Genomic DNA, 144,179 nt, shown 5'->3' with positions numbered 1-144,179 from the left:
AAGATGCTCCACCTTTGAGATAAAATACTGCAAGTGCTTTATACATGTATATGTGTATATATATAAAGTCAATTAATTATTGTTTGCATTAAACTGAAACTTATCTGATTAGGGTTAGGTTTGCCCCTCCGAGATGTAGAGGAGAGAGAGAGAGAGATTTTTGTTTTGTTTTGTTGGGTCATAGAGAGATTTTTGTTTTGATCCCTTTAAAACATCTTTCTCCATGAATGTCAATGAGAATTGAACCTTTACAAACAAAAACTTCTATTACATATACCATGTGAGCTTATTAACTAATTAATTAATGAGCTTGGACCAAATGAACACCCCTAAACAAAAAATTATACATGTTACTTTCTGTAAAGTTATATTTAATTTGTGATTAGTTTGGGACAATATTTTCTTTCTTTTTCTTTTTTGCCTATCAAATTGTTCTCAAGAAAGCAATTCCTCAACTTGGCCAGTCTTGCTTTGTTGTCCGCCTAGTTGCTGCTCTGCTTTCCCCCACTTCATATTATGCAAATAAAAGATTAGTTTTATAATTGTTGATTTCATCACACAAATTAAGTAAAAAAATCGGTAATATTCTTTTTAATTTTCTAACATAAATTAATTGCCTCTCCATTATATATTTCTATACAAAACTTATTCCTAAATCAACCAATGTAGTGATTAACACATCTAATATAACTAGCAGTTATCAGTTTCAGGTAAATAATTTTTTTATGTCAACAAAATATTGTGTTAAATTTGGAAAAAATTTATCAGACAGAGAAACAAAACAACTTCATTTAGAAAGATAGGAAGACAGTAATGTTTGTTTTAAAATTTGAGGGACTGTAGTAAAAACTTTGAAACTTAAAAGGACCAGAAGCATATCAAAGTCTTTTCGTATGACCGTGAACGTTTTATTTTTATTTTTATTCAGACAATAAATTTTTTGACGACTTTTTGGTGAAAACATGGGATAAAAGTTTTATTTTTCTAACAAAAAATGTAAACCTTGTACATAATGCAAGGGTTGTTTGGAAATTTAGGTGAGTGATGTCTAATGATGACTGTGATATGAATCAATTTATTTACATAGGCGCATAAGATATGATTGTTAAATAGTCATCCTTGGTATATACAGCGAAACTTCTGTAGGCTTATGAAACAAGCAATCAATAACACAGGCTACAAGTTTATTAAATTGTGTTCTTCATTAATTGGTCCAAACTCCAAACCTATCGTTTGGCATGGATAAAGGTGATTAGTAAATAATTATGTACTAACTTTGTTGGTATTTTCTCTGAAGTGCACTTAGCGAAGAAACCAACAATGTATCAATACGTGTTTGTGCGGTGTGTATTAAAATCTATAACAAGTACGTTATTTACAAATCACGAAAAATGTAACTCATCTCAATTTCTATGCCTTATATGGGGAAACATGTTTGGTTGAGTATAATGAAAGAAAATAAGAGTAGTATAACCTAAGTATACTATTACAATTAGAATTTAATATTTTCCCTTTACTATATGAGAAAAAAATTTCAATAAACACCAATATCAATAGTATCAATCACCATCAATATATCAATACAAAAGAATAAAATCTAAAATAATTATATATAAGAAGCTTATGATGCATTTGGCTTGTTAATAGTATTATAATTTGGGATATTTAACTTATAATTCGGGTTGTTAATATATCAATGCATGTTTTGTTGTTTTGCAGTAATTGAAATTCAATTCAATATATACATTTTGGGACCAATGCACACATGGAAATTTTAGTTTATAAAAATTGTACTATTGAAAGTTTTGAAAATAATAACTCATTTTTAAAATTCTGTACAATGCATATCACTTACCTAATTAGATTCAAATTTCTCTTCCTTTGATTTCTTTTTCATTTTATCAATCAAGATGTTTTCTGAACTTCTTGTGAGAGGGTGCTAGCGTAGGAAGATTCACATCCGAAACATCAGAAGAAAAGAAGAAAGAAACAAGAAAAGAAGAAAGAAAGGTCTTGTCGAGTCCATAATCCAAGACAGTTAACAACAAAACCAAATATAACTAATCAATCCACTCTTTGGATTGCAACATAAATCATAACTAATAAATTTATAATTTATGAATAATATTAATTGAAACATTAAATTTTTAAAAATGTTTTTATCTTTTTATTTATATCCTTATTAAATAATCTAAATAAGAGTGTTAATAATAGTAATTAAAATTTTAATGCATGATTTTTTTTTAATGAGTAATGAATAAGGTAGGAATATAGTTAAAAAAACAAATATAATTTGGACCGGGCAAAATTTTTAAAAAATGTCTCATATTGTGTAGTTATAGAGTATGTTGCTTTGGAATTTGCCAAATTAACCATTTGGAATTCGCCAAATTAGCCCACCTTACAGAAAGGGCTGGAAATGCCCTTTTATTAATGCGCAATGAGGAGTTGGACCACCTGTGCATCCAATCCCCTTTGTATTTCGCTAGGGTTCTTTTGGTTTGGATTGGACTTAACTGTTCTTTTTATGTAAATTAGATTAGATATTCTCTGTTTATACGTCTGAAGAGTAACAAATGAATATAATAATTGCCTAACACATTCACATTTCGCTTCTATGCATTAACTTTCTTTCCGAGGAGAGAAGAGTTTTGGTCATAGATAATGATATTAAATATAAATGAGAGATTTACTTTTATAAACTTTTTAATGATGTAGGAGGATCTTTAATAACTTGGAGGATTTAGTATCTTGTGAAGGAGAATAAAATTTGTTATTCTATTAAAAGATATGCGATAGCGAGGTAAATAAAGCTCTTAAGAAAATGATAAATGCTAGAGCCAATAAATTTGGTTGTATCTTTATTAAAATGAGAAAATGTTTCAGTGAAGAAAGGACGTGGTAGCTAACTAAGTTATTTAATAATATTTTACAGTTTAAGAAAATGCTTGACAATTGAAAGAGAAACACTTTAGTTCCCATTTATAAAAATAAAGGGATATTTAGAATTATGCTAACTATAGAGGGATTAAACTTATAAGTCATATAATGAAATTGTAAGAAAGAGTAATTGAGCATAGGTTAAGAATAGAGATTGATATTTTTGAAATTCAGTTTGGCTTCATGCCATATAAGGGGATTATAAAAATATTAAGGGGATTAATGAAAAAATACTGATGCAAAGGTAAAAATTTATACATGGTTCTCATTGAAAAAGTATATGACCGTGTATTGAGAGCAGTTCTTTCAAAAGCTTTGGAAAAGAAGGGAGTTCGGGTTGCGTATGTTAGAGTTATACAAGATATGTATGAAGCGACAACAACTAATATAAGAACATCTGGTGGTGAAATAAAAGACTTTCATATAATGATTGGATTATATTAGGGATTATCTTCGAATCCTTATTTATTTAACCTAGTCCTACATGTTTTGATTGAGCATATTCAAGAGAAAATTTTCAAATGCATGTTTTTTTGCTGATAATATAGTTCTAATTGTGAAAACAAGAGAAATGATTAAATGTAAATTTGAATTATGGAGGAGGATATTGAAATCAAAGATTTCCGCTTGTAAGAGTAAGATGGAATATTTGCATTATAATTTTGATAAGATGTTGGTTAGTAATAATTTGAAAGTAAAATTGGGTGATTAGATATAATCAAGGGGAAAAGTTTAGATATTTAAGAATTATTAATCAACATGATAGAGAAATTGATAGGGATATTACACATAGGGTATAAGATGGGTGGTTTGATTGGATAAAAGTTAAATAAGTTATTTACAATTGTAAAGTATCTAATAAATTTAAAGGAAGTTTTGTCAAACTACTATAAAATTAGTTATGTTATATAGTAGTAAATGTTAGGTTTTAACGGGATAGAAAGAGCATTCAATTAGAGTAGCAAAGATAAGAATGTTGAGAAGAATATGCATACATACTTGTAAAGATAAAATTTAAAATGAGTATATACGAGAAAAAGTGAGTGTAACACCCATTGAGGAGAAAATGATAGAAAATCGTTTACAGTGGTTTAAGCATGTACAAAGAAGATGATAGAGGGCACCGGTAAAGAGAGTGAAATATATAACTTTAAGCTGTGTTAAGAGGGATAAAAGAAAGTTAAAGAAAACACTTTTAAAAGTTGTTGATTGAGACCTCTCAGTTAATAATATTTTCAAAAATTTGGTAAATAATAAGACACAATGATATTGTATAATTCATATAGGTGACCCTATCTCATGAGATAAAACTTGTTATTGTTAATGTTTAACTCTAATGAAGTATGGAGAAAATTATTATAAGAAATAACAAAAAGTGATACATATTCAACACAATATATAAGAAAGATTGAAGGAATAAGCGTCACACAATATGTATCAACAAAAAGTTATACATAGTCACTTGCAACCATCATAGTAATATGCCTAGTAGGCAATGATTAAAGTATTGATTCAAGGATTAATGATTAAAATTTTGATTAAATTATGATCAAATCGATCATGGATAAAACATTTTATTAAAAATGGTCAATGTATTGGTTTCATGGTTTATGGTTCAGGTGAGTTATATCCAGATTTCTATACTATATTCCTAGGTGATAGTAAATGATCCTTTCTACAATTCTTACAAACATAATATTTGCCTTGGAATTTCTACTTTCTAATAAATAATTCTAGGCATGTCAAGTTATTAATTCACTCTCTTTTTGTTTTTAGATATTTAAATTGTTCAAATTAAATTTAAAATATCATTAAATAAATTACCGGAAATTAAAAATAATAAATCCAGACCTTTGATTCAAGCGATCCGCCAATTTGAAATTTTTCTATGTCCACCTGATCAAGGACCATTTTTTTGTTTTTTAAAATTTATTTGGAAAAATGGTGTAGGCTAAAACTTATGTGCTTAAGTTTATATGCTTATTTACTTGTTTTTAATTAGATCAAAATAAAAAATATTTTACATTTGAAAATAAATTAAAAACATTAATAACAATTTACTTATAATTTACTTCCTTGTTAAAAAATATAAGGTATTTTTAACTAAATTTTATCTACAATAAATTAATTATTTATTTTCAAATGAAACATTTGATTTCACTTTAGAATGACTATAAAGTAATTTATTTATTATTGGCACTTTTGAAGGTAATGATTACATTTTAAAATATTAAAAATGTCTTATATTTTTAAACATCTAACTCCTCAAATATTTTTTTAATAAAGGGAATAAAAGGTAGGCAATATGTTAAAAAAAAATTAGGTGTAAAGATGCTAATTTGGCGTTCAACTATTGATGCAAAATAAATTTTCAATAAAAAATACAGAAATCCATGGGGCCCACACAATTTTTTTTGACAGATGTTTACTTTTCACATGGGGCCCACACAAGTTTTTAATTGAAAATGACACATGGCTTTTCGCATTAGCAAATAAATGTGTAAATTTAGTTATGAATTACTTTTTAAGGAGCACTCAGTAATTTCTATTATAAAAATGGATGATCTAGCATCTTTCCATTTTTTTAATGAAACGCTATTTATTTTTAGAATTATAAGACTTAATGCGCTAATCTCTCCTATTTTTTTTTGTTTTTGTTCTTAGTCTCATCTCAAGAAGAAGAGACTCAAAGGAGATTGAAAATATTGACACATTATAGGTTTTATGAGTTTAAAAATAAGCGGCGTTTCATCAAAATTGGTGGGAAAGTGTTGGATTGTTTGTTTTTTATAGTAAAGGTTATCTAGTGCTCTTCAAAAAGTAGTTCATGGCTAGATTTGCAAATTTATTTGCTGATGAGGCATGTGTCATTTTTAATCAAAAATTTGTGTGGATCTTACATGGAAAGTTAATATCTGTTAAATAAAAATTAACGGATATAACTGGACGCTTCATTTTTAAAAGTTAAAAAATTTATTTTACACCACTTTATAGTTAGGCTACTTAGTGTACTTAAAAAAAATAATTGAAGGTCAAGTTTCTATGTTCACCTATAAAAATTATTTAGTTTCATTTGATCAGGAAAAATGTAATATGTTTATCTTATGTTGTGACTTGGAATTTTATATATCTCGTTTTTTGGCCAACGGTGTAAATTTCCTTCTCAAAATAATATTAGACATTTTTTCGTGCTTGATGTGAGACATTAAATAGTAAAAAGCTCAACATATTTTGGTTAGTAAGAATCTTTTTATAATACAGACTTGCAATATTAGGATAATCACTTTGCCTCAGCTGCAAATCTGGATCTGAAGCTACACTGAAGTATCACTTGACATTGAATAGAGCCTTATTTGGTTTTCGTTTCGCTTCTTTTTATTTCTTGTGTTTTTTGGCTGTCTCTTTTTGTTATTTCTCTGAATTATAAAAAATTAATTATGATTATGTCTGAACACGTCGGCCGACGACTCCCCTGCCAGATACCTTCCCGTTAACGTCCGTCAATTAATTGTGTATTTAGTTTTAAATTTATATCTAGCAAACAGATATTTAGATTGCATTTGAATGGGTGGATTTAAGTTAGAAATTTAAATTTAAAATCTCACATTTAAAATTCATATATTCTACATTTTTTGTTTAGATGATATAACAAATTTCAAATATAATATTGAAATTCTTTGTTTAAATTTAAAGTAAAATTTTAAGTTTTAAATTCTATATTTAAATGTAAGAGAAACTTGGAAGATTGGCTAAAATTGATGGTTTGAATGGCTAGCTTTCACTGAAATCGGATAGTCAAAGTTGACTGGGATTGTAACCGGTGATGATAGGGATGAGATGGCCAACTTTCATTGGATCGAACTAATAACGATGATGAGGATTGGATGATTGACTTCCACAAAGACTGATCACTGCCGACTGCCTGGAAGGGATGATTGACTTTCATCGAGATCGAATTGATGACGACCATCAGGATGGGACGGCCAACTCCCACTGGGATCTAACCGACGACGACCATTGGGATGGGACAGTTGACTTTCACTAGGGTCGAACTGATGGCGACTATCGAGATGGGACGACTGACTTCCAACGGGACCGGATAGACGGCAACCACCTAGACCTGATTGATGGTGACCATTAGGACCGAATAGATGGCAACCACCGAGATCAAACGACGATGAGGGCCTAATAGATGAATTCCATAAGGACAGGACAGATAGCGACAATCAGGACTAGATTGATGGCGACGGTGACCATCGGGACTGAATAGATGGCGACCACCGAGATCAGATGGTCGATTTTCATTGGGATTAGATTGACGGTGATGATTGGGATTGGATGACCGACTTCTACTAGGATCAGATGGCTGACTTCTAGCAAGACTGGACTCAGTAGAAGTGAGTTATTGGGTCCTCCTTGTCTTTGTCAGTGCAGTCTTTGTAGAAGTCAGCTGTCTGATCCCGGTGGTCGCCCTCTGTTCAATCCTAATGGAAGTCGGCCTTTCGGTCTTGGTGGTCATCGTTAGTTCGGTCTCGGGGTAAGTCGATCGTTTAGTCTCGGTGGTTGCCATCTCTTTGGTCTCGATGGTTGCCATCAATTCAATTCATTGGAAGTTTGTTGTCTTTCCTGGTGGTTGGCGTCTGTTCGGTTCTGGTGAAAGTCGGCTGATCGATCCTCGTCATCACCGTCTATCTGGTCCCGATGGAAGTCAGCTGGTTGATCTCCATCATCATCATCGGTCCGGTCCCGATAGAAGTTAGTTGTCTTGCCCTAGTGGTTGCCATTGATGTGGTCCTTATGTAAATCAACTGTTTGGTCGCCATCGTCATCATCAATTTGCTCCCTGTAGAAGTTGGCCATCCGATCTCGATTGAAGTCGACCGTCTAGTCCTGATCATCATCGTCAATCTAGTTCCCATGAAAGTTGACCGTCCGATCCCCATCGTCATCATCGATTTGGTCTCAGTGCAAGTTGGCATTACGGTCTCGGTAGGTATCATCGATCTGGTCTCGTTGGAAGTCAGCTGTCTAGTTCCAGTGAATGGTGGTGATTTGTTTCCTTTAACTTTGGCAGTCCAGTCTAATTATCGTTAGTGGGTTGATCAAGCCTTCATTAATTTGAGTCAAATTATAAAAGAGATTGAGTTAAGATTTGAAATAATAAAGGTTTAAAAAGAATTTTAAATTACAAAAAGATCGAGGTAGAACTTGGATTTGAATTAAGATCAAATCTCAAATTTAAATCCATACATAATTAATTTTCCAAATAATGGATTTTGCTCAAATGCAAATTCAAATCTAAATCTAAATTCATATATATCCAAACATGACATTAAGGAATTTAATTATTTGTTAAATTTGACAAAAAGGACATCCTCAATGTGATTTAAATGTATTTGTAAGAGTTATTCAAACAGTCTATCAGTGAGGGAGCTTGGAAATGCAATTATGCATAGATAATTATTAATTATTTTAATTTAATATTTTAAGGGAGAATGACTGATAAATTTTAAGAGGATTAATTAATTTAAATTAAGTTATAAAATGTTAATTTTTAAAAATTTATAAGTTTGATTTTTAATTTTATAATTTTGTTGTGATGAATTTATAATTTATATTTTAAATTTAATTTTTTTAAATTTATTATAATAAAATTATAGAATAAAAGATAAAATTTTACATTATTGAAATTTGACATTTTAGGACTTAATTTGAAGGACCTATTCTGCCATGTTTTAACGCTGTTATATTTTGGGCAAAAACGCTAATAATACTCCTCTCTTTTTCGCTTTAGTTATTTTCTTCTCCCGACTGCGTGGCCATTTTGTAGTACGATAGCTACTTCTGTTTACAATCGGCCATTCAGCGAAGGATGACCCATTCTCTTCGTCTCCCACGTTCTGTTCTCCCGAGTCCCTTCGTACTCCGTTCCTCTTCCGTGCTTTTGCGGCGGCTGTTACGTAGTTATCCGACTGCGACTTTACATTTTGAGCTTATCGTGCACTGATTCGCCTGCATATAATGAAAAATGAGGCGGAGAAACATCGCGATCGATCTGGCTTATTGATATTCATCAAGTTGACCTCATGTCGCTTTTCCTGTTGCTATGTACTTAAATGGTGGTGAAAGTATGCCTTGTTTTTTACCATTAAATGCGGATTGCGTGAAATTGATTGAGAAATCATGGTAATAGAGAAGTGAGTTGTTTTATCAATTTCTGCTCTACGAAAGCATCTCGGCTTTGTGGTTTAAGGAGAATATTTTTATTTTCAAGTGAAAGTAGTTTTCGCAGGCGCGATTTAGTAGAAATTTTTCTTCCGTTTCTTCCTTCGTTCCAATTTTATCGGACGTCCCCGAAGGAACCTTCCGTTTCTTCCATGTTGCAGCATGATTATAGTTTTTTATGTTGATTTGTTATTTGTTTGCGCTGTTATTAGTGCTTTCTAGCATTAAGACAATCATATATGTTGATGTTAGTAGGAAATCATTGGAGTTAGTAGTTTTGATATTTAGTTACAAAAGTGGATGCAGCTTGATGTCACCGACGAGATCAAGCAGCTGTAATTTTCTTTTGGCAGTGGTGCACTGGTAAAGCTTGTGTAGTGGAGTATTGATTTGAGGACAATTAGTTAGAGAATTGAATATTGAGTAGTTTTCGTATTGATGCTCGCAATTTCTTTGAAAGCAGTGGCCAGGAATCGTCCTTTGTATTTAGATCGATGTTTTGCTCAATTTTATTTGAGTGCTAGCTTTTAACTATGTTAGATTGGACATTTCTAATACTTCTTTCGAATTTTCTAATAATGAGATTTTGCCGTTGGAAGTTACTGAATAACTTGAGGCAAAATAAGTTCAGACACTTTAAAGAAAGAGCCATGCCTGTGTTTGGCAGTTGGGACATGTTGGAAGCTTGTATTGGATTAGACACGACACTATGCAACACTTCTAATTATATGGACTCTTTTAAGTTTTTTGTCATGTCACTGTATTTGTGTTAGTGTCATGTCTGTGTCTTGTGTCCTTGTTAGTATCTATGCTCCCTCAGGGTTGGTCAAAAAATCTATGCTTCCCAGCTCAAAAGTCAAAAGGTACATGTCATTATGTGTCAATGGAAAACTTCGTTCTTAATAATGAGAAAATATAGCTTGTATAGCAAGTCAAATATGATTTGGTGCATCCATCTGATGGATATTTTTAGATCACTTGCAATTGAGACAGTCATATTTTTAAGGAAACATGCGCTTTTGTGCAGCTAGTCTGTGTTAATAACTATTTGTCCTTTACTTTTTTATTATTTTAAAAGGGAATTGTTATAAATATTTGTTTCTTATGTTTTGCCAGTCATGTAGCTCATAGCCAAAATTTGATATCTTTATGCTTCTCTAATCCTAATATCATGTAATGTTTGCTATTAGGAAATGTTTTAGGTGTGAAGTGTATGATGACGTTTTTTTAGAGCCTATGCATTTCAATTAGAGACATGGTGAAAGATCCTCTTCCTTTGAGGTTGGAGAGCAATAATTTGATGTTGTTTAAGTGCTAACTTTATCTCAGGGAGCAAGCCGCTGTTAATGGCTCTGTGAATGGTGTTGCTTTCCCTAGGTTATATGTATATCTTGATGTTGAAGATTTTATGTAATATAGTGCCGGGTAGGTTTTCTGTGATTGGTCGTTTCAATTCTTAATTGTATAATAAGGATATTGCTGTGACACTTTGTCGGGAAGACACTAGCATGGTGTTATTTTCCAGATTGCCTAACACTTAAATTGTTTAGATGAAATAATGAGAAAAAAGTAACATCAATTTAGCTAGGCAGTGATTCTTTTCTCTTACAATTTATTTTTATTCATTGAAAATGTTGCCAGAATCTTTATAATTACTCAAATGGAGTAAACATGCAGTGCTGTAGTCTGTATCATCAAGTCAGTACACAGCTAATAATCTTGTGAGTAAATTTGTTTTATTCTCTCTTATTCTTTGTACATGCTGGTATGGACCTGTGTTTGTGGTCTTAAAAAATGCATGATAGAGTCACCTCCCCTCACAAATTATCTATTTCAAGTGTGTAATTTACATTCCTCCACAAGTAGCATTGGCGTCTGGAAAGAATTCATAAAATGAAAAGAGGGATGATGTCCTACACACGCTCAAACACGATTAAGCACCCTCCTTTTCTTTAAGCAAAATATTATTGTTGGGCTGTGATAGGTGCTCAAAAGTAATAAAAGGAAATAAAAGGAGATAAGAGTAACAAATCCATTAAGATGATATAGAACAAGAATCTCATTTTATATTTCTCTTAATAGCCACATCTAGGAGAATCTCCAAAGGGTTGAAAAGACTGTTTTATTTATGATATGCTAGCTTTTAGGTTATTAGGCATATTTATAAAGCTAAATACAATCCAAAATACTAAATCAAATCTAGATAACAAGATAATTAAATAAAAACTGAATAAAATATCCTAAAATCTGTGTCTGAATAACATACTGATTAAAATCTAAATAAAGTCTAAATATCTAAATAATCTAATAAAATCTCCTGAAATCTATCCTAAATAATTCCAAACCCAAATCAAATAGTAACAATAATAAAATCAGACTTAATTTTGACTTAATTTATCTCTGTCACTTTCTTCTTAAATAAGTCTTTAACGGAATCTTATCTGGAATCTTATTAGGCTGAAATCAAAATTCACCACATGAAGCAAGTAAAATGATGTTTCAATGTGTCTTTGGACTTTCTCTTTTAACCTTTAGATTCTAATGTTTCATAACATCTTAAGGCTTGAATTTGATTCCTGACAAAAATATTTGAACTCTGCAAAACTAGCTGGTGTAATGGCACAATACGATACAAGCAATTATGCATTTTAGGTTGTTCAATTACTAGTATGGGTGTTACCATCATAAACCTAATCATTTATGAATGGCCCGATTGTGGTGACCCTAGCAAATTTTCTAGTTTCATAAAAAAAAAAAACTTGAAAAGCTCAAGAAAATGATGCTTGCTTTGTGGTTTTTCTTGCTAACTTGATTTTTTGTTTTCTTTTCTTTCCTTTTTAGTGTTTTGGACGTATTTATTTTTTGGGGTAGTTTATATATACTACTTATATTTTGCTTTTGATCTTGGCATCGATTAGTTCTCTTAGACTGATTGAATTTATCCCGTGCATGTGATTGTGAAATGAATCATTGAATTTATCCTGTGTTCTGTTTAGAAATACAGATGATTGTAGTTTTATACCATTGAAGTGTTCATATTCAACTAAATATTCATAATTTATTTAATCATATCGGCTACTTAAATCCACAGAGAAATTAGTTATCTGCCTATTTATTTATTTTATAAATTGATCAGCAACTAATACTTTTTTTTGTCACCTTTTAAGTCAAATCCAGAAAAGGTGTTCAATGTTTCAAAGTATTGCCTCAGCTTTGCTGCGCTATCAGAGGTGCCCGAGAGTTACAAATATTTGCCACTATTTCCCAATCATAATGGTATGTAATTTTATTAAGAGCTACTATGTTTGCAGAAGGAAGGAAGGTTATCAAACTAATAAATGCCATCCTCATGCATCATATGTCATTGAGCAGTTATGGCATGAAGTTGGATTTTAGAAGGACGTCATAGAAGTTGTTATACGTGTAAGGTGATATAGTGGATTAAATATTTTCTCATGACATGCTTTAGGATATATGATTCAATGTGAAAACTATGCTTTCATGTGATGTTCATTTTCTCTGGTTATTTGTCAGCATGCATTATAATTCATGCTCTCAAATTTTCTTACACTTGTGAAAGAATCTAGTACCATTGATATCAATTGCCTTATCTTACATTTATCATGTGTAGAATTCTCAGAAGAGTCTGATTCTATTGTATTGTTTCGTAGGAAATTATTACACATATGGTAAAAATAGGCTACAATAACCATCCTGTTATTTCAATAGGTAATCAAGTACCTTCAATCTAAAGTACGTGATAAAAGAAGTGGAAATGTGGGAGAATAAAAACCTAACAGAAATTAGTTGACCAACACAACTAAGGAAAGAAAATAAATAAGAAAAGCTTGGTTTTAGGATTTGCATAGCTTGTGATGTCCAGCACTAGATCAGCCACTTGAAATTGAGAGGGAGTAGGTTTAAGGATCTACACTCTAGAATGAAGCTTCTTCCAATATGTACCATAATGGATTTGTTAGGTAGGAAGGATGATGGAAAATCTCAAATAGCCATTGATATCTCTCAATATCCGCTAGAGGACTTTCTTCCTTGAACCCCAATTTATTAGTGGTTTCCATAGGAGTCTTTGTTAGTTTACATCCAAACCTTTATGTTTCCTCCAAACTATCTGGTGTTTATTTCTTTTGGGAAACGATGCCATTGAATTATCTGCTTCTATTCCTGAGATTTATCATAGATCAACAGGTATATTGGTATCAAATTCTTTAATCTTTAGTTAGAAAAATTTCTAATGCCTAATTTCCTCTATAAAGTCACCTATAAATATAACATTGATGAATGTTGCGAACCACTTATATCGAGTAACATTTTTAAATTTTGAAGATCTCTACACATTACCATGAACGAGAGAGAAAGTTTAGTAAGAAAAGTTATTATGAGCAAGGTAAGAAGATTTAACTTGATTAGAGAAATAGCACACTTCATAGTAAAGGGGAGAAATTTAATTGAATCAAGTTGGATTTAACTTTCTTATATATTCAAAATTGGATGATCTAACCTATAATGTATGATAGCATCTCTAGGATGGGTCCTAATAAATGAAGTTACTTTTCTAAACTTGTTGTCTACTTGAATGAGCCACAAGCCCATTGAATTTGTAGCAATACCGATTGCGTTTTTTGGCTTTAAGTCTTGAAATTTATGGCCACAAAAAGAAATGAAATGGTTTGTTGTGTTCAACAGAGGGGAGAGATTTTAATGACCCCTTGTTTTATATAACTTGAGGGGGAGGGGAGGGATTCTAATGATTTTTTGTTTTTTTGAGGAGGGGAAGGGAGATGAAAATAAGTTGACCAATCTACCCTTGTGATAGTTTAGATATTGTTTTTGTTTTACTTTTTTTTTTCTTTTAGGGGAAAAGTTATAATTCATCATTTCTTGTATGTATTACGCTTTTTAGGAGATAAAAAAATGAATCTTCATTTTCGTTCTTGTACTATGCATGCTTTTGTTTGTTTCTTTTTTAGAAAATGTGAAAACTTGTACTTCAAAAATAATGTTACAATTCATTATTTATTTTATTTTTATTTATGAAAAATAATTATATTGCAAATCATCATCATTATTAATTAAAATTTTTACATTAATGTATTTTTTAGTGGAGAAAATGGAAGTGGGCTGGGGAATGAAAGAAATTACAAATAATCGAGGAGCAAGTCTTCTTTGCTGCGTCCCAAATATCTTTCCAATCTCCCTTGTCATGAAGCTGATCAACCATGATGCTAGCATATATATTCCACCACCCACATCTTATACTTAGTGTCAGCAACGCTGGGTGAAGAAACACTAGGCCACTGTGTATATCCCTTTGATAACAGAAATGAGAATAGGAGGTTTGGTTCACCATAGTTTGATGGCTCAATCCCTTGTCATGGCCATTTATTAAACGAAAATAAATGCTGAATCATAATATGTCAAATCATTAAACACCAGATCAGATATTATATATATAATCAGAATCCGATCAGGTTATATAAGTATTTGATGCACCAAGACTTAACATTGGGAAGGGTAGTTTCCCCAGTGAGATAATCATTTGTATCATTCTTGTATTAGTTGTATGAATGTCATGGCATTTGAGGTCAGCGAGAGATTATTATTGCCATTCAAGTGATGAATAATGATGAACATGAAGGAGAATAAAAAAAGGCCACGATAATCAGTTTGTTATTCCAAGATTACAGGCAATAAAATAATAAATAAATTCCAGAAACTTGATAAAAGCAGTGGATGTCAAGGAGAATGAAAGCCAAACAAAATATTTGACCAATGGAAGGTTTTAACTGGTAAAGAAGTCAATAATGTCATTAATTGAACTACCGTAAAGTGTATTCATTGGCACAACTACTCCCTGGGGGGAATTGATTAAGATTAATGAGGAGCCAAGATTCGCAATCTAATAGAACTCTCTATTCTGATAAACTTAAAACAGACAAAAACCAGAAAATACACTTCAAACGGGACTGAAAATACTATTGCTGGGTATTAAAGTTGGATTACAAGGGAAATAACGATTCAAGCTAACCCCATCCCCTTATACACCCATACACCAAACTGAATATAGTTACTGGGTATAAGGATTGGTACAAAATACACACTACAGAACAACAACCTAGATCATAAGCTACTTACTAACACACTAAAAAGAGAAAATGGTGGAGAAAGATGATCTTCCTCCGCCCAACACACTTGACTTTCGAGGGCCAGTACTCTCCCAAACTTCACTCACCAAAAGATTGAACTCCCCTCTCTCAGCTGAATGGGAGAATTTAAAACCTGAAAAGTTACCAAATCATTGCCCCTACCCTTAGCTGCACCTAATCCCCACTTCTATGTCACTTTGTTTCCCTTTCGGCTAGGACCTATGGTGTAATCTTTTCACCTAGTGGTTTTTTGTTTTAGCCCCATCTATCATTTTCTCCTTAATTGGCTCCTACAGGCTGTAGCAACTCAGCAGCTCTATCACAATCCCACTTGAGTGCCTATCAGAAAATAAATAAGAAAATAATAGGTTCTGGATGAATAGTGTAGCATGTGATCTCCAACTGGGTGTAACGGGCTAGTCACTATTGGTTATTTAAATTATATGGCACAAATTTATAAGTTCTAGAGAGCTAGATTTGTGATATAATCATTTGCTCACTTGTTAAGAATGGAAGTGATATAGCTATTTACCTTTCCAAAATGTAAAGGCCTAAGCCTATTCATTACTTAAAATAGCCTAATAAGGGATGTTCTAAAATTATAAATTACAAAATAAATGTAGTATTGGTGGATGTTCTTTTTGTTTTTTGTTTTGATCATATCTTACTTTTGATTGAATTTAATAATCAATTTTATGATTATGGATGATTTTTTTTAAGAATATATTATTCAAAATGCATTAATTTATTAATAATTGGTATGACAACGCTTCAACCACATTCGACCATTGAACTGTGAATGGGTGCCTCAATCGGTTCAATGTTTGGTTCGGTTTCTATAAAATTCATATTGAGAGTTGTTATTGGTATAGTGCTATGTATATATATTGAGATCTTTCTTGATTTAAATAAACTGTGAAAACTTGTTGGGATTCTTAAATAGAGTGTTAGGGGTTTATAATTGGAGCTCGAGGCAAGGATTTTATCAGTGCTTTCAGCTGTGTGGTTTTCTCAGCGATAGAGTTTTGTTCCATGTATCTAACCTGTATGGGATTGTGGTCAAGGCTCATGGCTCTTTTGGAAAGCTTCCAATTGTTCTGTTTCAAAGGGGTTGAGTTGATTGTATGCATGGAATTATTTTCTCTCTGCTTCATTCTGTTTGGTTCCTTTTGCAACTCTAGAATAATTTATTTTCTACCATTGCTATTTACTTTCTAATGGCATTTTCTCCTTGTATTTTACCCAAGAAGAGATTTTTATTGCTTTAAGTACTATGCATATTTGAGATCCAACCAAAGCAACTGTTCTAACCTAAGCTAAGATGGACCATATTTTTTGCAACACTTTCTGAATTAGGGTTGAGATGCTTGGCAGGAGGTGGGATGGGGCAGTGTCTTAGTTGGAATTTGGAAAATCAATGTTTTCAGTGGAAAGCACAAGCCTACATAGAACTAGTTTAGGTGCTAAAGCAATGCCTTATCTTAACTCCTGAGCGTAAAATATAAGTCAGGGCTTTTTCAAAATAAGTCCAGATTTGTTGGGTCAGCTCTGCTTGATCCATGTCATGCCTCCACTGCTTTAGTAAAGAGAATTATGGTGTTGAATTATACTTAACACTTAACAGTATCCAACTAGACTAAATAAATTAATCATTTTAGAACTTAGTGCATGGGTTTAGTTCTTTCTAACTTGCTATCAATAAGTGGGAGGTTTTCTTTATCAAACAGTTGGTGGTGACAGACATTGATTTACTCTGTCTACTTCTAGTTTAAATTCTTGAGATTTTGAGTGTAGTCATGCAATTAAATGTCACAATGGAATATTTAGCATTTGTGTATTTATGTACAGTTGGTGTTGTTTGATCCATGTAGCTGGCCTTACTTAGATTAAGCCTTTTTTTCTGTTGTTTGCACCTTCCCCCTCCCCATATGGGCTTACTATTTTTTTCTTACTCTTTCAAAATCATTGTGATTAATTTTAGAGAAGCACAAAAGGTTAGAGGCTTGGAATTTACAGTTTTGTAGTGCATAGACTTTGCTCATCTAAAAGCATTCTCCTATGCTTCACATTCTAGATATGATACAGTGTAATAACATTACAGAATAATAATATTTCACATTCTAAAGTGCGTTTTCCAGTATTAGTAGTAGTAGTAGTATTAATATTGTTGCAGGCATACATGTTTATAAAAATTGATAAAATGAGTTTGAAATTTGACAGTCATGGGTCCTAGTTGCTGCCAAAACTGGCTCTTAATAGTTGAGTTACTCATTTTTGAGTTCCTTTGATAAAATCATCTCTCACACAGTATGCATGTGACTACACCGACATTGATTCAGCTTTATAGCCATCTAGGCTTGATGAATCATATGATTGAAATTCTGTTGAACCTTGAGATGTCTGCTTTGCATGTCTGATTTTTATTACAAGATATGTGGTTTCTGATTTCTCATGGAAACCTCACATTATTTTGATGTCCAAATATATATCAATCTATGAGTCATGAGCATTTCTTGCCGTTGCTTTTTGATTTTTTTTTTCTCATTTATAAATGAATACATCCTTTGATGTGATGCTTACGAGCTCAGATATGTCTTTGGAAGGTCATGTCCTCTTTGTCCAGCCCAAACTACTGCTTCTGTGGCACAGTACGAGGACAACCATCAAAATGAGGGGTCCATGTCCGTTGGATGCTTGACTGTATAATTATTATGTGAAACATTTGGATCTAGTAATTAGCATATCTTAATTATAGAACTAAACTAAGTTGAGGCATGGCACCCTTATGGAACTACGCATCTGATTTGTCTGAACATAGATGAGATTAGAAAAAAAATCTCTGCAATGAAAAAAAAAAAGAAAAAAAAATCTCTGCATTTAACAAAAACACCTGTCATACAGACTGTCGCCCATCCCCCCACCCAAAAAAAAAAGAAAAAGCATGCACATCTTTCTTGTCAGATATGATTTATTTTGTTGTCACTTGTGGTCCATAAACATCGGTATATGCAATGTGTGTTTATTACAGTTTCTTTTGTCTGTAAAGCATTTTATATTATGTTATAACTGATGGACAACTTGGTCTGGAATCTTTGATTCTTTAATTGCGTAAATATATTTGATGGAGTTGTTTGCTCGCAATATGAAGATTCTCTTATAATGTGGGAGATGCCTTCTGTTGATGCTGCATGTTCATTTGTGTATGTATGCTAAGCATGCACCAGTTTCTGTATGGCTGAGATTTCCTTTATGCTCGAGTTAGGTTAAATAATTCCTTCAGCACTATGGCTCAAAATTTTTATTTCCAGATTCCTTACCAGCAGTTGCTTCAATAGTTAGAGGTTGAAGCTCAAATTAACTTATATTTTTTAGGGAATTTTTTTGGAAATGAAATTAATATTAATATAAATTCTATTTCATTTTTTTTCTTATTTCATTTTTCACTGCACATGTGATAAGAAAGGAAGTAAATAATAAATAAATATGTTGAAATTATTTTACCAAAAAAATAAAATAAAAAGTGTGTTGAAAGTAATGAATAATTTAGTTATTATTTACTGTTTTTCTGTTTATGTTGTGTTATTATTCTGTAATTATTATCCTCCTTTGTCTTAGGAATATCTATAAAAACATGGGAGTTTGGATTTACCTAGATTTTATTTGAGGGATTTGAGCATTTTGTTATGATAAACCGGTCTTCTAGAATTTACTAAGCATTTTCTTATCAATAGTAGATGATGGAATAAAATGTGAATCCCCTTTATTCCACAAGGTATTTGAGCCATGTTAACTATGTTCCGGCTGTGATTAAATTCAGAATCTAGAACAATAAATGAGGAATAATCAGACCAAACATTAGGTGCTTCTTATGATGCCATGATCAGTCCTTTGATCACCTATATCCTTCACAAATTTGAGGATCAATGGGCTTTGATGTTTTTCATCAGCGGTGACAAGGAGTACTTTATAGGGGAGGCCACTAAACTTGTTATCATAGTACACTTGATGGGAAATGCAAGACATCCAATTCTGAGGTCATCAATTTTGTGTGAGTGCCTGCGGTGTGGTTGGGCTTCACCGTCATTAAGGGTGGTGTTTTTTTGTCCCCACATCGGTGAGAAGTGTGTGTGCATGAGTGCAGATAAGTTCATCCCATCGCTTGGCTACCACCTGTGTTAGGTGGTTTTTCCATTTGGTATTGATCGCAATAAAAATAATGAGTGCTACTGAACCTACACTTGGTAATTTTGTTCCTAATTTTTAAAAGTTGTATATCACTGTTTCTGATGGCTCTAATGCTGAAGTTAAGGGTAAAGGAGTGGCTTTGAACATCTGAATTTATGATTGTGGAACATGTTTTTCCTCTACCATCATTAGAGTGCAATTTTTAAGCTTACCAACAAATCTCAAATGTTAAGCTAACCCTGCTGCTTATCAGTGTTCTGTTCTTTTTAGGATGTTGGAGACAAGGAAGATGTTTGGTAATGAGAATTGTGCTACTGCTTTGTTACCAAGGATAAATATGAAGTTACAAGTATCATTTGATAGTTTCCACAAATTAATTTGGAATCAGTTTGGAGGTAATATTCAGATTTTTCGAAGTGACAGTGGAAGAGAATTGGTTAACCCAAATGATAAAATTATGGAACTATATATCAGAGCACCTGTTTCAATATCCCCACAACAACATAAGATGTAACAGAAAAATTGAATTGACACCTCTTAGAGGTGGCTAGGTCCCTATTTCTTGCTTCAATTGCTTCAAACGACTGTTGGGGACAAGCTGTGTTGAAGACAACGTATCTAACCAATACAATGCCCTCAAGGGTTTTGTTATTCCATAGCAAAAACTGAAGGAAGCCTTTCCGTCAACTAAGTATGTGAACTCCCTTCAGGTAGCGTTTGGACAAGAATTTTAGATCTAAAATCCCATTTAACATTCATGTATTTAAAATTTTTTGGATAGTATGAAAAAAGGAGATGGGAAATAGAAAATGGAAAGAAATAAGAGGGTTAGAGTAGCTAGCAATTTTTTTTTTAAACCAAAGAGTAGCTGGCATTTCAAATAACTAGGGAGTAGGTGAGGTTTGAAATTACATGGAATTATGATAAAATACCATAATTATTTTTTTTTTTTGGGATCTAAATGGTGGATTTGGCTCATCAAATACCCTACATCTAAACGCAACATCAAGGTATTTTGGTTATACAGCCTTTGTCCATAACAGATTTAAGGGGGAAACTTTAACCTCAATCCATTGCATGTATCTTGGTTTTTCCTCAACACAAAAAGGTCGTAAATGTTTCTGTCCATCCTCAAAATGGATTTATACCACCCTTGATGTCACATTTTTAAAACATACACCCTTTTATAGCCAGAAATCCATTGAGAGGGAGACATCTAATACCAAAAATCTTAATGAATGGCTGTCTTGGAACCTTTTCAACCCTCTGCAACCCTTCCCTTTGCTACCTACATCTAAGATACCCAAAACAACATGCCCTGAAGTGCAGCATGACAACATAATCCATGATTTACTCACAAATTGCGCACAACCTGAGCCTACTCCTGGAGCTGAGCTTTGTTCAAGTGCCAAACAGCAGCAGAAGCTACTTAGAGCAGAAGAAGAAAAGCAGTGACTAAAAAGGGAAGAAGTGTCTGAAAAGGAACCTGATGATGCAGAACAACCACTGAATTGACAAATATATAGTGAAAAAACACACTCCAAGAAGAACCAATCAACTTGTCCTTGAAATTTTGAAGGAAATAAGGCAAGTGAAAACTTGGATGTGCCTATTGCCTTGCTGAAATGGGTGAGGCAGTGTTCTGACCACCCAATCAATAAATTTGTTGCTTAAGCTTTCTCCTAAGTTGTAGACATTTGTGCAAATCTTTCTGAGGAGGAACGTCAAACAAATGTTTATGAAGCTTCAAAGAAGCAGGAATGTAGTGAGGCAATTCAAGAAAAGTTGAGGGTCTTTCAAAAGAATTTAAACTTGAGAAATTGCTGATCTTCCATCTAGAAAGACTCCAATAAGGTTTAAATGGGTTTTCATCATAAAACATATTCTTGGTGGAAGTATCACTTGTCATAAAGCATGGTTGGTGGCTAAGGGTTTCACACAAACCCATGGCATAGACCATGAAGAAACATTTGCTTTTATAGTTACACCATCAAAGTTCTACTCTCTTAGTTGACCTGGAGTGGCTATCACTTTAACTAGATGTCAAGTACACCTGTCTAAATGGTTTAACGGGAATCACTAGGTTTGGAGGTTTAAGTTTGTGGCAATAACGTATGCAAACGAGTTTCCATATGCACTCAAACAGTACCCTTTGGTGTGGTTTAAGAAGTTTACTAATGCTGTCAAGATGACCATACTATATTAGTCAAATGTAGTTCAAATGGAAAACCAGCCATTTTAGTTTTCCATTGGAAAAAGCTTATGACCGTATACCAAGAGAAGTGCTTTGGAAAGCATTAGAAAAAAAGGGAGTACAGATTGCTTATATTAAAGCCATACAAGATATGTATGAGGGGGTAAAAACTAGTATAAGAACGCCTAGTGATCAAACAAAGGATTTTCCTATAAAGATTGGACTACATCAGGAATCATCTCTGAGTCCTTATTTGTTCCACTTGATCTTAAATGTTTTGACGGAACATATTCAAGGGGAAATTCCGAAATGTATGCTCTTCGCGGATGATATAGTTCTTATAGCAGAAACAAGAGAAGAGTTTAATTGTAAACTTGAGTTATGGAGGAGACATTGGAGTTGAAAGGTTTTCGTCTGAGTAGAAGTAAGACAGAATATTTATATTTTAAATTTGGTAAAGGACTATTCGACAATAATTTGGAAGTGAAATTGGGAGATCAAATTATATCTCAAGTGGAAAAGTTTAGATATTTGGGAGCCATTATTCAAAATGATGGCGAAATCAGTGGAGATATTTCACATAGAATTCAAGCTGGGTGGTTTAATTGGAGAAAAGCTAAAGGAGTTATTTGCGACCGTAAGGTGCCTTACAAACTTAAAGGAAAGTTTTATCGCGCTGCTATCAGACCGGTAATGTTATATAGTAGTGAATGCTGGGTTCTAACGGGACAGCAAGAGCATAAAGTTGGAGTAGCAGAGATGAGAATGTTACGATGGATGTGCGGACATACACGTAAAGATAAAATTCGAAATGAGCACGTACGCGAAAAAGTGAGGGTGGCACCTATTGAGGAAAAAATGGTAGAAAATCGGTTGAGATGGTTTGGGCATGTACAAAGAAGACCAAGGGAGGCACCAGTGAGAAGAGTGGAACATATAACTTTGAGTCCGATTAAGAGAGGTAGAGGAAGGCCTAAGAGAACACTTTTGGAATTATTGAACGCGATCTGTTAATTAATAATATTCCTAAAAGCTTGATAAATGATAGAGCACAATGGCGTCTTGCAATCCATGTAGCCGACCCCACCTAGTGGGATAAAGGCTTGTTGTTGTTGTTGTTTAGTTTTCCATGTGTAGATGATGTTGTTGTTGCATGAGACTAGTGTGTTGAGATTGATAAGCTGATGAGAACTCTTGTGAAAGAATTACAAATTAAAAGCATTGGCCAACTGAGGTGTTTTCTAGGGATGTGGGTTGTGTGATACAACAAAGGCGCATGTATATCTTGGAGAAAGAACATCATACATCTCCTTAAAGAGATTGGAATGCTAGGGTGTAAACTAGTTGACACATCAGATTATAAGGTATGACTCCAGACGGAGAGACCCTTGGTTGATATTGGTATGTATCAAAAGCTTGTGGGAAAGCTAATTCATTACTAATAGGAGATCCACTACCTGGTACTTGAAATTTGTGTGGGGAAATCTAGTGCCATGGTGAAGCAAACAAAAAAGAAAAAACATGTAGATAGATGCATTGTTGATGTAGACTTGTGAGGGTTAGCTCTTAGCATATAAGGTGGGATATGGTTGATGAGACTTCTCAAGGAATTAAGACTAGGTGAGGAACCGCCAATGATAGTGATATGTGACATGGCTTCCATTAGAATAACCAAAAATCTTGCACATCATGATATGACAAGGCATGTGGAGATAGATCGCCATTTTATTTGGGAGAAGACTGACTCTGGTTTAATTGAAGTTTGTTCCTACTAGTGCCCAAGTTGTTGATCTGATGTCTTATTGCTCATGTTAAGTTTGAAGAATTTAGATCCAAGCAAGGAATGATTGAATGATTAACATCTACTCTCCTTGAGGGAGAGCATTGAAAGTAGTGACTAATGTAGTTATTATTTATTGTTTTACTGTTTATATTGTGTTATTATTCTTTTGTTCTTATCCTGCTTTATTATAGGAAGATCTAAAAAGAGTCAAGATTTGGCTAGATTTTATTCTCAGCTAGAGGGATCTGATCAATATGCTATGATCAAAACTCTTCTTATAAAATATACTAAGAATTTTCTGATCTATTAGAGGAAATGTAATGAAATTTTAATCCCATTTATTCCACTATCTGCATACTCGTCTTTCATGTGGCAATAGCTTGTTAAAGGTTTACACAATGGTTGCGGTTCTGAATTCCATCCAATTTATCACAAAAGATGTAGAAATTGTAACAGAAGGCACATTATTGCCCCCTCCTCCTAAAAAAAAGAAAGAAAGAAAGAAAGAAACAGAACCCACATTTGATAATATCATTATTTCATGAAATTTACACAGGCAGCTGGTATGTCAGAAGCTTAATTGTAACTACCATGCTTCATGATAGAACATCTCATACCAGTTGTTGAAGATTTGGACTATGACTAGCAGAACTTTGCTTTTTTTGTCAGGGCCTGGTTGTTGACAGCTTGTTGTCAGACAACCATCCTTGGTTGTCAACTGGCTTGGGCTTATGCTGGTGTAATCTGCTACAGAAAATAGGTGATTAGTATATACCATTATACGAGGAGAAATAGGATGGATGCAAGGTGCATATTCTATATTATCTGTTTGAGTGAGTACCCCAGTTTCATTGTTTTGGTTGGTTGTTCATTGTATTGAGACTGCGGCTGGCTTAGCTGGAGGCTGATAGGTGCGTGTAAGTCATATCCGTTGCTTAGAGTGCATGTCGGATCAGATGTCCCATTTTCTTCATTCATGCTTTGTGCTTCATAAGCCTATGATTTAAGACTTCTATTTAGGCTTCTGAAGGAAACATGAAAATTTTATCTTTTAAATAAACAGCACTGGCCTAATGCATTAGTAAAACCTGATCGATGTAGTTCTTGTGAGTGCATACTTGGTGATCATACATGCATTTCCTCGAGACGTGCTTATATATTATAAAAACATGTATAACAGTTCTGATAACTATATTTGATATGATTTTGATCAGATACCTTCTTTCTCAGTTCTGCATTTTCTTTCTGGATGATGTCTATCTTTTTGTGAAGTTGTACATTTTCTTCATGAATGAGATTTCCCTGCAATATCAATAGTTGGTCAGAACCTGCAGAGACGCCTTAGTTGGGACTTTGAAGGAACAATACAAAACCCTATAAAATAGAAACCTTTTGGTGTAGTTCTTTAATCTCGTCATTTAAAAGTTGATCCTGCAGGGAAATGAATGTACGTGTCAGGGTCATGCTTAAATTTTGATTTGAATTGATCTCTCATACCTTCCTCATTCGGACACCCTTCAAACTCATCTCTAGTTGGTTTTCCAGATTTTGTAGTTCTTTAATTCCCAAACCAGAAAGCTCTTCACCCATCAGTTGCCTGCATTTAAGAAAAGTATCAAAAGCTTTCCGGATTTTAATTTGGGGTGTTTGAAGACTTAAACATTATAGAATTTTCATCCATAGTTCTATTGTTATTTTTGCAGTTGTGTTTTTGTTGGAGCTCCACATTGGATCTGCAAATAATTCTTTTGTATTTATGTGGCTTAGTTTGTCTTCCTTTAAACCCAGTTTTTAAGGATTTAGATCCCCTCCATACACTCTCTCAACACCTCCCTCCATGCCCAATTACATGTCCATTTAAATATTTATTTGATTTAATAGTATAAGATTGCTAATTGTTGCGTTGAGATAAATATATTATTTATTTAATAATTATTATATAGAGAAGCATTATTATCGTATTTTTAAAAGCATTTTAGTAATGATAATGAATAAATGCTTTTGAAAATAAAATTATAATGTTTTTTTATATGGTAATTATTAAATGAATAATATATTTATTTTAATACCGTAGTTAGCAATCTTACACCATTAAACCAAATAAATAATTAAAATGGACGGATAATATTGAGTACGGCAAAATGTATTGAGGGAAAGCATGGAAAGGATCCAAATCCAGTTTCTAAAGTGTGGATTTTCCAGGCTTCCACAAGTCTCCTTCAATAGGTATCATAGCTGGACTACCTTTTACAAAAAAGGGCTACAGGCTACCTACTAATGGTCTGGTCTAGCAGGTGGAGTGAACACCTTGGTGTGCAGTCTTCAAGGATTTGAGCTCCTACAGGCAGTGCTATGATGGAGTCCCACATTGGATAATAAGCAATTTTTGTAGTACTAAGTCGCATGGTTCTTCTCCCTTACAAACCTGTTTTTAAAAAGGTGAGTTCCTCATGTTTGCTGAGGTTTTCTTTGGTTTCAAGAGCTATAGTTCTGCACTTTACAGTTTTTTAACCCATTGGTAAATTTTTGAGTGGTGAGATTTACAATGCAATTAACGCTTTCTCATGGGGCAGCGAGTGTCAAATTGCATTATTTTACATACAGGGCAATTTAATGTTAGTTTGGTCTTGATAGTGCTCATAATATGAAATAATATTCAAAGATAAGAACTTTTATGCATCATTTTTTATATTATATTTTTCAAACTAGTTAATATGATATTGAATAGATTCACTGTTACTCTGATCATGGGTGAGAACAATTTCATGTAGGAAAGGAAAGAGATTGGGATTATTTTGTTGTGTTGGTATTATATTGGTAGGATATCTTTGTTGGGTGCTATTTTAGATCGTTTCCTGGTTGTTGTCTTCTTATATCCTGACCCTTTATTCTGTGGCATCTCTTGCCATGCGCCATCTTTTGGAACCTCATTCTTTGAGTGATGAAGAAAAAATGTATATCCTTGGAATCGATATCTGTAACTCATTTTTTGAAATTTTCTTTGTTGGGAACCTCACTCTCATTAAAACAATCTTTTAGGACCTAACTGTCATTCTCCCATCAATAGGGGATGGATTAGGTTTTTGCCCTCCAGTTATTTGGCCTGCATGGTGTTTGGCTTGGAAGCATAGATTATGGCATGGACATGAGACATGACACTGGCACTGCAACAGAATAATTGAATTATTTGCATTTAATTTTGGGAGAATGACAGTAAGGCCCCTACGGACCAAATGAAAGATAGCGAGGTCCTTGACAAAATAATTTGAAAAATAAGTTACTACTCATTTTTCAAAAGATTTTGTTAGGGGCCTAACTGTCACTAATTGAATCTTTTGGGAACTTAAATGCCATTCTCCCTTTAATTTGATGTGTCAAGTTGTGTCTTGTGTCTTTTACAAGTGGCTGGTATGTGTTGGACATTGGACGTAGTTCTTTTTTCAAGTTTCTGTGCTCCATAGGTGCTGGAGCTGCTGCATTTGCAGTTAGTTCAGTTATGGATGAGGAGGAACAAGAACAAAAAGTTGGGATAATAGAGATGAGGATGTTGAGATGGATGCATAGCTTTTTTGGAAAATAGGTAAGATTTTTTTTTTTTTTTTTAAGTTATGGTGCATTAAAGGCAAATAATTGCAGACTTAAGGCAGCCATCAGCTGATCTAAAGAGGTCTCTTCTGCTTTTCTTGTTATTTGGGAATGCTAGATGTGCCTACTCCAGTTTTTTTCCTTTTGGAATTCAAGGCATTGATCGAATGCTACAATGAGTATTTTTCCTATTCTCATGTTACTATATTTTCTTTTTATTTGTTGTTCAGTTCAACCTTTTAGGGCTGCTAAATCACTGTCATTACCTACCAAATGGATAATTTCATTCTTTTCTTTTTTTTTTTTTTTACTTTTGGTTTTACAGTCAGGTGACAGTTCGGTGTTCAAGTCTTTTTACCTGTGATAATCTTGCAAGTACTGTAGTTGTTGCCTCAAGCTTGCTACTTCTCTCTGCCAAAGCTAGCAAATACAAATAATCATATTAGATAATATAAAAATTAACCTTGTTTAATTAATTGCTGGTAGTGAAAAGAGTTACAAACTAGTAAGGTTTGATTCCAACACTTCGCCAAGAACTTGCGTGATGTAGGTCTAAAATTTTTCATTAGATAGTGTATGCTGTAAATGTGTAGTTTCATTTTGGCTTGGTTTGGATGGAGATTAAAGTGGGAAGAAAATGAGGAGAGAAAATTAGAGGAAAATTTTTCCAAAAATATATATTATTTTTTACTATTTTAGAAGTTTTTCCTTTTAGTTTTCCCTGCTCCCTGTTTTTCTCCCCCTCTAAATCAAGGGTTAATGTCATTTCACATACGTGTGTCCTATTCTATTGAGAACTTATCTAGGTCAAATTCATCATGGATGATGGGAGCTCTCTCTTATTTAGAGTTTAAATTTTGTAATGACTATGTTGCCGGATGATAAGTCTAGGATTAGTTATTCTGTTTCTGCCTTCATTTTTTTATCCTTCTCTCAAGCTTAGATTGCCAATGTAACCCCTGAAAAACAAAAACAGAAAAAAAAAAAGGCAAGTTTTATGCTCCCTTTGATCCTATTTATAAGTTACTTACTGCATTTTTATTGAAATCAACAAAAATTTAAATCTTATTAACTCTGTTTAAAAGATCAATAAGTTTTCAATTTTTCCCTTACTAAATATACACACTTTAAAAATAAAATACTTTGCCATTTAATAATCTTCTCAACATTTATTAGAGGCAAAAGGGTAAAGGTGAACACTACTCATTGGTGCTTACAAATGGAATTAAAACAAATATTCTCTCTCTTTGCCTATAAATAAGATTAGAGTAGTATTATCCAGCATTCAAGGCCTTGGTTCGGCATAGTTATGGAAAATACGGAAGCATCTCATTCAACTGAACTTGTTGAAGTTTACTTCGAAAACTGTGCATCAGAATTTAAGACTTATGCCCTGAATTGGTATGGGCTGGCCCGACTTTGTGTCATCTATGCACTAATATCCTCCTAGGCCCGTCGACTTGTGTCCCTCAGTTTTGAGCGCCAAACTTGTATTTATGTGATTCAAATGTACAAGGTACGGAATGGGCAAAAAAGCCAATGCATTTTTTCCCCCTCTGTTCGAGCTATTCAAAACATGGAAGTGAAGCTTGATTCCAGATGGCAACTAAACTCACAAACATAGAATCAAGACTAACAGACAAGAGAATGTTGGTTTTCGTGTAACCCTATCTTAACCCATCCTATAAACCTTGATATTACATCTGACCAGCAAACAAACATCACTCCAGCACCTAATCCTACTCCTACAACCACTGAAACCAGACCTAAAAGTGATCCTACCATTGAAACTAGACCTGAATCTAGTCCAGACTGACCCGGCAGATCTGAAATCTGACCCATTCCAGGCAAACCAGACAATGTCCGGCGGCTGAATGTGCATGAACAGCAGCATATTGAAGGACAGGTGCAGAGTAGTGATGGACGTATAGGTCCAGAAGCAGCTCAAGGTAATCACTGACGTCAATTCCAAATTACGATTTAGCATCGCCCAATAGCTTTAAGGAAAGGGGTAAAGATCTTGTACTAGACATTCAATGAGTAAATATATTTGCTATGATAGATTGTCTACTGTATTGAGAACATTTGTTACTAATGTTACTCTTGATCAGATGCCCAAGAATGTCTATGAAGCACTTCAAATTCTTGAATGGAAAGATGCTATTCATGAGGAGATGAATGCCTTAAAGAAGAATGATACTTAGGAAATCGTATAGCTGCCAAAGGGTAGGTCTACAGTTGGGTGTTAATGGATCCTCACTATTGAGTATATCCCAAATGGAAGTATCGACAAATATAAAGCCAGGCTGGTTGTCAAAAGGTTTGCTTAAATATATGGCATTGATTATCAGGAGACTTTTGTTCCGGTGACTAAGTTCAATACCATTAGGGTATTTATATTGCTTGCTTGTAACCTTGATTGGCCTCTTTATTGATAAATTGAAGGAGGAAGTTTATATGGACACGCCTTAAACGGTAAATTGGAGGAGGAAGCTTACACGGACATACCTTAAGGATTTGAATCTAAGGAACTTCCAAATAAGGTTTGTAGGTTAAAAGGATCATTGTATGGTTTGAAAGTCACGACATGCTTTATTTGAAAGATTTACTATGATGATCGAAAGGAATGGTTTTAATCAATGTCAAATAGATGACACTTTTGTGAAGCATGCATTAAATGGAAAACTCTGTTGATGGTTTATAGTGATAACATTGTAATCATAGATTCATGGGTGATGACAAAGAAGGAATTTACAACTTGAAGAAGCTGTTAGCCTCATAATTTGAAGTAAAGGATCTAAGGGGTTTGAGATACTTCCTAGAAAATAAAGTTACTAGAAGACAAAAAGTTGGTTGAAAAGAATTTATTTGAAAAGCTTTGATCAAAGACTTGTTTTGCAAAATTATTAAAGTTATATCATATCAGAACATCGCATAGCGAAAGACGAAAAGTTGCATTCATAACGTTCAATGCATGCATTAAAAATTACAAAATCAGGTTGAAAAGTGGGCCATGTGTTATGGTGTGTAGTATGTGGGCTGCGGCATGTGGCATAGAGCCACATGCTTGATTCTCTGACATGCGCTAGTTTGAAATTTTTGCTGTCATTTTAATAATAAAATGATGAACTTTTGATGTACGTCGTTTTTATATATGACGTTTGATTAGAGTGATTCAAGTGGCTACATGAATTTTATCTCATAAGTTAGTTAATAAGATAGGTTTAGACACAATTTAATAGTCCAATAAAAATTTGGACACTCAGATATAAAAAGTCAATTTTTTTGAAAATTTTGCACACCTAAGTGCTCAAATCAATTCCTTTCTTTCATTAGATCACATAAGGCCTTGAATCAAAACTAAGGATGGAATTTCAATCTCACAAGAGAAATATGCATTAGTAGGTACCAATCTCTAGTTGGAAAACTTATATACCTCAGTCAAACAAGGCAAGACATTTTATTCTCAGTTAGTATAGTGAATCAACTAATGCACTAGCGTAATGTAGAACATTGAAAGTCAGCTTAAAAAAATCCCAGGATGCTTAAAGGCTGCTCTGGGAGTGTACTCGTATAAGAGTCTCATGAAGTAATATATGTGTATTCAAATGTAGGTTGGGTTGGATCAGTGTATGGGCGTTCCATTACTAGATGCTTGCTGTGTGTTTGTGAACGTATGTGGATATGTATATTGTTAAAGGAACTGAAATTGGACTTTAAGGTTATGTTTGGTACATAGCATTAGGAGGGTGGGATTGGGATTGGTATTAGGCAATCCCACCTTTTCATGTTTGCTATGGGGTAATGGAAAATTTAATTCCAATCCTAATCCCTTTAAAGTGGGATTACTCAATACCACCCACCCCCTTAGTATTAGAAAATCAATCCTGGGATTGATTATTTTTTGGCCAAAATGCCCTCCACCCCATCCCTCTCTCGTCTCTCCCTCTACCTTCTAACCTCCACCCTACCTCACAGCCATAACGAGGGCATCGACGGCAGCCACACATAAGCACAACGCCGATGGCAACACACATAGGCACAACGCTAACGGCAGCCACACACAGACATAATGGTGATTGAACGACGTCTCTCAGTTCCCATCTCACTTTGTCAATCTCCATCACTTTATCGATCTCCATCACTTCGTCGATCTACATCACCAATGAATAAGTGGCCTTCATCCATCGAAAACCAGAAACCCATTTGCGCCTCTGGTCACTAGTAAGTAGATCTTTATGACTCCATTGATCTACATGAAAACCAGAAAAGGAATAGCAAGAAGAAGAAGAAGATTGAGTGTGGCAGAGAGAGCTCTGGGGGGCGTGCTCTCTGTGGAAGAAGGGGAGTAATTGCAGACGCGCCGTCGTGCTCTTTAGGGAGGAGGGTAATGCATTAGCTAGGTTATAACTTTTTCTTTTTATTATTTTAAGGGTATTATAGTCTTTTTATGATTTATATTTAATTGTAAAATAAAATATAGGTAAGTATTCCTTATAAATATTACTCCATACCAAATATAATTTTAAAACCTCATTTCCAATCTCAATCTCAATCTCAATCCTAATTCCAATCTCAATTCCAGTCCCAGTCTTTTTAAATTAAAGTTGTGTACCAAATAGGGCCTAAGGGTCCTGTGAAAGTGATGTGTGACAATATGGAAGCCGTTGGGTTGGTTAAAATTCTCGCCCACCATGAGCGAACTAAGCACACAAAATTGATTGTCACTCCATTAAAGAAAAGGTTGGCGCTGGATTTTTGAAGGTGACACGCACGGATAAGCAAGTGGCTTATGTCTTGACCAAAGCCCTTCCAACTAAACAATTTCAAGATTAAACAGCAAGGTAGGCATGATTAGCATCTGTAGCCCAACTTGAAAGGGTTGAAGGTTTTACTGGCTCTTCTTTTCATGGGCCTGTAGCACAACAAAGCCCATTAGGGCTCTCTTATTTTTAGCACCTTTTGACTTCTTTTTTACAGTGTATTTCTGATTTATTATGTATTCTTTTTTTTTTCCCTGATGTTTTTATTTATAATATTATAGGGCAGAACTTGTTTAGGGGATATCTGAATTGAATGATAAGATCTACCATAGTTTTGAAGCTAGAGAAGGCAGGCTTGCTGCCTTCACATTGTAGATGTGGCCGCCTAGCTGTATAAATTTTATTTATCTTGCTGAATAAAACAGTTCAGTCGATATTCTTCATTGATCACGCCTACAAAGTGTGCAAACTCTCTAATCTCTTTGTTGATTAATCTCCTGGGAGTTGGCTTGTTAAATTCATCAAGGTTGCTAAAATAATAAAGACGTGTTATATATATAATAGAAAAAATATAAATGTTACAAACACAGATACAAATTCAAATTTCGATATAAGTAATGACTGTTATCTAAAAATTTAAATATAGGCGTTAAGATGTAAAACAGCAAATAGCTAAAGGATGGAAAGATAATTGCATTTCCTCTGTAGATGTAGTAGATGTTGTAATGAATCAACAAATAAGCATGTTAGTATGTTTCACTCTGAAGCTTAATGTAATTGATATGTTCCCTTTATAGTGAACAATGAACTTTTGCTTCCCCTCAATCTGAGGTGTTGGTTTGGAAGGATAGATGACCAACCTCAGTTTTTTTTTTTTTTTTTTTCATTTTGCCTAAAATAAAAACAAAAGTAATCTACGAAACAGAAGAATCACTCGACCTCCCCTATTCACTTGCACCCCCTAAACAAAACAAAAAAATCTATCAGCAAGCTTTTTCCCTTGAAATTTGTTGGGCAATGAGTTGCTTTCTTCTGCACAACCCACTAATCCAAGTTCCAGAACGGTCATGAATCCTGCATAACCCTGGTGTCCTTTCCCCTCACAATTGCCCTCCAGATTCCTCAGGTTTAACTATACTCCGGAAGAAATCTATGGCACATCTGCTCCATTCAGGTGGCTCATCTTCACTAAAATGTCTACTATGCCTTCTTTTCCATAGTAGCCAACATGTTACCCCAAAATTCAACCTCCATGAGATCCCTAGACATTCATGTTCTTGGCGTTATCTAAATGATTTAGTTGAAAAAACGTACTCCCACTAATCCTAAATATTGGAGTTAGATAACTAATTTACGGAAAGTTAGCTATTTGTAAACTACAATTGATGAAGCTCCCTTGTACAATAAATAGGGATAGATTGAGCAAAAAAAAAATCAAAAATCAAAAATTTGAGAGAAAAAATAGATTGAGATCTTATATTTTGGACCAGAGGGAGGACTTCTTCTATCACCAAGTAGCAACTTACACCAACCTCTCAAGGAGAAACAAAGCACTTCTTAGCATTATCATCTTCTATTTAGTTCGCCTTCATGATTAAAGCAAAATCGGATAAACAGTTAACAGGTTTATGTGTGGTTCTTCAATGGCTATTGTGAACGCAAGAGCCTCTTAACCTGTTGATCCTATTATAACGGCCTTCTTTTCAGCTTTATCTCCTAATTCTACTAATTTTCTTTCCCTTTTGTTCTCTAAGGTGATGATAACACAGTCATGCATGCTACTGCCTAGTGCCAGCATATTACACAATATTATTCATGCAACCAATTATTCGTAATCAACAATGTAATTGGATAGTAATTCTTGAATGAGAATCGGCCACTTCTTTAATTTTCTATTTCTTCGGGGCTAGTTACTTGCATTTTAGTTTAAAATGCACCCAGAATTGCATCTTGGAAAAATAGGGTTTTACAATGTCAGTATGTTATGCATTGTCATGAAAGAGAATATAAATGTTGCTGAAAACTATAAAGGCTAATTTATGAAACTATGAAATATGATGAAGTGGCTACATATTAATTTGCAGGTAAGCTAGATGATATATATACATACATAATAGTGGTGCATGAATGGCGTTACCTTGACCTCTGAAGCAGGATTCATAAGCATCAGGTGTTCCTCTTTAAGCTTGCTGTATCGCTCAATAACAGATTTCATGCTGCTTGCACAAGTGTAAGCTCATGGTTAATGAGATTTACATCAACTTTCATATGCCAATTCTACATTAGTGAAGCATATTGATATCATACAACAACAACAATAAGCCTTATCCTTCTAGTTGGGTGATATCATACATGGTGTATGAATTTTATACAATCTTCAGCACCATACACTAGGGTAGGGTTGGTTGATTCTTAATTATATACAAGACCAACGTTAATCAATAAAATCAAACTGATGATCACTACTGGATCCTCCTAAATATATCCATCACTATTTTCAGCAAACTTGACCACCTACATGAAGCCTTCTGATCCTTTTTATCGTCAAGGAAATCAAGACACAGGATCCACTAATATCTCTCTACTAATTATCTCTGAGAGGAATTCCTACTTTTATCCTTTCATGAGCCTGTTTCCAATTCTGTCTGTTTCATGTGTTATGGCTTCATTTTTGGAATTTTCACATGGTACTAGTGTTCCAAGGTACCTATTAGAATATTGTGTCATTGATTCCTAGAGTTTCTTCCCTCAGGCAATATTAGAATATTTAGAAAGGAAATAGAAATGTACCTAGATAGAAAACTGAATAGGTGCATTTCTCATTTCCTTTATAGAAAATACTTTTCTACCTACCGAACATTGTATCACTTTTGCCCTGGCTCAAAGGATGTGTTCTCCAAGTTAGAATGTTGACAAGAAGCTTCAGAATACAATCTCAACAAATTTTACTGTACATTAAATTACTCCTCCCTTGCATTCATGAGCATCAATGCATCATCTGCAACTGGGCAAAAAAACGAAAAAAAAAAAACCAGAGAGAGAAGGAATTTGTGCATGGAACTTCACAGGATTCACAAATCCTATGACCCACCATCCTCACTTTTTGCAAAACCTCATCCTCAACAGGTTTAATTTGTGCTTTGTTCACATACCCATGTCCACTGTTTATTCATGCTTGTTTCTCGCCTTCTCATGCTTTGCAAAATGAAATGCTTCATGAGTCATGATGATCAAAATGTTTTGTATATTAATCTTCTCAGCTGGAACAAATTCTTTTAAGTTAAAGTTATGATTCTAAGCTAGTCTGTGCTTCATTTTGTTTGTGAATACACACACACACACACACACCCCCTTGAGATCTCCTTTTGTGCACAAAACTACGTACACAAGCTGATTTACCTGACTTTGTCAAATACTTTGTCATTTGAAAATATTCACTGCACATGCATGTTCTCAAGTCTTCTAACTTTTTGGAGCTTTTCAGCAACCTATGAGCATCAGATTATGATCTGATCCCATCTATAGGCCCTAAGTGGACAAAACTAATTTATTATACTGAATCAGTATCCAGTCAATAGTGGAAATTAAACACACGTCCCTGAATATCGGAAATGTCAATATAAATTTACAGTGTTATGAAAGTCCACGTATATATAATCACACAGGTTGTGAATGTTTTTCTTTTCCTAATTTTATTAGGAGATTAAAAAACAACATACTTATGCTTTGACATATTTTCTCTTTTGATCATTAAGTTCGACGTGTTTTTTTTTTTTTGCGTCACTTGATTAATACACAAGAAAATAAAAATATCAACAGTTGAAATATGATACTTCTAATTTTTAGAAGGCCAAAACTCAGAATGATCATATTGTTGGAAGAGTTATCCTCCATAATTCGGTCAATCTATAATATTTGAATTAATTTGAATTATTCAGTAGTAACAGACACTAAATAGATGTCAATAAAGTATATAAAATTATTTTTGAAATTAAATTCAAGGTCTATTCAAATTGTGTGTGTGCGCGTGTGTCCGTGTCAGGTGAGCCATAACATCTGGTTTTTTATTTTGGTCATGATAATATTGTGTGTGTGTGTGTGTGTGAAGTGAGTGCCATTACTTTTTTTCCCTCCGAAATAAATAGAATAATAACATTTTGTGTGCGCGCGCATTGTCATTTTCTCATAAAACATTGTTGTATATTAAAGTTTTTTTCTCATCCTTTCTACTCTCTATTCTAGCTAATCTAAAGCATCATTGTAGTCACTTTCACCATGCACATTGTATTCTGTTCTCAGTCACACTTGATATCCTAACAATCACACAAATATGTTTCCCCTTTCTGTCATTTCGATGATTGTCCTATTAAAGGCACTCATTAGACCCACGTTTTACCATAGACTTTTCCTTAAGGAATCGGTTTCGATGCTTATCATTTAGGTCATGTTTGGTTACTAGAATAGAATGAATGGAATGGATTGAAAAAATAAAGATAAAAATAAATTAAATTGCACTTTTCTTATGAAAAGCATGATAAAAATTATTAATATATACTATAAATATAAAAATTATCACTCTTTAAAAATTTTATAAATCATGATTCCAAATCCTATAAACTAAATTATTCTCCATTTATGAGTTTGATCACTTATCTCCTTTAATTATTTTATTTTTACCTTTATTTTTTCAATTCATTCCATTCCATTACTCTCTAATAACCAAACAGGACCTTAATGATGAGCACAGAATATGGACCATCTAGATTGATTTTAATTTCAATGCTCATTACTAGAGGTGACTCTTCAAAACTATTGTCAACTTATAGGCAGTCAACTGCCACTATAGCCAACATACTATATGAAGGCAAAGGCAATTAAGCGCTTAACCATCATTGTAGTTTTAATTTTATGTGTTCTAATAGCAATTTGGTTGTAATAATTGCCATTATAATGATGTTTTACAGGCCAATGGCATCAGTACAACACTGCTATTAAAACTTACCAATAATAGTTTATTGTAATTAATTGTTGTTACATTAAAACATGTTATTTTGTAGTGATAGGCCCTTTTATAGTACATTATAAGATAAGATTGAGAAAAATAATTGATCCCTTGTATATCTTGATTTCTACCAGTAGATCTATTCAATGGAATGTAACTTTTTTGGTGCAACCTTCACAAAATCAATAGTATAGGTATACACGCCCACCTATAATATTAATCACAACCAATAATTACACATAAAAACTAAAGGGAAAAACTTATATACTTGGCCTTAGGGAAAGATTTAGGTACTCAGCCTTATATACTTAATAGACTTTTACTTAATCAAATCAAAATAATAAAATTTTAATGTGTTAATGATATTAATGACAAGATCTTGTTAAATATTTAAGGCTAAGTATATAAGTTTTTTCTTTAGTCTTATATATTTAATACACTTGTTTTTAATTAAATCAAGACATACATATCTTTTATAGATTATTTATTTTATAACAAGTTCTTGTTATTAATATTATTAACACACTAAAATTCAAATGTCTTAATTTGATTATATAAAAATATATTAAGTATATATGACTAAGTACATAAGTCTTGCCTAAAATTGGAAAGTATAACTATATTAAGGTATTAATTAGCTTTATGACACTGATGTGCTTTTGAAGTTCATTAATTAGCTTGTTTTATTTGTTCAAAAATATGACAATATTACGGTTATACTCTTATTATTTGGGGAAAAAAAAAGAAGCATTGCCCATTATTTGATCATATAATTACTAGACATACTTTATAATTTATACAACCTTTTTTCTTTTTTTGGAAGGCTCATTATATATGTAAGGGTCTAGAGGGAGTATATTGGTTTTATAGAAGTAGTTAATTAAGGTTTTTGTTTCCAGTACAATGGCCATAAGAATATGAGAGGAAGCAAAAGGTATCTCTAGATACTCGTGCTGAAACTTTAATCTAAGACTCCTTAATATTTTTTAATACGCATGCGTGGTTAGTTCAGTTCAACCACACATATATATATAGCTTTCGACATGGTAAATTTAAACATATTACTTTTTGAAGCTGATGAATGATCAATATATTGAAATATAAATAACTGATGAGAAGCTCAGTAACTACGCACATATTTGTAACCCTAAATTAGTTTATCATGGATTTTGGATTCTAAATGTTCATAAGTCGAAGTTGTTATTAAAAAAAATTAATGTCTCTATTGTTGACACACATATAAATAAAAGGAAGAAGGAGGCGAGGACAGGGTGGGGGGTGTGTGTGTGTGTTCTTGATTTTAGACGCTGGCGCACACACATATTGATTAATCATAATTAGCTTTTCTATTATACATTTCATTGCACCTAGATGTTTATCGTTGCAGACGCACAGAGAAATGAAGAAAAAGAACAGCATGCATACACAGTTTATATATATATATATATATATGCATGCATGGACTTTCATTCAAGACTTAAGCAACAGAGAGAGAGAATCTCACACACACACACATGCACAGATATACACTAAAATGCAAGTGGGAATATATAAACATGTTAATTAGCACCTACCACGAAGCATACTGGAATGGCAATATCAGTCTCTACATATTTGGCGGAAAGAGAAAAAGATGTGTACAAATATATAATTAATAATTGGGCAAAACCAGGCAAAAAGAAAAAAGAAAAAAGAAAAAGTGAGAGAATATATAGATCGATCAAAAGAAAATATTACAGAGAGAGAATCTGGAGATTGAATTTATCTGATAGAAATTAAAGAAGAAGGAGAAGGAGAAGGAGAAGGAGAAGCAGAGATAATTGAAGTACCTGGTGCTTGCAAAGTCATAAAGCTTGCCAGTGCTGGAGAAGACAATCAATCCAACTTCTGCATCGCAAAGAACTGATAGTTCTCTGGCTTTCTTCAGCAATCCATTTCGTCTCTTAGAGAAAGTCACTTGTCTGCTCGTTGAATTCTCGATCCTTCTAATCGCAATCTTCCCTCTTCCCATGATAGATCTACCACCTAGGGTTTTTCTCTCACCTGCCACCCACATCAATTCCCCCAAATATCATATACTCATCGCAAAATACAACGCCGATCCGTGATTCATACTTATTTCCAACACAGTCAGAGACCAAAATAGTGACAGATAATAGTCAAAATCTGATAGATGGATGAAGATGACCAACTTACTGAAACTGATAATGTACTGTTCAGTCAAGAAGAGATAGAGAGAGAGGGAGAGAGAAAGAGAGAGGCTGAAGATTGAAGAAGAGGATGAAGAAGAAATAGTCCGTGAAGACCCAACCTGGTAGTGCAATTTCTATTTTCTATACTTTATATGGAAAGTTAAAGGGATTTAAGTGCAAAGGTCACAACTATTACCCTCTTCTTCTGGCAAAACCTAAAAGCGGTTTTGTGCACAACCAAAACCACTACTGGATTTTAAGGTTGTCTCGGTCTCGGTCTAATCCACGCGCTCCATCATCGGTTTGTGTACAGATTATAGAAGACAGAGCTCCATGGGGTACAGACCATTATAATGGAATCAGAGAAGATTGCGAGGACACGTGTCGCTCAGGGAGAAGGGCGTGGAGGAAAGTGAATAAGTGCAAGTCGGGAAATCTGACCCCTCGGAGGGTTTCCTAGTCCAGGAATCGCGGGGACAAAACTGTGACGTATGAGGAAGTGACACGTAAGCAAAAGAAACCCAGGGGCGCTTGTACCTTTTGGGCTTGCTGTCCAGGGAAAAGTGGCGAAATGGCCATTGACTCTGAGTACTTTCCATTAATGACAAGTGTGTCCAGTGGAAGTAAGCCATCAGTTTTGGACCATAAAAAGAAAACAACTGAGAATGGCTATGAATTAATTAACGTGATTCCTTATTTTGTCAGTTTTTTTAAAAATAGAAACACGCAATTATTCAGCCGCCATTAGCAAAAGCTACCAAAAGGTAATCACTTGATAACCCAAACATGTCAATGATTTATGACATTTTTTTCGTTTATATGAGGTGAAATTTAGTCAAATGAAATGTCAATTTTTTTTTTACACCAACACCAAATGCCAAAAAAAATCACGTAACATTTTTGTTTTCACAGTTGATGAAGCCATTATCAATTGCGGCATCCAATAACATCAAATTCCATGGATATATTACCAAGTTAAAGCGCAAGCTAGATGTGTGATTAAAGCGATCTAATTTTGAATTAAGATTGCATGGGAATTTAATTACCAAAATCTTTTAATTTAGGCTCAAATAAATTTATTTCAATCAAATTATTGTTTGTCTCAATTTTGATACTACTATTTATGTGATGATCTATCCTAAGATGTAGAAACTTGTTATTAGTCAATCTGATTAACATAAACTGCTTTTAATTTTGCACGGTACCATGTCTTCTGTATTAAAAAAGAAACAAAAAGAATAGGAAGTAATTAATAGTAAACAGAAATGGAAGTCCTTGGTATGCCCATGAAATACTTGATATGTGTATTTTTAATATAAAAAGATGAAAAATACCCTTATGTTAAAGGATAAAGGTAAATTTTTGCCCTTAAATTATTTTTTATTATAGCAATTATACCTTTAAAGTTATTAAAACGAAATATTTTTATTCTTTCCGTTAAATTTTTGATGTTGATTTCAAATGTTGACTGTTAAAAAATTTAACAAAAAGAGCAAAAATGCTCTATTTTAATAACTTTAACTGTAAAATTTTTCCAACAAAAATATTAGGGTGCTAGGTGTGCTCCTTAAAAATACTTTAGAAGTAAAATTACACATTTACCCTATTTTAAAAGCCATATCTCTTCAACACCAGAAAAATCTATTGTCATCCACCATTTTCACATAAAGAGCACCCAATCAACACAATTGCATAAATTACAAACCATGAACCGATAAATCAAAAATTAGAAGAAAAAAAAATGGGGCAAACAACTAAGCAACTGGAACTGATCAAACCTCAAAGCAAAAATTGATATCAGAAGTCTATGCCATGATAGAACCATTTTCAAATATTACTAGCAAAAATAGACAAATCATGTATTAAATACATGCAATAGGTCAACATTATGTTCTTACATGGAAGTCTAATTAAGTGGTTCTATGCCCAAAGGATGTAACTTGATTTAATTAGGCCATCGATCTTTTGATGGAATTAAACTTTCTTAGAGACCTTTTGGGGAATGATTTATCTGAAGAGTTAATTGAATTGATAGAGCATGACAGCATATTGCAATCCAAGTAGCCTCCCTCAATTAATGAGATAAAGCTTGTTGTTTTTGTTAGGCTTGCTAAGAATTGAAGCTTAATTCTGGATAACGAACATGCACATCCATGGAATCTATTTCCAATAATATCACTTAATCTGTATCCAGCAAATTACCAAACAAGGCACAAGTGTTATTTCGGTCAAAACGACGTCATTTATAAATTTCCCAAAGCATTTGGTGAAGCCAGTGGTACATATATATTTAGGTAACATATTGTGTACTCTCATGTCACTATAGAAATAAGTCAAATATAGAGATATAAGATGGAAAGAGAAATATATTAATAAAGGAAATACACACACACACACACACATGTAAGTATTGAAAGAATAAAAATGTTAATTGATCAAGAGACTTTGCCTTTAGCGGACTGAAATAAGATTAAAAAAAAAATTAGGGACCAAGCATTTTATTTTAGGCATACTGGGGACCATGCCATTTTATTTACTCTGCCAATTAGCAAAATTCAAAGTGATATATATGATGTGAGATCTAATTAACGGGGTTAATTTGTCATCTCCGATAACGATAACAAACGTGTGAATTTTTTTTTTTGACCAAATACAAACGTGTGAATTTAGTGTTGGGAAAAAAAATACAAATATCTTGAATGTCGTACAAAATCGGAGATACAGTCTGGTGTTCTATGTGTGTATAAATTATAAAATTGTTGCTAGCAAAAATAATAATAATAACATTATTGAAAGCTTGACCTTTTGAGAAATTAGGCTCTTTCATCATTATTATATTTCCATCCGCACACATTGAAGTTCTCACTAATACAGTATTTCAGTAAAAATCTAAAATCTAAAAAGTTAGCTTCTTTGCATAATTAATTACCATATATTATATTCTTTTTGGTCTTATTTATAAATTTTCAACATTTTTATTGAAATCAAAGAGAGCTTAAAACTAAAGAAATTTCCAAGTTCACCCATATTAAATTCATTTTTTAAAAAAGATAATTGTTGCGGAAATATATATATTTAATTGAGGCAAAATGGGAAAAGGGTAATAAATAACTCACTAAGTGTATTATAAAAAGGACTAATTTTTCTTTTTCATTTTGTAACTTATAAATGAGATCAAATGATTGTTAATTTAAAATGAGTACTCCATGAAATTCAAATAAATGATCTCAAACTTAATATCTTTGGGTTTTTATTTATTTGCCATATTGGCATGACACAAGTATAATTTCAGATCAACCTCAGGATGTTTCAGAAAACCATGCAAGAACCAAAAGATCAACATGATATTATGTTTAGTATGTTAGGGGAAAAAAAGGAATGGAAAGCAAAATATTTTCCCTAAGTGATGTGTTGGTATGATAGAAATAGAAAAAATTAAGGTAAGACTTAGATACTTAATCTTATATATATCTATATATGCTTAATGTATTTTTATCTAATCAAATCAAAACAAATAAATTTTAATATGTGAATAGTATTAAGAACAAGAGTTTGTTGTGAGATACATAATCAATAAAAGATTGACATGTTTTGATTTAATTGAAAACAAATATTTTAGGTATATAAAGGTAAGTATGTAAGTTTTTCTCAAAAAATCAAACATCAAAATAACCTCACTTAAAAAAATAATAAATAAAAATAAAAGAAGTTCTCCGTTGGTTTTTCTGTATGTGGAATAAAGTAGCAAGGAAGATGGTTTTTGTAGTACCAAACGTACCTGTTTGCTAATTTCCATATCCTCTTTTTTTTTTTCATTTTTTTCATTCAATCCGAACACAACTTGAGGGTATAATAATATTGATTAAGTTGAGAGAGTTGATTAAACTCTTTGTGGTTGTTAGACAAAACCGTGACCTAGATTCAAAATAAAAATCAATTAATAAAATTTTAGTTTACCCAAAGTGTCTTATATTTTGAGATGAAGAAATTTTTTCAAAAGTGACCTATAATTTGAGATAAAAAGAGTATTATATTCCTTTCGGTCTTATTTATAAATTTTCAACATTTTTATTGAAGTCAAGGAGAGCTTAAAATTAGAGAAATTTTTAAGTTTACCCATATTAAATTCATTTTTTAAAAAAGGTAATTGTTGCAGAATATATATATATATAATTGAGGCAAAATGGGAAAAGGGTAATAAATAACTCATTTAGTGCTTTTTAAAAGGACTATTTTTTTTTCATTTTGTAAGTCATAAATGAGATCAAAGGAGTATTAATCTAAAATCAGTACTCAACGAAATTCAAATAATATCAAATCTAATATCTTTGGTTTTTATTTATTTACCATATTGGCATGACACAAGTACAATTTTAAATCAACCTCAGGATGTTTCAGAAAACCATGCAAGAACCAAAAGATCAACATGATATTATATTTAGTATGTTAGGAAAAAAAAAGGAATGGAAAGCAAAATATTTTCCCTAAGTGATGTCTTGGTATGATAGAAATAGAAAAAATTAAGGTAAGACTTAGATGCTTAATCTTATATATATCTATATATGCTTAATGTATTTTTATCTAATCAAATCAAAACAAATAAATTTTAATATGTGAATAGTATTAAGAACAAGAGTTTGTTGTGAGATACATAATCAATAAAAGATTGATATGTTTTGATTTAATTGAAAACAAATATTTTAGGTATATAAAGCTAAGTATGTAAGTTTTTCTTAAAAAATCAAAATGATCAAAATAACCTCACTTAAAAAAATAATAAACAAAAAATAAAAGAAGTTCTCCGTTGGTTTTTCTGTATGTGGAATAAAGTAGAAAGGAAGATGGTTTTTGTAGTACCAAACGTATCTGTTCGCTAATTCCATATCCTCTTTTTTTTTTTTCATTTTTTCAATGAATCCGAACACAACTTGAGGGTATAATAATATTAATTAAGTTGAGAGAGTTGATTAAACTCTTTGTGGTTGTTCGACAAAACCGTGACCTAGGTTCAAAATAAAAATTAATTAATGCCCATCCAAATATTGACAATATTATATTTATATATAGTAGCTAGTTCCTAGCGAGTAAATGGTTTTTGTTCAGTTTGGCTGTAATATTTAGTTTTCAAGACAGCCAAATGTATAGAGTATAGACAACGTAACAGAAAAGCTCCATAATCAATGAATCTTTGTAATTAACTTATATGAGACACATATGTAATTATATTATTGATATTGCTTGGCCAAATTAAACAAATTTTATTTGTCAAGAGTATATAATTTATTTGATCATTATACCAACTTTAGGCACTATACACCGTGCGAAAAAAATGAGCAATTAAAGTTTATGCCTATGGTATATTATTGATATATTAGTGACCGTTAATTGAATTCATGATAAATGCTCAGAAATTTCACATTTCAAATTTCACATAAGATAAGAATAAACTTATGAAATTGAAATATACATAGAGAGAATCTTTGCTTGGTCCAACATAGAGGGAATCTTTCTAACTTAACATAAATATTTTTAAAATTGGACTAGTAATTCAAATAACAGTGCAAACAATAGGTTAAGATTCATGGACTTATAGACTTAATTGTGGTTGAATCAATTATACAGTTAACACATTTTAAATTTTATATTTAAAAATCATAGTGGACCCCATGAATTATTGTACGGAAACTCAAGATAAATCACATCAGGGGAAATTATGACGTTTACAGGCCACTTAAAAACATCAATTGCAGTTAGGGTCCGTGAATTTTTGAAGTCCCATAAAAGGACCAAGATTCTTAAATGAATTTTTTAGAAAAAAAAGTGGTTGTGTGGACAAAAACACCCCTTCTCCATCGACGTATAGTACAAAATTACAATGGACATTGAGCATAAACAAATTAAGCCATGACAGCGATTTCGTAAACATTGAGAGTTGGGGTTTGAGGTTGACCACGTCAAGCGATATTTCATCTCTTATAAATAAGACACTAATGGCTCGTTTGATGGTGAGAAATTAGGAAGAGAGAAGTAATGATTAAAAAATCAGACCGAACTAGACGGTTGAATTGGTCAAACCATTGACCGGTTAGGCTAATGGTTCAGTCAAGCCAAAAAAACAGTTTGGAGAGTTGAACTAGATTGAGCCGCTTTGGACTGACGGTTGTCCAGTTTTAAAAAACTGAACTATTCAAAAAAAATGTCATTTTTCTTTTTTCTTTTAAATTTTTTATTAATTTTTTTTAAAAAATGATTAATTTTTTTAATCATTTGATGTTATATTATATCATATGGCTTGTTAAGTTATGATAAATTTAAAATATTTAGTTTTATTTTTAAGTTAAGGTGTAATTTCATATTTATTTTTCACATTTAAATTATTAAATACATATATAATTTTTTTAATTTAATTATTATGTCATCGGTTCGATTATTGGTCTAACTTAATTAGACCATGCAAACCGTGAACCACTACCCTTTTGGTTCAATATTCAATCTAGTTTTAAAAACATTGGAGAGAAGTGAAAGTAAAAGTAGAACCAATATTTTTATCTATTTGGCATGATAGAAATCGATTCTCCATGAAACCCCGTTCTATCAAAATCAATGGAAGTGGGTTTCTTACCTAAACCAATTCCATTTCAGACTCCTTTACCCTTGCCTTCTCTTTCCCTCTTCCACGTTCTTTCACTGACTCTACCAACGATGGCGACTGTCCTCCAGCAGCAATGATGATGACGACCCTGCAACTGCAATAATGACGGCGATAGTCCTCCACTGGGCACGACAATACTTGGTTCGATTTCTCGAACAGCGTCTTCACCTTATTCGAATTCGACACAGCCACTTGATTTGAGTCGATGTTCTGGCTCCGACTCAAATAGCAACGGCTCAAAGCTTTGGCTCTGATTTTACGAATAGCAATGGCTCAACTAGAGTCAAACATAGAATGGCTATGGCTGTGTCTTCTTCTTCAGCGTCGCAAATCGAGTTCAAATCTGGGTTGCAAATCTGTGTTTGGATGTTATTTTCATATCTTGTTTTATGAAATATGATCTTTTTAGTTTTTGTTTGAATGCTTTGCTGATATGTGTTAATTTTCTCTAACAACTTTGCATGATTTAGTTCCCACGAGGTTTTTTCGTGATTTATTTTCCATCATTTTCTCCAACGATTTTCCGGGATCTGGTTCCATGGGATTTTTCCATGATTTTCTCCAATGATGCAGGCAATTGTATTCGCTTCATGTGTGTTGAAGGTTCAATGGTTTTTTTTATTTATTTATTTCCAAAGGTATTTTGGTCTTTTCAAAATATAAATATAATTTTAAATAAAATTTTTATCCTACTTTCATATGCATATCAAACATACTTTTACACTTCATTTGCATTTTTATTTCTACTTTCACTTCCATAAAAAATAATTTTTTATACCAAATGGAGTCTAAGTCATGATTCGATGAGTTTGGTTTCATCATGCATGCTGTTTAGAGATGAGTATATGTAATGCTTATTTTTTTTTTAATTGGATGATTCAATATTTTTTATATTTTAGAGTAAAATATCATGACCTCCAATTCATTTTGCTAAAATTATATAGACTCTCCATATATTTTTAAAATATACACTTTGTTCCAAGTTTTAATACCGTTAACAATATTCCATTAAAGATTACAAAATACATAATTTTTATTTGTAATTATGTGAAAATTTTTAAAATTATTAATTTGCCTTTATGATCTAATTGTCTACTCTCTCCCAATTTAAAAAAAACTTTAAATACTTAAGTATGCCGGTATTTAAATAAATAATTTGAAATTTTGCATTAAAATTAATGAAATTTTAAAAAATAAGCATAATTATGTTGAGTAACTTATTATATTAAGTTTTTATTTCATAAATTTTGTAATTGCATGTCTAAATATTATATTAGGCAAGTACTTAATTTTTTAAAAAAGTACTAAATAAATACATTTACATAATTAAAAATTTTAAAAAATATATAAAAAATTAATTAATTTTTTGAGTAATATGAATTATTTTTAAATAACATTTATAATTAAACAGGAGCATTTCAATGTAATATACATGACTTCATGGTTAACTAACTATTGGGTGGACAGAAATAAAATCTTAAAAGTAAAGAATATGTCTGTGTTTTATAATTATTCATATTATGGGAGGTTGATGTAGGTTTTCAAAATAAAAGAGATATTTTTAGTTAAAATAAAACAGCAGGGAAATCAAATGATTTTACTCTATATTTTATAGTTAATATTTTAATACTAAATATTTTTAATTGTTGTTTTAAAAAAATGTTTCAAAAATAAGACAAAAAAACTTGGATCATTTAAATTTGAACTAGATCATCTTACTCTAATATTAAGAATGAGCACATGCAATGATCAAGGAATCCAAATTTAAATGAACGAAGCGAATTAATTAACATTAACATTATAAGTATACGTATATAAATTTGAAATTTTGATGCAGTTTATTATCAAATTTCAAGCTCTTGGTCATTTTAGATAGAAATTCCCTCCGAAATCAAAATATAGGACATGAATAACTAATTCATGATTCTCAAAAAATGTTAACAAAAACCTTAATTTTTTAAAAATTGTTACATCTTTTCATTTATACTTACATTAAATACCTTATATAAAAGCCTTGATAATATTAATTAAAATCTGAATGAAAAAATAATAAATGAAGTAAGGATATAGTTAGAAAAACTAATGCCTTCTATTTTAAACCAAACACGACTTCTAAAAGATATTTTATGTTGTAGTTTGAAGGAATTACAAAATAAGCACCCAATGGCATATGGCTTAATTTGAGTGATAGGATATGCAATTACATTAAAATTAAATAAAAATATTATCAAAGGCGTCATCCAAATACCTATGAGATAAAATGAATCAAACAAACCGTAATCTTATTTATACAAGGAAGAAGGATAACAGAAAAGTTCTGGAAGAGAAAGTTAATAACAATTAGATTCTTGACACAATTTTTTGAAAATGAATTACAAATATTGATTTAAACAATTGCAAACATAAATTTCAATTGTAAACTTATATATATATATATATATATATATAATTGAAGATATATATATATATATATAATTGAAGATCCAACATTTACAATTTATCATTTAAATAGATATATCTGATTTGTAAGGGACCTATTATTAACTTCTTCTTCTTTTTTTTAAGTCTTACTCTGGCTGGACTGAACTATAATATAAAACATCTTCAAAAAGCCTTGTTTGATTCAAAATAGAGGGCATTATAATTATTTTTTAAAAAATATAACTTTAAATCCTTATACTTTGCTCGAATTTTGTTATAAGTTTCTGCACTTTTATTTTTTGATGTTCTTGATTACTCTATGAGTAATGTTATAAGGACCTAAAATACTATAAAATAAAAGTGCAGTGACCTAGAACATCAAAAAAAGTGCAGGGAATTATAGCAAAACTTGAGCAAAGTTTAGAGACTTAAAGTTATGTTTTTCTTTATTTTTTCAACTATACCCCTATTTCATTTATTATTATTTTTTGAAAAAATATTGAATTAAAATTTTAATTGTCATTATCAAGACTTATATATAATATTTAATAATGGTCTAATTGAAAAATCATAAATTTTTTTTAAAAAAATTTAGATTTCAACAAATATTTTTTTAGAATCGTTAATTAATTATCAATATTCTATATTGTGATTTACAAAGTATATGTCATTTTCCCCCATACAAGGTTGGAAATCCAAAGTTTGATATAATTTACTAATTTTTATTATTTAATTATTTTAGTAATTAAGTCCTTATCTCTTTGGTTAGGGAGCTAGCCAGCCCATCAGACTGACAACGAAAGTAGGACAAAGTCCGTAAAAACTAAAAAGTGAATACAACTACTCCCTCTTGTCTTATTTATAAGACAGAGAGAGAGAATTTTTTTTAGCCTTATTTATAAGTCGCGTTATTAAATTTTTATCATAAATTTTCTCTTCTACCCTCTATTAAATGTTGAAGAGAGAAAATATGTTATTGAAATATGTATATTAAAGTTAAGAACTTATTAAATTTTAAGACAGAGTTAATGAGTTTTAAGATTTTCTTTAGTACTGGTAAAGCATGTTAGAAGTAACTTATGAATAAAACCAGAGGAGTACCAACTATTTTTTTTTTATGTTTCTTATTTTCTTATTCAATAAGGTTTTCAAAACAGGAAATTTATTTTTATATTTAATATTATATTGATGATATCGATTAAAGGGAAAGCAATGAAAAAATAACTACACAATATTTTCTTATATTAAACCATTTTAGTGAGTTGAATCTAAAGGCTTACCATTGTTACTTAGAACAAATGTTATATATAATACACAAATTGTCTATGGAAATAATGACTTCTTATAATTAGAAGATTCTGAGGTCAAAAAATCTAAAATTAGAATTCCAACATAATACACACACGCTTGTGAGAATAAAATCGCAGATATTTTACTAATTAGAACTAACATATTTAAAATCAACGTTGATCACCATCATTATAGCTGTAACATGACTTAATTGGTTATTACAGCTATACATTTGAGGTCCACGAAACCCCACAACAATGTAAGATTCTTTAACTTGTTCAAACATAAAATAATCCACCAAATATTCAATGAAACAAAAACATAAACAAATAAATCCTTCAACGGACACAAAAAATTTCTTTTTTCATACTTGACGGTATGTCAAATGAAAAAAAAAAAAAAAAGACTACAAGGTTTTCCGATCTGCTACCGAATACGGATCATCCAACATAATAAAAATAAAACGATGATGTGAGAAGAAAACGAGAAAAGGTCAAAGGAGCTAGCCTCTTAAAATGTGATGAAGGAATTAATGTTTGAATTTCATTTGAAGACACGTATATAAGCTTTTAGTTCCGAACATTAATGATTTAAATAAAATTGTTTTTAATAGAAGGACATTTATATGTAATAAAAAACGAAAGGAGATAGATTAAGATATTCTTCACTTATATATATATATATATATATATTGATTGTAATGTTTGAATTAATTAAAATTTGCAGGATTCGAATTTAAATCAAATCTCTCAATATATAGGAATTTATGAATATTCATTTCTTAAATTCTCTCCTTACCTTAATTATTTAAAATTTGTCATTTTAATCATTTTGTTCTCTTCATATTTTTACTGTAGGTGTTTCTGTCACTCTCATAGTGTGACCTCTTCTCTTATCCCACGTTTTTGTTTCTCATTGATTAAAGAATATATAGGCAAACCCATCACTTATAATCTTTTGTTTTCATTTCAAATTTCAACCTGTACCTATTTTTTCTTTGAAATTTATTACACTGTCCCTACAAAATATTTTAAATACATGAATTTTAAAAATAAAGTTTTAAATTTAAGGGTGAAAATATATTTTTATCCTTGAAATATTTCCTATGAGCATCCAACATCATAAACTATTTGTTAGAGTAATTTTGCTCTTAAAATTATTAAAACGGAGCATTTTTACTCTTTTCATTAAATTTTTTAATAGTTGATGTTTGAGTCCTGGTTAATAATTTTAATGGTCAATGTTGAAAATTTGATAACAAGGGCAAAAATACTTCATTTTAATTATTTTAAAGATAAAATTGTTTTAACAAATAGTTTTAAGTGTTAGGTGTTCCTTGAAATACTTTGGGGCACCTTTACCCTAAATTTAATATCTATATCCAAATCTATCCATGAACTTAACATAAAAGTCTCTACTTAAACAAACTTGATAGATTTTTGTAATTGTATAATTTAATCAATTTAATAACGAGAATAATATATTAATGTAAGTGGAGGATGACCCCATGGGAACAAATTAAACGCCTGGATATGGCCCCAGACCACGTGATAAAAGATATTGTATATCCAATCAATGATATTTTGTTTCATTAAACCAAAGATTCCTGAGCTATACATAATTAAACTATGTAACTAATTAAACATCGTTTCTCTTAAAGAATGTATTTTAATTATCATGTCACCAACTAGCTAGAGCCTATCCAAGTGTCAATCATCAACAAAATGAAGGGTATGTATGATCAATGGTGGAGGAAGGGGGACTGGCAGAGACCATCACTCTCAAAATTTCAATTTTTCTTAGTATTATATAATATATTTTCATGGCTTTCAAGTTTTTTTGAAAATTTTATATAATATATATGTTTTTAAATATTTGCACCTCTTATACATCAATCCTATCGCCACTAAAAAAAAAAAAAAATTGATGATGGGATCATAGAAGTTCCAAAGTACATCTCCTAATTTATTAACTTATCTTTTAAGTTTCTCTGTTTTATGCCAGATCTTAAGTCTAACCCTAGCTGAATACCTTTTAAAATACAAGAAAGGAAAGTCTCGAAAGAGAAAAGTTAATGACAATTAGGTTTTTCTAGCATCTTTTTATTTGAAAAATAAATTATCAATATCAATTCATATAGTTTCAATTTACAAACAATAATTCTAGTTGCAAACTAAAAATTACATTTAGAATTTAGATGTCTTATTTGTAATTATAACTCCTAAATTTTGTATAACTATCATTCTTCCTAAAATACATTTGTATTTAGTTATAATAACTGTTGAATACTTGTGTAATTATAAACCTCCTCTAATAAAACTGCTTTATTTGTTGCCATAGGACGGGTTCTGAATTCAAATTCAACAACCAAGATGGTCAAACAAAAAAATCAACAACCAAAAAACAATATCGTTTGTTAGGTTTTGAAGGCTAACCTGGTCATTAGATTGATCCAACAACCTCGAACACGAGACGGGCTGTAGATCTGGATCCATTGAGTTGAATTACACAATATATGACGTGATAAAAAATAAGCCGTAATTTTCACCATAAATCAAGTCCTATATTCAATTTCACAATTAATTTATTTATTTTGCTTTTTCAGGTGAACAACTTTCTCATCAATTCATTAAGTCAAAACTAACATCCATTATTCAATTTGTTATTGAATGTAAAAGTCTAAAAGAGGTAATATCTACTTGTAATTAATCTGCATGCACTTCAGAGTACCTTTTTTCTTTAAAAAAAAAAAAAGCAATGTACTATGAATAAAGTTGGTGATCAACTAGAAAATATAGGAATTGATGATGTAGAAGTGTGAATGCGAGTTGTATAAATATTCGCAATTCCAGATATATATGATTCTTCGCAATAAATAATTTATTGTATAAATTAATATATATATATATATATATATATATATATATAAAAGACACAGCTTAGAGAGGGAAAAAAAAGTAGTATCGTGTGTGATTACGCAGATTAAATAAATGGGTCTAGAAACTTCTATTTTTCCTTATCATTATCTGGCTTTATAGTTACAGATTTAAATAATATAGTTTTGTAGGTATAAAATTATAAATATAGGTAATCCCCAAAAACGTAATGGGTATAGCCGTATAGGTGTGTGAGCCGTGTATCCTAACTAACATTCTGCTGTTGAGTATCTCATCATCTTTAATGATAAGATTTTGCAGCCAATTTTTCCTTCAAATGGAATAAGTTAGGGGCGATCTGTTATCTCCTTACCTCCTTATTATTGATGCTAATGTGTTTTCTGGCCTCTTGATTCACAAGGAGCAAAAAGATGACTTCAAAGGAATTAGAATAAGTTAAAACTCTTATCCAATTTCACACTTGTTTTATGCTAACGACTCGTCTATCTTCTTTGAATATACGAGCGGTGGATTGGCCTCTATCAAAGAAGCCATTAAAAAATATAGCTTATGATATGGACTTCAAGTAAACTTGCAGAAATCTTCTATTCTTTTGAGTCCGAATGTTCCTCCTCAGTTGTAGCATGAAATTTCCATTGAACTTGAGATACAGCTTTCTGATTCCTTTGGGAAATATTTGGTGCCTAGATTGATGCCAAAAATGATAAATTCAAAATCTATGAACACATCCTAGAATTTGTTGATAGAAGAATTTCCTCTTGGAAGGCTAAACTTCTCTCCCAAGCCTCTAGACTCACCCTAATAAGATCTGTGCTCTGTGCCTCTAATATATATATATATATATATATATTCTTTCTTGTGTCAGATTACCACAGCACATTTGCAACACTATTGATGCTAAATTAGTGGGTTTCTTTTGGGGCTCAAATGAAGGAAAGAAACACATACATCTTGCCAAAATAGATCTATTGTTTAGCTTAATCAAAGTTGGACGATTACGTTCAAGATATATTAAAAATATGAATTTGGCACTTTTGGCTAAACAAATTTGGACGGTCATCTTAGCTAAAGAGCACTCTCTACTAATAAAAATTATCAAACTAAAATATCTTAACCAAAGGGATGGTTACTTCATTAAATTTCCTCATAATGCTTCTTGGCTTTGGAAAGGGATTTCTAAGGTCTGAAGATCTCATTAGGAAAATGTAACATCCTGATTTTTTATATAATAAAGAAATTGTGGAATTTAGGTTTTGAGAAAAAATGATAATAATAGGAATTTATATTATTTGAGGTTATTTAGAAATAATATTATGGTTAGGTATTTAATTATGAATTTAAAAATTTAAATTTAAAATCACATAAGAAATATTTAGTTAAGATATAATACATAAATAATTTTTTTTATGTATGTGTTAAAAAAAAGAGAAGGTAGAAGGAACAAAAAAAAAGGGGTGGAAGGTTATTGTTTCTAAGTCCCACGTTGGTTAGATGAGGGAAGAGAAGAGGTGCCTTCATGTATAAAAAGGAGGGGGTGTGTGCATTAGGAAGCATGAGAGGCTAAGATGCAATTTAGAGAAAATTGCAAATTTTGGCCCAAAGGTTTGAATAATTAAATTCAAACCTATAGTTTTTTTTAATATAATTTTGAGACTCACAATCCCATTTTTATATTATTTTTCTCTCTTCCTCTCACGTTGCTCGGCGTTTTCTCGCAAGGGGGGATTATTTTCTTTTTCTTCAGGTATGTTCTAACTTTCCTGTTTAGATTAGCATTTAAAAATTTATTTAATTACAAAATTAATTTTATAGTTATTTTCTAAATAATATTAGCTTTCTAGTGATATGATTATTTTGTAGGATAGAGTAAATATTTTGATTAGGATTTTTTTTATAAGATAGTTAATCTGATGATATGATAGATTAAAATATAGGTTAAAACTCTTAGGGATATAATAAATATTATAGAATATTTTCTTGAGGTTGAAACTCATGTTTAAGAATTTTTGAGTTAAAATCTAGATCTATATGGTTGAATTTATGTGGAATCTGAGATGTAGGGATAAACCTCTGATTATTAAATATTTATTTAAGTATGAATAGGTATTTTTGAGGTTATAGAAAGGTGATTTGAGGTTTCAGGATAATTCTAAAATTTTTAATTTATTTTTGAACGAATTTTTAGAATATAGAATGATGAAATTGTGATACTAGAAGTGATTTGAGGATAAAAAAAATAGTTTATTAGGGTACGAGAATTTTAGAAAAGAATTTAGAAAGTTAAATGAGGCATAAATCTTAAATTAGTATTAATATGGATTATAGATCTAAGACTTTCTAATTCTTTAAATTAGAGTTATTTATTTTAATGTAAAATTAATATATAGTATTGTGAAATAATTATGTAGATTATATTGACAAAGATAGTGGTGAAAAAGGAGTTGTGAAGGGGAACTTGTTATTCAAGACACAAGGTAACCATTATTAATGTGTTGTGATGAGTGTGTTTGTGAATGGTTATGTGTTGTTTTGTTGTTTGGAAAAATTATGAATTATTGAAAATAAATACTGTATATACTTGTTTGAAATTATTGCCAAGTGGGTTAAAAATTTATTTTTGTTTATCATGATGAGATATTATTGTTCGGATATATTCCTGTTTGGATATTTGAATGATGCATGACTTGTCAGGGTATTTTAATGTATGGTGTTAATGGGAATTTCTGTTCGGTTAATTATTACCACGTGGTAAGCCCTCATTGGACCCAATGAGTGGCGTGTCGCTTGGTCCAACTCACCTTTGGCCGGGTGATTTGGCGTCCGAGCATGGTGAAAGGAGGATATAAGGTGCAGTCATGCAATTAAATACTTGTTCGGTTTGTTTGAAAATATTGTTCGGTTAAATGTTTTGTGTGCCCACTTAGCAATCGCATGATTAGTTACATCCGCATGCATCATTACATATTAATTTTTGGTTACTGAGACTTTTAAGTCTCATTCCCCGTGGTTAATATTTTTACAGGAGCGAATCCGGCCGAGAAAGCACCAGAGGTGTAATTATGGTGTATGAGACACCATCTTTTACGTTGCCTCTTATTTTGGATTATACAATGTATCTTGTGCCAACTTAGGACATATCTTGTCTATGGAGCATGTAAACTCTAATCCTTTTTATTAAATGCATTTATATGTCCAAGAGGATTATGTCTGTCCCTTTTGATTCATGACCTAATTTAAATAACATGCTATGAGGATCATGTCTGTCCCTCATGGTTCTAATTGCTTTTTGAGATATTTTAAGACCTGTGGTATATTGTCTTGGATGTATCATGGTAGAAATTTTTCTACCATGATAAGGGTATGATAAGGGTTCAATGAAAAAAAAAATGATTTCTTGAATTAATAACTTGCGAAAAATCGGTTTGTAAATTTTAGGGTGTTACAGAAAAACCTTTATTGGCAAGTTGCTAACGGGAAATCCATCTTTGTCTTACATAATTTGTGATGGAAAATATCTATCTTAATTGCTCAATAGCATTGGACTAGTTTCCAAAGTTTTTGATTTAATCATCCCAAGTCCAAACACTTGGACAATGGCTAAATGGAGTATGCCTCTAATCAAGTCTCTATTTGATGCTAACTTTGCCAGAGCAATTTTAAAGACTCCAATTTATTTCTCTGAGAACTCTAACAAGATTATATGGGGAAAAGGTACATATTCTGTTCACTTGGGTTATTCTTGACTAACTTAGGATATTAAGGTTAGCCTTTATACTAATGAAGAGATTTGAAGTTTTCTTCAGAGATTCAATTTACCTTACAAAACTCTTCTGTTTATTTTCAAGTTAATCCACAAGGCAATCCCTACAAGTGACATTCTTTAGAATTATCATTTATGGACAAATATTCTTTGTGCCTTTGATTGTGACTATCCTAAGACCTTGAATCACATATTTTGTCATTGCCCTTTTTCTAAAGCTGTTTGGTTTGGAGCTTTATCTATCAACTCCATGAACATATCAAAATATGCTTTCATCAATAAATTGGATTCCAAGGGTCTCTAAGACTGTTTTTATTAAGCACAATTTTATCACCTTGGAGGGCATCTTCACTCTATTTCATCTTATTTGGCTCAAAAGGAATTTGCTCATGCACTATGGAGCCAACTGTTCAGTTTAGCAAGTCATTAGGGAATGTAATGAAAATTTTAATTTCCTCAAGAATGCATGTAGCTGGGAATCTAAACATACAAGCAGGACTCCTTCCACATTCTGTATGAAACTCTTTAATTTGAACAAGTCTTAAATCTACCCAAGATCTGTATCCTCATTGCTAACATGGGGGATTAAGATGATTTAGAAATTCAAAAGAAAAAGGGTATCTTGCTATCAACGTAATACCCTGTACAATGAAGAAGAAATCCAAGGTTTGATGGTCCAAAAGTCTGCTTCCCTCCCACCAGATCAATTAATCTAGATCAGAAACTTCAACTAATTACTTGAGAGATCAGGGATCAACATTGCGCTCTTAAAATTTGCTTCAACAAATTAAAGGGCTTAGTTTTGAAATCTAGAACATGTAGTGAGACATCAATTCCTTCTCGAAGCTTTTTAACAGCTGTGTCTTTATGAAGACCAATCATAATCACACACATATCACAATAATTCCCTATTTTTCTCCATTAGTTTAATTTTCCTGTTATTATTTTGCCTTTTTGACTGTGTTTTTATTTTTTCCCTATTACTGCTTATAAAAAAAGGTGTGTGAAAACAAGTGGTACATAGTGAGGATTGATAACGGTTTAGATTTAGAATTTATAATTCTTCATATAAAAAATTATTTTTTATCAAAGTGGCATTTATAAAATTGTTTTTTATTTTAAATTGTTAAAATTTTATAAAATCAGGACTATTTAAATTAGATATAAAAAAATGTACATTAATGCTCATCACTTTTATTAAAGTTTTGATAATTATGAGGACCAAAACTATATCTGGGTTGGCATTACCCAAATATGAAAAATAATTTGAAAGGATCATTGTGGTGTTCATAATAATCATCAATATATAATTTTTTAATGTCTTGATAGTACGAGGATCTATGTCCAACACGTCATTCTAATTTTAATTTTACATGTCAGACCACTTCTGGCGTGCGAAGCTGTAAAGGTCCGTGCGAAGCTGTAAAGCTCTAATTAGTTAATTTAATTCAGATATTTTTCTTTAATTAGGAAAGGAGCCTTTATTTGTTTGTGAAAGACCAAACATTATCGGATGCCTCGAAAAATAATTATGAAAAGGTAAATTATGTTAATTATCTGTGTTTTTCTTCGATGATTGTTATAATTTCACCTCACGGGGAAGAAAGAAAAGGTACCATACTTTATCTGTTTTATATACATGCAAGTGAATTCTGTTCATACTTTCTTTTAATGCATCTCTCCACATGCCATATCCTCTTTTAATTGTTTACTTGGTTTAGCTAATTATATTATTACTGGCCAAAAAAAGCTAATTATATTATTAAATTAAATGTATTAATTATTTATTTAATTATTATCATAAAAAACTATTATGATCTTATTTTTAAAAATATTTAAATGATACTAATAAATGAAATGGATAATCAAATAGACAAATGAGATTACATATGAAAAAATAGAGAAAATATAATTGTTAGTTCATGTACTTTTATCGTGTTTTAGTATTAGTTCCAATGTTTTTTTTTCTTGCTCCAAGTCCCTTATTTGTCTGCAACTTAAAAAACTTGGTTTGGAGGGAGGGAAAAAGGGGAAGTAAATAGGGGATGGAGAAAATTAAGAGAAACTATTATTTCCTACGATTCCTAGTTACTTGATGCAATTTACTCTTTTATCTAATGCTATATTTGGATATACATGGATTTGAATTTAAATTTGAGCCAAATTCATTGTTTGGATAATAAAAAATGTATATATTTAGATTTGATCCAAATCCAAATTTAAGTTCTCCTATAATCTCTTTGTAATTTAAAATTCTTTCTAAATTCCTATTATTTTAAATCTTAACTCAAATTCTTTTGTAAGTTGATCCAAATGCATAAAGGCTTGATCGACTTGCCAACAGTAATTGGACCAAACCACTGAAGTTGACAGAAACAAGCTGCCACCATTAACCATGACGAGACAACAGGCTTCTATCGGGATCGAATTGACGGCAACAATGGGGATCGGATGGCCGATGTCCACTAGGACTGGACCGACATTGACGACGGGGACTAGACGGCTAACTTTCACTGAGATTGAACTAAAGACGTTTATGAGGAATGGAGGACTAACTTCCATTAGGATTGAACTGATGGTAATGATGAGGATTGAAAGTCCAACTTCCATCAGGTAGATGGCCGCCTTCGATTGCCATCACCTATAGTCTGGTTGTTGCTATCAGTCCAATCCCCATCATTATTGGTTCAATCCCCATCATCGTCAGTTTGGTCTGGTCCTTGTAGAAATTAGCCGCTTGGTCCCCATTGTTGTAGTTTGTCTAGTCCTGATGGCAGTCGACCTTGTGGTCCCTATCGTCATTATCAATTCGATCCTGGTGGAAGTCAGCTATCCAGTCCATGTCATCACCATCAGTCTGATCTTAGTAGAAGCTAGTCATTCAGTCCTTATTATCAGAGTTGGTCCAGTCTAAGTGAAAGTCAGCCATTTGGTCCCCATCATTGCCATCGATTCGATCCCAGTGGAATTTGGCTGTCCAATCCCTGTTGTCGCAATGGTCTAGTCTTGGTGAAAGTCAAAGGTCTTGTCCCTATCATCACTGGTGCCATAGTCCTAGTCGGCTTTGTTTGTCTGATCCCATTGAAAGTTGGCTATTCAAATCATCGAGTTTAACCAATCTTCCAAGTTTCTTATAAATTCAAATATAGAATTTAGAATTTAAAATTTTACTTTAGATATAAACAAAAGATTTTAATATTGTAATTTAAAATTTTGTATATCATCCAAATAAAAAATTTAGAATTCATGAATTGCAAATGTGAGATTTTAAATTCAAATTTTCAACTTAAATCCACCTATCCAAACACAACCTAAGGGAATTTTGAATGACATTGAAAAAATTAGTAGGAATTTCTGTTGAAACCAAGGTGAAGAGAGTAGGAAAATGCATCTTATTAACTACAAAACCATCAAGAATGAAAAGATGGAAGGGGGGTTGGTTTTTAAGGAATTATACCATAAAAACTTGGCTTTTATTATGAAACTGTATGGGAGATTATTGACCAAGCTTGATGCTCTTTAGGTTAGAGTTTTAAAAGCTAAATATCTTTGTGGTAATGATGTTTATCCTTTTGTAGTGGAGAAAAAGGAATTCATATGTGATTTGGAAGAGCATTGCTACTACTTATAATGGATTCCCATTACAAACGTTGTTGGAAGAGCATTACCAACCATGCATGGTTGGTATGAAGTTTGTAATGGATGTAATATCAAAGTTTGGTGGGAATTGTGGTCCCTTCTGGAGAAACATCTAATCCAGTATATGGACAGAAACCATCATTTGTTAGACCTAAGAGCCTCTATGGCTACTTTTCTTCATAACAATGGTGACTATAATTGTAGGGAGATGATTAAATTTCTTCCTCTTTGGGATGTGAAAAAAATTATGATGATTAAACGATGCAGTGGTAATCAAGATGACTATTTTTGCTAGAAAGCATCTCCTGATGGGAATTTAAGCATTAAATCGGCAATCTTTTTCTTTGAAAAAAGTAGGGATCAACTTATGGAGCTGGTTTGGTGGAAGCTATGGAAGTGGCCTGTTTTTGAAAAAAAAAATTAAACACTTTTTTTGGCAAGTGTTCCATGAGAGACTTCCCACTAACTCACTTAAAGCCATGAGAGGTGATTCTATAAGCTCTAATTATCCTTTTGAGTGTCATAGTGAGGAAATAGTTATTCACATACTTCGTGACTATAAGGTTGCCCAACAAGTGTGGTCTTATATTACTAACCCTATATATATGCAAACTTTTTTCTCTTCTGATTTGCAAGTATGGCTAGGGAGAAATATTTAGAGCAACTTTGGCTTTGAAAAAAGAAACAACTAGGAATGGCTGACTATATTTTGTACTATTAGTTGGTCTCTTTGGCAAAATAGATGCAAGGGAGCTATAGAAGGGAAATGACTTGAAGCTATGGAAATCCTACACAAGATTAAAATGCAACTAGTCAAAGTAGTGGAAAATGGAAGACTCAAGCACAAGTTTTTTCAAAGGATGGACACAAGGAAAGGAAGATGGAGTCCACCATCAAAGGGCTATCTTCACTTAGATGTCGATGGTTTAGTGAATTGTCAAGGATTTACAACATGCAGGGCAGTCTTTTAGGATGCTTGAGGTAATTAGGTATTTGGCTTTCAGAATAGACTCAAGTATATTCATCCCACTACAGTTGAATTACCTGCATTACATGTGGGTGTTACACTTGCTGAGCAATACCACATGAAGAAAATTTAGTGTCACTCTAACTCACTGGAAGCTATCCACTTATTATAGATTGGTGGGGGTTTGAATCATCCTTTACATTTAGATATTACTGAGACACATAAATTGATTTTTTTTTTATTGGTGAAGTGGAGATTTTCTATTCCAATCGCAAGAATATAAATGTGGCTGACTTCCTAGCTAAGGATGCTCATAATAGGAATGCTGGCTTATGTATTTTGAATGAACCTATTGATGGATGTATGGCCTATTTGTGGGTTGATCAATAGCATGTAATTAACTAAGCTTTGTACCTTTAGGTCATTTGACCCGTCTTTCAATTTCAAAAAAGAAAAATAGAACAGAAAATTAAGAGAAAAATATTCCAAAAATAATAACTTTTTACTATTTTCAGGAATATTTTCCTCCTAATTTTCCTTTCTCTCTATTTTTTAGTAATGGTTAGCCTCTACATTTTTAAATATAACTATAAGGACTTAACTGTAGCTAATGTAATCATAAACTTTGTTATTTATTATGTTGACTTGTTAAAATTATAATGAGTTATATAAAAAATGAATAAAAAATTTGAAAAAAAAGTAGGACATTAAATCATAATTTTTAAATGTGTAGCGGATGAAACTTTAGAAGGAAGAAGATATGATAGTTAGGGCAGAAAATGTTAGGGGCTATTTTGCTCATATAATATCTAACACATTATAATGACTAACGTTCCAAACAAATGAAACTCATGAGGCTTGGAACAATAACAAAAAATATCAAAACTAATATCAAAACACGTTAAAAATATGGTGATTAATAGTTGTATTTAAAAAAAAAAATACATGGAAGGGATTTATATTTATTAATGTACCCTTGTGCAATATAACCACGTAGAGTCCATGTTCAAGTTCCCAAACCCAACGTTTGAGGCTACGGTAACGAGACAACCCAACCCAGTAATGCATCACAATTAAATATCTAAGTCCATCTTTTTTCCCGGATACATCCCACGATCCATCTTTTAATTTAAAAGTGATCTCTCAGCCAGGATAAGAAGGATCAAGAAGATCGGTAGATACTACCAAAAAAAAGAAGAAGAAGAAGAAGAGAAGATCAGTAGACTATATTGTTCTCATGATGATACAAATCCAAAACAAACAAGTTTTTACAATAGTAAGAGCTTAATATTTTACAATTGCAGACTAATGCTTGCTGGCTTTTCCAAACAACTCAAGAATCAGATCTCTGTGTTCTACTTCTTCGCGTTGGTGTTGTGTTGGATCCGTTGATCTAGTTACAGCGCATCACGTGCTAAAGCCCAAAGGCTAATTCAATGGTCTAGTAGCGTCGGATTGGATATAGCAATTACTAACCGGTACGAAAAGTCCGCTCATTCTGTCCACTAAGCATTAAAAAAAAAAAGTCCACTTGTCGACTAACACAACTTCGTACAGTTCACAGATCACAATGCTGCCAGCCAATATTGTCTGCCTCGGAGGAAGCTTTTTCATCACCGAAACTTCGGACAGAGTGATCAATCTGTGGAAAGCCAAACACCAAGGACAAGCCCCAATCTTAATTAAAAGTTAAAACCCATCAACCAATTGAATTCCTAGATAAGAAGAGTTCACTCATGCATGTAACTCGAGATCGATGGCTTCTTCTCACTCTCACACTAGGCTTCACGCGCCACCACTCTTCTTCTTCTTTCTGCTCCTGCAAACAACAATCCCTGCTGTAAATCCAATCTCCTTCTACTTCAAGGGATTCAAGGAAGGCGATTTGAAGTGCGAAGGAGAGGCCCAAGTCATGCGTTCTGAAATCCAAGTGACAGCCCACTCAAGGGACCGAATTTATAAGAACAGCGTCGAACGAGTGACGTGGCCACAGCCGGTGGGCCTTTAGAACACCTCCGCACCGTCCAGGACCCTCACCGACTTCGCCACCACCTTCACCTTCATCATCTACTCCGACCAAGCCGTTTTCGCCGACGGCCTCACCTTCCTAGCCGATCCTGACCTCCTGCCTCTCACCAACGTCACTCGAGGCGGCGGCCTCGGCATCATCGACGGCACCGGTGACCAAGTCCTTAACTCCACCAAACACCCTTCGTTGCCGTCGAGTTCGACACTTGGCAGAATTCCTGGGACCCACATGGAACCCACGTGGCCATCAACGTCAATTCCATGGAGTCTGTAGTAACTAGGCCGCGGTTCCCAGATATTTCAAAGAGAAAGAGCTACAGCTGTAGTGTGAAGTACAATTCTAGGACTCTCTCATATTCTCCAGTCATGGTCGTTTAACTCAACCCTAGATTTCAATAACGAGGAACAAGATTCCAATTCCAAGCAAAGGAAGATTTTGTCACTCGTGGGGCTAGGATCTGGTATAGGCTTGTCTCTCACTTTCTTAAGCTTCATCTGTGCTCTTCTATGAAGGAGAATAAGAGCCAAAAAAGATCAATCAAAAGGCTATGGTCAGAGCAGTTTTACTCTACTTTCAAATTGGTAAACGTAAATGGAAAAGCAATTGGAAGTTAAATGGACTTCTTAAATGAGCTTTTAACTTTTTAAACAAAAATAAACAACTTTGGCAGTTTTTTTTTTTTTTAACCAGCAAACAAGTTTGACATTTAAAAATCTTTAAAAGCACTTTGCAAGTGTAAAAAGTTTATTATCCAAACACATAGTAGTTTATTATCCAAACACATAGTTACATTTATTAAGTGATTGATGATGATGGTGATGGTGGTGGGGATGGTATTAGGGGCATAGAAAGAGTTTTTTTTTTTTTTTGGGCAATGACATAGAAAAAGTTAAAGTAACACGAAATCTCCAAATGCATTTATTATAGCAATGTGAATTTGGACAAAACGAAGACAGTGAGAATGAATGGTGATTGGGGATCGAGAAAATCTTATCAATAAAATGAATAGTGGAGGGATTAATGACAATTGGAAATCGTGAAAATTTTAAAATCAGTAATTAATATCTTTAAAAAATTTTAATATCTGTGCTCTATGCCTCTAATATATATATATATATATATATATTCTTTCTTGTGTCAGATTACCACAGCACATTTGCAACACAATTGATGCTAAATTAGTGGATTTCTTTTGGGGCTCAAATGAAGGAAAGAAACACATATATCTTGCCAAAGTAGATCTATGGTTTAGCTTAATCAAAGTTGGATGATTAGGTTTGAGAGATATTAAAAATATGAATTTGGCACTTTTAGCTAAACAAATTTGGGCGGTCATCTCAGCTAAAGAGAACTCTCTACTAAGAAATACTGTCAAACTAAAATATCTTGATCAAAGGGATGGTTACTTCATTAAACTTCCTCATAATGCTTCTTGGCTTTGGAAAGGGATTTCTAAGGTCTGAAAATCTCATCGAGAAAACCTTCATTGGCAAGTTGCTAACGGGGAATCAATCTCTGTCTTCCATGATTTTTGGTGAAAAATATCTACCTCAATTTCTCAACAGCATTGGACATTTTCCAAGGTTTCTAATTTAGTCATCCCAAGTCCAAACGCTTGGACAATAGCTAAATGATATATGCCCCCAATCAAGTCTCTATTTTATGCTAACTCTATTAGAGCAATTTTAAAGACTCCAATTTCTTTATCTGAGAACTCTGACAAGATCATGTGGGGAAAAGGTATTTATTCTGTTTACTTGAGTTACTCTTGGCTGATGTAGAATATTAAGATTAGTCCTTAAGCTAACAATAAGATTTGGAGTTTTTTTTTTTAGAAATTCAATTTACCTTATAAAACTCTTCTGTTTATCCAGAAGTTAATCCACAGGGCAATCTACATTGGTGAAATTCTTCAAAATAATCATTTATAGACAACTATTCTGTGCCTTTGGTTGTGATCGACTATCCTAAGACTTTGAATCACGTTTTGTCATTGTCTTTTTTCTAGAGTTGTTTGATTTGGGGCTTTATTTATCTACTTGATGAACATATCATACTATGGTTTGATAAATTGGATTCTAATGGCCTCTAAGACCTTATTTATTAAGTACAATATCATCACCTTAGAGAGCATCTTCACTCTATTTCATCTTAGTTGGCTCAAGGAATTTTGTCATTCAATATGGAGCCAAGTGTTTAGTTTAGCAAGTCATTAGGGAATGTAATGAAAATTTTACTTTTCTCAAGAATGCATGGACTGCAAATCTAAACATCTAAGTAGGACTCCTTCCACATTCTGCATGAAACTGTGTTATTTGAATAGGCCTTCAACCTACCCAAGACCCGTATCCTTATTGCTGACATGGGAGATAAAGATATAGAAATTTAAAAGAAAAAGGGTATCTTATTGTCAATGTAACATCCTCTACAATGAAGAAGAAATTCAAGGTCAACTCATTGCCGACACGAGAGATTAAGGTATAGAAATTCAAAAAAAAAAAAAACAAAACAAAAGAGTATCTTACTGTTAAGGTAATATCCTCTGCTTTCCTCCCATCAGATCAATTCATGGAATCATGTCTTACAAGTTTATTAATGTAGGTCAAAATCTTCAACTAATCACTTGGGAGATCAAGAGATGAACATTAAGCTCTTGAAATTTGCTTCAACAAAGGGCTTAGTTTTGGAATCTAGAACATCGTGCAGCAAGATGGCAATTCCTTCCTGAAGCTTTTTAACACTGTTTTTATGAAGACCAATCATAATCACATATGTCACAATAATTCCCTATCTTTCTCCCTTGGCTTTTCTATTATTACTTTGACTTTCTGACTTTGTTTTTCTTTTTCTTTTTTCTATTAATATAAGTTGATCTTCTTTATACAAAAAAGGGTATGTGAAAAGAAGTGGCACAGGGTGAGGATTAATAACGGTTTAGATTTAAAATTCATAATTCTTCATATTTTTTTTATCAAAGTGACATTTATAAAATTATTTTTTATTTTAAATTCTATACCTATCAAAATAATAATTTATTAAAAAATATAAAATAAAATTTTGCAAACTCAGGTCTACTTAGATTAAATATAAAAAAATCTAGATTAGTGCTCATCATTTTTATCAACGTTTTGACATTATGAGGACCAAAACTATATGTGGGTTGGCATTACCCAAATATGAAAAATAATTTTGAAAGGATCATTGTGGATTTGTAGTGTTCATAATAATCATCAATACATTTTTTTTTTTAAATGTTTTGATAGTCCGAGGATCTGTGCCCAACGTGTCAGATCACTTTTCCGAGAAGCTGTATAGGTCTTTGGGTTTGCTTTTCCCAATTAACTAATTTTTAATTAGTTAATTTAATTCAGATCTTTTTTTTTTAATTCGAAAAGGAGCCTTTATTTGTTTGTGAAAGGCCAAACATTATCGGATGCCTCAAAAAATCATTATGAAAAGGTTAATTAGGTTAATTATTTGTGTTTTTCTTCTATGATTGTTATAATTTCACCTTGCGGGGAAGAAAAGAAAAGGAATCATGCTTTATCTGTTTTATATACATGCAAATGAATTTGTTCATACTTTCTTTTAATGCATCTCTCCATGTGTCATATCCTCTTTTTAATTGTTTACTTGATTTAGCCAATTCTAGTATTACTGGCCAAAAAAAGCTAATTATATTATTAAATTAAATGTATTATTTATCTAATTGTTATCATAAAAAACAATTATGATCTTATTTTTTAAAATATTTATATGATACTAAAAAATGAAATGGATAATCAAACTGACAAATGAGATTACATATGACAAAATAGAGAAAATATAATTGTTAGTTCCTGTACTTTTAACATATTTCGGTATTAGTTTCAATGTTTTTTCCCCTTGCTCCATGTCCCTTATTTGGCTGAAACTTCAAAAATTTGGTTGGGAGGGAGGGAAAAAGGGGAAGTAAAGAGGGGTAGAGAAAACTAAGAGGAAAATATTCCAAAAATAATAATTTTTTATGATTTTTAGGAATTTTTCCTGCTAATTTTCCTCTCTCTCTATTTTTTAATAAGAGTTAGTCTCTATATTTTTAAATATGACCATAAGGACTTACTGTAGCTAATGTGTTGATAAACTTAGTTATTTATTATGTTGACTTGTTAAAATTATGATAAGCTGTATAAAAAATGAATAAAAGAAAAAAAAAAGCAAGATATTAAATCATAACTTTTAAATGTGTATTGGATGAAACTTTAGAAGGAAGAAGACAGGACAGTTAGGACGTAAAAAGTTAGGGCCTATTTTGCTTATATAATGTTTAACATATCATAATTTTACCAACTCAATAATAGAATTAAAAAAAATCATGCATATATTTGCAAATTTAACTCTGTCAATGATGATAATGACTAACATTGCAAATAAATGAAACTTAAGAGGCTTAGAATAATGAAAAAAAATATAAAAACTAATATCAAGTTAAAAGTATAGAGAGAAATAGTTGTATTTTTTAAAACATACATGGAAAGGATTCATATTTATAAATGTACCCTTGTGCAATATAAGCCATGCAGAGTCCATGTTCAGACTTCCAGGCCCAACGTTTGAAGCTATGGTAACGAGACAACCCAGCCCAGTAATGCATCACAATTAATATCTAAGGCCATCTTTTTTTCCCGGATATACATCCCACAATCCATCTATTAATTGTTTTTTGGTTTTGGTTTGACCCTGAGAATCCATCTTTTAATTTAAAAGTGATCCCTCAGATAGGAGAAGAAGGATCAAGAAGATCAGTAGACAAGATATTGTTCTCATGATGATACAAATCCAAACAAACAAGTTTTTACAGTAGTAAGATCTTAATCTTTTATAATTGCAGACTAATGCTTGTTGGCTTTTGCAAACCAATTCCAAACAAATCAAGAATCTGATCTCTCTGTTCTTCTTCTCGTTCGTGTTGCGTTGGATCCATTGATTTGGTTACAGCGTGTCACGCGCCGAAGCTCAAAGGCTAATTCAATGGTCTAGTAGCGTTGGATTGGATATTGCTACTTTTACTATTAGCAATTACAAGCCCGTACGAAAAGCCCACTCATTGTTTCCACTAAGCCCAAAAATACGTCCACTCGTTGACTAACATAACTTCGTACAGTTCACTGATCACAGTGCCGCCGGCCAATGTTGTGCGCCTCAGAGGAAGCTTTTCATCAGTGAAACTTCGAACAAAGTGATCAATCTGTGAAAAACCAAACATCAAGGAGAAACACCGACCTTAATTAAAACCGAGATAAGACAAATTCCAAAACCGATTACTTTGGAGTATTATTTCGTTACATTAGCCATGCATGGATTAAAACTGTCTCACTTCACTCATGAAACTCAAGAGATGGCTTCTTCTCACTCTCACACGGGGCTTCAAGCGCCACCACTCTTCTTCTTCTTCCTTCTCCTGCAAACGACAATCCCTTCTGTAAATCCAATCTTCTTCGACTTTAAGGGATTCAAGGAAGGAGATTTGAAGTGCGAAGGAGAGGCCCAAGTCATGCGTTCGGAAATCCAAGTGACGGCCAACTCAAGGAATCGAATTTACAACAAAAGCGTCGGACGAGTGACGTGGCCTCGGCCAGTGCGCTTTTGGGACGTTGCCGCACCGTCCAGAACGCTCACCGACTTCGCCACCACCTTTGCCTTCGTCATCTACTCCGACCAGGACGTTTTCGCCCACGGCCTCGCCTTCTTCCTTGCCGATCCCGACCTGGCCACTCAACAAAGTAACACAAGGCGGAGGCCTCGGCATCATCGACGGAGACGGCAACCAAGTCCTCAACTCCACCAAACACCGCTGTTGAGATTCGACACTTGTCAGGATTCCCGCGACCCACGTGGAATCCACGTGGACATCAACGTCAATTCCATGGAGTCTGTAGTAACCAGGCCGAGGTTCCCGGATATTTCGAAGAGAAAGAGTTACAACTGTACTGTGAAGTACGATTCTAGTACTCTCAACCTCACCGTTTCTTTCATTGCCAGAAAAAACCGGACAAAATCAGGTGACGCCTGTGAGAAAAGCTTTTCTTACAAGGTTGACCTGAGAGATCATTTACCGGAATCAGTTATTATCGGGTTCTCCGCCGCCACTGGTAATTTATTTGAGGTTCACATTCTCCAGTCATGGCTCTTTAACTCAACCCTAGATTTCAATAACGAGAAAGAAGGTCATTCCAATTCCAAACCTCAAAAGCGAAGGAATATTTTGCTGTTCGTTGGTCTAGGATCTGGCATGGGCTTGTCTCCCACTTTCTTAAGCTTCACCTTTGTTCTTCTATGGAGGAGAATCAGAGCCAGAAAAGATCAATCAAAAGGTTCAGTTTATGATACTAACAAAATGGAGGAGGAGTTCAAAAAAGGTGCTGGACCCAAGAGTGTCTGCTACAATGCTTTAAAAGTAGCAACACACAATTTCTCAGAGTCCAAAAAGCTAGGACAAGGTGGATTTGGAGAAGTATACAAAGGCCACTTAAAAGAGTTAGACTGCCACGTGGCCATCAAGAGAATATCAAGAGAGTCAGCACAAGGAATAAAAGAATAGTCCACAGAAGTAAAAGTCATAAGCCAACTAACGCACAGAAGCTTGGTGCAACTATTAGCGTGGTGCCACAAGAAGAATGACCTCCTCCTCGTGTACGAGTACATGCCAAAGGGAAGCTTAGATTCTTACCTCTGCAACAACAACGACAAGAACAATAGACTAAAACCTGGTAAACTGACGTGGCAAGCGAGGTACAATATAGCCCTAGGATTAGCCTCGGCCTTACTATACCTTCACGAAGAATGGTCACAATGTGTTCTTCACAGAGACATAAAATCAAGCAACGTAATGCTAGACTCAAGCTTCAATGCGAAGCTAGGAGATTTCGGGCTAGCCCGTTTAGTGTCCCATGAAAAAGGTTCTAGAACAACCTTACTTGCAGGGACAAGAGGATACATAGCACCAGAGTGTGTTTTCACAGGAAAGACGTACAAGGAATCAGACATATACAGCTTCAGGGTGGTGTTGCTAGAGATAGCAAGTGGAAGAAAGGCGGTGGATATTCATGACAAGGCGACGGAGAGTGGGACGGTGGTTATCTACGTGGTGGAGTGGGTGTGGGGGTTGTACGGTAAGGGGATGGTGGGGGAAGCAGCGGATCGGAGCCCGGCGGGGGAGTACGAGGAGGAGGAGATGGAGAGCATGTTGGGTGTTGGGCTTTGGTGTACTTATCCGGACCATTCAATGAGGCCCAATTTGAGGGAAGTGATTAGAGTGCTCAACTTTGAAGCTAATATTTCCTACAAAAAAAAAAAGTTTGAAGATAATAGGCCTGTGATTGCTTTGATCATGCCTGTGCCTGTGTATCTTCCTCCTGCTATTAAAGCAATGTTCTCTTCTCTTGAGGCCTCTTTTTGGGCCACATGTTCAAGTTCCCATCATGAGTTTTTGGAGACTCTTTTTTTTTTTTTTTAAATCTGTAAATAGAAACTGGAATTTAGAAATTCATTCTTTGAAAGGCTCCCCCACCTTGATAATGAAGGATGTTATTAGTTATTACTACCCATTACTAGCTGCCCTTTTTTTTTTTGGTTAGTCATTGTTTATTGTTCATTTGTCGTCAAAATTTAAAAGAAAGGTGGAGACAGCAAGAGCCTTGCATGACACTTAAGAAACACTGGCAACATATAGGATCCAACCTCAAAAGAATTATTTCATCTTCTCGAGCTTTGGATTATATACACACACGGCACTGAATCTTTTGTCATGAATTTGCAAGTATTTGATCCATGATAAGTCTTTGGAGAAAAAGAAGAGGAACGTGGGTTCAAAAGTCTATTATTATAATGTATACATATGTACTGAAATAAAATATAGAGTACCAATGATCTATTCACTATGAGATGGAATTTACCTGATTCTTAACTCATTCTGTACTGCAACAAGTAACAACTGTTGGAAATATCTTCATGATGCACATTTATGTTTTTTAATAAAAATCTTAAATTAAATAAATTTATTTTTTTTGTAACTTGATATCCATATATTTTTCTGTTTATCAAAATTTTTTTTATTGAAATGAATGTGCAGAAATAACTTTTGGTCAAAAAGTCAAAACAACTTTAGGATCGAGGTATTCAAACATATAAGTATTTTTTGTGGCATGATAACAATAGTTCAGTTTAATCAAATAAAATATTGAATCTTAATTTTTTTTCAAGGAATAACATGTGTGATGAGTATTACGATTGTGAGGGTTACTTTAAATTTTTAAAATGATATATTTTGATAATTTATTAATAAAATATAATGGTTATACCTAAGGCAGATTGTGTGAGTAAATTTAAGTCACTCATTGAGTTCAAAGTTTAAACTTTATTAAATCAACATTCTAGTTTAAGTGCATTTCTAGAAGTCGAGCCAAATAAATTTTATCCCTCCAATTAATTCTAGTTATAAAGCATAGAAAGGAATTTCTTTTATTTTATTTATAAAACTTGTGATTGACTTTTTATCATAATTTTTCTAATTTTTTTTGTTAAATAGTGGTAAGAGAAAATATATTATTAAAATATATATATTTGATACACATAAAGTTATAAATTTAATAAATTTTTAGACGAAATCAATAAGTTTCAAAATTTTCCTTTACTCAAGTAAAATGTATTGAGAATGACTGAAAGATAGAACCAGAAAATATTATTTAATATTTGTCATTTTTTTCGAATGACTTATATATAGATATATATATGTATATATATATTCAATGAAATAGGGGAAAATTAAGAAGCCATTTCTTATATATATATATATATATATAAGAAATGGCTTCTTAATTTTCCTTTTTAACTATTGTCTCCACTCAGTGAAATAGGGAAAAATTTTCTAGTTCTATTTTTCAATCATTCTCAATACATTTTACTAGAGTAAAAGAAAATTTTAAAACTTATTAATTTTGTTTAAAAATTTATTAAATTTTTAACTTTATGTGTATTATATATATATATATATAATATATTTTCTCTTTATATATAAGAAATGGCTTCTTAATTTTCCCCCATTTCACTGAGTGGAGACAAGACGATACGTGATTTGTTGCCAGCAAACCGGAGAATGGTCTCTAAGGGGATCTAATATATATATATATATATATATATATATATATTTGGTCAGGTGATCTAATGTAGCCGTTAGCACATAATTAAACTATTAAATTAGTCATACATGACTGCCCCCAAAAAAAAAAAAAAAGTCATATGCATATACTATTTCCAAGTTCCAAGGCCACTTTTTATGTGTGCAAGCCACCAAATTAATTCTAAAATCCATATTCATATTGGGTTTATTTTATAAAAAGTTGGAATTTTTTATAGAAAATTTAGTTTATTATTATTAGTATTTATAAAGTAATTCTTCCCTTATTATTGAAATTGAGAAAAACTTTTGTTAACAAGGTTAAACAATATTAAAAATTTAATGAACATTTAATATTATGCTTACAAAAATATCACTTATAATTATCCATTCATCAATCTATTTATTACCCAACTATTCTGTACTACACCTATTTATTGTGCCCAAAATAGGAGAGAGAATTTTTTTTTTTAAGGAGGAGGACAAAAAAGAACTTTTGAAAAAATATCAAGGACCTTTTACAATTAAAATATTAAGAATTTACAGCTGAAATATCATGATGTACAACTCAAAAGTCTTTATTTGCTATTAATTTCCTTACATGTCCTTATTTGTCATTCTCTTTTTTTTTTTTAAATTAAAATTAATTAAGCTATTCCATAATCATATTATACGTGTCTAGCCATATCAATATATAGGGTAAGTAGGTGACGGATGGAGCGTACCATATGTGTGATGTATAAAGTACATCCATTATTATTATTAATAACGCCATTGATTGTGACATTGAATATTCTAGAATTTTAGGCATAGCCTCTTTTAGAATTTTAAACATATAAACATTTTGATTTAAATTGGTCTGAAAAGTTTATTTTCTTTAAAATATTCATATATGATTTTTTAAAAAAATAAATAATTTTTATATGTTAGATCCTAGGAATGTTAGTTGACTTTTCACTAGAAATGATATGCCATCCACTTGATCTCCTCCTCCCCCCACCTCACGTATTTTTTTTTTATCAATATTTTATCCCTAAAAATATTCAATGTACATTAATTCAAGTTTAATTATATAACATAATAAAAAAAATCTCAAGTGCTTTTAGTTTTTTAAATTTTACACAAATTTCATTTAAATCTCTTACTTTTATAAAGTAATTTTTTAATCCTTTAATCAAAAAACAATTAGTTTTATCATAAAAAAATTTCTAAATCAAACACTTAAATATTAACAAAATATTTTTAATATTTACATATTAAATTTAATTTTTTAAAAATAATTGACCCAAAAAAAAATCATTTGAAACTGTTAGTATCAAAAGATTAAAAAGATAATTCATAAAATTATGTGATCAAATTGAAATCTTCTATATAAAGTTAGGAGAGCAAAAATACATTTTAGCCTAATAAAAAATATTTTTAATTATATAAACTTTTTACAAATAATATATAACTTTTACAGGTTAACATCACATAACTAAACTTTTTAAAATTTTTGAAATTTTTTGAAAAATTACGATGCCAACAAATGTAAGAAAACAAAAAGGTATTTTATTGTAGTATTTAACAAAACTACAAATGAATAGTTTTAAAATTAAGGTACAATTTTAACCTTTTAATTTTAATTGCCTCCACTTATTATTACTAATATCATTTGTGCATAACTGCACACTTTGTTAAAAATATCAGTATGTCAATATAACATCGAAGTATAAAAATTTAGAGTAAGCCAACTTACTCTTCGAGTTCCAAGGAGAATTGATACTGTTTGGTGATCGCAGATCAAATTGTTACTAATATGGTCCCTGTTTAATATTATAAAATATTTTTAAAATATCCTGTTAACAAATAAAACATTTTAGGTCTTTCAATATAATTAATAATTTTTTAAAAAATATTCGTAATTAGAGGAAAGTGTGTGTAATCAACAAGTTTTTATGACAAAGACATCCTATTAAATAAGGGTAAATATAAAAAATATAATTTTTAAAATAATTAATTAACTTATTAGAGATGTCAATTAATAACTCTCTCATCTCTATTGTAAGAAGCTTTCATTTATTTTACTAAAAGTAAGGTGATAATTAATTCATTAAATGCCTTAAAATGAAAAGAAATTATAATTTTACCCTTATTAAAATTATTAAGAGATAATAGAAATACACAACATACAATTAGCCATATAATTAAATTTATAAAAATGTAAAATTAGAAAATGATAATAAATAATTTTCCATGTAATATTAAGAATGAAAAATTTTCTAGAAAGTGCTATATGATAAGGACAAGAAAGAGTAATGCTTATATATAATATATAGATATATAATATATACAAAATGACTGCACGTTTTAGTTTCCATGTTCCCATACTTCATATCAATTATTGACTCTTACATTCTATAATTTTAGGGAGAATGTCAATAGAGTCAAAAAAAAGAAAATTTATGATAGTAAAGTACCTTTTAGATGTGTAATACTAAAAATATATTACTTTTATTATAAATAATTTTTGTTATGCAAATCTTGATATATTGAAAAAAATTAATTTACAAATATAATTTATAAATAACACACTTTTCCAAAATTTTTATAAGTATATTGAGTTATATAAATAAAAAATTTATAAAAAAATACATTTTAAAAATAAATGATTTCACCAAAAAAAGTATGGAAATAAAATAAAATTAAGATTATTTCACTAAAAATATATCAAAAATAATACAGGAAATACCTGTTTAATATTATAAAATATTTTTAAAATATCTGTTAACAAATAAAACATTTTAGGTCTTTCAATATATAATAATAATTTTTAAAAATATTCGTAATTAGAGGAAAGTGTGTGAATCAACAAGGTTTTATAACAAAAACATCCTATTAAATAATGGTAAATATAAAAAAAATATAATTTAAAAAATAATTAATTAACTTATTAGAGATGTCATTAATAACTCTCTTGATCTCTATGTAAGAAGCTTTCATTTATTTCACTAAAAGTAAGATGATAATAATTCATTAAATGGCCTTAAAATGAAAAAAAATTATAATTTTACCCTTATTAAAATTATTAAGAGATAATAGAAATACACAATATACAATTAGCCATATAATTAAATTTATAAAAATGTAAAATTAGAAAATGATAATAAATAATTTCCATGTAATATTAAGGATGAAAAATTTGCTAGAAAGTGCTATATGATAAGGACAAGAAAGAGTAATGCTTATATATTTAATAGAGTCAAAAAAAAATTAAAATTTATAATAGTTAAGTTCTCAATAATAAAAGTACCTTTTAGATGTGTAATTATTAAAAAATATTACTTTTATTATAAATAATTTTTGTTATGCAAATCTTGATATATTGAAAAAATTAATTTACAAATAATTTATAAATAACACAACTTTTCCAAAATTTTTATAAGTATATTGAGTTATATAAATTTAAAAAATTTATAAAAAAATACATTTTAAAAATAATGATTTCACAAAAAAAAGTATGGAAATAAAATAAAATTAAGATTATTTCACTAAAAATATATCAAAAATAATACAGGAAATATCAAATAAAAGAAAAAATAATTTTATAAAAAAATAAATAAATATAATTGAATAATTCTGTTCAAAATATATAAGTAGGGTAAGAAAATAAGCTACACAAGGGTATTTGGTCAGACTAGTTTTACTCCACTTTCAAATTGGAAAACGTAAATGGAAAAGCAATTGGAAGTTAAATGGACTCCCTAAATGGACTTTGAACTTTGAACTTTTTAAACAAAACCAAATAACTTCGACATTTAAAAATCTTCAAAAGCACTCTGCAAATATAACAAGTTTATTACCCAAACACATACTTACATTTATTAAGTGATGGTTGATGATGACGGTATTAGGGGCATAGAAAGAGTTAAAGCAACAGGAGTCTCCAAATACCCTTATTATGGCAATGTGAATTAGAACAAAAAGAAGACGGGGAGAATGAATGGTGATTGGGGATCGAGAAAATCTTATTAATAAAATAAGTAGTGAAGGAATTAATGACATTCGGGAGTCGAGAAAATTTTTAATATCAATAATTAAATGAAATGAATTATGAATTATTAAATATCATTTGAAGAAACCTTATTCAACTTATGTTACTACTCCCTCCAACCTAAATTATAAGGCACTTTTTAAAAGAGTTTTTTCATTTTAAAATATAAAATATTTTAGATAGATTAATATTTTATTAAATGTATCAATTTTAATTTTACCCTTTCTCTCTCTATAATTAATTTTTGTCTCTTCCTTTTTCAATATATTAAATTATGAATATTTTTGAAAGTTTATATTTTTATTTTGAAAATATAAAATTGTTAGGTGTATTTAATAAGATTTATTAATATATAAATTTTATTTAAAAGTATTTTATAATTTAAAACGGAGGGAGTATATGTTTCTATTTCTAATCATGGTTTTGATCTCCATGCAGATTTAAATTTTTTGTGGAGATTTTTCGAGACAAGATTTTAAATTGCTAGTGATTATTTTACCCACTAGAAATGAATAGAGCATGCAATGCCACGCGAGAGTGACTTTCTTAAATAATTGCTTTTTTGTACCTGAACAAGAAATCCAAAATTAAAAGGTGAATGATGGACAAACATGTATAATGCTTGGGACTTAAAGTTTGAATCATGATTTAGGGCCAAAATTGGCTGAGCACAAGTATGGGTTAGCCCAGCTCGTATTATGCAAAACAAGATGCCCTTCGAGTTAGCTTATCGCACCCATTGCACAACCTTAATTATGAAAATGAGTGATATGCGATATTTAACATGTGGAGTATGTCGGAGTGGAGAAAATATGGTTATGGATAATATATGATATGATTGTTGGTTGAATTACATAATATGTGCAAATATGTGCATAGCATAATTATTGACGGGAGTTTGCCTAGAGAGAGGAGTAGATTGATAAATCTACATAACATGGCAGCTTATCATTAGAATCAGGAAGTTTGCGTTGGTATTGACTATTGAAATTGGGAGGTAGCCATTATTTCATGATTGATTCAGGACTGTCTCACTTATTCTTCGAGGAATTCAAACTTAATTCGTCTCCACCAATTCATGAGGAGGCTATATTAGGGATACGACCCTCATGATTGTTAGTATTGAGGGAAACCATGATACACAAGTGAGTGACTTAACCTTGACATGATAGCTCCTCACAAGTGAAAGCTTAAGCTAGTCCAAGTTATGAAGTAGCCACTTATAGCCACTAGTCTCATATCAGAGGTAACAGGAGGGTATAAAATTGACATTGATTATACATTTAGCTCCAACTACATAGTTGTTATTATTGTGATCTAATATGTTTTAGAGGTGTGTGGTTGTTATTTTTGTGACCTCAAGATGTATATGATTGTAATATCTAATGATATGAGTCACATGCTCAGTCACATGGTTGTTATAATTGTGGTCGAGGCTATAATTGCCATATGTCAACCTTGGTTGACCTTGCATCTATTTTTAATTGATATGTAGCTGTATAAACTTGGTTGATGTTGGTTACTAAATAGTTGTGCTCATCTCTTATCCTTTAATATTTTTGAGGTCTGACTCATTAAATCAAAATTAGGGAAAACAAATAGAGGCATAGGATTATGAATAAATTCATTTATAGGCATCTTAATTTTATTTATGTGTATTTTGATGGTTAATTTTCAATTAGGACTTATACCATTATTTTGACCTCTTTCATTGTAAATGAAAAATGCTGTGTGTATTTCATGTCTTGAATTGTTTGACATATGGCTATAAGGCTTGTATAGAGCCAAAATATTAGTGCAAATAGAGTAAAGTATATTTTGATTGTTTTGAATTATTATTGATGATTTAATGTGAAGTTTACCTCCCCTTGTACTTTTGTGAATTGAAGGGTTGCGGTTGTGTTGAATTTATAATGTATGTGTATTTGGTTGATTGTGGTATGTTGCATGAATTCTAAATGGTCTATTGAATGTGATTTAAGAGTTGGTGTAACACTTGTGGCACATTTGTTGGAGTTTGGGCACCCTAAATATGAGTTGATGTGAAAAAAGAGTGAAATTTGTATGAGTGTCTAACTTTTGATAGAAAAATTTTTTGGTTGTAAAACTTGTGCCATTAATTAGGAGAAGCTTGCTGTAACTATTAAAATTACCTCAATTGGACGTCGGGACGAAGGTTTTGTAATGTCAAAAGTTTGTCCTTGTGCTGTCAATTTGACAGCAAAATGCTGTTAAATTCGTGCAATACACTACGGTGCATGACATAGAGACATGCATGACACGGCGCAGGAGTAATTAGCTGCAGCGCATGTGCAGTTTTTTGCATAGTTCACTATTTTGAGTTACATGTAAATATTTTGATTTTTTCTTCAATTCTTGTGCTTCCACATCTATTTTAAACTTTGATTTGAATATATTAAAAGTGTATGAAAGTATTTTAAATCTTCAAATCTTGAGATCCCATTTGTATAATTTGACAAATTTATCATTCTTACTTTGAGATAATCTCTTATGCACTTGACATTTAGGTTAATTGGGTAATAGTGAGTGAGATTTTACAAAAAATTCTATCTTTTACCCAAAAAAAAATCAATTGGAAAATGAAATTATAAGTGAATGGGAAATGAAGAGAGAAAAACACAATGATAACATCAACAATTGAAACTAATACAAGAATTAAGTCAGATTGATGATTGATGATTGAAAATGTGATAATGAATTTAATCAATCAATTTGACCAATGAGGCAAAAATGTGATATGATCATGATGAAAATTTTTATTGTGATAACAAATTTAATTGATTATTCAGATTTTCCATAAAAATGTGATAACAAATTTAATTCACCAATCAAGTTTCAATCCTTAAGATTTGAGGATATAAATTGGCCAATTAAATTTCATCCATAATTTGAGTATATAGAACATACACTCACAAAAGTTGAAGATATAGATATGCAGACAGGTAGACTAAATGATTTCAATGAACTACTCCCTCTCCTAAATTTTAAAATAATTTTAAATAAAATCTCACATATTAATAAAGTTATTAAATATATTTAACAACTTTATTTTTTAAAAAAAATAAAACTTTCAAAATATCAATCATTTAATATATTGACGAAAGAATGGACGGAAATTAATTATAGAAAAAAAAAATAATATTTAAAATTGATGCATTTAATGAAATCTTAACCTATCTAAATGTCTTAGTGAAAATTTTTTTAAAAAAATATCCGATGGATATAGTATTATATTTTCAGATATATTTACATCATATCATACATAAAATGTTAGTACCCCGTAGTAATATTTTAATTTAATTTACGTAGTAAATGGGACAACCGGTCCCGAATCCATGAAATGGTTGGTTCGTCCGAGTCATGACTCCTCGTAACAGACGATGGACCCAACCTCTATTTCTATATTCGTCCTTCTCTTCCGCCTCCAGATCTCCTTTTCTTCACTGTCCTCTTTCTTCTTGTCTTCGCTTCTGATTCCCCATTTCATGGTTAGTTTAGTCTACTTCTTCTTCATTTTTCTACTTTCATTTTGTCTTTCTTTTTTGTGTGTTCTTACACTAGGCAAATTAATCACATCACTGTGAGCCCTTACCCGTTTTCTTCACTTACACATCCATTGCTTGTTTTCACTCACATTCTTTCTTTTACGCTAAGATTCGGTGTTCGGTCAAAATCTTTCACCCCCAGATGCAGACTCTGGGTCGTTTTTGTCTGTTGGTTGTTACTTACTCTGTTCTCGAGTTGTACCACAGGTTTCTTCGGATTTTTCTTGGCTTGTTTGTTATGGATTTTTCTTCCACTTTCAAGTTCTTTACTCAGGCAAGTGAGATTGGATGTGTTTTTCTGCTTCTCGGGTCTTCCTCTCGGGTTTTCAATGTTTTGGGGATGATTTTGATTCTCGGTTCTGTTTGAAGATCTTTACATCTCGGTTGGCATCCTGAAGGTTGATTCGCTATCTGTTGAATTTGGAGGAAAACCCAGAAACCGATTTCCTCTGAAAAATTGCGTCGGTTGAAGAATTTGTGTCCCTCAAGTATAGCCCGTTGAAATCGTCTCAGAACCCAATTCACCAACCAAAATCAACTTTAAAGATAGTCATAATTCAACGGCGATGTTGGCCCCCAAGGTTCTGGGAAGAAAAAATGATCATGATAGAGAAGTTCATGATGAAGATGAGGTGTTCGACGTGATGATTCTGAGAAAGTTAGTGAAGATTGAAAGGCGGCGAGCAAATGCAGCCTACACAGAAACTGAAAAGGAAAGAACAGCATCATCATCGGCAGCAGATGAAGCAATGGCCATGATTCTTCGTCTTCAGAGTGAGAAGAGTTCAGTGGAGATCCAATCCAATCAATACCGTAGAGTTGCAGAGCAGAAGCAAGACTATGATCAAAGTGTCATTGAATCACTGCGCTTGATAATCAGGGAACAGGAATCTGAGAGGGTTTTGTTGCAAGATCGATTAAGGATGTATAGGAGAAACTGAGTCAACTTATAAGGGAAGATGAAATAGATCAATTGGACAGGATCCATGAGCATAGAGTCTTGTTGGATGTTTCTGCAGAAGATGATGGTGATGATCCAGATTGTTCACATTCACTAATTAGCTCTCTTCAAATGGATTCACAAAAAGACCTTGCAAGTTCTGAATGTTGCTAGTTTGCTTTGCAGAAATGCATTCACATGTATTTTTCCCTCTTCTAATACGCTTTTGTTCAAAATTGTATATTGTAATTAACTTGTTATCCATAAATCTAATTAATAATATCAAAGGCTGATATGATACACGCACACATATAATCTGTTTTCTCCTTTATCTGTTCTTATGGATTTACCTTAGCATTCAAATTTGCAATTTATAGTGTAATGTGTGAATGTAAAATATTGGAAAAACTGAAATTTCAAAGATCTTAGGATGACATTAATGCAATTTAGAATTTCTGTGGCTGGAGATTATGATGCCAACTTTTAGTCTTAACCCAGGATTTTGATCCTTCACGACATTCCAAAAATCAGCCGACCTTTGGTCTTGGCCCTTGTGTAGTATTTTAATTTTGAAGCCAAGTAAGATCTGCTGATCTTTGCATTTTCAATACTCATGCAGGGATGTGGTAAGGCACTTTAAATTACCTTCGAACACTATAGCTCTGTGTGAATACTTTTCTCGAGTGCTATCATATGCACATTTATCAGGTAAAAACGAAAAACTTTAATTTTTTTCATTATATGCTTGTGCATCGATATCTTGGGCTCGTTTTGCGTGCACTTGAGCTGACTTAATGAGGGCTTAAACCTTAAACTGATCCAGATTGAACATTAAAACTCTTCAGGAGGCAAGTTCTTAACGCCACTGTATCTTAAGACTTGAAATCATTAGTTAAGTTTAAACATCCCTTACCAATTGATCCCATCACTTATGCATGTGCACAAATATATCAATTGAAAAATTTGGAACCAGGACCTATTCAAGCGAGGAAATGATGATACTATTAAGAGGTTTTAGTCGACAGTTGATCCGATCCAGGCATTTAGTGGTTCAAGACTTTAATTTCTAATGCATACACAACTACATTTGCAATTTGAGTATGAGTTAGGTAAGTTGTGTGAAGGTTGAATGGTGATTGAGATGAGACAATCTATCTGACAAGTGTAACTGCGCCACCTCGCCTATTTAAAAGAGGATATTATGGCAATGCCTGCAATCCACAGAAAGCCCAACATCTCACGTTCTTATCTGGTGAGTAACTGTGTCTGATAATCTGAATCCCATCAAGATAAGCAATAATTCTTCTTTGGAGATGCAAATAGCATTTGTGGAACGAGTTAGGAAATTCCTTTTTCACTTTGCTTCCATGTGTTGATCAGAAAAAAAAAATCATTGAATAATTTAATTGGCTCGTGTTTTTTTAATAGAAAAAACTGGATCCTTTATTTAAATCATCAGAATTTGGTGTCTTAACAAAATTATTTAAGGGCAAAAAAATTTTGAAGCCAAGTAAGATCTGCTGATCTTTGCATTTTCAATACTCATGCAGATGTGGTAAGGCACTTTAAATTACCTTCGAACACTATAGCTCTGTGTGAATACTTTCTCGAGTGAGTGATATCATATGCACATTTATCAGGTAAAAACGAAAAACTTTAATTTCTTTTCATATATTGCTTGTGCATCGATATCTTGGGCTCGTTTTGCGTGCACTTGAGCTGACTTAATGAGGGCTTAAACCTTAAACTGATCCAGATTGAACATTAATAACTCTTCAGAGGCAAGTTCTTAACGCCACTGTATTCTTAAGACTTGAAATCATTAGTTAAGTTTAAATGATCCCTTACCAATTGATCCCATCACTTATGCATGTGCACAAATATATCAATTGACAAATTTGGAACCAGGACCTATTCAAGCGAGGAAATGATGATACTATTAAGAGGTTTTAGTCGACAGTTGATCCGATCCAGGCATTTAGTGGTTCAAGACTTTAATTTCTAATGCATACACAACTACATTTGCAATTTGAGTATGAGTTAGGTAAGTTGTGTGAAGGTTGAATGGTGATTGAGATGAGACAATCTATCTGACAATGTGTAACTGCCCACCTCGCCTATTTAAAAGAGGATATTATGGCAATGCCTGCAATCCACAGAAAGCCCAACATCTCACTGTTCTTATCTGGTGAGTAACTGTGTCTGATAATCTGAATCCCATCAAGATAAGCAATATTCTTCTTTGGAGATGCAAATAGCATTTGTGGAACTGAGTTAGGAAACTTTCCTTTTTCTCTTTTGATTTCCATGTGTTGATCAGAAAAAAAAAATCATTGAATAATTTAATTGGCTCGTGTTTTTTAATAGAAAAAACTGGATCCTTTATTTAAATCATCAGAATTTGGTGTCTTAACAAAATTATTTAAGGGCAAAAAAAGGAGCCTGTCAACTGCTCCCTCCAATCTGATATATAAAATACATTTTAAAAGTAATTTTTGTTCAAAATGCAAGACATTATTAATTAAATCACTTTTTTTTTTAATTTTATCCTATCTTGATTAATGTAAAAATATTTAATATAGTTGTATTATTTGTTTAAAATTAAAGGTAAATATGAAAGTATATCTCATTTTTTATAATATTAAAAAAAAAACTAATTTTTTTTAATATATATGAAATGGTTAAAAATGTCTTGCAAGAAGAATCAGGAGGAGTATGTCACAAAAGATTGAATTCGTGGCTGTTATGTTTGAGTAAAATTTTCTGAAAAAAGTTAAAAAATATCAATTCATATAAACAATTGGATTTCAATAACAGATAAGGCATTTGAGTTTCAAATACATTTTTATATTATAATTAAAATAAAAATATTTATGTATAACTTTTTGAATTCATATTTGCAAACCTTTTTTTTTAAAATAAAACTTGTCAATAACCTAACTATTATTAATTTAATTTTTTGAAACCTAACAATCATTTTTTCTATCAAACAAGAACTACTAGGGCCATGAATTCTTTTTTATTTTTTTGTTTTTAAATAAAGTTCAAGTTAATTGGGTTCCAGAAGTTCATCAAGATAGAGAGTATACCTTTAAATTAAAAAAAAAAGCTTATAAATTATCTACCAATAAGGTTTTACATTAAAAGTAAGATTTAATTCCATGACCTTATAAATTATAAGTCAAATTCTTACCAAATTGGCCAATCTTCATTGAGTCCATAAATAATATTAAAGTATTCAATGTAGCATGTGTCTTTCTTTTTTAAACCTAGTTGGGGTTCATAGTTTTGCAAGCCCTTTAATTAAAAAAAGGCTATATTTTTTGTTCATTTTTAATAATTCATAATATTGTAAGAGGATTATTGAAAAATTATTATATTTATTTTAAAAAAGCCAATGGGGCTCTATTTCATTCAAAACAACTCAACAATTCCAACGTGATATAAGACCGTCGAAAGCAATATTTTTATATTTTGCGATGACGCTAAATTAATATCGTGTTTGCATTAGAGTTTCTTTTACTGTTTTCACGCATCAAATGCATATACGATCAACAATGATATTTTTGTATTCTTACTTAATTAGACCTCTTATTATATATGCTTCTCCCTTCTTATTTATAAGAGATTTTTCTAGAAACTTTTCATAATTTTATTTATAATTATTTTGTAAAATTTATAATGAAATTATTATTATTTTTTCAATTGTGCTGATAGTATAGATATTATTGGATTATCATGGTGGAGAGACGAAATGAGAGACAAATAAAATTAGGTTATGATTTATTGCAATTAATTTAATATATATTTATAAGACAGAGAAATAAGATTTTTTGGTCATATTTATAAGTCACCTTATTAAATTTTCAACACAAGTTCTCCTTTTTACCTCCATTGAATATTGGAGAGAAAAAAAATATGTTGTTAAGATATATAAAATTATAATGAAATTATTATTATTTTTTCAATTGTGCTGATAGTATAGATATTATTGAATTATCATGGTGGAGAGGCAAAATGAGAGACAAATAAAATTAGGTTATGATTTATTGCAATTAATTTAAATACACTCATTCTGATCCTATTTATAAGATAGAGAGAGAAGTTTTTTTGATCATATTTATAAGTCACCTCATTAAATTTTCAATATAAATTTTTCTTTTTACCCTTCATTGAATATTGGAGAGAAAAAATAAAATGTTGTTAAGATATGTATATTTAACATAGATAAAGTTGATACCTTATTGAATTTTAAGATAGAGTTAATGAGTTTTATTTTTTTTTATTTTAATAAAATATGTTAAAAGGGATTTATAAATAAGACAAGAGAAGTATTATTTAGAAAAATGAGATAATTTTAAAAATCAACTAATTCTAACTGACTTTTTTCTTTTGTTTTTCTTTTTGGTTTGTGTGAATTTGTTAAAGATGATTCGTAAATAGATAAGGGGGAGTAGAAATAACTATTAATTACTTGGTAACCAATACTTTAATTTAAGTTTGAGACCAAAAAATTTCAAAATTCAAGTAGAGGACCTTTGGCCTTTGACAATCATAGTAAGGAAATGTACTGTAGTATAATTTTAGTTTCTTGTATATATTTAGTTAGGAACTACTATTATACCAAAAGATATTGGTTGCAGTAAAAGAAGTTATAATCATTTAAAAATGATTCCTTAAATTTTTTTTTTTGGGTCAGGATTCTTTGAATTTGAATCTACATAAAACAAAAAATACATTTTAAAAAAGTTAGAACTAAGATGACCCAAAATCGACTGCGTTTGAGCCAAGTGCTTTTGCTCCCCTTAAGTGAGAAGTCATGTCAACTTCCAGTTTCTTGTATATATTTAGTTAGGAACTACTATTATACCAAAAGATATTGGTTGCAGTAAAAGAAGTTATAATCATTTAAAAATGATTCCTTAAATTTTTTTTTTTTTTGGGTCAGGATTCTTTGAATTTGAATCTACATAAAAACAAAAATACATTTTAAAAAAGTTAGAACTAAGATGACCCAAAATCGACTGCGTTTGAGCCAAGTGCTTTTGCTCCCCTTAAGTGAGAAGTCATGTCAACTTCCTTATTCGCTACTATAATTCATATCACATCACATCTTAATCTGGGATTATTCCTCCCAACTGACATTCCACAGTTCTTCTGCGGTACTGGCTCCTTGGGATTAGCAAGAACACCTTTGGTTATGCTTCCCCGATCTGCTGCAGCCCTCTTCGGCCTATAATAATATTTTTGCCCATTTACAATTCCCACATCCTCCTTCTCTATTCTTGGATCATGACAGGTTTTGATCTTCTTTTCTAACGAATTCAAAGTATTGATCATCTTCTCTGGTTCTCCATCATTCTTCTTCACCAAAACTTTCACTGCAACAGACTGGTTTTTGGCTTTCAGTGCTTCGCAAGCAGCCTTATGCAACGTCCCATGCAAGTGGAAATTCAAATCAGCCTCGGAAGTAGTTGTTATCTAGCATATGGCACAAGTCCACTCTTTCTGAAATTTCTCAGATGCAGAAATCTGAGGAGATGCACCACTTTCTGCATATTTTCCCGCCATTCTTTCAGTTTTTGCTATGGTAGATGATGTGTTCTCATTGGATTTGAGGCTGCACAGCGCTGTATTAGCCTGCAATATGTTGAAGACTTGGCAGAAAGAAAGCAAAAACATTCTAAGCAAGGAACACAGTGAGATGTTTGATTTTCAAGACTACTATACGTTGACTATACTTCTTGGGAAGTTAACTTTATCAGGAAGTAGGATTATTGAACCAAGAGAGGCCCTGGCCCTTTCTATTGTAGTCTTAAAACTGAGTATTGGTGCTCGTGCATAAAAGGAAAAGGGCATTTATAACCAAGTACACTTTTTAAGCTAGATACAAGTATACAAGAGTGACGCAGGCCTCCACTGAGTTTTGCTGTAACTATATAGACTTTTCTTCTAATTCCAAAATCGATATAGAATTTCTCTTAAAATCAAAAGGAAAAATACACAAACCTCTCTGAGCTTTGCAAAAATTACGTAGATGTCTCTTTCACTTTCAAGGAGTTTTGTATATTTTGAAAACAAATTAGACTTTCATGTAAATTCAAAAAATCCAAGAGAAATATATATGATTTACTCTCTGTTTCAGGGAAAGCGTGCGTAAATTTTGATCAGAAAAAGAAAGTTTATGTAATTTTAGCAAAAGTCAGGAGCTTTATATAACTTCTTGCTAATTACTCACTCTTCACGACTTCTATGGCATAGAGATAGAGGGCAGGAAGTAGAGCCTTGAATCTAAAACCTCTTGCTAATAACTCAACATACGTCATTACTTGATCACATCCTGTGGTTTTTTTTTTTTTTTTCAATAATATTTGTTAATTGTTCGTTATCACATTGTTTCCACTTATTTCAATTATTTTTCTGGCAATCATAAGGAACACTCCCCACCCCCTCAAAAAAAAAAAAAAAAACCCACCCACCCGCCCACCAAATATACTTATTAAGAGACCTAATTTATTTGCAAATAGCCAACTTTAGCATTGTAAAAAATATATCTTTCCATAGGGAAAAGCAACCCTGCATCTTTTAATTGAAAGATACAAGAAATCTTGCTTGCCATCAGGGACCTCCTCTTTTTCAATCATCTCCAAAACTTTGATGTCTTTCTGTTCCAAGGGAAGCCTTACTTTATTTGTCTGCACAAGGACAATAAGGTTGGAAGACACACTCCTTCACAAAATAATAAATGATTTTCTACCACAACTATAACAGAGAAAATATCACCCAGAAAAGCGTTTCATTTCTTTCATGTTTAAAACTGGCAATAATATGACAAGAATTGCATGAGAAATTTAACTCAAACAACACATATATAGACTAAAACAAGTGAACAGCCCTTGTTTTCCTGAAACACGTTTTAGAATTTAGCTGTGTTAATAAATGCATAACAAGAATCACATGAAAAAATTCACCTGCTGCATTTCATTCTTCTCTGTAATTGGAACTCGTTTTTCGTTTCTGCATCAAGGTTTTTCTCATTGTTCTACAGTCCAAGGCAAGGATAAATTGCCTCAACCATTCAGTTATCAAGATTTACAAATTAAGTATGCAAATGGAGTGACAGTAGTGGTGAGCAATTCTTCACTCAAGCTACCCATTTATAGATTAAACCGGCTTTCCTGAGGCACTTTTAGGTGGGATCTATGATGTTGGTGCTTTCGTATGCTAGTGTCAAAATGATATGAGGCATAGAAAGACACCATTTAAAATCATACCACTTTTAGCTGTCTTATCTTATAAAATAATAAAATACTAATTGTATGATTTTCTTGAAAAATTTATATTGTCATATCTAACACAAAAAATATTAAATGGCAATGTACCAAACATCTAACTCTATGTTATAGCAGAGAATACCTTTTAGCCTTTGTACTCCTATCCATCTATACACCTAATATATATGTGTGTGTGTGTGTGTGTGTGTGTGTGTATGGTTATTTATACCATGCTAGCCATGAGTTTCTCTAAGGCTTCAGTTCCATTCTCTGTTATATATTTCTCAGCCAGCATTAGAAAGTCTTCTTTCTCCACAAAGACCTTCTTCCAGTTCCTGAATTTGCTTGTGAGTACATATGGATTGATGCAGATGCACAACTGAATGAGCTGACTGTATAAGTGAGAAGCTCTTCCAAAGTCCGGTATCACGAGGAAAAGAATGATCATTAGCTTCATGTAATGCCAATACTGGAACCTGATGTTGAACATGAGGATGCAAAAGTAAGATTATAAAGAATATTCATCTAATATCAGTTAACGCAATTTTAACCTTAGATGATGCGACAAAACCTGTAAAATATAGTCAAGGAAGAGCTTCAACCTCTCTGTTCAGCTATTAATTTTAGATTTACTTGAAAAAGCTTAACTTTAATTGAAAACTAACAATTGTTAGGGGGATTAAAACTGTGGGACCAAGAGAGAAAATAAATGCCAATAAAGGACCAAATCATTTAGAAGTAGTAAAATACCACTTAATGACCAAGACTTGAATTCCAAAGTTAATTTACTATAATACCCTTACTAAGCTTTTTCCCCTTCAAATGTTTCATGTTAAATTTTAAAAGTTCAATCGCACATTGTAAATTTAAGAAAATTTCAAATTCTTACAACGTAATCAATGAATTTACAAAGCTTTTTCAATGATCCATATTAAATTTTAGAAGATCATATGTAAATCATGCTATAATAAAAAAGATGAGTGTCAAATCTATGCAACTTAATGGAAGAATTAATTTTTTTTTCAATCTTCCAAAATTTACAACTAACCATAGAATGATTTGCAATTGAATTTCAACATTTTAACAAAAAACATTGAAAATTTTTTCATTCATTCATTTATTTTTAGTTGTAGGAATTTGGGACCATCTTTTTAAATTTACAACTAACCTTGCAACATTTAACACAGAACATTTGGGGAAAACCTTTCGTAAGGGCGTCTAAGTAAATTACCTTGGAAATTTTGATATTTAGTCCTTGAAAGATATTTGAAACTGTTCGGTCCTTCCTTGACAATATTTGACTCATTTGGTCCAAAGTGACATTATCCATTCCCTATATTCTATGCATGTAGATTTTTGGCAAATGATACACAGATACAGAATAGAGCATTTACCATTGGAAAAGCTTGAGAGAAGCATACTCAAAGAGGTATATCAATAAGAGTAGTATCCAATAAGAGATCAATTTTCGAGCGTCTGAATTGTTATCATTCTCAATTGGTTGAACGGAAGCACATCTTCAACCACATAACACCATCATCCTAAGCAACAAAAACAGTATAACCATAACTATCACTAAAACAATGATCTGGAGGAAAAGCTATGGTACATTTTTTCGGTACATGCAATTAGATCGTTTACTAGAATCATGAAAATGCAAGAACGTTTTTAGAAGTCAATAATTGATACTGCATTGTAAAACATATCCACGGGCTATACTTTTTATTAAAGAACTTTGATCATAAACCCTAAACCATTTTTTAAGTAGATTGGGTTTACCGAATTAATCTGAAAATTACACATAATCATGTCAGAACAGAAACTCCACTAAAAAATTATATTTATGCGAACATTCTATCTATTAGCTGCTGCCATTTTTATTTAAATTGATTAGCAAAGGGATTGATTATGGAGACTGTTTTCCCCCCAAACACTCACACACAGAGCGAGCAAGCAAAAGATACTTACAAGGGATAATCTAAAGCAAGAACGAGCCTGTATATAAAAACATCAAAGAGTTACTTTCCATTGTAAGAGAGACCATCAAGTATTTAGGATGTTGAACTGCTAATGTTAAGGTAGGGGAAAAAGCTAAAACAGATGATCAAATGTGATCAGAAGAAGAAAGTTGGCGTCTCTAGCAACGAACCAAGTGAGAGGGATGTATAAGAAGATATATATAATGCATATAAAACAAGCATGCCATGAAAGAAAATGAATGCATTTAAGGAGGAGTCTGAGAAGCCACAAAGAAGACATATAATGTGGTTTAAAGTGTGGGGAGGTTGAAGCTTGAGAGAGGTGAATTGAAGAATTGTGAAGAAGACTTGACCGAGAAGGAAACGGCGGAAAGGGAGAGAGAGAGTCCGCGTGGGAAGAGGGAAACGTCAAGGACGAGCCATTAGGCGTTGGCGGGAAGTGTACAAGTGGGCTTGGCCCATGTTGTGGGCCCGGATGCTAAGTCGGGTACTAGCAATCCGCCTTACTTATTATCCAATTTAATAAAAAATAATATTATATTTATAAGTTATTTTTTACATATTATTAAAGTTAAAAATTTTTAAATCTTATTAATTCTATTTAAAAATTCAACAAGTTTTTAATTTCACTCTGTTAAACATACACACTTTAAAATAAGATATTCTAACATTTAATATACACAAAATGGAAAAATAGATACAAAAATTATTGAGATGTTATGTAAATATGAGCAAAACAAATACTCTATCTGTCCTATGAATAGTACCATTGAAGTAATGTATAATTTTTTATCTTTAATACTTATTGAAAATCTAGTCAGCCTCATCAATTAAATCAATAAATCATTGAATTAATGTCTTAATTAATTTAATAAAATATTTTATTTATGATTGGTTTGATTTTGATTCAACCAAGATTTTAACAATTAACCAATTTAATAATTTTTCTAATTTTCAGTACCTTAAATTCTATTTGCATGTGGAGGAAAGTTAAGAGGAAATAAAATGGAGGAAAGAGACAACTAGAAAAATAATGTTGCCACTGCAGGTGTTAGGATGAATCAAAGAAAACACAAAAGAAAGAAAAATGAGATGTCACAATGACAATAATACTTGTATGTCAAAATATATTATTCCCAATCCTATATAACTCTCATTTTAGAGGGAATTCATTATTTTTTTTACAATTTACGTTGCATAAAAAGATGAATCATTAATTAATTCCTTTCAATTTTATCTCTTCACAATATTCAATTAATAGAGTAAAAAGCTACAAGAGAAAGAAAATATTTTTAAAGATGATATATTTGATAAGGGTAAATTGAGAATTTCTTTTAAGACATTAATAATTTAACTATTTCTCCTTAATACAATCTTATAAATAAAATTAGAGGGAGTATGTTTTGTATAATTATCTCCATAGCAATTTTAAAATTAACATCATCAAAAAATTTTAAAATTATCATTTAAATATTGATAACATGCCAACCGCATCAAAAGATTCAGACTAATGTCAAGTAAAATTCTCCTTTGCAGGCATCGCAAGAGAGAGTGCTCTTGAGCAAAATACCAAAGAATCCTGTATCTTATGCATATAACATTTGCTAGCCACTCATGAACATGATCAAGTGCCTGGTAAGTTAATGGCAGAGGCCAAAAAAAAAAAAAAAATCTTCTACATTCTGACACAACATAAGAAAGTTTATGGTATCAAAACTTCAACAACGTCCATGCACAGAAACTCTATAGCCCCCATATAAATAAATATACTGGAAAAAGCAGAATTCTGAAGCAGATGACTCTTACTAACTAGGACCACTAAGAATTTGACTCTGAGCCAAGTGTTTCCTGCCCCGGAAGTGAGAAGCCAAGTCAACTTCACTAGTGCACTTTACATTACACATATCACATCTTAATCTGGAACTGTTTATTTCAATTGATGTTCCAGTGCTCTTCTGCAATTCTTGCACCTTGGTTTTGGGATCAAAACCTTTGCTTTTATTCCCCTGAATGATGTTTACAGTTTGAACATTTTTATGCTCCATTTTTGGATGATGACTGGTCGTAATATTCTGTTCTGATGCATTTGAAGTATTCATTATCTTCTCTTGTTCTCCATTGGACTTGTCATTCTTCTTCAGCAAAACTTTCTCAGCAACATTCAGGCTTTTCGCTTTCTGTGCTTCAAAAGCAGCCTTATGCTGCTTTCCTTGCAGGTGGGCATTCAAATTAGCTTCGGAAGTAGTTCTAACCTGGCATATGTTACAAGTCCACTCTTTCTGTACATTAGACAAACAACTCTGATGAGATGCTCCGTTTCCTGTGCCAGTCGCCGCGGCATTTCCTTCTGTTTTCTTTGCTTTCAGTGCTTCACAAGCCATCTTATGCTTCCTTCCTTGTAGGTGGGAATTCAAATTAGCTTCAGAAGGCATTGTCAACTGACATATGGCACAAGTCCACTCTTTTTGTACATTCTCAAGTGCAGAAATCTGAGGATATGCTCCTCCCTCTTTGTCTGCCGCCATTTTTTGGGTTTTCACTGTGGAAGATGATGTGCTTTCATTTGATTCGAGGCTGCACAAGGCTGTATTAGCCTGAAATGTTGAAAACTTCGCATCGAGGTGAAAATTAGTATAAAAAATGGACATAACAAGATAGAAAGTGTACACATTTAGTCTATTTTTAGTATAGTCTTCAAAACTGAGTAATGGTTACTCATGCATGCAAAAGAAGAGGAATATATAACCAAGTACTCTTCCAAATCTAGAAATATAAGTGGAAAATAATAAATCATGAAGACTTTCCATTTGGTTTCAAAACCTACACAAATTCACTAAAAACAAAATGTAAATTATAAGGACCTCCCCTGAATTTTGCTACAGTCATAAAGACTTCATTTCTATTTTTGGAACACTTTGCTTACATTTGAAAATAATTGCATATCTGTGCAGTTTCTACAAAACTCAAGAGAGGTTTGCGTGAGTTCTGAAAATAGAAAGGATATATGTGTAATTTTAGCGAAATTCATGAAAAGTTTGTGATTTTTGAAAATTGATGGGTGTTTTATAAAACTTAAGCAAAATTAAGGGACGTTTGTGTAGCCTACTCAATATGCAATTCAATTTGTGTAGCCCACTGAAATTGAATCATATTCTTGTCAAACATTCTTTTTCATAAATGAAGAAGCAGAGAATAAAATCTAAAACACCTTGAAAATTGCTCTAACTCCTCAGCACATAATCACAGCTTCATTGGTTTCTTCCGATATTATCAGTCATTGTTCATATCATATATCACTTTGTTTTCCACTTTTTTTTCCCCTAATTTCTTTTCTGGCAATCACAAGGAATGGGGAAGTGAAAAGTTCCAGCAACTACGAGTATTAACAGAACTAAGCCATGTGCAAATAAAAAACTCCAGGATTACTTAGTATTGGAGAAAACTCTTTTGTTTTTACTTGAAAATGATAAGAAATCTTACTTGCTTGACTTCGGAAACTTCCTCTTTTTCAATCATCTCCAAATCTTTGATATCTTTCTGTTCCATGTGAAGCCTTCCTCTATTTGTCTGTATAGAGGCAATTAGGTTGAAAATAAAGCTCTTCAGACAATTGTAAATGATCTTCTACCGCTATTAAAAGATGGGGAAGAAAAACAACATTCTTGCTCTTCATTTATCGAACACTTCAACCCAGAAAAGGTTTCATCTTTTTCATGTTTGAAACTGGCAATGAAAAGACAAGAATTACATAAGAAATTCATCTGCTGCATTTCATTCTTCCCAGTAGTTGGAACTGCTCTTATTGTTCCTGTATTAAGATTTTGTGTTGTGTTCTTCAATAGAAGTAAAGGTTAACTGGCTTAATTCTTCAGCAATCAAAATTCACATAAAGATAAAATAAGCGGGCAATTTAAATGAAGGAGGGAGTGAGTAAATTCAAACTAAACCCACACATCTATAGACTGAAATTAGTTTGCAACTTTTTCGCTCCTAAAATACATTTAAGAATATGTTTGATATGCTCATTTCGACCCAAGGATCTTGAATTTCAAGTGACATCTAAGATGCATGTGTATCGATATATTTATTTCTGCGATGCTCCAAGTCATGCACTAACAATAGGCATAAGAAGACACCATTTCAAACTACACTTTAAGCTATGTTATGTTTTACAAAATGCCAAAATGGATGACAAGAATGAGAAAAAATCACCTTCAGGATTTCATTCTTCTCAGTACTTGGCACTGCTTTTCTTGTTTCTGCATTAGGACTTTTCTCTGTGCTCTGCAATAAAAGGAAATGATAATTTGCTTAATTCCCCAGTAGTCAAGATTCACAAACCAAGTAGACAGCTTGAATGAGACTGGTGGTGAGTACTTTTGAACCCAAACATGCCATTTATAGATTAACAATCAGCATGCATCCCTATTATGAAGGCATTTGGCGTACTCATTTGGTATCCAAATTAAACAACCTGAGTATCCATAATATCAAGAGGCATAGGATGATCCCATCTCACATCACACCACTTTTAGCTTTGGCATCTTTCATAAAATAAAATACATATTGTACTATGATTACCATGAACACTTTCAATTTCCATGCTTAACTTGACAATCTTCAATAATGACTAGACAGGGATCCCATGCATTGCACAGAGTTTGAGGAATGAGCCACACTGTTCACAGCTAATAAACTGAATAGCTTGTTAAAGTCTGATATTTCACATCGATGTACCAAACATCTCTTAAACCTAAGTTATAGCAGAGAAAACTTTTTTCTTTTGTACTCCACTACACATATATATACCAGATATATATATATATATATATGGTAATTTATACCTTGCTAACAATGAGTTTCTCTAAGCCTTCAGTTCCATTCTGTGTTATGTACTTCTCAGCCTGCATTAGAAAGTCTTCTTTCTCGACAAATATCTTCTTCCAGTCGCTGAATCTGCTTATGACTGCCTGTGGATTCATGTAGAGACATGAACGAATGAGGTGATTATAGACATAAGCAGCTCTTCCAAAGTCCGGCATCACAAGGTAGACAACAATCGCTAGCTTCACGTAATGCCAGTACGGAATCCTGATGTTGAAGATGAGGAGGCAAATTAAAAGTAAGATTGGTGCAGAACCTTGATCTGATATCATAATTAAAGCATTTCTAACTACAAATGATATGATAAAACCAGTAAATTAGTAAAGTGAAGCTTTTTGTCAAATGGTAGAGAGTAAAAATGATTTACCATTGAAGAAGCTGGAGAAAAGCATACTCAAAGAGGTATATCAGTGAGAGAAGTATCCAATAAGAGATCAAATTCCGAGTGTCTGAATGGCTATCATTCTCAATTGCTTCAACGGAAGCGCATCTTTCACCAAATCATAAACAACAAAAACAGCATCACTTATCACTGACATAATAATAAATCAAAGGAAATGTTCAGATAATCCTTAACTGTATATTCATTATTAGCATATTCTGGGCATTTTACACCAACACATACACACAAACAGATAGATAAAGAGACTTACAGAGGATAAACCAAAGCAAGAACGGGCCTGTAAATGAGAACAACAGAGTCAATAATCAACAAGTGAGGGGCTAAAGAGAAGATTAAGTATTTAGAACATTGAACTGCAAAAGTGAGGACATATAAATAGGCAAAGATTACAGATTAAGAAATCTGAGCGGAAGCAGAAAGTATACACTATATATGCAGGCATATAGAAGAGCATACCATGAAAGAAAATCAATGCATTTAAGGAGGAGTTCGAGGGACCAGAAAGAAGCCATATAGGATCGGAGCTACAATCTTGTGTGACAGGTGACGAGGTCGAATCTGCAGAGGGATGAAATGAAGAATTGTGAAGACGACTTCGTCAAGAAGGAAAAGGCAGAGAGAGAGAGAGAGAGGGAAGAAAACAAAGTCGTCGTCGTCCTGGAAAAGGAGAGAGTCAATCAAGATCAAGAGTAGCAGCTAGCCAGGAACCTTTATTTTATAATTAAGGTTACCGTGCATTTGTTTAACTGGCTAATACATGTATTAATAAGTGAAGTATTTCTTTTTTTTTTAAATTATTTTTATAGGAGTAGAAATCTTCTTTTAGTAATGATCCGTTAACTGAAGAGAATTTTCACCCTTTTAAAAAATAGTTTTGGAAAAAAATGTTACAATACAAATGTCCAACACTTCTAAAATATATATATATATATATATATAAAAATATATTTTAACCCTAACAACAATAATAATAATAATATTTTTAAATAAGTTTTAAAAAAGAATCTTATAAAAAAATTAATAATGATTAAGTATTTTAAATATAATGGTCATTATGTGTATTTTTTATCAACTAATGATCTTTTTTTTTAAAATATTGTTTCATCCAAATTTAATATGTTGATATTTTGTCACTTTATATTAAAAAGGAAGGAATTGTCTTGCTATAATTAATATTGTCTTGCTAAATTTTCAACTTTCCCAATTTTAAAATTAGAAGCATATTTCATTATATGAAAATATTAATTAAAAATAAGTCACACTTAAATTTTAAATATTTATTAATTTGATCGTTTGTTGATCAAAAAAGTACAAAGAGTGACCTAGAAAATTTAAAAAATTTAATTAATATTAATTTTCTCAAAATATCATTCTATTAATAAATATTAAATAGTTTAACAATATTTATTAAATTTTATTTTAATAAAAATTTATGGTATCCAACACTCCTAAAAAAAATATTTAAGAATAAATTAGCATTAAAAGACATGCTAAGTTAGAAGAAAATGACATAGTAAATGGATTCCTAATAGAGGAGGATTTTTGTTCTTTAAAAAAAAACCTCAGGGGTAAAAAATGCACCTAACCATATAATTTATTTTGGAGTGGTGGTGAGTTGAATCAGGTTCAAGCTCTACAAAGTTATTAGCTTAGCTAAATGTATAAATAACACCTTTCCTTGTGACACTTAAATAGTTAAATACTTATAAATAGATGTCATGTATAAAATGAATAAAATATACTTTCTTGTTTTCTCTTGCAATTCTTCTTATCTTATTATTCACTTTTTATACTCTCTTTCTATTTGTTTTCGCAAAATGTTATCAGCACGTAAAGTTTTATACATTGATCAATTTATGTTGTTAGTGTAATTTGATTTATTTATTAATATCGTGTGAATTATTTACTTTATTGATGAATTTATTTGCTTTATTGTGTTTCTTTATCTTTATTGTGCTATAATTGTTTAATAAGTTTGTTTGTTTATATTTATATTCTTTATATCACACTTCATTATGAATTATATTTTATGATTTATTTACGGTTATTTATTTTTTATAAAATGGTTATTTATTATTTTAATGCTTATGTGTGAAGAATTTTTTTACTATAATATTTATTTATTTATTATGCTTTATTTTATTAATTTTATCATAATTCTAATTATTATTATTATTTTAATTTGGATCATGTCAAATCTTATCAAACTTGAATTTATAGCTCTTAATGAAAAATAGTTATCTTTATTGAGTTTTATATGTTACAATTCACATAAATGTTAAAGGTTTATGAAATGTAATTTTTCCTAGAAATGAAGCAATTGATCAAGATATGGTCAAGATAATGATTTTATTCTGTCATCATCTTCATGAAGGGTGAAGAGTTAAATACCTAAAGGTAAAAAATTCACTAGAATTGTGCAATAATTGGAAAGAAAAGCATGATCACTACAAAACAATAATTTTATCTAAAGCCCGATATGATTGGATGTATTTGAGTTGTAAGATTTTATAAATATAAGTGAATATAATTTAATAGTTTTTAAAATAGGTTCTCAATTGAAATTATATGGTGAGAAAACAACTAATGAAGACTTATTAGTAAAATATATTTTCAACTTTGCATGCTTCAAATATATCCCTACAACAATAATATTGTGAAAAAGGTTTTAAAAAATATTTTGAATTAATCTCAATAACTTTTTATGGTTGAAAAAAATAATGAGTTGATAAAAAATCATGAAATGTGTCTTACTAAATCAGCTTCAATCCTTGAAGAGTATCTTAATTGGTTTAATAAGAATTTTTATTTATAATTGGTTTGATCATGATTGAATCATATTTTAACTATTAACTCTTAAATTGTATCTCAACTGATTTAACAATTGATCTAATTTTCAATACTTTAATGATTGGTTTGCATGTAAAGAAGAGTTGAAAGGGAAGAAAATAGAGAGAAGAGACAAGTAGAAAAATTAACGTCATCACTGTTAGGATGAACGGAATAAGATGCAGAAGAGAGAAAAATGAGATGTCACAATGACCACAATACTTACCTGTCAAAATATATTATTCCCTCCAATCCTATATATTAAAAAAAGATGAATCATCAACTAATTCCTTTCAATTTTATCTTTTCACAATATTTAATTAATAGAGAGTAAAAAGTTAGAAGAGGAAAAAAAAATATTTTTAAAAATAATATAATCAATAAGGGTAAATTGAGTATTGCATTTAAAACATTAATAATTTAACAACTTCTCCTTTAATAGCATTGTATAAATAGAATTAAAGAGCGTATGTCTCATATAATTATCTCTATAACAATTTTAAATATAGCATCATGAAAATATTTTAAAATTATCGCTTGAAAATTGATAAGATACGAACCGTATTAAAAAAAGATTCACACCAATGTCAAGTAAAATTCTCCTTTGCAGGCATCACAAAGAGAGTGCTCTTAAGCAAAATGCCAGAGAATCTTGTCTCTTGTGCATATAACATTTGCTGGTCACTCTTGATCAAGTGCCTGGTGCGTCAATGGCAGAGGGGGGCAAAAAAAAAAAAAAAAAAACACTCACACACACACACACACACTCCCCACGTACATTCTGACAAAACAGAAATTTCATAGTATCATAACTTTAACAATGTCCACGTACAGAACTCTACAGCCCCCATATATATGCTGCTGGAAAAAGCAGGATTCTAAGGCAGTTGACTTCTTTTACTAGCTAGGCCTGTAACATGTTTGGTTGGAGGAAAGCGGAGGGCATGAGAAGGAGTTTAATGAAGGGGAGGGGAAGGGAGGGAAGGGGAGGGGAAGCGAGGGGGAGGAATCCCACCAAATCTCTCTGATGGGGAGGTGAGGGTTTGGAGAGGAGGGGAGGGAAGGGGCTCGCTCCATCCAGCCAAGGGGAGGGAAGGGGAGGGGAGGGGAGCCCAAACAGGAGGCAGGAATTTGACTCTGGGCCAAGTGATTGGTTGTGATCTTCTGTTCTAATGCATATGAAGTATTGATTATCTTCTCTTGTTCTCCATTGGACTTGTCATTCTTCTTCAGCAAAACTTTCTCAGCAACATGAAGGCCTTTTGCTTTCTGTGCTTCAAAAGCAGCCTTATGCTTCTTTCCTTGCAGGTGGGAATTCAAATTAGCTTCGGAAGCAGTTCTCAACTGGCATATGTCACGAGTCCACTCTTTCTGCACATTATTAGACACACAACTCTGGTGAGATGCTCCGTTTCCTGCATCAGTTGCCGCGGCCTTTGCTTCGGTTTTCTTCGCTTTCAGTGCTTCACAAGCTGCCTTATGCTTCCTTCCTTGTAGGTGGGAATTCAAATTAGCTTCAGAATGCATTGTCAACAGGCAAATGGCACAAGTCCACTCCTTTTGTACATTCTCAAACGCATGAAGATCAGGATATGCTCCTCGTTCTGTGTCTGCCGCGATTTTTTGGGTTTTCGCAGTGGAAGATGATGTACTTTCATTTGAGTCGACGCTGCACAAGGCTGTATTAGCCTGCAATGTTGCAAATTTGGAATAAAGGTGAAAATTACTGAAAATAAAGGACCTAATAAGATAGAAAGTGTACACATTTAGTCTATTTTTAGTATAGTCTTCAAAACTGAGTAATAATTATTACTCATGCATGCAAAAGAAGAGGAATACAAGTGGAAAATAATAAATTATGTAGACTTTCCTTTTGTTTTCAGAGCCTAAACAAATTCACTAAAAACAAAATGTAAATTATAAGGATCTCCCCCTGAATTTTGCTACAATCATAAAGACTTCATTTCTATTTTTGGGAGGGTTTGCTTACATTTGAAAATAAAGGGTAGATCAGTGTAGTTTCAACAAAACTCAAGAGAGGTTTGTGTAAGTTTTGAAAATAGAAAGGATATATGTGTGATTTTAGCAAAATTCATGAAAAGTTTGTGATAGTTTTGAAAATTGATGGGAGGTTTATTTTATTTCACAAAATAAAATACCAATTGTAGTATGCTTTCCACGAACACTTTCAATTAACATGCTTGACATGAAAGTCTTCAATAACAACTACATGTGTATCCCATGCATTGCGTAGAGTTTGAGGAATGAGTCGCACTATCCACAGCCAATAAAAAGAATAGCTTGTTAGAGTCTTATATTTTACATTGATGTACCAAACATCTCTTAACAAGAACTTTTTCTTTGGCACTCCAAGACACACATATATACCTCATATATGTGTGTGTGTGTGTGTGTGTGTGTGTGGTAATTTATACCTTGCTAGCAATGAGTTTCTCTAAGCCTTCAGTTCCATTCTGTGTTATGTACTTCTCGGCCTGCATTAGAAAGTCTTCTTTCTCGACAAATATCTTCTTCCAGTCGCTGAATCTGCTTATGACAGCCTGTGGATTCATGTAGAGACATGAACGAATGAGGTAATTATAGACATAAGCAGCTCTTCCAAAGTCCGGCGTCATGAGGCAAACAACAATCATTAGCTTCATGTAATGCCAGTACGGAAACCTGATGTTGAAGATGAGGAGCCAAATTAAAAGTAAGATTGGTGCAAAACCCTAACCTGATATCATAATTAAAGCATTTCTAACTACAGATGACATGATAAAACCAGTAAATTCTGATCAATTAGAGAAGAACATCGACTGATATTGAGTAAAGTGAAGCTTTTTGTCAAATGGTAGAGTAAAAATGATTTACCATTGCAGAAGCTGGAGAAAAGCATACTCAAAGATATATATCAGTGAGAGAAGTATCCAATAAGAGATCAAATTCCGAGTGTCTGAATAGCTATCATTCTCAATTGCTTCAACGGAAGCACATCTTTCACCACACAACACCATCATCATAAACAACAAAAACAGCGTCACTTATCACTGGCATGATAATTCAAAGGAAATATACAGATAATGCTCATCTTTATATTCACCAATTAGCATATTCTGGGTATTTTTCTTATTAGCAAATTGTGGGTTTGGCAGAGAGAGAAACTTACAGAGGATAACCCCAAGCAAGAACGGGCCTGTAATTGAGAACAACAGAGAGTCAATGATTAAAAAAAAAAAAAAGTGTGCGGGTAGAGAGACGATTAAGTATTTAGAACATTGAACTGCAAAAGTGAGGATATATAAATGGGCAAAGATTAAAGATTGAGAAATCCGAACGGAAGCAGAAAGCATATATGCAGGCATATAGAAAGATGCATACCACGAAAGAAAATCAACGCATTTAAGGAGTTTGAGGGGCAAGAGAGAAGCCATATGTGATCGGAGCTATAATCTTGTTTGAGGGTGACTAGGTTGAATCTGCAGAGGATTTAGTGAAGAATTGCGAAGAAAACTTCCTCAAGAAGGAAAAGGCAGAGAGAGGGAAGAAGTGAAAGTCGTCGTCGTCTTGAAAAGTCGGTGAGTCGTTCAAATACAGTAGCTAGCCATAACCAGCGGCATTTATTTTTCAAAATAACAAAATTTACATCTAACTCCCATAAAAAAAAAATAATCATAGATAGTTATATGGGGTGAATTGTTGTTAAAATAAAAATATAATTTTTTAAAAATAAAATTTGTTATTAATTTTTATTTATAATTAATTTCTTGAATTTAATTCTTCTTTAAAAATATAATAATTTTTATTTAATTAATTTTGACTTAAAATATAAATAAATTAATACTTGTAAAAAATGTTTTATTTTATCTTTTATATTTATGTAAAGTTATTTCTTACTTGTTAGAAAATACTTTAATAATCAATATATCATATAAAACGACGAAGTCAAATTTAAAAGATGGCTTATAAAGCTCCTCACTCATGTCACTATTCATAAAGCTATATTTTATGAATGGACAAAATGGTACTGGCTTTGTGTTGGGCTGCATGAAAACCTATGGAAAGCCCTTGCCATTATAATCTCGAGTTTCGTGTCGATGTCTTTTCAGATTGACCTCTCCCTTATCCTCTCCTTTTTTATCTCGAAGAAGAAACCCGTGCCGCTGCTCTCAAAAATAAAATATCTTGGGACCAATGATTCTTGTTTAAGTAACATATCTCACCCCTTTCATTAAAAAACATTGTAATTACTATGACCATAGAAAGCGATAGTTAGATTGAAAAGAATGATCTCATAAATGCTTCTCTAAATGTACTTAACTACAAAGCATTTTTGTCTAGATGTATGCTACTTGCTTGTAGCATTTATTCGATAAATACATTATAATAAACTATATGTTGTCCCCCCCCTAAAATTAAGACAATAACATTATGCTATGGTAGTCTCAAGATTTTAAATCAAGACAACATAACAATATGCTAAAGTCAATTGCCACTAATGTTATATACAAATAAATAATTTGAGGCTTGGAATATAGTTTCTTATGATTTGTTAACTTTTCACATTGTAAATTTTGCACTGGGAAAAATGAATTTGGTTTAGCATGTTGAACACTGCAAATAGCTTTGTCAACATAAATTTGTTATTATTTAATTTTATGCATTTTGTCTCTATGCAAGTTTGTTATCTTGAAATAATATTAAGACATCTAAAAGACTTCTATACCTATTTTGTTTTGTTGCAAGTGATATTTTTTATTCGTACAAGCAATAAAGAGAGAATTATTTCATCATTGAGAAAATTGCATAACTTAATGTTAGTTTTTTAATATAATTTATTTACTAATAATTTTTTAACTTTCCTTTCTTTTCATATTTACAGTTCATTTTTTAGTTCCTTCATATTTATTTATAATGCTATTTTTGTAACATTTATCTGATAAATTCTTTTAATTGAGTACAATTTAAGTGTACGTTTCTTGGACAGTACATGGGAGCAAATTTTTAAGGGTAGGAATAGAAGATTTTTTTTTTTTATAAGTTACATTATTAACTTTTTATTAAAAATTTTTACTTTTTCCTTGCTTTCATTGAATGTTGTTAGGAGATAATATATTATTAGAATATGTATATTTAATAAGAGTAAAATTAAAACTTATTAAATTTTTGGATTAAGTTAATCTGTTTTAATATTTTTTTTTTAATTTCAATCAAATATGTTAGACGTGATTTTTAATTAAGACTAAAAGAGTATTTCCTCAAATAATTTTCTATGAAGTTAGTCATTACTCACATATATAATGATATTTATATTTCATGCTTCCCATGTAATGCAGGGGGACTTAGTGCTAGTTGAATTAATGGTAAAAAAAAATGATATATATTTTTATGAGAATTGAGACTTTATTAGTATGTAGATTTTACTTAAAAATTGCTTATATTTTAGATAAGATAAAGTATTCACCTTCCAAAATACAAGAAATTTGGATAAAAATAATATTTATTAATTATTATTTTTCATTATGTTTTCTTTTTTAAATATTTTTATATAAATAGAGTATTAAATAAAGTATATTTTTAAAATTTATATTTTTTTCAAAAAATGGAAGTCACAAGGTATATTTATTAAGCTTTATTAGTACTTATAATTTTGTATAAAAATATCTTATAATTTAGAAGAGAGTAATTAGTTTGAATTGGTGCCAACTGCAAAATAGCTTCAAGCTCAATAATGTAATTAGCTAAACGTATATAAAGAAGATCCTCCTTGTAATAAAGAAAAATTTTTAAATTCTTATTTTATTTTAAATATAGAGTAAATATAAAGTACTCACTTCATCTCAAATTATACAATACTTTTAGGGAAGATTTAACATTTTAAAATATAAAACACTTTGATAAAAATAAAGTTTTATTAATAATACTTTTTTAATATCACTCTTTCAATAAATTCTCTCTCTTTAATATTATTTCATCATTCGAGTATTAAATGAAGGATATTTTTAAAAATTTATATTTTTATCTTGAAAAAGTAAGATTGTAAAGTGTATTTAATAAGTTTTATTGGTATATAATATTTTGTCTAAAAGTACCTTATAATTAGGGATGCGGAAAGTGTTTACATTTTTTTTAGCCGTTTTTTTTACCAGCAATTTTTGTCTTAACCTTACTTCTCCTTAATTGTACTAACAAATTGTTAGCATGCTTTTAATTTCTTTGTAACATTTTAATATGTTCATTAATTTCAATAAAAAATATTGGAAAGTTATTCATTTTTCACATGTTTAAGGTATATTAACTATCGTTACTTAAGAATATAAAAATTTGTTAATTTTTTGATGTAATTGAGAGCGAAGGTGTACATGTTATTAACATATTCAAACAAAAATAAGTAATATAAATTACAAATTCACTAATATGATTTGTTATAGATTAATATTTCCTTTAAAATGTTCTATAATCACGCATAATATAATTTAATATTTTTAAAGTTATTAAAAATTATGATAAATGTTAAAACAAGTAAATTAACAATTGAAAATATGGCGCTCTAGTGATGAGGCTGGTCTTAATAATCACTAAAATAGTAAAAGGAAAGGAAAAATAGGATGTGTGTGTGTAATTCAAATATATCTTAAAACTAATTTACATTTTAAATATTTAAAAAATTATAACTCCTTAAACACACAGCCCATGATCTTTGGTTGAATTTGTTTGAATCCAAGCATGGCCTCTAGGTAGAGCATAAGAGTTTATACCTATGAGCTTGCATACTTTAAATTGATCATAAGTTTTAAACCCGATTTTCATTGACAATGCTTACTTGCTTGGGATTGGACCCAAAATCTCACATAACTTTTTATTTATTTTTTTATTAAGATTTCTAGCTATATCAATACATAAGTTAAAAAATTATGTCATTTTTATATATTAATTCAACAATAAAATAAAATGAAAAATTTTAATTATATTATTATACAAGATTAATAACTTCACCCATATATTTTTTTAACAATTTTAACCACCTGTCAACAACTCTATGTGCAAGATGGCTCATGCATCTCATCCTTTTTAGGGGACAGGCTGAACTAGCCATTTCTAATGACAAACCTATTTTGCCAGCATAGCCCGCCAAAATGGACTGGCTTATTATGTATTTATAATTATAATAGCAAAGTACAGTAATGCCCTTTCTCTTCTCACGCCGAAAAAGAAAAATCATTCTAGTTTCAGAAGAAGAAATCAAGAGCGTGAAGACAATAGTGAGAGCAAATCTGAACCCTACAGGCTAGAAGTGAGAGCCCTTCGGACCTGAACTCACCACAAGCCAAAATCCCAAAATCTTGAACCGTTATTTACTCATCTTCTCAATATTCCGGTCACCGTAGTAAGATCGTAAAGGAAGCCAAGGGAGAGAGTGTGTGTCACCATCCATTATCAAGAGTAAAAAAAAACATTGAAGGGCTAAAAATTCTGTTGCCTTTGAGCCAGCATGACAAAAAAAGTACAACAAACTAATGTTGTTTGCACGGAGATATTTTGAAACTTGTAGTGATTCTAATTGTTGCATTAGTAGTTTGTGACATTTGAATTAATGAGTTTAGTTGTCTTTGAAGAGCTTATGTCCTAATAATACTTTTACATTTCACATTGGAAAAGGCTATATTTTATTTAAGAGCTATAGAATCAATTCGAATGAAGGACTTTCTTGATGTGAGAAAGTCAAGTTTGAATTAATTTTAATAGCATAGCAATGAAATGTGATTTATCTAATTATAAAGCCATTAATAAAAGCTCCCTTGCAATGCACGCGATAATAAAAGCTAATTAATGAAAAAAAGTGCTTCGTTAAAGTTTGTAACCTTTGGGTTTGGATCTAGAGATGTAGCTAGTCCCATGGAATAATAATTAATCATGATTTAAATGTAAAATTGTTTCTAATAAAAAAATTTATATGAGAAATAAAAAGTATATATATTTAATAAAGATAAAGTTAAAAACTTAATAAAGTTTTAAAGAGTTAGTGAATTTTAATTTTTTTTAATTGTGATGATGTTTGTTAAAAATAATTTATAAATATACTAGAAAGGAATATACGTATGTTAATATATCATAGATAGCTCTTTCTTTTTCTTCTTATTTTTTTTTAACTTTTTTTGTCAATTAAATCTCTTTGTTTCCTGCTTTTATTCTCCCATGGGAGCTAGCAGTTATTATCAACATACAGAGTGTAAACATGGAAGTTTAATTTGTTTGGTAGATTTGTTTGGATATGGATCTTCTCACTTGCTCAAGTGCTGTGTAAAAGAGAATGATGAATATGAATTTTATATTTGTATTGATTTTATAATAAATTCAATCATTGCCTTTGAGATTGTACTGCTCAGGCAATTATGGGATTCCAATCCAATTTGTTTTATATAAAGAATTTTTTTTTATAGAATTAGGTATTAAGTGATCATGGAATCAGACACGAGAAACCAAAACCTGATACCTATATACAATAAACTTCACGCTTCCAAATGAACTAAAATAGTAATTTAAGTGTCAAATAACAAAAGGGGAAGAGATAGAAGAATTATTGAAAGTATTGGTCAATGTCTTAAGTGATGTTGAAAAAGCAAAGATTAGAAGACCATCCCTTGACATAGCTGCTGCTGACCATGTGGCTGAAATAAAACAAAGAATCCTTGTAATTTTTTAGAAATAATGCAAATTGATTATTTAAAAGATTTAGACTACTTTAATAACATAAGGACTTAAAATTAATGTTCTTCAAGTCTTACACTTTTTATTTATACTAATTCAATAAAAAAAATATTAAACCACTTTAAAAAATTTCAAACAAAGTTTAAAATTATTCTACATAATTACATAAAAAAGTTAAAAAAATTTTAATAACATAACGGCTCAAAATCAATGTTTATTGAGCCTTATGCCTTTTATTTATATTAATTTAACCAAACAAAATATTAAAATACTTTAAAGAATTTCAAACAAAGCTTGAAGTTATTTTTTACAAGGGCAAAACCAAAACTTGAAAAAAATTTTAACAATACAACGATACAAAATTGAGTTTAAGCCCTCCTTTCACAAATTCAATATTAAACTAACAATAATTTCCAAACAACATTCACATAAAGCAATTTCAGAACACAAATGCCAACTAGAAGTAAAAGGATAACCAACCATGTAATACAACGATTGTAATCTATGAAGGAACAAATCTAATTCCAAACTCGATAGCAAATAAAGGAATCAAACTCTCAGAAAAATGCAATATCAAAGAACAAAAAAATTTAGAAACTCAAGGAAGATATTCCTCCTCCGACCAGCATGTCAAATTTGCTTTTGCACTAGTCACATGGCTGAATGCTATTATTTTAGGTTTGATCACTCATATAATCATGTTCTTGGATTTGATAATCTTAACTACTATCCCTCTATTCCTACACCAACTCCTATTGCTTATTATGTTGCACTTGACTATAGTTACATGGTGCCTAATTGTGATTCATCATTTTCATGAGCTTATGTTCTTGCACCTACTTCCTCTATTCCTACTAACTCTTCTAGTCTTGTAAAAGATTTGAAGGGTAATTCGAATTGTATTCATCCCCAAACAAGCACGGGCGCGCGCGCGCGTGCACTCACACAAAAGCAATGTATCTCACGATTAACGAAAATCTCTTTACACCAAATAATATGATTTTATCTACTCGAGTATCTCTGCTATAATCACGGCATATACATATTTACAAGATTACAACATATCAAATTCTAACACTCCCCTTCAAGTTGGCGTGTGTAAATCCACAACACCTAACTTGCCTATTAACATCTGCAATCTATCTTTTCCAAGAGCTTTGGTGAACAGGTCTGTTAGTTGGTTCTTTATCCATCTCTTGCATGGCTCTATCTCCTGATTGAACTCTTTCTTGGATAAAATAATAGTCTATTTCCACATGTTTGGTTTGCTCATGGAAGACTGGGTTCATTGCTATATGTAGCGTAGCTTGATTATCTAATGTAGTGGTGTAGCTTTCTTTTGCGGTACTTGTAGTTCTTGCATCAGTCACCTTAACCATACTAATTCACCCACAATTGATGTCATGGCTCTATATTTGTAACTTCCCTAATGTTAAACCACAAATTAACTTTAATCTCATAATTATCTAAGGTACTAAAAAGAATTTCAAAAAAATTATTTCACAGGAATCCTAATTTGTCATTTCAAATCCCATACATAAATTTAAGAGCTCTAAATCAGAGTCTTAAAAACAAAGTGGAAGCTTGAAAATTAATTGGGACCCAAATAATGAGTGTTAGAACTCAAAAACTATTTTTGTACAGAAAGTGACACGTGTGCCGTGGTTTATAACTCGTGCACCGTAGCGTATCTTATTTGTGCCATATGCCACAGCGCAGAGCACGAAATTTGATAAATCAATGCTGTCATTTAACAGCACAAGGAGTGAACTTTTAATGTGTCCCAAATCTTTGTTCGACATCCGATTGAGGTAGTTTCAGTGTTTACATTGAGCTTTCTCCTAGCTCTAGCTAATGGCATCTATTTCACACTCAAATTCATTTTCCATCAAAAGTTGGACACCAAAACTCATTTTAATACATTTTCACAAAATTTTCTAAATGGGATGTCTCAACTCAATCACATGTGCCAATAGCCTACACCAACCTTCCGACCATACTCAATGGACTCTTGCGGACTCATGCAACACACCACATGCAATCAAGTACACTTATTTCACAAAATCACTACTCAATCCTAATTTTTACAAAACATAGAGGGGGGAAAAATTGCACAAATTTAACCATTTTATTCATATTTTTCAAAAATACACATGTTCCTACTTGCACAAATATTTTAGCCCTATCCATGGGTTCACAACAAAAAATCACTAATTTAGGGCATAAAATACACTAGTTAAATACAAAATCATGCAAGTAGTACACCAATCATGACAATTAATTTTAGTTGGCAATTACATTAACAATACACATATAAATAGCAAAAGAGAGGCATATAAAGGATTTACTCCACCAATCCTAAGTATTAGTATATTTTTCCCGACTTGGATCCGATGATTTAGGTCTTGAAATAGTCAAGATTGAGGGGTGAGTACAACCACTCAGTAATCAAGTTTCACTTAACCCTTACAGTTACATATTAATTGTAAATAGATGCAAATAGGCACATAAACACATATATCATATAGTACTAGGCCACGGTTCACAAAACTAACAACCATGTGATCGGGCATGCTACAAAATACTATAGCATATTATTTTCAAAAACATAACTCAGGGTCATAAAAATAACAACCATGCACCTTTAACACATGCCAGACTACAAAACTAACAGCCATGTGGCTGGACTTTTATGCATAATCATATGCCAACCTTATATCCTCATGTTACCTTCGATATGAAATTGGTGGCTATCACGTGGCTTTGTCCTTCACAGATTAACCCAGCCTTTCACTTGTGAGGAGCTACTAGGCCATGGTTAACTCACTTACTTATGTAATCTAATTTTCCCTAATACTAACAACCATGGGGTGTCGTACCCTTAATCTAGCATCCTTATGAACTGGTGGAGACTAATTAGGTTCGAGTCCCTCGTAGAACAAGTGGGACAGTCTTGAATCAACCATGGGATAAGGGCTACCTCTCGATTCCAACGGTCGGTGCCAAGGCTAGTTTTCGATTCCAACGGTCACTACTAATACCACGTGGATTTCAACTAATCTACTCCTCTCTTTATGCTAACTCCTACCAATGATCATGCTATGTACATTTCACACATAATATGCATTTTAACAATCATTTCTTAACACAATGAACTCATATAACACATATGCTCATAATTAACTCATATTTCATCACAATTCTCCACCTATAGTAATAAATCACAAGTAATTTCATAAAACATTAAGGGTAGTAGAATCAAGTTTTTCTCTTCTCCAAAACCATTTCACAAATAAGTATTTGCCAATATGCATCATCAATTTAACTCACAAATTACATTTTACAACACAATTAACATTAACTATAAAAATTAAGTTTCCCTCGGTTACCTCAAATCTTTAAGAGGTCAAAGGTTTACCCCTCACTATAGCAACTTCCTTAAGCTTCAACAGGCTCGAATTATGCCAAAACAAACCTCTCTATAATCATATCACAAGAATATCATCATTACTTAACTCTTGAACATAAAACTCTACAAACATTATTTTAACCTACTCATAATCATTACCCATTCATACTCAATGGGCTCATTAGATTTCATTAATGTATATCATTATTAATAACACCTTAAACCATCATTAATGCACATTAACATCTCCCAACTATCTCATAAATACCAATTTTCAAACATTCAATGTTCCCATGAACCAACCGCTTGTAAAATCATCAATGTGATATTTCAATAAATTAAATCACTCTCATTAATCTCACTTTAACCAATAGAATCAGACCCATACTCTTATGGATCGAAAATCAATCTCTTAACTTAAACCTTACCATAAATAATCATAAATGAGGGAGAGAAACGAAGAAGAAAGCACTATAACTTTACCTTAGGTGTTTGGGAGCTTTAATCTATCAACAATAGGACCAAATGTCATGCCCTAGTAAAGCCAAAACTAGGCTCTTCATTTTCCTTCTCTTTCTTTCTTCTATTTTCACACAGTTCATGAGCTAATTTATTTGATTCTTGGAAGTGTCGCGGTACACGCTGCCTTCCACCATGTCACATGGCACAAAAGAGCCCGTTACATTTAAATTGTGTCTGTGCACTGTGGCAAACCAACCACGTGCCTCGGCGTGTGGCACAGAACACAACTTTTTCACTTTTTTATTCTCTTTCCTTACTCGGGTGGCCCACCATCAATCCAGACCCACTTCTAGGGCTGAAATCACATCAATTATATCAAGTTAAGCCCCTCTAGCCACACACTTTATTAACTCACTAACTGCTTTAATTAGGTTAATAAATCAGGGTTAAAATTTTTTAAATGTTACAATATTCAGCTTCGGCAGATGACCTTGCTACCATGCTTTGCTTCTTCAATCTCCAAAATACTAGTGACCCTCTAACTTTAATGAGATGCCCCATACATGAATGCTGTGTTAAGGGGCATCCGGCCCAATCCATATCACAATAAGCTTCTAGATCTAGAGACCCACTTGCCGTAAGTAATATGCCCTATCTAATGGTGTTCTTAAGATAGCGCAAGACTCTCTTTGCTACTATAATATAAGTATGCCTTGGTAAAGCTACGAACTGATTAAGAAAATTCATAGCATATACTACATCAGGTCATGTCACTATTAAATATTGAAGCTTTCCCAGCATTCGTCTATATTACGTTGTATCAATAAGTGGATCATCCTCATTCTCTTGCAACTTGCAATGCTGTTCTATGGGAAATTTACTTGGCCTACATGCTTCTGTACGTGCCTTTCTCAAAATGTCCAGAGTGTATTTTTGTTGACTCAATACTATACCATGTAGAGAACGTGCCGCTTTAATCCCAAGGAAGTAGTTCAACTTCCTCAAGTCTTTTATGTTGAACCTTCTATCTAAATGTAATTTGATTTCACATATCTTATTTAGGTCATCTCTTGCTAGCAGCACATCATCAACATAAACTAGACAAGCCACATAAGATGTTTTGGTTCAGTATACATGTAGGGAGTGATCGACTCTACTTTTCCAGAGCCCAATTTCTGTTAATGCTTGAGTAAGATTTTGATGCCAATTTCTTAAAGCCTATTTCAAACCATACAGTGACTTCTTCAACTTACACACTTTAGTCTCCCCTTCACGAGCTAACCCTTGAGGTATACGCATGTATATATCCTCATCAAGATCACCATAGAGGAAAGCGTTGGTGATGTTGAGTTGATGAACGATCCAACGACGCTTGGCAACCACAGTAAGTAACGTACGAACTGTGACAAGCTTGGCCATGGGTGTAAAAGTATTATGAAAATCTTTTCCCTCAATTTTTGTAAAACCAAAGCCACTAAATGAGCCTGATGATAAGCAATGGAACCGTCAGGTTTTAATTTTGTCTTATAAACCCATTTTGAGTTAATCACATGTTTCTTAAATGGTAGGGGCACTAAAGACCAAGTTTGGTTTGCTTCAAGAGCTGTAATCTCTTTCTTTATGGCTTCACACCAGTGCATATGTCAATTGGCTTGGAAGAATGTCTTTGGCTCATTGACAGAGGTGAGGGCAGTGAGTTATGCCCTATGAGTAGGAGAAAATTTATCATAATAGAGATAATGGCACAAAGGATACCTAACTGAATGACAAGATGGAGGGGAGATGCATGAAGGCACAGCAGGGGGTGCAATAAAAGGCAACAGATCTATAATAAAGTCATCGAGATGTTTAAGAGCAATATGATGACGCTGACTATGGTGAGTAGCAGCAACAGGTAATGGCTCGGTGATGACAACACTATCAAGAATCATGAAAGAGTCATGTGCATGAGCATCCCTCGACTCGGTATGTGGTTCAAGAGAAGAAATTAGGATGAGAGGCTCATCATCATCATGTATAGGTGCTAAGGATGGAGAGGATAAGGGAGTAATATCATCGAATGATCTTGAGCAAAAAGGAAAGATGATTCATAAAGATCACATCTCGTGAAATAAAACACTCACGCCTGGAAAGGTCATACAGCATGTACCCTTTTTGCCTATAGTGGTAACCTACAAAAACACAGCCCTCCCCCTTTTTGCAAACTTGTCTATCGGTTTAGTGGTCTTAGCATATGCTAAGCAGCTAAAAATCCTCATATGGTTAAGAGGTGGTTGCTTCCCATATAACATCTCATAAGGGCTCTTGTCATGAAGCACCTTAAAGGGTAACCAATTAATGATATAAGCTACAGTAAGAACACATTCACCCTATAAGTATAAAGGTAAGGAAGCATGAAAACGCAAGGCTTAAGCAACTTCAAATAAGTGACGATGCTTGCATTCGACGACACCATTCTACTGAGGCATATAGATACAAGGTGGTTTGTAAGAGAATGCCTCGCTCTTCATAAAAGCTCATCATGGGTCCAGATTGAAATTTTGAACCATTATCCACACGAACCTATTTGATTTTATGTCCAAACTAGATTTCAATCATTTTGACGAATATGGGCAAGTAGTAACCTACATAGATTTGTGTTTCATCAAATATACCCAAGTTCCTCTGCTATAGTCATCCACGATGGTTAGAAAATAGTGAGCACCTGTGAGTGAAGCAATCTTATATCTACCCCGTATATCATAATGAATTAAATCAAAATAGGATTTAAATTTTATTGAACTAGTGCTAAAAGGAAAATGAGTTTGCTTAGCTCATATATAAGAATCACAATGCATAGCCTCTTTACTAGTAGCAGAACATAAAGAAAGATATTTTAACTTTTCAACAAATGTATGACCTAGTCGAAGATGCCACAAATCACAAGCTTTATTGTTTGTCACTGTCAATATACATCCCCCTTGCCATACCGGTGTCAAGAAATATAAGCCTTCCATGCATTTACCCACTCCAATCAGGCTCCTCATACTTAAGTCCTGAATGACAAAAAAGTCAGCAAGAAATATCATGGCACAGTTAAAATCTTTTATAAATTTTCTCACTAAAAATAGAATGCACTTGAACTCTGGGATATATAGTATGTTATCAATCTTTAGTGTAGGGGAGATCATGATACTTCTTATCCCTTTGACTGGCACAAATTCACCATTGGGAATCCTCATGAATGGCAATATAGAGGCCTTGAAATTAATTATTTTAGCTTGTTCATGAGTGATGTAAACCGAGGCTCCTATATCAATAATCCATGACCCATCACCTAAATACATACCTACTATATTAACTCAGGGTTGAGCCTGATCATTCCCATTAATATTCAAACATTGTAACAGCTTGGAGTATTGGTTTGCTATGAGTCCTGTATTGGGCAATTCTCTCCACTTACCTAGGCTGCCCTTGGTCCAAATATCTTTTCTCACTTATCTCAATTTCCCTTCTTCCAATCTAATGGGTATCTTATTAGCTTGTAGCATTTATCTTTTATGTGTCCTTACTTGTTACAATAGTTGCAGTGAGGTCTCTCTTGTCGGCCATCTCTGTGATCTCCTCACCTATTCTATACCTGAAAGGCTAAACCTAAAATTTCAGGTTGCCACGCCACCGAGATCTGCCTCTACTGTTCATCTTTTGCCACTAAATGATATGCTACTCCAAGTCTAGGCATAGGTTTCATGCTAAGTACTTGCATTTTTATTGTTATTCCTTCAAGCCCATGAGGAAATCATAGAGATGTTCTCTCTCTTTTATTTTCATCAACTGTTTTTGCAAGTCGCACTTGCAACCTCTACAAGAGCATTTTGGCCATGGCATGATTGACTTTAACTCATCCCAATAGCTCTTTAGCTTTGTGAAATATGCAGCACCAAAAGTTTCTCCTGTTTGGTATGCGCCACCACCCTTCATAGTTTGTATAATTATGGTGCACTACCTTTCCAAAATGCTCTTTGAGGTTTGACCAAATTTCTTGCACCATCTTTATATAACACGTGCTACTTCAGATCTCCTTATCCATTACACTTTTCAACCATCCTTTCACCATAGTATTGCAATGCATCCAGTGATTCAGGCTTGGTAAATCTATTGCAGAATAGATCCATCCATAAAACCAATCTTATTTTTGGCAAACAAGTATTGCTTATGTCATTCACCCATTTCCCATAGTTCCTTTCATGAAGGAGTTCCCCGACATATACTTGTCATGGATTATCAAACATATGAATATAGTATGGCGATAGCACATCTATACTACTAGTCTCATTAGAAGCACTCTGCTCATCCTTTAACATTTGTGTGGCTCATTATCCTAAGCTCTGCTAAATGTAATTAGGGCCAATGCTATGATACCATAAAAGATTTGAAGGGTAATTTGAATTGTATTCATCCCCAAATAAACATATATATACACAAGCAATGTATCTCGCGATTACAAAAATCTCTCTACATTAAATAATGATTCCATCTACCCGAGTATCTCTCCTATGATTACGGCATATACATATTTACAAGATTACAGCATATCAAATTCTAACATGTAGCTCCTACTGCCTTGCCTTTTACTATTACTTCTTTACCACAAGTTCTATCTTTATGCTTGTTACCTCTACTCCATAGGCCTATATTGCTACTTTAGAGATTGTTAGTGATGACACTTGGTATAAGGATTATGGTGCTAGACAACATATTACTAAATCCTCATATCACTTTTTATAAGTTCAGCCTTATATTGGCTTAAGAAAAGTCTGTGTAGGTGAACCCATCAGTGCTATGGGTAAATTTTCTTTTCACTCTCCTACTACTCATTTGAATTTATCTCGAGTTTTATGTATTCCAACCATAAAAAAAACATGTGCTCAGTTTTACAATTTACTGAGGAAATGGAGTTTCTATTAAGTACTTTCCTCTATTATGTTGGTAAAGGATTTGCAAACATGCTATCTACTTTTACACGGACTTGAAATCAATGGAATGTATCTCATGAGTAGAGCTACTCCACTACTCATTCATCTTAACATTGCTTTCTTGCTACTACAAAGTAGTCTCTTAATCTTTGGCATCATTGGCTTGGTCATTCATCTTCTGAAGTTCTTTTGTAAGTTCTTTGCTTATATAACATTCCACATTTATCTTCATCTATAACTTTCACCTTGTTTAGCTTGTTGTCTAGGGAAGAGTCATAAACTTCCTTTTTTTGCTTTTTCTACTGTATACGACAAATCTTTTTAGCTTGTAATAATAGATCTTTATGGTCCTACTCCTATTGTTTCCAATGGGTATTGCTATTATATTGCTTTTGTTGATGCCTGTACTCATTTTACTTGGATATGTTTGTGAAAAAAAAGAAGTCTAATGCCCTTACTGTATTTAGTACTTTTAAGGTCACTATTGAGCTTCAATTTAATACTAGAATCTAACAATTACAAAGTGATAATGGAGGATAATTTATCACTTTCTCTCGTTTCTTAACTACAAGTGAAATTCAATATTATTTTTCATGTCCTCACACATTTGAATAGAACAGAATGGTTGAACAAGAACATCGACAAATTGTTGAAGTTGGTCTTTCTTTACTTGCTCATGTTTCTTTTCCTTTATTCTACTAGCCTGATGTATTTATTACTATTGGATGTAATGACTTGTAATATTATGTGTTAGCTTAAGTTTTGATGACAACAAATATAGATGAGTTAACTATACCTATTGTGAACACCTCATTTTGTCTAGGCCCCCACAAAAATAAAGGAATAAAATAAAAAAAATTGAAGAGCCTTTTTTTAATAAAATAATAAAAAAATGTAATTAATAAATAAGAATTAAATGAAAAATTCCAAAATTTGTGCTTGAATATGAGTTTTCAATTAGGAAAAGTCAAATGAAAATTCAATCCCTAAAATTGTGCCTTGATTTAAAATAGTAAAAGTCAAATAAAATTAATCAAAAATTGTAATTTGATCAGATTCAACTATTAAAGTGGGAAGCCCAAATTTTCATCTATAAAAAGATGGTGATCAAGGCAAAAGGAGGAGGAAAAAAGAGGAGGCAACAAATAAAGGAGCTTGAGAGAATTTATTGTAAAGGTAGAGAATATTTGTCCTCTTGCGTCATCTCCTCCCATTATAATATGATGTTAGGATTGGGTTGGGATGCTCTAGATAAAGTAATACCAATTACTCATTATTTTAATACCCTAAGAAAAGTCAATTCTCTCATTTGAGATCATATGTATGATCTTTAAAAATATTGAAAGCTGAAGGGTACAAGATTTGTAATGATTTTGATGATCCTTTTGGTTTTCATTTTTTTCCCTTCAAAAATTGTTGTGTGTGTATTTGTTCATATATTCGTATGGATCCCTTATATCGCGTTTCCTTTCTCCTCTTCCTGACTTACTCTTTTCTTTTCTTTTTTGTTTTATTTTGTTTTTCTTCTTTGCTTCACCACCTCATTCTGAATGTCATTTTTAAAAGTGTATCAATTTTTTTTTGTCTTATATGTCCTATACGTGAAGCATCCTTTTTACATGTATATATGTGTGTTTTTTCATTCTTCTCTCCCTTTGATTTTAAGTCAACATGGCCTTTCTTTGACTCCATTTCCTTTATTTATTTTTTTTCTCTCGTTTCCTTTTCTTTTTTTTCTCTTCTTCTTTTGCCTCTCAATTATGTGAACCATCAGTATCATTTTTTTATTTTATCCCAAGTATCACTTTTCATTCGTGTACATAAAATATGTGTGTGTGTGTGTGTGATTTTATTCTAACAAACATACATGAACATATATGCTCAAAACACATGTGTTGGTTGGCTATTTCTTTTGTTAGAAGATGGAGATGATTGAAATAATTATATAAGTTGCGACAAGTAATAAAGTCCCAAAGGTTTGATCTTGATTGTTTTTTTTACAAGCTATTTATATTATTATACCCTTCTCTCGCACACACTACACTACATGATTTGAGACTTTTGTGTTTGTATTGTATTTTTTTATATCGTTTTAGATTTTTAAAGTCTTCGTAGGTAACTAGTTTATTGGTATGCCATGTGTGGCAATGGGCCATCACAGGCACACTAATCATGATTTTTAATTGATTTGCTTTTTGAAAAAAAAAACAAGAAGACCCTATTTTCTTTCCATAAATATAGGTATGCTGAAAAATAATTTCTATGTCATGCGAGATTTTGAAATCTCTGTAGGTATAAAATAAATTAATTTTTGTGTTAGATTTTTATGAATCTCTACAGGAATTTTGATCTATTTTCTTTTGTTAAAAAAATCCTTTATCAAATAAGGAAATAAGTTTTTTTTAATTAAAAGATACCAATCTAATTAATTTTTTTTAAATGAAAAATTCTTTTTCTAAAATATATTAACAAACCAACACACATTTTTAATCTTGAACTATGTGAACTTTGATTCTTCTAAAGGGTACATAGGCTCTAGGGTTTTATCCTAGGTAAAGTCCAACTTATAAATAAATAATTTTTTAATTATAATTTTCTTCTTTTTTATTAGTTAAGGGTAATTAAATTTCATTTAAGGTCATATTAATTTTGTTTAGTTAACTTAAGGTGACTGTTCCCACGGATGGGTGATGTAGGGTGCCTAACACCTTTCCCATGTACAATCAACCCCCAAACCTTATTCTGGTTATTGTAGGCCATTTTATTTTTTTAAAGTTTTTTAAAATTATCTTTTTAAAATTTTGATAGCGACTCCTACATTTATTGATTTTCCTTTCTTGGGAGATCAAGATTCAGGCGCGACACCTATGCTTAATTGCTTTCATATATATAGTAGTTAACTATAACTATGGAACAAGTGCTTTAAAATATTTTTACCTATGTTTTTCCATATTACATAAGATTTGGAAAAAATGATTTATGTGCATCAAAGTTATTTTTTACTATCATATTTTTTTTATCTTAAATTAATTGTATATCTAAGAGTATTCATAGTATTATCTTTCATAACTTGGATATATGCATATTAACACTTGGACTAATCATTTTGTTCATGATCTATCAGTTAAGGTTGTCCAAAGTGAAGATAAGAGTAAGCATGAAGAGGAACAAAGTTGAAGTCATTATTTGCATGCTACACCCATTATTAAAGAACATAAAGATAAAGAGAAAGATGATCCAAGAAGAACCTAAGAAGAATAAAGATATTCATACAAGCTTGGATATGCCTTGGTAGCCTTGGACTTTATAGGTATAATATCATTAAATTAAAAGTATTTATGTTAAGCTCATTGATTTAGATATGAAGTATTGGCTCAAGATATCTTAAATTAAAACATGCATTTTAGCTATTAAGAGAAAGTGTGAGATACAATCATGGTTTTCATCTTTCATCACATATGTCTCATAAAGGTTGAAATGTTTTGTTTACTGATTCCATAAATTTTTTAAAGTTGTTCTATTTACTCAAACGGAGTTAAGTTAAAAAAATCATGAAAACTTAAAGTTTGAGCTTTAAAAAGGAAATTGTGCAGAAAATCAGTTTTAACCTTTGGTCATGTTTCATATCATATCTCTCACTACATAGATCATTTCAATGTGAAACATATATGATTTGAAAATAGACTCTAACAGATTTTCAATTATAGTTTATTTATTCAAAATAAAGTGTGATATAAACTTTAGAATTTGAGTGCTGAGATATTGTTTCTGCACAGCTTTTAGTCTTAACCTTTGTCCACTCTTTTGATCATATCCAAAACTATATGTTAAATTTAAATATGAAACTTATTTTATTGAAGACTATACTTCAAGAGCTTTTTAATGATATATAATTTGTTAAATTTAGAATTGAACTGAGTAAGTATATATATCATGGATGAATTAAAGTTGCAACAAGCTCATATATTCAAGGAAAAGAGATTTCTTTAGCAATGTGACAGCCTATAAGAAAGAAGTAAAGCTTGAGAATATACAATAACATCTAGCATTATCACACTACTCCTATAAACTACTAGAGAAGTAACATCTAAAAGCTTGAAGTAGATGATCCCATGATCAAATTTCAAGAACTTCTTGAGCACCCAAACAACTCACTTGAAATCTAATGATTAGCCCATTAAGACTTAAATTTGAGACTGAAGTGAATGATAAGGAAAGGAAATGACATTTGAACTTGGAAGGATTAAGTAGCATCAAATTCATTAATCATTATCAAGCCATTAGATTCATAAAGTACTTGGATGAAAGGACAAAGGTAGATTTAATGGTGAAATTATGAAAATCATAATGCTACTAATGAATTATTAAAGCTATCAAAAATTGAGTATCCATGTAATCAACATGTGCCAACTTGAAAAAGGTGGATCACCTTAGCAAAATAATGAGTTCAAGTGGTTTGAAGCTGGAAATGATCAAAAGGCATCAAGCTTCCTTAGAATTGTTAGACAATTGCATCAAATTTAAAGAAATTCAACAATGGTGTCTATGAGCTTCCAACTAGAGGAATAAGCAGGAGTAGAAAAAGGAAGGAAGAATTCAAGGAGTAATAATTGGCAGCAATCTTTATGAAATCTACATCAACCTAGAAAGCCTTCAAATGAGCATTTCTAAACCTTACCTTTTTAAATTTGAATTATATGCATTCATTAAGGGGGAGTATTGTATGATTGAAAAGTTTTGATGATGAAAACTATCTTTAAAAACTTTCATACCTTGCTATGAGTTCTATTTAATTTTGAAAGACATCTTTTGAGCTTCAAATTTAGCTTAATTAAAGTCTCTTTTATATACTTTAAAGCTCATCTAGTATATTCAAGCTTGCAAACAATGTCTTTCTTGCATGTTGATATTCATAAAAGCTATTTACAATGTGAGAAGCAATATCACGCGTGATTTTGCAGGTCACTCACGAGATTTTATAGGTTAGGCACACTGACTGCTAAATCACGCAAGAGTCAGGAAGTGATTCATGCGTGATTTATCACTTGTGTTATGTATTGCCTTAAGCTTTGTTTTTATAAGAAAAATCACGCATGAGAGCCATTGTTGTCTACACAAGTTTTAGCAACTATACTTCAATACATTGTGTTAAAGTGTTGTTTCACGCATGCGTCTGATAGTAGCCACGTATGATTTGTCACTTGCTACTTAAACACATATTGCTATATTGACTTTTAAATCATCTCAAGCCAAGTTCAATTTGCTAACTTGTATGATCAATAATTCACACATTCACATCTCTTGATCATGCAAAATTTTGCTTGAGTGCATTGCATTTCCATGCATGATACGTACCTAGGCTAGTTTTGGCCTTATTGCCTGCTATTTCATGAGTGAGTCATGTTATGTTCCATGCATGATTTATCCTCCCAAATAGACTAAATCTAGAGCTGGTCATTTCACGCGTGATAGTCTTTTGCTTCCACACGATTTTTGTTCACAAGTATTGGCTTTGGCATTCTACTACCCATTTCACATGTGAGAGGAAAGAAATTCCACATATGATTTGTCACACAGAACTAATGATGGTTTCTCATGTGCAAAACCATATAAGAGAGCAAATAGGTATCACATGAATTTTGGCACACAGAACTAAATGCTTATTTATAAGTGCAAAACCATGCGTGAGAGTTCATTGAGTTCATGTGTGATTTATTACATATACAATTCTGGAACAAGTCAAGTGCAATTTCATGCGTGATGACAAGTTGTTCACATGCAAGATTTGTCACACAAAATGATTTACACATTCATATTTGTTATCTATGTGTTATAAGCATATCTTGATACATTTCCATCTTGACACTATATTTGCTAATTGATTTCTTTATGTTATTAATGTTCAATTCAAGCACAGAGAAGAATCAATACTTAACAACAAGCAATTCCTCCAAATCCCCATGTAAAATCAAAATCTATCCCTTAAGAATAATTAAGCTAGTGCACCAAGTACTTCATCAGCTTATCACAAAATGGTGTCACTAAGGGAGAGAAATCATCTTCAAGGAGCACTTCTCAGATCAAGAACATCAAAAAGCCTTATGATCATATTTCTCTAATGAAAGAAAGAAAATTATGTAACAAGAAAACTACCATTGATTCTTCAAAACTCTTCTAGCTTAAACCTAGTGAAGTTTTTGGATACATCATCATAACTTTTAAAATATTCATCCTTGGGAATAATTTTCATGTTGATATTAATTGATCCCAACTTACACAATAAGAATTTCATCCACTTTAAACCAACCCCTTCTTTCGTACTCCTTTTTTGGGGCTATGCACATCTACCTTAAAATAGTATGATTCATGCATGAAAGTCAAGAATATAGACCTTTGCTCAAACTTGAAGTCCGTATATAGCTAATCTAAAAATGTAAGAATTTAGGCTCAAATGTAATCCCATGCTTTAAGTTAGAACTATCTTGCTCTTGCAATTCATAAAGACCAAGAGTAAAATACCATGATAAAATCCTTTCCATAAATTAGGTCCTTTTGTGCATCCATAAATTGCTAGATATTGAATGACAAAAACAAGCCAAGTCGATGAATCTACTAAACCCTAATCATTACACCTACAAGTACATTTTCAAAGTTAAGTGTCTATATATGGTTGGCTATACATGAAGCACAATACTGAATTTTGAGATGATGAGTCCATCAAGACATGCATCTTTAAATATTGCAATTAGATTAGGGTAAGGAATTCAAAATGGATAGGAAGTAGTAGTAGTAGTACAAGTAGTATGCCTTATTGCTTTAGTTAAAGGTGATCTCCCTTAAATGTCTCCCCTATAAGAGAAAATAAAATTAAAACCAAAAGTTGTGTTTCTCATCAATAAAAAGCACAATTGATAAAGTACTTGTACAATGAATGTCTATCAGTTGGAAAGTTTAATTATAAATAATGATGCAACAAGAAAAAAACATCAAATTCAAAAGTAAGGAGAGAATCACCCCAAGCATTTTGATGTAAATCCTTGAAGTTTAATTAGGGGGAGCAAATGCACCCCTGGACTTAGAAAAAATTACAAGAAAGGTTTATATGTTCCAATATTTTTCACCCCTTAATCCAAATATTTTGCACCCCTTAATCCAACTTTAAATATGTTTAGATTTAGAAAAGTTTTAGTGCCCATTTGGTTCACTGAATCAAAGGGAATGTAATGGTAAGGAACAGAATGTAATGTAATGATGATTACATGAGTTTTTTGGGTATGCCATTAGGAATGGAGAAATAAATTTATTATTTTATATTTAATTAAATATAAATAAAAGTGAAATAACGAAAATGCCCTTAGAAAAAAAAACCATTTCTTCCTTCTCTGTGTAGCATCATTTGCTGACAACCATGTTCACTGTTGCCTTTCTTCCTTCCTCCTCCTCCTTCCTTATACCTGTAACATCTACAACCTTTTTTTTCCTCACCATCCTACCATAATCAATTTTGTTCATAGAAAAAGGAAATAGATTTGAAACAAGCTACATGAGCAGATATGTGGAAGACAGCAAGAAGACGAACAAGTGAGAGAACCATTGACTTGGGGGTGTGAATGATTGGAGAAGATAAGATCAACTGAAAATAAAAAAAAAACCCCCCAACCTTCCTCCTTTCCCATCATCTACGAACAAGATTGCAATATTAGCGAGGGCATCTGAGATTTGTGGGCAACAATGATGGTTAAAGAGGGAGACAATAGCAGCGGCAGATCAAAGATGGAGAAGGGCACTACTCTTTCTCGACAACAGTAAAGGTTAAAGAGAGAGATGACATAAGAACGCAACATCGAAGGAGGAGGAGGAAGTTGAGGATGGAGAAAAGGGAGTGATGTGGGTAAAGGGTAAATATGTCTATAAGTGGATTCAGGGTAACGGTAATCCCTATTACATAGGTTTTTGAGTGTAATGAGGATGCATGAGTTTAATGTAATCTGGATTATAGAGGTAATGGGGATGCAGGGATAAAAGAGCAACCAAACAACCTAAATCATTTAAATGAATGAGGATTACAAGGAGTCATAATTTAGAGAATCCAACCAAATAGGCCATTAGGCTCTCTTGAAATTAGGAATGATATTACCAGGTTTCATAACAACAGTAGAAAAAGCCTTTTCCATTGTGAAATTTGTGAAAAATCGGCTGCAAAATGTAAGGAAGATCTAATGATGAATAGTTGTCTAGTGACTTATATTAAAATGATATTTTCCTTGACATTGATAGTGAGATGACTACTTAATGATTCTAAAACATGAAGCCACGTAGGGTACAATATATTCTTTTTAAATTATTAAAATATTTTTAAGTTATTAATTTTTGAAATGTTGCATCCCATAACTCAAAATCCTGGCACCGCCACTGCCTTAGTGCGTGGATAAGTAAATTATGCATTGAATCAAATAAAGTATTTGAAACCTAGCAGTTAAGAGAACCAACAAAATCATCCAATAATATTCTATAGCACCATAATCCAAAGCATACAAACAATAAGAAGAGGTGAGAAGTATAATGGCCAATTAAACACCATGCAAGCAAAAACTAGCAATCAAAGTTAATAAATTTAAACTCAAGCTGTAAATCCATGAGCAAACTTGTAGTACATGAGCCACTATAACAAGTCATATAATTTCACTTAATACTTCAGAAAATATTTAGGCAGCATCATTTGCAAACAATGCAAGTGATCTTACTACTAATAGAGTAATGGACATAAAAAGTATATGGCATTTGGTAACATTGAAATCAAAGTTCAATAAAGAAAAAAAAAACTTTCAAAATGCAATTAGCTTCTTACTCCTTCCCATTGTAAAAAGCCAAAAACGCTAATAAGACGCGTTGGATTCAGGGGTCGATGAAGGATGATGATGAAATAAGGAGAGGAAAACAATAGTAGCAGCAAAGATGATGAAGGATGATGATGAAATAAGGAAAGGAAAATAATAATAATAGCAATAGGATAATGAAGGATGATGATTAGAGAAGAAGGAGCGACAATGATGAACGTAGTGGGGAGAAGTGATTTGATGAATGGATTTTAAGGTTCATTATTTAGTGTCGGCAGTGCACAATTGAGATAAGAATAAAAAAAGGTAGGGTGTGTGAGAATCTCCACTCATAATCTCCATCACCGGTGGAATCACAACGAGCTAGAATGATATGCTAGAAGAAATCTCATAAGTTTGGTGAGAATAATTTAATCATTTAACTCTTCAAACATTTTATATAAAGTTATTTTTAATCTTTTGATCATTCCATTTAATGTCACCACAAGACCTTAGTGCTTCCTCAAATTCCAAGGATTTATGGCCAATAAAAATCCTAATCAGGTCTTTTTGAACAATTTTCTCTAACTTTATTCAACATGTAGATCCTTACCATTTTTATTATTTTTGAATTATAGCCCTTATAATTCATTTTGTTTGAATTGAATCCTTATAATTTGATCCATTAGACTTGTTAATTTTAAAAGTTAAAATTTGTAAGTTTCTCTTTTTTAAAAAAATAAAATTAAACGCTTTTATATTTTTGTTAAAATATTATATAATTTTAGAATTAATTAAATAATTTTTACAACACAAAATTTATATGCTTAAGTTATGTAATCCAAATAATTTTTCTACACAGAATTTTCATAAAAAATTAAGAAAAAATTAACACTGAGTTAAGTCAATTTGTTTAGAAAAACATATTAGATCAAATTTTAAATAAACTTTAAAAGTATTTTTATTTTGAGAAAATTAATCTTTCAATAATAATTTTAACTCTCAAATAATAACATATTTAATAGATAAAATTATAATGACACAATTTAAATAAGATACACTACAAAGACTAATTTAAAATTGAGAAAAACTATAAATTAATCCAAAACAAAACTTAAAATTTTGATTTCACATTGTCAAGTTCCTTTCTGTTTTGGACTGAGGTGGGGTTCTTAGTTTTGCAAGCCCTTCTATACTTTGTATTGCTGTATTGAACTTCTACGTTCAGCTTTTAAACGCCATATTTTTTTCCTTCATTTTTAATAATTCAAATATTATAAGATGACAATTGAAAAATTATTATATTTATTGAAAAAGCCACTGCGGCTCTAATTCATTAAAAAAAAACTCAAAAGTTGCAATGTGATATGAGACCGTTGAAAGCATATTTTAATAGTTTGCGATGATGCCAAATTAATATCGTATTTGATGCGAAGGGGGAAAAAACTTATTCTTTTCGTTAAACATAGAAATATTATTAATTAACAAATACTACAAACAGAAAATAAGACACATTGCAATAGTTGCTACTGCTATGGTTTTTGTAGTTATCCGTCTAAAAAGCAATTAAATGAAGTTTTTAGTAAACGGATACCAACAGGAAAAGAACAAACAGAAAATATAAAAACTTGCTTAAAGAGAAAGTGGAGAGTTTGTTGCAAAGCCAGCAGTTGTAGCTGAAGCTTTTCATTCTTCCTTGCAGGACGAAAACACCAGGAATGAACCAAACTTGAGTGCCAACTGATCAAAGTTGTAACCACAAGATGATATAAAATCCGAGTAACTAAATAAGTTACACTATCTACTAGTAAGTCAAAACATAAACGAGCATGCAAAGTGAGATATAAAAATAAGTCATGTGCTCACAGCACAATATAATATCATATATAGGTATCACAAGTCACAATATGCATGATCTACAGTTCCAACTGAACTTCATTAACATCGGTCACTGAATCCATGGACCAATAATACGACTAGGTCACGTCTATATGACTAGACCAATTTGACCTCACCAAAGTGCGTGTAAATTTTGATCACAAAAAAAGAAAGTTTATGTAATTTTAGCAAAAGTAAGGTCACACTCTTCATGACTTTTCTCACTCAAGAGGGTAGGAACTAGAGCATTGAATCTATAACCTAATTACTCAACACTCCTCATTAATTAATCACGTCCTGTGGTGTTTTTTCATTAATATCTGTTAGTTCGTTATCACATTGTTTCCACTTATTTCAATTACCGTCCAGGCAATCAAAGGGACACCCCCCCAAAAAAAAAAAAACAAAGAAAAGAAACAAATATACGTATTAAGAGATCTAATTTATTTGGAAATAGCCAATTTTAGCATGACTTGGTGTAAATATATATATATATATATATATATATCTCTTTCCATAGGGACAAACAACTCTGCTTCTTTTAATTGAAAGTGTTAAGAAATCTTACCCGCTTGCCATCAGGGACCTCCTCTTTTTCAATCATCTCCCAAACTTTGATGCCTTTCTGTTCAAAGGGAAGCCTTACTTTATTTGTCTGCACAAGGACGATAAGATTGGAAGATACGCTCCTTCACAAAATTATAAATAATCTTCTACCCCCACTATAATAGAGAAAATATCACCCACAAAAGCGTTTTGTTCCTTTCAAGTTTAAAACTGGCCATAACATGACAAGAATTGTATGAGAAATTCACCTGCTGTCCTTCATTCTTCTCTATGGTAGGAACTACTTTTCTTGTTTCTGTGTCAAGATTTTGTGCTGGGTTCTTCAAAAAAATAAAAAAACAAAAGAAAAGAAAAGGATAACTAGCTTAATTCTTCAGTAATCCAGATGCAGATGAAACAAAATAATTAGGCATTCAAATGAAAAGGATAGTGAGTGCAATTTAACTCAAACCACACATTCAAATACTAAAACAAGTAAACAACCCTTGTTTTCCTGAAGCTGAAACACATTTTAGAATTACTTAAATATACTCATTTTAACCCAAGTATCTCGAATTTCAGGAGACATATAAGAAGCCTGTGTTCTCAGCACCGGTGCCTGTAATGCTTGGAATCTTTTAAAATAACAAGAGGCATAACAAGACAGCATTTTACAAACACCTCTTCTTGTTATGTTTTACAAGATATCAATAAATGCATAACAAGAATCACATGAAAAATTCACCTGCTGCATTTCACTCTTCTCTGTAATTGGAACTGCGTTTTTCGTTTCTGCATCAAGGTTTTGCTCTTTGTTCTACAGTACAAGGAAAGGATAAATTGCCTCAACTAATCAAGATTTACAAATTAAGTATGCAAATGGAGTGACAGTGGTGGCGAGCAAGTCTTAACTCAAACTACCCATTTATAGATTAAACCAGAATCATGCATATACAGACAAAAACTGGCTTTCCTGAAGCACTTTTAGGTGGGGTCTATGATGTTAAAGTTTTAGTATGCTAGTATCAAAATGATGTGAGGCATAGAAAGACACCATTTAAAATAATACCACTTTTAGCTGTGTTATCTTATAAAATAATTGAATATTAATATTATGATTTTCTTGAAAACTTTCTACTGTCATATCTAACACAAAAAATACTAAATGACAATGTACCAAACATCTAACTCTATGTTATAGCAGAGAAGACCTTTTAGCCTTTGTACTCCTATCCATCTATACACCTAATTTGTGTGTGTGTGTGTGTGGTTATTTATACCTTGCTAGCCATGAGTTTCTCTAAGGCTTCAGCTCCATTCTCTGTTATATATTTCTCAGCCAGCATTAGAAAGTCTTCTTTCTCCACAAAGACCCTCTTCCAGTTCCTGAATTTGCTTATGACTACATATAGATTGGTGCAGATGCACAACTGAATGAGCTGACTATATATAAGAGAAGCTCTTCCAAAGTCCGGTATCACAAGGAAAAGAACGATCATTAGCTTCATGTAATGCCAATACTGAAACCTGATGTTGAACATGAGAATGCAAAAGTAAGATTATAAACAATATTATTCTAATATCAGTTCACGCAATTTTAATCTCAGATGATGTGATAAAACCGGTAAAATATAGTCAAGGAAGACCCTCAACCTTTCTGTTTAGTTCTTTATTTTGGATTTACTTGAAAAAGCTTCACTTCAATTAAATTAACAATTGCTAGGGGATTGAACTTTGGGACCAAAAGAGCAAATAAATGCAATAAAGGACCAAATCATTTATAAATAATAAAATACCACTTAATGACCAAGATTTGAATTTCAAAGTTAATTTACTAAAATACCCTTACTAAGGTTTTTTTTTTCTCTCTCAAATATTTCATGTTAAATTTTGAAAGTTCAATTGCAAATCATTCTATAATTAGTTGTAAATTCAAGAAAATAAGCGTCAAATTCTTGCAACGTGATCAATGAATTTACAAAAAAATTTCAAATGATCCACATTAAATTTTGGAAGCTTATAAACAAATCATGCTTTAATAAAAAAGACGAGTAGTGTCAAGTCATAGAATGATTTGCAATTGAACTTCAAAATTTTAACATAAAACATTGAAAACTTTTTTTATTCATTCATTAAGTTGTAGGAATTTGGTACCATCTTTCTAAATTTACCACTAATCTTCCAACATTTAACACAGAACGTTGGGGAAAAAATCTTTAGCAAGGGCATCCAAGTAAATTACCTTAATCTGATATCATAATTAAAGCATTTCTAACTACACATGATTTGATACAACCAGTAAATTCTAACTAATTAAAGAAGAACCTCGACTGATAGAGAGTAAAGTGAAGCTTATTGTCAAATGGTGGAGTAAAATTGATTTACCATTGAAGAAGCTTGAGAAAAGCTTGAGAAAAGCATACTCAAAGAGGTATATCAGTGAGAGAAGTATCCAGTAAGAGATCAAATTCCGAGTGTCTGAATGGCTATCATTCTCAATTGCTTCAACGGAAGCACATCTTTGACCACATAACACCATCATCATAAACAATACAAACAGCATCACTCGTCACTGACATAATAATTCAGAGGAAATATACATATAATGCTTATCTTTATACTCATCATTAGCATATTCTGGGTATTTTTCTTACTAGCAAATTGTGGGTTTGACAGAGAGCGAGAGAGAGAGAGAGAGAGAGAGAGAGAGAGAGACTTACAGGGGATAACCCAAAGCAAGAACGGGCCTGCAAATGAGAACAACAGTAAGCAATAATAAAAAAGTGTGGGGTTAGAAAGACGATTAAATATTTAGAACATTGAACTGCAAAAGTGAGGACATATAAATTGGTAAAGATTTCAGATTAAGAAATCTGAGCGGAAGCAGAAAGTATAAATGCAGGCATATTGAATGATGCATACCATGAAAGAAAATCAATGCACTTAAGGAGGAGTTTAAGGGACAAGAAAGAAGCCATGTGTTATCGGAGCTATAGTCTTGTTTTAGGGTGACGAGGTTGAATCTGCAGAGGATTTTTTTTCCCCCCCAGAAATCTGCAGCGTACTCGATGAAGAATTGTGAAGAAGACTTCCTCAAGAAGTAAAAGGCAGACAGGGAAAAGATTCGAAAGGGACTTGGGAGAATGACAGAGACATTTAAAAGGATCCATTAATTTAAATTAAATATAAATATTTAATTTTAATAATTTATAATTTAATTTTTTTAATTTTATAATTTTACTGTAATGAATTTATAATTTTTATTTTAAATTTTAATAAAAAATAATTTTTTTATTTTTCAATCATATTAAAATTTAAAAAATTTGTAAATTTATTATAACATAATTGTAAAATTAAAAAATTGAGTTATAAATTTTTAAAATTTAACATTTGAAATTTAATTTGAATTAATTGATCCTTTTAAAATCTTTTTATTATTCTCCCAAAGGGACTTAGCATCTAGCCACTTATCACCCATTCACTTTCTCTCCATTTTCAAATCTATTTTTGAATTTATTTGTCATAAATTTCACATTTTAATAATAATTTTATGAATATTAAATCTTCATTATTTAAAAATAAATCCAAGAGTTAGGATGGAAAATGGGAAGGAAGTGAAGAGTGGAGAAATAGAAAGAAGCCAAAATTTAGTGGAAAGTAAGTAAGTTGTTCAAGTACAATAACTAATCATAGCTAGGAACAGGATAAACAAAGAACGGATAAAATAGGATTTCGACTTAACTCGCATTCTAGTATCTTTCATGGAAAGGACTAGTTAGGTAACTCATAACTTGATCATATCTAAGCTTAATCCGAAATTGAATAGAACTAGACTTGATCTATAAAATTAGAAAACTGGTCTCGATAATCTAATATTTCTCTTCTTTTTTTCTTTCGTTTCTTTAATGAAGAGAAACAATTTATTTTAACATGATAAATTTAATTAAGATAATAAAAATACTTATAATTATATGAAATTTTGTCACAAAGCATAAAAAATAATTATAATAAATCTATAACCATTTTCAATAACAACAAAAAGTATTCAATTATAATCCATAACAATATTTAGTAGCTTTTAACATGTCTAAAATACATTACAACAACAAATTGACAACAAACTTCAACTGATTTTCACACAATCATCACATTTAGCATCAACTACACTTGATGTATCTATAAAAAAAAAAATTATATACGCATATATAAAGAGGATGAAGAGAAGAGAAGTAGGAAATTAAAAAATGAGCTACGTCTAACAATTAGGTTTCAAGCTTTGCATTCAATTATATTAAAAAATAAAAATAATTATAATTAAATTTAAATAATTTTATAGAATTAGACCAAACCAAGTGATCTAAAAACTCAATCCCCTATTTTGTTCAACTTGAAGATGAAGTCTAATCTTATTAGTATTTTTATCCTTTAAGTCTCATATAAAAGTTTCATTTTAAGTCACTTTGCATGAAAAGGAGAATCATTATTTACTTCCTTTCAATTAAGGGCATTGTGTCAAATTTATTTAAGGAAAATATATATAGTTTGATCAAATCAAATATTGAAACATTTGAGATGCTTTTAAGTTGATTATAATTTGAGCCTACTGAAATCTTATGAGAGATTATGTAGATATGTGTAGATTTAAAAAGTTGTGTGAGTTTCAGTGGCTCCCTTCTTTTATAGGCATTAAGTGGCATTTTTTTTTTTCATGGTACATGCTTCGCTTTTTAAGGCTAATAGCTGCAGTTTTTTTCCATGTTTTTTCACTTTTGTCTCCTTATAAAAGTGATACATGCTTAATAGGGGTATTCAACCTCATATTTTTTCCAGTCATATTGGGATTGATCTTTTCCAACCTAAAAAAAAATTGGGATAACCGTCTCATCTCAAATATTATATATGTATATATATATATATATATATTATTTTTATTTTAAAAATATATATTAAATACATTAATTATATTAATATAATTGGACTAAAATACATAAAACTTTCATAAGCTTTGAAATAATTGCATATAAACCCCCTCACCTTTAAAATTTTAAAATTAATCTCATCAACCTTTAATTTAATTTTTTCAAATCCTCAAATCCCTATATAAAATTTAAATTATTTACATTTATATTAGTTTTATGCATTTTGTTTCTAATCAATAGTGCATAATTTTATTGTTTTAAATGATAAATTTTTATTTATATTTTCAAGTTAGATTAATGTAATTCACATGGCTAAAATATTTAAAATTTTAAATATTATCAAGTTAGATTAATATATCCTTTTATATAAGAAAATTATACACCATTGATAACAAAAAAATGAATAAAACTGATATAAAAGTAAATATTTAAAATTTTATATGATAATAATTATTTATTTCCTTTTTTTGCTATCAATGGCTTAACTATCCAAAAAATATAAGAAATTTTTTTGGGTACAACTATTCGATGTCCAAAGCTGACAGGACTAATCTAAATTTGAGCTCTATGGGCCCTAAATGGGGTAGCTCTCCCAAATATATTTTTTCCATTTCTATCATTAGTCATAGTTCTACAACATAATACTCCCCGCGTTTTAAATTATAAGACACTTTTAAAGAAAATTTAACGTTTCAAAATATAAGATATTTTGATGAAAATAAAGTTTCATTAATGATACTTTTTCAATATTATCCTTCTTATATATTCTTTCTCTTCAATATTCTTTCATGAATATAGTATTAAATGAAGTATATTTTTAAAAGTTTATATTTTTATTTTGAAAAAGTAAGATTGTAAAGTATATTTAATAAGCTTTATTGGAATGTGAGATTTTATCTAAAAATATCTTATAATTTGGGATAGAGTAAGTATTTTGTTTAATAACATTTTTTATTTAAATAAAATTTTAACCCTTACGAAAAAAGGCTTTGAAAAACAAAATTAAGATTATGGGGGTTAATTTTAAACATTTAAAGGTGAGAGGAATTACAAACAACTGCTTCAAAGTTTAAGGAAGTTTTATACATTTTAGTCATATAATTTATACTTACATTAATTATAATTTCGAACTAAAAACTTTTTATATTGATAATTTTAAGGAAAAACATAACTTTGGATCATTGCATTTTGCTCGAGTTTTGCTATAAATTTCTACACTTTTTATTCGTATTTTAGGTCTCTACACTTTTGTTTTTCAGTGTTTCAACTTCAAAAAATAAAAGTGTAGGAATCTAAAATATTGAAAAAAAGTGCAAGAACCTATAACAAAACTTGAGTAAAATACAATGACTCAAAGTTATATTTTCTTAATTTTAATGATACAGAGTAAGCAATACAAGACTACAAGGTAATCTCTTTCTTTATAATATATTAATTATATTAATATAATTTATTCTTATATATTTATATTTAATAATTTTTATTTACATCGTATTTCTTGCTTTATTTTGGCAAGAGTCATTAACTTAACACATCTCAACTAAAAAAAAGAACAATAAGTTGATTTGTGCCTAACTTATTTGTTGCTGTTGCTTTTACTGTTGTAGCCTTAATATTACTTGTAATTGCTATCATAATATATTATGTCTCATGCATACTTAACTTTAAATTTTACACTTACAGTTATGATTGATATAATTCAATAATTGATTTGAAATTATTATGGTTTTTGGAATTCCTAATGAGAAGGGATAACTTTCAAAATGTGACAAGACGGGAACCAAAATTTGATCCTAGTTATTTTTCAGGATGAGGCACAATACAATGGTGTTCTGGTTTTGGTCTCATTCTATGGACACTCCTAATGCTTGATCAAGTTTTTTATAACTTCCTTCCCTTTAGAAGACATTGATAGACTTATGACAAAATTATTATTATTTTTTTATAGTTCAAATAGTTGTGCTTGAGGCACAAATTATGTTTTTAACCCGAACAAAGGCACATTAAACTAATAGAAGATATATTTTCGTGGGAATAATTCAGCAACTCCAAACTTTTTGGAAAAATTAATTTTTTGATCCTTATACTTTTAGCAAATTTTGAAACAAGCCCATCTATTTTATTTCATTTTAAGTGGCTCCGTCTGTTTTCTGCGTTAAGGAGTGGAAGTTCATCCTTAAATCTGTCACAGCAAGGTGATAAGAACTAATGTGACATAATTTGATGAGAGGAAATATATTATAAAAGATATGATTTTGTCAAACAATAATCTAGCTACGATTTTTATAATTATAGTTAACTACAGATGATTGTTTAATTAATGATACGGGATTGTTTAATTACAAGTAAAAGTGTAAAAGACTAAAACTCAATTTTCGAACAATTGTAATCAAGATAGTCTTAACTAAATTTCCATTTTTAAAACCATTGCGGCTCAACCACAATTTTAAAGTTGTGTAGAACAAATAATTCCTCTAATATCAATTTTTAAAAAAAAAGTACGACATTTTAAATTTTTTAAACTATTTTAACTTCCAAATTTTTTTATTTTTAAATATTTTTTTTTCTAACTCCGAACCTGCTAGCATGCATGAAATAGTGAATGGACGAAGCACAGATTGAATATTATGTTTTAAAAAATAATTGAGCAATAAATATATATATTAAACGTCATATACATTGTAAATTGTGTTAATTTTCACAGAATATAGAATAATTTCGGAATGTAAAGAAAATTTAATCAGTTGATTATAATATCCCTTGGTTGATTAAGAATAATGTTTTCATGAACAAGAATTTGAATGTGAATGAGAATAAAATTGTGAATGAGTTTTATAAAATGAAATAATTGTATATCATAAGTCAGAAAAGTATAAACAAATTGAAATAATAATTCTTATATGGCAACCAAAAAAAATCTTATATCAAAATGATTTAATATATTTATTTTATTCTGCTTATAATTTAAAATATCTTATAATTTATTTTTTTTTTTTTAAAAAAAAAGACATGATGGATGTAACGTGCATTCATGTGAAAGGAATATCGATGCTTGGATGGAATAAAGATTGCTATGTGAAAGGAATAAATAATTTACTGGTGAGAATAAGATAATTTCTTATGAATAAAACTAGAAGGAGTATATCTCATATAATTATCTCCATAAAAATAATTTGAAGGAAAAAAAATTAAAATTAACATCATAAAAATATTTTAAAATTATCATTTGAAAATTGATAAGATCCCAAGTGTGTCAAAAAAGATTCAGACTAATATCAAGTAAAATTCTCCTTTGCTGGCATCACAAGAGAGAGTGCTCTTGAGCAAAATACCAAAGAATCTTGTATCTTACGTATATAACATTTGCTAGCCACTCATGATCAAGTGCCTGGAGGGTTAATGGCAGAGGCCCCCAAAAAAAATAAAAAAAATAAATCTTTCTGACAAAACATAAGAAATTTTGCAGTATCATAACTTTAACAATGTCCATGTACAGAACTCTATAGCCCCCATATAAATATGCTGGAAAAAGAAGAATTCTGAAGCAGATGACTCTTTTACTAGCTCGGATCACCAAGAATTTGGCTTTGAGCCAAGTGTTTCTTGCCCCGCAAGTGAGAAGCCAAGTCGACTTCACTTGTGCACTTTACATTACACGTGTAACATCTTAATCTGGAACTGTTCATTCCAACTGAAGTTCCAGTGTTCTTCTGACAATTCCACTCTTTCTGTACATTCTTGGACCTGGAACTCTGATGAGATGCTTTGTCTCCTGTGTCAGTTGCCGCCGCTTTTCCTCTGGTTTTCTTCGCTTTCAGTGCTTCGCAAGCAGCCCTATGCTGCTTTCCTTGCAGGTGGGAATTCAAATTTGCTTCGCAAGTAGTTCTAACCTGGCACATATCACAAGTCCACTTTTTCTGTACATCAGACACAGAACTCTGATCAGATACTCTGTTTCCTGAGTCAGTCGCCGCTGCCTTTCCTTCAGTTTTCTTCGCTTTCAGTGCTTCGCAAGCAGCCTTATGCTTCCATCCTTGCAGGTGGGAATTCAAATTAGCTTCAGAAGGCATTGTCAACTGACATATGGCACAAGTCCACTCTTTTTGTACATTCTCAAGTGCAGAAATCTGAGGATATGCTCCTCCTTCTGTGTCTGCCGCCATTTTTTGGGTTTTCACTGTGGAAGATGACGTACTTTCATTTGATTTGAGGCTGCACAAGGCTGTATTAGCCTGCAATGTTGAAAACTTGGCATAGAGGTGAAAATTAGGGAAGATAATGAACCTAAAAAGATAGAAAGTATACACATTTAGTCTATTTTTAGTACAGTCTTTAAAACTGAGTAATGGTTACTCATGCATGCAAGAGAAGGGGAATATATAACCAAGTAATCTTCCCAATCTAGAAATATAAGTGGAAAATAATAAAATTATGTAAACATTCCATTTGTTTTCAGAACCTCCGCAAATTCACTAAAAACAAAAAGTAAAGTATAAGGACCTCCCCTGAATTTTGCTACAATTATACAGACTTCATTTGATAGAGTACAATGACGTCTTGCAATCTATATAGCCGACCCCACCTAGTGGGATAAAAACTTGTTGTTGTTGTTGTTGTTGTATATAGACTTCATTTTTATTTTTAGAAGAGTTTGCTTACATTTGACAATAAATGGGAGACCTATCTAGTTCCAACAAAACTTGTGAGAGGTTTGTGTAAGTTTTAAAAATAGAACGGATATATGAGTAAAGTTACCAAAACTCATGAAAAGTTTGTAAGAGTTTTGAGAATTGATGGGAGGTTTATAAAATTTCAGCAAAACTACGGAATGTTTTTGTAACCTACCCAATAGTCAATCCATCAGTGTTCCATAGATAACAAATTTTAAGAATAAATTGAATCATATTCGTGTCAAACATTCTTTTTTGTACATGAAGAAGCAGAGCATTGAATCTAAAACACGTTGAAAATTGCTCTAACTCCTCAGCACGTAATCACAACTTGATTGGTTTCTTCCAATAATATTAATCATTGTTCATATCATTATCACTTGTTTTCCACTTTTTTATTCCCAACTCCTTTTCCAGCAAGCACAAAGAAGGAGGAAAACTGCCAGCAACTACAAGTATTGACAGACCTAAGCTATTTGCAAATAAGCAACTCCAGAATTACCTAGCATTGGGGAAAACTCTTTCTTTTACTTGAAAATGATAAGAAATCTTACTTGTTTGACTTCAGAAACTTCCTCTTCTTCAATCATCTCCAAATCTTTGATATCTTCCTGTTCCATGTGAAGCATCCCTATATTTGTCTGTGCAAAGGCAATTAAGTAGAAAAATAAGATCTTTCAGACAATTGTAAATGATCTCCTAGCACTACTAAAAGATGGGGAAGAAAAGCAACATTCTTGCTCTTCATTTATCAAACACTTCAACCCAGTAAAGGTTTCATATTTGTCATGTTTGAAACTGGCAATAAAAAGACAAGAATTACACAAGAAATTCATCTGTTGCATTTCATTCTTTCCAATGGTTGGAACTGTTCTTCTTGTTTCTGTATCAAGATTTTGTGCTGTGTTCATCAGTAGAAGAAAAGGTTAACTGGCTTAATTCTTCAGCAATCAAGATTCACATAAAATAAGTAGGCAACTTAGATGAAAGGAAATGAGTAAATTCAAATTCAACCCACACATCTACAGATTGGAATTGGTTTGCAACTTTTTCTTTCCTAAAACTCTTAAAAGAACTTGTTTTATATCCGAGATGCTCCAAGTCATCCACAATAACAAGAGGCATAAGAAGACACCATTGCAAACCACACTTTATTAATGTTCTATAAAATACCAATGAATGGATGACAAGAATGACATAAAAACTTCACCTTCAGGATTTCATTCTTCTCAGTAGTTGGAACTGCTTTTTTTGCTTCTGCATTAAGACTTTGCTCTGTGCTCTGCAGTAAAAGAAAATGATGATTGTCTTAATTCCTCAGTAGTCAAGACTCAAACCAAGTAGGCAACTTGAATAAGACTGGCGGTGAGTACTTTTGAACTCAACCATGCCAACTATGGATTAAAAACCAGCATGCATCCCTTTTATGAAGGCATTTGGTTCACTCATTTCAACTCAAGTATCTCAAATATTAGGTGGTATCTACGATGCCCATGCTTTGGTATACTGTTGTCCAAATTGAGTAACCTGAGTATCCAAAATATCAAGAGGCATAGGATAATCCCATTTCAATAACACCACTTTTAGCTTTGTCATCTTTCATAAAATAAAATACCAATTGTTCTATGCTTTCCATGAAAATCTTCAATAACAACTAGATGTGTATCCCATGCATTGCTGAGAGTTTGAGGAATGAGTCGTACTATACATAGCTAATAAATAGAATAGCTTGTTGGAGTCTTATATTTTACATTGATGTACCAAACCTCTCTTAACCCTAAGTAATAGCAGAGAAGACTTGTTTCATTTGTACTCCAATACACATACATATACCTGATGTGTGTGTGTGTGTGTGTGTGTGTGTGTGTGTGTGTGGTGATTTATACCTTGCTAGCAATGAGTTTCTCTAACGCTTCAGTTCCATTCTGTGTCATGTACTTCTCAGCCTGCATTATAAAGTCTTCTTTCTCGACAAATATCTTCTTCCAGTTGTTGAATCTGCTTATGATGACACATGAACGAATGAGGTGATTATAGACATAAGCAGCTTTTCCAAAGTCCGGCGTCATGAGGCAGACAACAATCATTAGCTTCATGTAATGCCAGTACTGAAACCTGATGTTGAAGATGAGGAAGGCAAATTGAAAGTAAGATTGGTTCAGAACCGTAATCTGATATCATAATTAAAGCATTTCTTACTACAGATGATATGATAAAACCAGTAAATTCTGATCAATTAAAGAAGATTATCAACTGATAGATAGAAAAGTGAAGCTTTTTGTCAAATGGTAGAGAGTAAAAATGATTTACCATTGAAGAAGCTGGAGAAAAGCATACTCAAAGAGGTATATCAGTGAGAGAAGTATCCAATAGGACATCAAATTCCGAGTGTCTGAATGGCTATCATTCTCAATTGCTTCAATGGAAGCACATCTTTCACCACATAACACCATCATCATAAACAACAAAAACAGCATCACTTATCACTGGCATGATAATTCAAAGGAAATATACAGATAATGCTCATCTTTATATTCATCAATTGGCATATTCTGGGTATTTTTCTTATTAGCAAATTGCAGGTTTGACAGAGAGAGAAACTTACAGGGGATAAGCCAAAGCAAGAACGGGCCTATAAATGAGAACAACAGAGAGTCAACAATCAAAAAGTGGGGGGTTAGAGAGACGATTAAGTATTTAAGAACATGGAACTGCAAAAGCGAGGATATATAAATGGGCAAAGAATACAGATTAAGAAGCAGAAAGTATATACCATAAATGCAGGCATATAGAAAGAGCATACCATGAAAGAAAATCAATGCATCTAAGGAGGAGTTTGAGGCACCAGAAAGAAGCCATATAGGATCGGAGCTACAATCTTGTTTGACGGTGACGAGGTCGAATCTGCAGAGGATTTAATGAAGAATTGTGAAGAAGACTTCGTCGAGAAGGAAAAGGCCGAGGGGGAAGAAGAGAAGTGTCGTCGTGTAGACTGTATAGTGGGTTAGTCATCTACTGTCTTTAGTCAAATCATCAACTGTCTTTATTCAAAGTCCGTAGCTTGCGATTGATTGGCCAACATTTTCCTTATTTTTCATTGGTTGATTTCAATTTTATTTTAAATTTGATTGGTCACAAATCTGTATGTTTAAATCCCCTTGCGTTCAAACCTAAAGAAACGTTGTGTTCACATTGCTTTCTTCTGTTTTTGGGCTATTTTTTCCAACTCCTTCTGTTATTTTCCCTAGGCACCGAATGGGTTATTAAATACTTCTTTATCTAATTCCTTTTAACAGACGTTCTATTCGGTTCACTATGCTTTCTCTTAGGCCCGTTTGGTATCCAAGGATTGAGAGTAAGGAAATGGAACCAGACATGGAATCCTGGCCAATGCTGGTTTGGTATGACATATTTAGGATTCTTAAGAATCTTAAATTCTACCAAAATTCTTGGAATCAGATTCCCTCCTCACTCCTAAGAATCGGATTCTTTTCCATGGAATCCCATTTTGCCCTCTCCAACACCTTCATCGTCACCATCGCCCTTCAACCTCCAGCTTTTGACAAACCATCACCGACAACACCACAAAAAGCTTCTCCAAGTTCGATCTTGTTAGTCGCTATAGTTTTGTTTCAATTTCTTTGTTCCGCCGCTACCTGGTTCTAATCTTCCTTGACCTTGGTTCTGATCTTCGCTGACGGCATCTCAGGGTCCTTTAGGTTTGAACTTCTCCACCTCTGTTCCAGCAAAAGGTTGAGCAGTCCATGGTGGTGACCGGTCTTCCACCGACCACTTGATTTGCTTAACTCCGCCACACCTCATGAGATTACGAATCGCTAGCTCCTCTTGATGAGTTTTTTTTCCCCTGGCTTTTTCTGTCTTGCTTGTGATGCTGCTATTGTTAGAGCCAAGGCTGAGACTTTATGGCAATCTTGCGGTCTGGTAACGCTTCGGGAAAGTGGGTCTCTCCACGTCCTTTTCCTCCATTTCCCTCCACTTTTTTCCATCTCCACCATTCATTAATTTTTTTCATTTAAAAAAATTATTTAATAAAAAATTTGAATGGTGGAGATGAGGGAAGTGGAGGGAAAGGGAAGAAAAGAAAAAGAGAGACCCTGGTCGGCTTCGGAGTAAGGCTTCATGAAGATGATCGGAGATGGTGGAGTTTTGATGACTCTTGCCAGCTTTATGCAGGGTTCCTTGAACAAGGGTCGAACAGATGGTGGAGTTAAAAAGAAAAAAGAAAAAGCACTTTTGCAATGAATATTTTTATGAGAGTTATTTTAAATCATTATAGATAAATATACATATTAAATAATAAATAATGCATGAATTTAGTATATCAAAAAATTTATAATTTAATTCTATTTTATTTTTATTCTTTTTTTAATTTAAATTTGTTAAAAAAATTTTAATTATATAAAAAAGAATTTTTTGTGTGTATTTAATTTTTTATTTATTAAAATTAATTTAGTAAAAATTCATTTGATAAAAATTAATTATTGTAAATACATTTATATTTAAATATATTTTTTAAAAGTCAGTTTAACAAATTAAAAATTAAATTTATATTTAAATATATTTTTAAAGTCCATTTAATAAATTAAAAATTATTTAAATTATATATAGTGAAATATCTATTTTAAATGTATAATTATAAAAAAAGATATTAATTTTTCTTTCTTATCCTTTTTATTATCTAAATGCTTCATCTTCAATTAAAATGTCTTATAAAAAATTCCCTTATAAATTCTATTTAATGAATTGGTTTATATGTGTAATTTTATAAAGAAAAAAAAAGAATGTTTTGTAAATTTAGATGGAGAGATTATTCCTTACCGTATTTCTCTATATTAGGTATAAATCAGTAATGTCCATATATAACAAAATAATTATTAATAATTTATTTTCCTTAATTTTAATAACCTTATCACTTAATAAGGAGAACTTAATGTAAAAAGAAATAACGGATGAGATGAAAAAAAAAAAACTCATTGACCCAGGGAAAAAAGAAAGGAAAATAAAAAAATAATTTTGCTCTAAAAGAAAAGTCCTCGAATGGAAGCAAAATAATTTGATACAAAAAAAATCCCCCCTTATTAGAATGGAAGCATCGTAAAAAAAACTGCTGCCAAATAATTTTGCTTGTGTAGTGCCGTGTAATTGAACAAAACAATCATCAAATCACATGCAAATAGGTCATTTTTCTGGAATGTTTCAAAGCAATTTGACAAAAGAAAATGTCAATGTGCTTTTGAAAAGCTTTGCTAAGTTACATTAACAAATTCACAATTTTAATTGCTTTTGAATGTACTTTTAGAAAGTCATTTTGGGAGAGTTTTAAAATAATCAAACAACATTTGACTTTTTAAATATAAAAAAAAAATTACTTCAAAAAGTTAAATGTGATGAATCTAAATGGACTCTTAATTGTTTAGAATTTAAAATATTGGTCTTCCATCCACAAGGGTGGAACCAGTAATTTAAATTTTTTATTTAATAAATATTATTAATTTAAGTAATTTAAAACTAATCATTAAATACTAATAAAAAATTTAATATTAAAACTTATATTAATTATATGCTGGCATGAATCAAATAAAAGATGGTGTTGATGTTTTCTTTTTATATAGTTCATTGTTAATGTTTTATATATATATATATATATATATATATTCTTATATATTGAGCGTGTGATGGTTCAAGGGGAGCGAGATGAGGAGAGGGGAGGATAATATTTTTATGTTATCTTATTTGCTTTTATTGAAAGGGAGAAGAGGTGAGAGGTTTTAATGATCATTTGTTTGGTTTAAGAGAAGAAGAAAGAAGAGGTAATGATTAAGTTATCATTATACTCTTATGCAAAAAGATTTAATTTTTTTTAACTTTTATCATACAAATTAATTTTATATATATAATTATTTTAAAAAAGGCATCTTATCAATTTTTTAAACTTTTTCTTACTTCTTATGCCAAGATAAGTGACACACAAACAATTATATACAAAAATTAACACCTTATATATGTTGGCCATTGAAAATAAATTCATTTTCTTATGTCAAAGAATCAATCATAAAAAGCTTTCAATAAGGAATATTATAAAACTTAGAATTAATAGAAAAATTTTAAATATATATATATATATATTATATGAGAGATATTAAAAAAATGAAAAGAAAGGGAGCAAAATCACCAGGGATGCAAATAGGAAAATAGGAGAAAGGAGAGAGAGTTTAAGAGAGAGGATAGTAGGAGATAATATAGTTCTGTTTTAGCATCCATTTAGAGAATTTTTGGCCTTTCAATCTCTTAAGTAAAATTCCATTCTCCCCTTCTCTTCTCCTTTTATGCATTTACTCAAGTTTTTTTAGGTTGTGAGTGAAACCTAAAATTCTAGATAAGTTATACCCAGTTTAATGAGGCTCAATGGAGTTTATAGGTGTTATTAAATAGTTTTAATCATGGATATGAATGGTTGGTAGCATTAAAAGCCATTAATAGGGGTTTAGATTTAACTTTAATGTTAAATAATTAAGTTTAAGCTAATCATGTTTGTTAGCAATGTGTTTAAGCTTAATGGGAGTTAAATCAACTTATATAAGTAAGTTTTGGGATTGATTATAATTAATATTGTTTAATGAGAGTGTTAACCCTTAATCATGATTAAAGGTTAATTAATTAATGATAATTATCAATCCTTGATTGTAGAGTATTGTTTCTGTAGCTTAAGTTGGTAAGAAGCTCTCTCAGAAATCCAAATTAAACTTTTGGGATGGTAGCTTGAAAGCGAAAGATAATTAAAAATTTAATTTTATATATAACCAGATATTAGCCCTGTGTGATGCATGGAGTCTAATGTTTTATTTGATTTGAAGACAATGAAAAAAAAGTAAGAGAAAGATTTTTATAACATTAAAAAATAAAATAAATAACAATATATTGCATTGTAATTGTTAAGGTTCTTTTGTGATTAAATAATGATCAAAGTTGACTCTTGTTATAATAATAAGAGTAAGATTTTATTGTTTCAAAAATTAAAATAAAATACTCCATAAAAGATGAGTTCATCTAATAATTTTTTCTTATATTTATATTTTTTATAATTTGATGTCCATATCAAGTAGAATATTTTATTTTCAAATTTATTATATATGCATATATAAAATTTAAAATTATATTTAAAACTCCAAAATTTATTATCTTATAAACCTTTTGGTTCTATTTCTAGAACATATTTTAAATAATTTTTAAAAGTAATATGAAATTCTTTGTATATCACACATGCACTTTTTTTATTGAGCCCTACAACTATATTTACAAAATAAATATTAACATCAAAAAATTATTTTAGTATTCTTAAAGTAAAAGTAGGAAGTGAGATGGTAGACAAATGGATTATAAAGGTAAATTAATAATTTAATTTTTTTTACCATAAATACAAATAAAAAATTAAATATTTTAGAATATTTAACATAATATTCCTATTCCTAATAGTGTTAAAAATGATAGTAAAGTATAGGTTTAAAAATAACAAAAATTATTTATAACTCTAATAAAACAAAAGGGATGCCAATATATTTTACTTTCTAATTTATTAATTTATGCAAATTAAAATATAAAGAATATTTTATTTTAAAATTTGTTATGTTCATACACATAAGAATATAAATAATAACTTATTCTATTTTAGAATGTCTAGTTTTGTGTAAATTAAATTTTAAGGAAAGACTTTTGTTTTGTTTCCCAAGTTATCCTTATAGTCGTTACATGTGAGATTAAAATTTTAATAGAAGGATACCACACCATCCCCGTATAAATATACATAAATTATTTTTGTCTAAACCATGTCATCCCCATGTAAATATGCCCTATGCAATGCGTGGGAATGTTTTAATTTTTAAGAATAAAAATAAATGTAAATATTAAAAATTATTTTAGTATCCTTAAAATAAAATATATTACTTTCCCCCTTTATTTTATCTAATTATAAAGATTTTTTTATAACCTATGTGAATCCCTATTAAAATCAATAGTTAAGAGTTATAAAATATAAATATGCCTTCTA

General features: G+C 31.5%; 5 protein-coding genes, 1 long non-coding RNA gene and 2 pseudogenes across 31 annotated transcripts in view; 3 read left to right on the top strand and 5 right to left on the bottom strand.

Annotated features, from left to right (window-relative positions):
* Positions 1-32,289, top strand: part of LOC129304570 (uncharacterized) — a 33,269-nt gene extending 980 nt beyond the window's left edge. The window contains exons 3-9 of one of the 18 annotated variants that reach the window (XR_008591724.1): positions 10,356-10,886; positions 12,333-12,441; positions 12,538-12,593; positions 24,161-27,071; positions 27,195-27,255; positions 27,402-29,025; positions 29,188-32,289. This is a non-coding gene — a long non-coding RNA (uncharacterized LOC129304570). Of the gene's footprint in view, positions 1-8,741; positions 9,138-10,355; positions 10,887-12,332; positions 12,442-12,476; positions 12,594-24,160; positions 29,026-29,187 lie in introns of those variants that run through there. The other 17 variants (XR_008591732.1, XR_008591726.1, XR_008591723.1 and 14 more) reach the window with 17 other exon arrangements.
* LOC129304569 (MADS-box transcription factor 23-like) lies at positions 23,810-39,185 on the bottom strand. Of its 6 annotated transcripts, XM_054944271.1 has the most exons (9): positions 39,038-39,184; positions 38,671-38,884; positions 33,977-34,055; positions 27,435-27,496; positions 24,989-25,088; positions 24,881-24,922; positions 24,710-24,793; positions 24,333-24,487; positions 23,810-24,235 (listed from the first exon to the last, which is right to left on the bottom strand). In XM_054944271.1, exons 2-9 carry the CDS (start codon positions 38,850-38,852, stop codon positions 24,157-24,159), a joined length of 783 nt encoding a protein of 260 aa, XP_054800246.1. In that variant the 5' UTR covers positions 38,853-38,884; positions 39,038-39,184; the 3' UTR covers positions 23,810-24,156. The 6 variants fall into 6 exon arrangements, with proteins under 6 accessions (XP_054800246.1, XP_054800244.1, XP_054800245.1 ...); XM_054944269.1 differs by having other exon boundaries at positions 38,671-39,166; XM_054944270.1 differs by having other exon boundaries at positions 27,435-27,487; positions 38,671-39,166.
* A 28,880-nt stretch (positions 39,186-68,065) lies between these two features.
* Positions 68,066-70,183, top strand: LOC129305369 (L-type lectin-domain containing receptor kinase IX.1-like; annotated as a pseudogene).
* A 9,101-nt stretch (positions 70,184-79,284) lies between these two features.
* On the top strand, positions 79,285-80,689 carry LOC129305368 (probable myosin-binding protein 6; annotated as a pseudogene).
* A 4,789-nt stretch (positions 80,690-85,478) lies between these two features.
* Positions 85,479-88,112, bottom strand: LOC129305367 (uncharacterized). Its single transcript, XM_054945412.1, has 4 exons — positions 87,885-88,112; positions 86,957-87,076; positions 85,877-86,021; positions 85,479-85,792 (listed from the first exon to the last, which is right to left on the bottom strand). Exons 1-4 carry the CDS (start codon positions 88,110-88,112, stop codon positions 85,479-85,481), a joined length of 807 nt encoding a protein of 268 aa, XP_054801387.1.
* A 3,079-nt stretch (positions 88,113-91,191) lies between these two features.
* Positions 91,192-95,599, bottom strand: LOC129306216 (uncharacterized). Of its 2 annotated transcripts, none has more exons than XM_054946681.1 (7): positions 95,378-95,599; positions 95,172-95,198; positions 94,886-95,008; positions 94,479-94,725; positions 93,847-93,918; positions 93,115-93,201; positions 91,192-92,243 (listed from the first exon to the last, which is right to left on the bottom strand). In XM_054946681.1, exons 1-7 carry the CDS (start codon positions 95,431-95,433, stop codon positions 91,440-91,442), a joined length of 1,416 nt encoding a protein of 471 aa, XP_054802656.1. In that variant the 5' UTR covers positions 95,434-95,599; the 3' UTR covers positions 91,192-91,439. The 2 variants fall into 2 exon arrangements, with proteins under 2 accessions (XP_054802656.1, XP_054802657.1); XM_054946682.1 differs by having other exon boundaries at positions 91,192-92,228.
* A 2,930-nt stretch (positions 95,600-98,529) lies between these two features.
* On the bottom strand, positions 98,530-139,081 carry LOC129306217 (uncharacterized). Of its 3 annotated transcripts, none has more exons than XM_054946683.1 (7): positions 138,918-139,081; positions 138,720-138,746; positions 138,425-138,547; positions 138,001-138,229; positions 137,325-137,396; positions 136,669-136,755; positions 134,715-135,691 (listed from the first exon to the last, which is right to left on the bottom strand). In XM_054946683.1, exons 1-7 carry the CDS (start codon positions 138,971-138,973, stop codon positions 135,005-135,007), a joined length of 1,281 nt encoding a protein of 426 aa, XP_054802658.1. In that variant the 5' UTR covers positions 138,974-139,081; the 3' UTR covers positions 134,715-135,004. The 3 variants fall into 3 exon arrangements, with proteins under 3 accessions (XP_054802660.1, XP_054802658.1, XP_054802659.1); XM_054946684.1 differs by having other exon boundaries at positions 134,715-135,676; XM_054946685.1 differs by lacking the exons at positions 134,715-135,691; positions 136,669-136,755; positions 137,325-137,396; positions 138,001-138,229 and adding exons at positions 98,530-99,439; positions 100,186-100,432 and having other exon boundaries at positions 138,918-139,072.
* On the bottom strand, positions 125,626-129,594 carry LOC129306221 (HVA22-like protein a). The gene is made up of 7 exons (XM_054946691.1): positions 129,448-129,594; positions 129,246-129,272; positions 127,806-128,052; positions 127,271-127,342; positions 126,795-126,866; positions 126,548-126,634; positions 125,626-125,841 (listed from the first exon to the last, which is right to left on the bottom strand). The coding sequence occupies exons 1-7, from the start codon at positions 129,501-129,503 to the stop codon at positions 125,788-125,790; spliced, it is 615 nt and encodes a 204-aa protein (XP_054802666.1). The 5' UTR covers positions 129,504-129,594; the 3' UTR covers positions 125,626-125,787.
* Positions 139,082-144,179: the final 5,098 nt, after the last annotated feature.

Source organism: Prosopis cineraria, unplaced genomic scaffold, assembly GCF_029017545.1.
Source record: "Prosopis cineraria cultivar Desert tree isolate PC_DT_omini unplaced genomic scaffold, ASM2901754v1 PC3, whole genome shotgun sequence".
NCBI lineage: Eukaryota > Viridiplantae > Streptophyta > Magnoliopsida > Fabales > Fabaceae > Prosopis > Prosopis cineraria.
The sequence above is the reverse complement of the archived record's forward strand: the minus strand, read 5'-3'. Positions and strand labels throughout refer to the sequence as shown.

Coding starts and splice junctions, on each gene's coding strand:
- LOC129305367 (XM_054945412.1), bottom strand. CDS start 88,112: ATGAAGCTAATGATCATTCTTTTCCTCGTGATACCGGACTTTGGAAGA. Junction 86,022..86,956: donor TTTCAATTAAAAGATGCAGG/GTTGCTTTTCCC, acceptor AACATATTGCAG/GCTAATACAGCGCTGTGCAG. Junction 85,793..85,876: donor ATTTCAGAAAGAGTGGACTT/GTGCCATATGCT, acceptor CTGCTTGCGAAG/CACTGAAAGCCAAAAACCAG.
- LOC129306217 (XM_054946683.1), bottom strand. CDS start 138,973: ATGGCTTCTTTCTGGTGCCTCAAACTCCTCCTTAGATGCATTGATTTT. Junction 137,397..138,000: donor AGAAACTCATTGCTAGCAAG/GTATAAATCACC, acceptor CTTTTACTGCAG/AGCACAGAGCAAAGTCTTAA. Junction 135,692..136,668: donor AAGTTTCTGAAGTCAAACAA/GTAAGATTTCTT, acceptor CTCTATGCCAAG/TTTTCAACATTGCAGGCTAA.
- LOC129304569 (XM_054944269.1), bottom strand. CDS start 38,897: ATGTGGGTGGCAGGTGAGAGAAAAACCCTAGGTGGTAGATCTATCATG. Junction 27,497..33,976: donor ATCCTGCTTCAGAGGTCAAG/GTAACGCCATTC, acceptor TGTATTTGCTAG/CTTTGGCAGAGAGAAGTAGC. Junction 24,794..24,880: donor TTAAAGAACTACACCAAAAG/GTTTCTATTTTA, acceptor TTGATATTGCAG/GGAAATCTCATTCATGAAGA.
- LOC129306216 (XM_054946681.1), bottom strand. CDS start 95,433: ATGGCTTCTTTCTGGTCCCTCGAACTCCTCCTTAAATGCATTGATTTT. Junction 95,199..95,377: donor TGCATTGATTTTCTTTCATG/GTATGCTCTTCT, acceptor TCTCATTTACAG/GCCCGTTCTTGCTTTGGTTT. Junction 94,726..94,885: donor TTTCTCCAGCTTCTTCAATG/GTAAATCATTTT, acceptor CTTCAACATCAG/GATTCCGTACTGGCATTACG.
- LOC129306221 (XM_054946691.1), bottom strand. CDS start 129,503: ATGGCTTCTTTCTTGTCCCTTAAACTCCTCCTTAAGTGCATTGATTTT. Junction 126,867..127,270: donor AGAAGAGTGAAATGCAGCAG/GTGAATTTTTCA, acceptor ATTTTTTTGAAG/AACCCAGCACAAAATCTTGA. Junction 126,635..126,794: donor AGAAGAATGAAGGACAGCAG/GTGAATTTCTCA, acceptor GTCCTTGTGCAG/ACAAATAAAGTAAGGCTTCC.